We start from the raw sequence: 109,874 nt of genomic DNA, 5'->3' as shown, positions 1-109,874 counted from the left end.
ACACACCCACAGCCTCTGAGCCTGCCTGACCCCCCCAACACCCACCGCCTCTGAGCCTGCCCGACCCCCCCAACGCCCACCGCCTCTGAGCCTGCCCGACCCTCCCAACACACCCACCGCCTCTGAGCCTGCCCGACCCCCCCAACACCCAGCCGGGTCTCCTGACCCCCAACACCCACAGCCTCTGAGCCTGCCCGACCCCCCCAACACCCAGCCGGGTCTCCTGACCCCCAACACCCACAGCCTCTGAGCCTGCCTGACCCCCCCCCAACACCCAGCCGGGTCTCCTGACCCCCAGCACCCACAGCCTCTGAGCCTGCCCGACCCCCCTCAACACCCACAGCCTCTGAGCCTGCCCGACCCCCCCCAACACCCAGCCGGGTCTCCTGACCCCCAACACCCACAGCCTCTGAGCCTGCCCGACCCCCACCAAAACCTAGCCGGGTCTCCTGACCCCCCAACACACCCATCCTCTGAGCCTGCCCGACCCCCCCCAACACCCACAGCCTCTGAGCCTGCCCGACCCCCCCCCAACACCCAGCCGGGTCTCCTGACCCCCAACACACCCATCCTCTGAGCCTGCCCGACCCCCCCAACACCCACCGCCTCTGAGCCTGCCCGACCCCCCCCCAACACACCCACCGCCTCTGAGCCTGCCCGACCCCCCCAACACCCAGCCGGGTCTCCTGACCCCCCAACACCCACCGCCTCTGAGCCTGCCCGACCCCCCCAACACCCAGCCGGGTCTCCTGACCCCCAACACACCCACAGCCTCTGAGCCTGCCTGACCCCCCCAACACCCACCGCCTCTGAGCCTGCCCGACCCCCCCAACGCCCACCGCCTCTGAGCCTGCCCGACCCTCCCAACACACCCACAGCCTCTGAGCCTGCCCGACCCCCACAACACACCCATCCTCTGAGCCTGCCCGACCCCCCCAACACCCACCGCCTCTGAGCCTGCCCGACCCCCCCCCAACGCCCACAGCCTCTGAGCCTGCCCGACCCCCCCAACACACCCATCCTCTGAGCCTGCCCGACCCTCCCAACACACCCACAGCCTCTGAGCCTGCCCGACCCCCCCAACACATCCATCCTCTGAGCCTGCCCGACCCCCCCAACACCCACCGCCTCTGAGCCTGCCCGACCCCCCCCAACACCCAGCCGGGTCTCCTTACCCCCAACACACCCATCCTCTGAGCCTGCCCGACCCCCCCAACGCCCACAGCTTCTGAGCCTGCCCGACCCCCCCCCCAACGCCCACAGCCTCTGAGCCTGCCCGACCCCCCCCAACACCCAGCCGGGTCTCCTGACCCCCAACACCCACAGCCTCTGAGCCTGCCCGACCCCCCCCAAAACCCAGCCGGGTCTCCTGACCCCCCAACACACCCATCCTCTGAGCCTGCCCGACCCCCCCAACACCCACAGCCTCTGAGCCTGCCTGACCCCCCCCAACACCCACAGCCTCTGAGCCTGCCTGACCCCCAGAACACCCCCACCCTCTGAGCCTGCCCGACCCCCCCAACACCCAGCCGGGTCTCCTGACCCCCAACACCCACAGCCTCTGAGCCTGCCCGACCCCCCCAACACCCAGCCGGGTCTCCTGACCCCCAACACCCACAGCCTCTGAGCCTGCCTGACCCCCCCCCAACACCCAGCCGGGTCTCCTGACCCCCAACACCCACAGCCTCTGAGCCTGCCCGACCCCCCTCAACACCCACAGCCTCTGAGCCTGCCCGACCCCCCCCAACACCCAGCCGGGTCTCCTGACCCCCAACACACCCATCCTCTGAGCCTGCCCGAACCCCCCAACACCCACCGCCTCTGAGCCTGCCCGACCCCCCCCAACACCCAGCCGGGTCTCCTGACCCCCCAACACACCCATCCTCTGAGCCTGCCCGACCCCCCCAACACACACATCCTCTGAGCCTGCCCGACCCCCCCCAACACGCACCGCCTCTGAGCCTGCCCGACGCCCCCGCAACACCCAACCGGGTCTCCTGACCCCCAACACACCCATCCTCTGAGCCTGCCCGACCCCCCCAACACCCACCGCCTCTGAGCCTGCCTGACCCCCCCACAACACCCACAGTCTCTGAGCCTGCCCGACCCCCCCCAACACACCCATCCTCTGAGCCTGCCCGACCCCCCCAACACCCACAGCCTCTGAGCCTGCCTGACCCCCCCCAACACCCACAGCCTCTGAGCCTGCCTGACCCCCAGAACACCCCCACCCTCTGAGCCTGCCCGACCCCCCCAACACCCAGCCGGGTCTCCTGACCCCCAACACCCACAGCCTCTGAGCCTGCCCGACCCCCCCAACACCCAGCCGGGTCTCCTGACCCCCAACACCCACAGCCTCTGAGCCTGCCTGACCCCCCCCCAACACCCAGCCGGGTCTCCTGACCCCCAGCACCCACAGCCTCTGAGCCTGCCCGACCCCCCTCAACACCCACAGCCTCTGAGCCTGCCCGACCCCCCCCAACACCCAGCCGGGTCTCCTGACCCCCAACACCCACAGCCTCTGAGCCTGCCCGACCCCCACCAAAACCTAGCCGGGTCTCCTGACCCCCCAACACACCCATCCTCTGAGCCTGCCCGACCCCCCCAACACCCACAGCCTCTGAGCCTGCCCGACCCCCCCCAACACCCAGCCGGGTCTCCTGACCCCCAACACACCCATCCTCTGAGCCTGCCCGAACCCCCCAACACCCACCGCCTCTGAGCCTGCCCGACCCCCCCCAACACCCAGCCGGGTCTCCTGACCCCCCAACACACCCATCCTCTGAGCCTGCCCGACCCCCCCAACGCCCACAGCCTCTGAGCCTGCCCGACCCCCCCAACACACACATCCTCTGAGCCTGCCCGACCCCCCCCAACACGCACCGCCTCTGAGCCTGCCCGACGCCCCCGCAACACCCAACCGGGTCTCCTGACCCCCAACACACCCATCCTCTGAGCCTGCCCGACCCCCCCAACACCCACAGTCTCTGAGCCTGCCCGACCCCCGCCAACACACCCATCCTCTGAGCCTGCCCGACCCCCCCAACACCCACAGCCTCTGAGCCTGCCCGACCCCCCCAACACCCACAGCCTCTGAGCCTGCCTGACCCCCCCCAACACCCAGCCGGGTCTCCTGACCCCCAACACCCACAGCCTCTGAGCCTGCCTGACCCCCCCAGCACCCCCACCCTCTGAGCCTGCCCGACCCCCCCCAACACCCACCACCTCTGAGCCTGCCTGACCCCCCCCCAACACCCACCACCTCTGAGCCTGCCCGACCCCCCCCAACACACCCATCCTCTGAGCCTGCCCGACCCCCCCAACACCCACGGCCTCTGAGCCTGCCTGACCCCCCCCAACACCCAGCCGGGTCTCCTGACCCCCAACACCCACATCCTCTGAGCCTGCCCGACCCCCCCAACACCCACAGCCTCTGAGCCTGCCCGACCCCCCCCAACACCCAGCCGGGTCTCCTGACCCCCAACACCCACAGCCTCTGAGCCTGCCCGACCCCCCCCAACACCCAGCCGGGTCTCCTGACCCCCAACACCCACAGCCTCTGAGCCTGCCCGACCCCCCCAACACCCACCCGGGTCTCCTGACCCCCCCAACACACCCATCCTCTGAGCCTGCCCGACCCCCCCAACACCCACAGCCTCTGAGCCTGCCCGACCCCCCACAAAACCCAGCCGGGTCTCCTGACCCCCCAACACACCCATCCTCTGAGCCTGCCCGACCCCCCCAACACCCAGCCGGGTCTCCTGACCCCCAACACCCACAGCCTCTGAGCCTGCCCGACCCCCACAACACCCACCCGGGTCTCCTGACCCCCCCAACACACCCATCCTCTGAGCCTGCCCGACCCCCCCAACACCCACAGCCTCTGAGCCTGCCCGACCCCCCACAAAACCCAGCCGGGTCTCCTGACCCCCCAACACACCCATCCTCTGAGCCTGCCCGACCCCCCCAACACCCACAGCCTCTGAGCCTGCCTGACCCCCCCCAACACCCCCACCCTCTGAGCCCGCCTGATTCCCACCCCAACACACCCACCCTATGAGCCTCTCTGACCCCCCCAACACCCAGCCGGGTCTCCTGACCCCCCAACACACCCACCCTCTGAGCCTGCCTGATTCCCCCCCCAACACCCACACCCTCTGAGCCTGCCTGACCCCCCCAACACCCACCTGGGTCTCCTGAACCCCCAACACACCCACCCTGTGAGCCTGCCTGACCTCCTCAATACACCCAGCCTCTGAGCCTGCCTGACATCTCCCCAACCAATACACACACACACCAGGGTGTCCTGCCCCCACCCCAACACACCTCTGAGCTCACTTGACTTCCTCAGCAACACACACCCAGCCTGAGGCTCCTCTCACCCACACACAGTCCCTGAGCTCACCTGACACACTCTACCAACATACAGTCTTTGAGCCCATCTAATACACAGGTTCTCCAGACACCCCTGCAACACATACCCAAAGCCTGAGGCTCCCTCCCAGTTCAACACCTGTCCTGAGCACACCTGACATGCCTTTCTCACTGACACCAATCTTAAACCCTTCCTCACCAGGGCCTGGCCCCGACTCTACCCACCATAGTGGCTGAGAGACCTTCCGCACAGCACTTAACCCCTTCTCTCGAATGCCACTGTGCCTGATGTCCGACCCCACCCGGCATACACTGCCCCAGGTTGCCCCCAACCAACCCACAGCACCTATGGTCCCCCACAGACTTGCTTCCAACACCTGAAATCCCCATCCTAATCAACACATATCCCTCCCGGTGCCTTACAACACCTCAGCCCACCTCGAGTCTTCCATGCCCCCCCATACAATGTCTGAACCCCATCCATGACACCTGAGCTTTTCCTACAACTAGCACCTTTCTACACACCCAGCACTGAGCCTCTCCAGGCCTGTGAAATACCCACCTGCACAACACCTAAGCATCCCTCAAACCTGACCAACACCTATATGCAATACTTGAGTTTCCCCAGCATTGTTCTGGACCCTCCACAATTCTTCAGCCTGATCAATGTGATGCACACACACAGAACATCTGAGCCTCCCCATTCACTTGCTCCACATACGCAGAGCATCAGGGCATTTCTACAAACTTAAGTCAACCTGTCCTAGGTCAATTTCCAGCTACCAAAGTAACTGCTGCAGTTCTGTCAGTGGTGGACATCTTCACCAGGAGCACTTCTGCCAACCGAAGAGGGGCAGCATGGGGAAAGAAAGCCACAGGGAATGCCTGAACTGTGAGCCAGGGTGTTCACAGCAAGAAGTATGCCACCCTTTATTGTTAATTTTAATTTCTGCTGTAGACAGCTCTGAAATTCACAAGAAAATTCTGTCCACCAATTTTTTTATTTATGAGCTGTCTGGTCTCTTAAGCTGTGTCTACACGTGCATGCTACTTCGAAGTAGTGGCACTAACTTCGAAATAGCGCCCGTCACGGCTACACGCGTCAGGCGCTATTTCGAAGTTAACTTCGACGTTAGGCGGCGAGACGTTGAAGTTGCTAACCTCATGAGGGGATCGGAATAGCGCCCTACTTCGACGTTCAATGTCAAAGTAGGGACCGTGTAGACGATCCGCATCCCGCAACGTCGAAATTGTGGGGTCCTCCATGGCAGCCATCAGCTGGGGGGTTGAGAGACGCTGTCTCTCCAGCCCGTGCGGGGCTCTATGGTCACCGTGTGCAGCAGCCCTTAGCCCAGGGCTTCTGGCTGCTGCTGCTGCTGCAGCGGGGGATTCATGCTGCATGCACAGGGTCTGCAACTCGTTGTCGGCTCTGTGTATCTTGTGCTGTTTAGTGCAAGTGTGTCTGGGAGGGGTCCTTTAAGGGAGCGGCTGGCTGTTGAGTCCGCCCTGTGATCCTGTCTGCAGCTGTGCCTGGCACCCTTATTTCGATGTGTGCTACTTTGGCGTGTAGACGTTCCCTCGCTGCGCCTATTTCGATGTGGTGCTGCGCAACGTCGATGTTGAACATCGACGTTGCCAGCCCTGGAGGACGTGTAGACGTTATTCATCGAAATAGCTTATTTCGATGTCACCACATCGAAATAGGCTACTTCGATGCAGGCTTCACGTGTAGACGTAGCCTTACTGTGAAGAAGGGGGAACCTTATGCTGGCCAGCACATGAAGCAACAGTCCCAATTTCGGTACGAAACAATTGAGGTAGTCAAGAAGCTCAACAATTTAGATAGTAAGGCACTGTCTACAAAGAAACTGTGTGGTCCTTACTCCACCAACATTAAATCCTGTGCCTCTTGAGGATTTGGAGTTGTAAGTGCCCTTTTCTACCAACATAACAGCAACTCCTCAAGAGTCCTAGGGGTTTAATTTTGGTGTAGTTAGGGCACATACATCAGGTGGAGCAAGGCTGTAGCACAGACACTGGTATAATTAGTCTGACCTAACTTCGTAGCGTAGATCAGGCCCGAGTCCAACACAATGACCAAAAACCCAACCCTCACCTGAGAGGTTATATCCCATATATACACACACCAGCGCTCCCTCAAACACGCTGACCCCTCATTTGACACAGTGACCCACACACATTCTCGGTGGCCCCCTATGTATCCATCTTGGGCACAGTGTTCCCTGTAAGCTGAGTGCTTCTGCAACTGCCTAGAGAAGTGTCAGGTGCTGCTCAGCTGATTAGCAAAGTGCCCACAGCCAGCAGCATGTTTCTGTTGGCGGTGCACATAACAAAATTTGTTTGGTCTGTGGAAAAAATTAGAGGGAACACTGCTTGAGCAGTATCAAGCATGGACTACTGACTTAGGGTTTTGATTTTTTTTTTATATATTTCCTTACCATTAAGAAGCTTGTTGACTACAGTATTAGGAAAAGCAAGGTGATACATTCATTCAAAGAAGCAAAATATTTCTTTAGAGTTGTTTATTAATTTTTATTGTCACCTCTTCCACTCCCTTCATCACTGTGTTCTAGTTTCCAAACTGAAAATGGCGCATTTCCAGAGTCCTCTGGTTTTGCCGCAGCCGAGCTTGGTTTTGTTGAGGGAGTACAGAAATTATACTAGCTGTTATCTTGAAATTTCATTTTCATTCTTTTTCTTAGCTGTCAGTTTAGAGGCAGACTGTTTACTAAGCTGAAATCTCTTGTCCTTTGGCATTGCTCATAGCTAGGAGATAATTTATTCCTCATTGAAACCTATGATTATTACATAGAGCAGTACTAGTGCTTACATCTAATTCCTGTAAAAACAAGAAGAAGTCAAGTAGCACTTTAAAGACTAGCAAAATAGTTTATTCGGTGAGCTTTCGTGGGACAGACCCACTTCTTCAGACCATAGCCAGGCCAGAACAGACTCAATATTTAAGACACAGAGAACCAAAAACAGTAAGCAAGGAGGACAAATCAGAAAAAGATAATCAAGGTGAGCAAATCAGAGAGTGGAGGGGTGGGGGGGGAGGTCAATTCTAATTCCTGTAGAAATCTTTATTCACCATCCCCCAAAGACTCAGAGGACTTCCTGTCCATCTTGAATTCTTCCATTGTGTAGTGCCACTCTTTCCCAAGAGAACAGCATATCTTTTCCCTCAAACAAGGACCAGATCAGGTAAATAAAGAGATTCACATCTATATTTACATTTACTTGGATGACAGAGGAAGAAAAAAAACACCCTGTTTTCTGGAAAGTTGTAGCCAGAGCTAGGATCCAGCAACTTTGAAAAGTATCTGTGAAAGGAAGAAAAGAATCACACTTAAGAAGATATCCTAAATCTTTCTAGTCCACTAATATGTCAACTCTAGCTTTAAAAACCCCAAACATGAAAAAGGTTATTTAAAATGTAAATCCCTTCTTAAGGTCTGGGAAGTTAGTAGTTAAAAGTCGATTTGTATGTATGGTATTCTTATTAGTTGTGATTCAATTTAAACTTTTGCAGGAGTGATGTAATTAAATTTCCCCACCTAACAACTTTCTAAGTACCTGTTCTTCTGCGTATGCAGATAAGATCAGAAGTGTCTGATTCATTCCGTTGTGTTCTTATTTTTATTGTATTTTATTAAATTTAATTAAAAAGAATAAAACCTAAATGGCTAGATTAGAATACTGCATTAATGCCACTTCAGAAGAAAGGTGCAAACTAAGGATTACAGGCTCCCAAAATTCATTTAAAAAATCTTTAAAGTTTGGAGACAGATTTTCCCCATTATTGTGTTTTGACAGCCAAACACTGCAGCAGCAATACATCTAAATAAAATCCATAACTTGATTTCTTAACAGCTGTATGATACTTCGTTACCTATTTTCATTGTGCTAGAAATAGTATGTACAATTTTCAGAGGAACAGTCAAATATCTTTTTAAAAATAATTTCTATGTATCAGCTGTCTCACTCTGAACACTCACTTCCATATGAGCGTCTGCAATAGGAAAGAAAAAGCTTGTGCCTTTGAGATTGATGTATTGTCCCCTTTAAGTGTCATACAGACCCTGATGATGGTGATGGTAGAGAGAGATTTGCCTGTGTGGCCCCAGCCAGCAGTACTATCTACTGGTGAGTGTCCAGAGCTGCTTGGCCACCCAGCAAAGTTTCTATGCTGAGGGTTGCTACAAGCTGAGAAGGATCACCCTCCTTTTGGGTGAGAGCTTTTAGCTGTTATATTGCTCAAAATAGGTCAGAATGAATCTGCATGTTTGCAGAGCATAATGCCACACATCTCATTTCCCAGTTTTTCTTTCTGATAACCAGTACATTCTCTAATGCAGTAGTTCTTAACCTTTGGTTCTCAAAATATGTTCTTGCATCCCTTATAAAAAGCCAATAATATAGTACAATAGGCATACAAAAAATACACATGTGCTACCTACAGATGTTGCGGAGTTTTGCTGTGGAAGTAAACTGTAACCAATGTACTAACAGTTAGCGGCTAACTGAATACAAACAAAAATGTGTACAGTAATCATTAAAATGTATAATGTTAATAAATACATAGGTATGATGAAATAAGTAGTTTTACTTACATGCCTGTGCTTGCTTAATTTGTGTTTTCGATTATTTACCTTCCAGAAAAATCTGGCATGTCTCGCACACCCAGCAAGGGCATCATGCACCTCTAATGGAAAGATTGTTGAAGGGGTTGTGGAGGGAAGGATCGTATTTTTTTCCCTAAATACCAGCAGCTGGATGGAGAACTGGAGGGAAAAAGGGGTCCTTTCTGGATAAATTTGTAGTTGGTTCCTAGATACACCAGTGATGGATACATTAGAAAAACCTACTGTGAATTGGTAATTAGTTTCAGAGGGAGAGGTGTATGTCTGTAGCTCCGCAAAGAACAAGCAGTCCTATAGCACCCTAAAAACTAACAAATTTATAAGGTCATGAACTTTTGTGTGTCTTATTACAAAAGTTCATGACCTAATAAATCTGTTAGTTTTTAAGATGGTACAGGACTATCTGCCAAGTGTGAACAAATAGCTAGCTGCTTCTTGTTCAATTGCTTCCTATCCCCAGGGGATATAGTGTTGCCCGGTTCCTTTTTATGTCTTGTGCTTTGTGTTATTACATAAACATATCCTAACACGCTATTTATATTACACAGCATTGCTTTTTTCCCTTTGCCTCCTTTCCTCAAAAGGAATTTCCCAAATACACTATAGGCTTCAAATTTAATCTAGATTGCATTTTTTAAAAAATTAGGCAAATAATTGCCACTCTTGAAACACACGTAGTATCCTTCTGTGGATTGCAACTGCACCTACATCCAGCGAGTGGCCCTTGACCACAAGGCTGTCAGTTCCTCCCCAATCTCAGCGCTACAGGGCTCCTTCTCCCATCCCGTGCAGTTACTGTAGTGCCACTGCCTATTCCTTTGCTAGTTCCCAGGTCCCCCCGTCTAGTGCCACTGCCCAGAAGGCTGGAACGACCCCTGCAGCAAGTTACTGTCAGTGCTTAGGGCTGCCAAGCCCCTTCCCTTGTCGCTCCTGCTAAACTGGGTTGGAATGATCCCTGCAGCAAGTGGCACTGCCTTAGGGGGTGAACCCCCCGCCCCGTATGGTCCCTGTTGATTGGGCTGGAAGCATCCTCCCAGCTCGTGCTACTGCCCGGGGCTCCCTTCGAAGGGCATAGCCCCGCCCCGGCCTAATAGCACACGAGCGGGCAGGGGGCGCGCGCCCGGCGCTCTGCGTCACGCGGGCGGAAGCGGCTCGCCCCAGTTCAACCCCGCGAGCGGTTCGGCGGGAAGGGAGCGTCCCGCCGGCGTCACAACTAGGGCGCCCGTTGATTGGCGGAGGCCGGTGACGGGGGCTCCAGCCCTAGAACGCAGGGCGCCGGGGTGAGACAATAAGGGAGACGTGAAGCAAAGCGCCCGCCGCCCGCGCCGCCGCCCCTCTCCTCAGGCTGCGCTGCGACCCTGCCCGGCCCCCCCCCGCCGCAGCCGGCACCTCGCGGGAGAGGCCGAGCTCCGCCCCGACACGACCAGGCCCGGGAGCGCCCTGCTCCGACCCGACCCCGAGCGCTGCCCTAGGTGAGTGCGGGGCGGGAGGTGCGGCTCTCGGGCGGGCCCGACCTGCGCTCGGCCCCGTAGTGCCGCAGCCGTGAGGCGCGGGAGGGGCCGGGCTCCGCCCCGGTGCTTCCGCCCCATCCCCGGCTGAGCCACGGCGCAGCGCTGCCGTCGCCCGGCTCTCCTTCCCCTGGCCCGGGGCCTACGTCGGGGACTGGCTCGGCAGGCGCCTGGCGGTCGCCCCCCTCTAGCCCAGGCAGCCGCCGCCGCTTTCTCCTCACGTGCAGCCATGTTCCTCCTGTCGTCCCCCTGGTGTTGGGATCGCTTCCAATCCTGCGGCCTCCTTCCTGCCCCGCCCCAGCTTCCCCCACTGCGCTGGGCAGAGCGGCGCCCCCCGCACCCCGACACCCGCCCCCCCCCCAGCATGGCTGCTGTTGGGGCAGGACCCTTTTCTGCAGGCCCTGGCATGGGGGGGGCGGGCTTTCAGCTAACACAGCACCCTGAATAGCTCTGCTCCACCCGCTCCTCCTCTTATAACGCTGCACCCTTAAACGGAAAGGTGCAGCAGGAAAGCCAAGGTAGACATTAGCTGTTTTTGCCTGGGGATCCCAGGACAGCTGGTCCTAGCTTTTTGTGTTTCGTTTTGGATCACCCGCTTTAATATTCAGTTTTGAATGCTGTTCTTTGAAAGTGTGACAGGTTCCAGGCTTGTGGGAGAAGACTTACGGTAGAAAGGTATTCATCATTATCATCAGCAACCATCAGCAGTAGCAGCAACCTCAGCGCCTGTTGGTGTCTGGTACCTCTGTCGCTATTGCCTTCCATCTTTCCTTGTCCAGTGCGGAGTGGCTTAGTTTCTGGTGTGGAGCTAGTCTACAATCTACTGTGTCAGAAAGCTCCCCACAACCATAATCTCCTATCAAGCTGCTCCCTGCATCACCTCTGAAAGGTTGAGGAAGCAGATGTGCTTTACCAAGTGCTGTGAAGATCAACCAATCAAGGCTGTGTTTGTACAAATTTCCATGAGTGATGTATCTGCATGTGTGATTGCTAACATACAGTGTTAAACTTGCATACCTAAATCTGTTGTTGCTGATTTTTTGCTACAAGTCTGGTATGACCCTGAAGCAAAACTTACATTTGTAGATATGAACATGAGACCCAGATGTACAGAACTCTCTCAGCTTGTGTACTATGTACATTTTGAATGGTGGCTTCAATACGTTTTAAAATCAAGGACTCTTTGTGTAGCCAGCCTTCTCTCTAAATAGGGGTACATCCAGTTTGTATGTTTCTATTGATCTCCTCTATGGGAGAGTACCACCGTCCCATGCTGTTTTCCAAATATGCATGTTCAGCGCTTTTAGGGCCTTAAAACTTACTTTTATTTCATCTGGAAATAACAAGTACTCAGCCATCGTGGATCCTGGAGTACTGGTGTCCTGCGTCCATGGTAGTACATGCTGCTGGTCAAGTAGGCCACCATCTGTAGTAGCTCAGGTTTTCACATTGATTCAAGGTGGGGCCTTGATCAGAGTGAATTACAATAATCCAGTTTTAAAGTGACAGAGGAGTAGACCACAGAAGGATTTGAGAGGTCTTAACCATATGCAAATTATGGGGTAGGGAGAAGCATTCATGGACTGGTTATATAGGGAGATACAGCTGAAAGAGAATCTACTGGAAAAGGTTATACAATGGAAGTTAGAGCTATTTAGGCATATCTGCAGAATGGATGACAAGCAAAAAGTCAAGTCCCTGGTATTCAGTGTAATGAATGGCTCAAATAGGAGAGGCAGACCCCACAGAGAATGGGTAGATGATGCAGTATATTGGTGCGGTCCTAGTCTACAAGTCTAAGCCACTCCACACCAGAGAGGGAGAGATGGAAGAAAATAGTGAAGGAGCATCAGACACCACCTGGCATTGAGCCCATGGTTGTTGATTATGATGATAACACAAGCACAATAGCCCTGATGTTGATCTCTGAGGTATCTTACTCTTGGCTTATCTGAAACATGACATCTTGTTCATACACATTTAGCAAAAAGAAGGATCAAGTATTGAAATATTTTAAAAGTAACTGATTTATATGAAATTTAGTTACCAAGTAATATCCTTATCCACTAACATTTTGGCTATACAACTCTTAATAGTTATCACAAGTTGGAATTCTTTATTAAACACAGCACTGCTACCCTTGTAATTTCGTATGAACTCATTTGATTATAAGAATTAGATTTGATTAGTTACAAAACTTTGTTATGGGTAGTAAAGGTTGTGTTGCATAGTTTCATTCAGCATGCCAGTTGTGTATCCGTTTACAGTGGAGTCATAATCATAGAGTTGTGGACAGAGGGGTGACTAGATTAGCCTGATGTCACCTGCCACCAGCACCAGACAGCTGTTCCACTTTAGACCCTACAACTGAAATGAGGTAAAGTATTACAGTCCACTAGAGGAGTCTCCTACACTAGGCAGAGAATAGGGACTGAAGCATGCCAGTTGTTGAGGGTCCTGCAATGGCAGGGAAATAAATGGATTGGACTCAGATACTCCTGGAAGGGACCTCACACGGCATATGCTGATCAGTCAGCCTTAGGTGTGTGAGCAGGAACCAGTTAGCACCAAGCACCCGAGCATCTCATCTCAGAGATTTGGTCCAGCCTGCTCTATGTCCAGTACCTAGCTGTGCCTGTTCCTGATCCTTCAGAGGAAGGAGATTAATAAAACCTTCCCTCAATACATTGTGGGGAAATCTCTTCCTGACCCCTGCCAGTGAGATGTAGACAGAATCCTGAAATACTCCAGGAGGTAAATCACCAACAGTTTCCTACAAATCTAATGTAGATGGGCTGTCACAACAGTCTAATTCAGTGGTGTCCACTTCATTTGTAGAGAAGACTGAACCTTCATTTGTATTTACAATAGCGGGCAAAGATATTTCTATGTACATTCAAGATGTCCTGAGAATGCCCATTGCTGGTGATTGGGAGCTGTTGGTGCAAAGATCAAGACAGAATATGGATGTTTTGTATCAGAATTTCAGTTACTTTTATTCCTGTTGTTTGAGCAGTAGATAAGCGTTGGATTCAGCATCGCTCTGGAGAAAATATTTGCCTCTAGCACTGCTGATGAGTCTTATGTAAAATTTCTTTCTCCTATTTTTTTTCTGTCTGTTGTTCTCTTTATGTCATCTATTCCCTACAGTAACTTTATGTAGGAACTAAGCTGTTCATTTTAAAATCTGTATGTCATGTGAGCCACAAGAATACATTAGTTTGCTCGGATCCTACCCACAGGCTATTAGATCTTTGAGATTTATGTATCCCCTGTACACTGCGTTTCAGAATCAATATAATGTAAATATACAACAAACTTAATTAACCTTAATTGTAAAGGTGCAAGGTGTGCTGCCATTCTCTTACTAAATGCAAAACCCAGAAACTGCATGGTTAAAGTGATGTGAGAGATGCAAAACAGGCTCAGCTCTGAGGCCACCCCCCCACCCCCCTGTAAGTCTCATCCTGAGAAGCTGGGGAAGTAGGGTCCTATCATGTTCATGGTCCGTTTTGATCAGTTTCATGATCATGGGATTTTAGAAATCATAAATTCAATTATTTCCACATATTTAAATGTTAATTTCACAGTGTTTGTAATTGTGAAAGTCCTGACCCAGAAAGGGGGGTTGCAAGGTTATTGTAGGCATGGGCTTGTGGTACTGCTACCCCAACTTGTGTGGTGTTTTTGCTGGTGGTGGCGCTGGCTTCAGAGCTGGAGAATGCTGACTGCTGGCAGCCCAGCTCTGAAGGCAGAGCCCCCAGTGGCAGCAACATACAGCTGCACAAACCCCCGGTTTGCACAATGCACAGTTGAACACTACCCTCAATGTTGGCCTCCCCTGTGAAACCTTAACAGTATATGGCAAAAGCACACAGGACTTGCTTAGTGTGAAAACAGATTTCATGGCCCAGGGTGCATTTTTTTTTCATGGTTGTGAATTTAGTATGGCCCTAGTTATGGCACCTTGCCGCCTCCTAAGCTTTCTAGTCCGTTGTGAAATACAAGGACTGCAAGAATTCCCTGGATCAATAGTGCTGCAGAAAGCCTAATGGCCTCCATGTAAGTATAAGAATTGCTGTTCTGGGATTGTGGCCACAGGAAGAATGGCAAATTGCTCGAGGTTGTAATACATTTTGAGGTCTCTTAGCCTATATGGATGAAAATGGGGTTAGAGCTAAGGTGCTGTGACTGTTTAATGGGAAGTATTGCCACCACTTTGCATTTTGTTTTTTGTTTTTTGTTTTTGTAATTATAGCTGTCTTCTAAAGAGACCATAATGCTCCATTTCCTAGTTTAGTGGTGTTTGTTTAATTGAATTCTCCCTTTTGGGAGGGCATAAGGGCTACGGGCTATTCTGAGAAGTACCTTAAATGTTAAATTCACATTTAAAAAACCTCCCCTTGTGACCATGTCAGGATATTCTGACTTCTCCTTCTTGAGTCATGTGAAGTAGCTTGCATACCACACTCAGAGTGGAGTTGGTGAGGTGGGGTGCAGGCTCCCACCTTTGTCTTTTTGGTCATCACTGCTTGACTTCTAACTTCTTAGCTATCAATTTTATATTTAATCTACTGGATGACCGTTCTAGCCTGTTGGGGGTGGGAGAGGAGAGTCACCTTCTGTCTTAAATCTGTTGAACCCTGTTTCCAAGGGTACAGCAGAAATTGTGTGTTCAGACTGGTAATAGTGGTGCTAACCAACATAGACAATCTCTTATGAGTTAGGATCGCTTGCTTTAAAGGGATATAAAGCAAGAAAAAGTGATATATGGTGAAGGGGGAACAGTCAGTTCTATTCACCCTTTGTGGAAATATAAGAACGGGGAAATGGAAAGGGGTAAAACTGCAAATTATGCAGGGGAAACACTTCACACAGTGTGTTATGTGTCTGAGGTACATGGTGTTCAAGTGTATAACTGAGGCTGAGCACAAGCAGGATTCAAGAAAGACTGGACATCCTTGCAGTTGAGTATCCAGAGTTACAGTAAAGATGTTGAAAACAAATCTTCATATTCCAGAGCCTGACCAGTCTTTGACTAATAGGGCTTCTGGCAAAACTTGTTTGGTGGGTTGCTTATTTCTCTTGTAGGGTTCTGTGAACCTTCCCCTCAGAGCTGGTACTTGCCACTGTAAGCAGTGGGATTTTAGGCTACGTGAATGACTAATTTGATTCAGTATTACGTTGTGTTCCTGTGGGCAAACAGAATACTCTACTGTTCGTTTTGTACTTAAAGGTATTTTTGTTGTTTGCCTATGGCATATGAATGCTTTTGGTTTACCATGTTTAAACCTGAGAACTTAGTATTGGTTCCTCTGAATCCTATGCAAACTTCAGATCGTTTGATTTCCATTGACTGTTTGTCCTACAGTAACTTTTAAAAAACACACTGATTATGAAAATATGGCTTGTGTTGACTCTTAGCATGAAGAGCTTTTTAGCTTGGTGAAATCGAGCTGCTGCCTTTCCAGAGTTAATGTCTATGGAGGATTTTTACTTTTGTCTTGTTACCATTGTGAGTTGTGCTAGAGAGCTCCCTAATTCAGTGTTTCCCAAACTTAAAACATTTGTGTACTCTTCTTGGGACTTTGGCCTCATTGGTGTACCCCCTCTCCCACTGTCATCCCATTGCTTATCTCCTAATTTTTATTATTTTCTGCCATGTACCTCTTGAAATCCTTTCGTGTACTATCGGTGGTATGCATACAACACTTTGGGAAATGCTGCCCTAATTCGTTATTTTCCCTTCCCCTTGAGGGCCTTGTCTTACTGAGCATACTCTACCCCAGAGTTTATCAAACTGGGGGCAAGGCCAATGTTCCCTCCATTTATTTCCATCCATAAATTTTATTTTCACCCAGGCATGTGCGAGCATGCAGCAGCAACAGAAACACATGCTGTTGTCTGTTGTGCTCTGCGGCATTTGACTCTATATGGATTGGTTGCCCAAGCCTTCAGTTTACAGGGAAGACGGGTCAGGACTCCTCAGGGACTCATGAGGTTATTGCATGGAGGGCGTCAAGCTGTCAGCCTCTAGCCCAAACCCTGTCTTATCATGGAATTAAATGTATAAAAAAGTGTTTTTATTACGGGTTGGCACTTGGAGGCTTGCTATGTGAAAGGAGTCACCAGGAGAGACGTTTTCTCTAGGCTTACTGCTTTGAAACCCCAGAATGTTCCAGGAGTTTATTTTTATAGGTGATTATCAAGTGCTCCCACAGTTCTAACTGATGCAGCTTATTGCTGCATTGTGTCTTTGGAAGCTTCATGTTTTCTGTGAGGATTCAGCATACATTCCTCTCTCTGGCTTATCTCAAAGTTTTAACTGATTTAGGTATTTCAGGTTCAGCTCTGTACCAGCTGCTTATCTTAGAGCTTTGTTTTTTTTTTAAGCTACTGCTTCAAATGTGATTTTGTTAGTCAGTTTTATCAGTCCTTGGCATTGACACTTGGCTTGAAGCTGTATGTTTGATCCTTGTTTGATGCTTCACTGAGCTAAACTGCCTGATACTTCAATGACTTACAAATATTTTGTTTCACTCCTGTAGTTCGCTGTTGTTGCTGAACCTGGAACGTTTATGACATCTGTTCAGTGACACCTCTGACTTAGCTTTTCGTTTGTCTGGGCAAAACCAGTTGATCAGGTTGTGTCTCTTCTGGCTAGACTTCTCAGTGCTTCTGCAGACAGCACCTCATTTGAGGACTGGCCATTAGCTCAGGACTTGAAAATTAGTACCGTGGCACATGAAGTATGGTGCCTTCCAAAAAAGGAAGGTCATGTGCTCGTACTCTTTTTCAGTCAGGGCATTAGTGTCAGACAAGCACACTGATGGGAAGGAGGTAACTAGTACCTAGCAAGACAGGTGGTGTTATATCACCTGTATTAGGGATGTAAAATCCTGTTTAATTGGTTAAATGCTAGGTTTAACTAGTAAACTGATTAAACAGGTTGTGGAGGGTGTCTGGGGAGGCCACTCTAGCCTCGCTGGGCTGGAGCAGCCTCCTGGGGCTGATATATCAAGGTGACAGTGAAGCTGAGGACTTGTGCTAGGAATGGTTTCAATTGCTATACTGATGTGCCGAGAAATCTTTACCTATCTTCTCCTATTGATATGTCTGCAATTGGGCATTAGAGACTCTTTGAGGCAGGGCATGCTTCCCGGGTTACTGAAGTGTCCAGCAGGTCCCTGTTTTAGTTTTTGTTGCAAGTCTGCTGGTCTCCAGACCTGTTGCCATGCTGCTGAGTCATGCCCTCTGTTTCACCTTGTAAGATTCAGATAGAATCATAGAATCACAGAGCTGGAAGGGACCTCAAGAAGTCATCAAGTCCAGCTTCCTGTTTCAAGCAGGATAAACCTCGACTAAGTCAACCCAGCCAGGACTATGTCAAGCGGGGACTTAAAAACCACTAGGGATGGAGATTCCAGCACCTCCCTAGGCAATACATTCCAGTGCATCACCACCCTTCTGGTGAAGTAGTTTTTCCTCATATCCAACCAACTTCTTCTTTAACTTCAGACTATTGCTCCTTGTTCTGCTGTCTGTTACCACTGAACAGTTTCTCTCTATCCTCTTTAGAGCACCCTTTCAGGAAGTTGAAGGCTGCTATTAAATCACCTCTCAGTCTTTTCTTCTGTAAACTAAATAAGCCCAAATCCCTCAGTCTCTCCTCATAGGTCATGTTTCATCCTCTTAATAATTTTCATTGCCCTCCGCTGAACCTGCTCCAGCACATCCACATTCTTTCGGTGGTGGGGTGCCTAAAACTGGATGCAGTAGTCCAGATGTGGCCTCACCAGTGCCAAATAGAGGGGAGCAACCACTTCTCTAGATCTGCTTGAAATGTTCCTCCTAATGCACCTCAATATGCCATTGGCCTTCTTGGCTACAAGGGCACAGAGTTTACTCATATCTAGCCTTTCATCCACTGTAATCCCTAGGTTCCTTTCCACTGTCCTACTGCTTATCCAATTGGTCCCTAGTCTATAACAGTGCTTGGGATTCTTCCATCCCAAGTGCAGGACTCTATACTTCATTGTTGAACTGCATCAGATTTCATTTGGCCCAATCCTCCAACTTATCCAGGTCACTCTGGATCCTATCTCTACCCTCCAACGTATCTAACTCTCCCCCTGCCTTGATATCATCTGCAAACTTGCTGAAGGTGCAATCCAATCCCTTTTCCAGGTCATTAATAAAGATGTTGAACAACACCAGCCCCAGAACCGAGCATTGGGGCACTCCACTTGAAACCGACTGCCATCCAGATATTGAGCCACTGACTACTACCTGTTGGGCCCGACCGTCAAGCCAGCTTTCTGTCTGTCTGATCGTCCATAGATCCAATCCGTACTTCCTTAACTTATGGGCAAGCATGTTGTGGTAGACTGTATCAAAAGCTTTGCTGAATTCAAGGTATATTACATTCACTGACTTTCCCCAAGTCCACAGAGCCTGTTAACTCATCATAGAAAATAATCAGATTGGTCAGGCAGGACTTGCCCCTAGTGAATCTGTGTTGACTACTTTTGTAGTACCCTCCGTGTACCCTCTTCCAAATGCTCCAAAATGGATTCCTTGAGACTCTCTTCCATTATTTTCCCAGGTACTGAGGTAAGGCTGACCGGTCTATAGTTCCCTGGTTTGCCCTTCTTCCCTTTTTTTTAAAAGATGGACACTTTATTTGCCTTTTTCCAATTATCTGGGATCTCCCAGTCTCCAAGAGTCTTGAAAGATAATGGCCAAAGGCTCGGCAATGACATCTGCCAATTCCCTCAGTACCCTTGGGTGCATTAAATCCAGACCCATGGATTTGTGTACATCCAGTTTTTCTAAGTAGCTCTTAACTCATTCTTTCCCCACTGAGGGCTGCCCACCACCTTCCCATATTGTATTGTCTAGTGCCATAGTGTGGGAGCTGTCCTTGTATGTGAAGACTGAAGCAAAAAAAAAAAAGCACGGAGTACTTCAGCTCTTCTTACATCATCTGTCACTAGGTTACCTCTCTCATCCAGTAGCAGCCCCACACCTTCCCTGATAACCCTCTTATTGTTAACATGCCTGTAGAAACCTTCTTGTTATCCTTTACATCCCTTGCCAGCTGTAGTTCTAATTGTGCCTTTGCTGTCTTGATTACTGCCTGGCATTTTCCAGCCATATATTTATACTCCTCCTTAGTCCTCTGTCCAAGTTTCCACTTCTTATACACATCCTTTTTGAGTTTAAGCTGACCAAGGATGTCCCTGTTAAGCCAAGCTGGTTGCTTACCATATTTGTGTTTCTTACTATGCAGCGGGATGGTTTGCTCCTGTGCCTTCAGCAAGACTTCTTCAAAATACTGTCAGTTTTCCTGAACTCCTTCCCCTTCATCTTCATTTTCTAGGGGATCCTGCCCATCAGTTATCTCAGGGAGTCCAAGCCTGCTCTTTTGAAATCAAGGGTCTATCTATTACTGCTCACCTTTCTTCCTTTTGTAAGAATCCTGAAATCTACCATCTCATGATCGCTGCAGCCCAGATTGCCACCCACTTCTATTTCTCTTACTAGTTCTTCCCTGTTTGTGAGCAGCAAGTCAAATTCTGTATGGGCCCTGGTCTGTTCCGTCAGCACTTGTACCAGGAAGTTATCCACAACATTCTCCAAAAACTTCCTGGATTGTCTGTGTGCTGGTGTATTGGTCTCCCAATAAATGTCTGGATGATTAAAGTCTCCCATGAGAACCAGGGCCTGTGATTTGGAAGCTTCACTTAGCTGACTGATGAAATCCTCATTTCCCTGATCTGGCGGTCTATAGCAGACACCAACTATAACATCGCTTCTATTGCTTCTGCCTCTAAACTTAACCCAAAGACATTCAAGTGGCTTTTCTCCCTCCTTATACTGGAGCTCTGAGCAATCATAATGCTCCCTCACATCGAGTGCAGCTCCTCCTTTTCTCCCCGCCTGTTCTTTCTGAACAGTTTATACCTTTCCATGACTGTGCTCTAGTTATGCGAGTCATCCAAATCAAGTCTCCATTATTCCAACCACTTTATACTATTTAGACTGTGCCAGGGCCTCTAGTTCCTCCTGTTTGTTTCCCAGGCTTCTTGCATCTGTGTGCAAGCATGTTAGAGAAGTGGCTGATTGGTGCACTTTCTCTTCTTCACCCAGGAATCCTACTTTGTTGTTCCCTACTCTTTCCCCAAGGTTTGCGTCATTGTCCTCTGACGAACCTAGTTGAAAGCACTCCTCACTAGGTTTACAAGCCTGCCCACAAAGATGCTCTTTTCTCTCTTCATTACATGGATCCCATCTCTTCCTAGCAATCTTTGTTCCTGAAACAGAATCCTGTGGTGAAAGAAACCAGATCCTTCTCTGCTACATTACTTATTGTAACCACACATTTACCTCGGCAATTTGATGATCACTACCCAACCCTTTCCTTCCACAGGGAGGATGGACGAGAATACCACTTGCGTGCCATATTCCTTGAGCTTTTTTCCTAGGGTTATGTAATCCACATTGATCTTGTCAGGGTTGCTTTTGGTTGTCATTAATGGATACTGTAATGGATAATGTTATTAATGGTTGTTATACATGGATAAGGAGGAACTAGTAATAGTCTGTGGTTTTTTGTTTTTTTGTTTTTTGTTTTTTTGTTTTTTTTTTTTGGAAGAGATTCTGTAACATCCTGGATTCTAAGTAGCAAACTTGCCAGGATTCTGGATCCAGACGGCAGATGGATGACTCCTTCCATCACCCGTTTTCTCTTATGCATCGTGGTCATAGAACCCCTATGCCTTACAGTCTGTGGGGTCATCTTCTGATCCATTCCATGCGAGGTATGTGACAGCTATCTTCACCCTATCACCTGTGCAGAGAGGCTGAAAGTGGTTGCTTATCTCCGCTGCAGTTGGAGAGACCCGAATTTGCTTCTCGTGGAGGTAACATGCTTACAGTTCTCTTCATGGCCTGCTGTTCCTGCAGTACTAAATGGTGATTTCTATCCAGAAAGTCTTCACCTTCTCTGATGGACCTGAGGGTTGATATTTGCACCAAACACGCTTTCAGACTGCCCCTCTTGCAAAACAAGTGCTCAGACACACAGGCAGATGTTCAATCCGCCAGCTCACGACGCAACCCCCTCAAAAGCCACCCTCACCTGAGCATCTCTTGGATGCTTTCCCAGGTAAACTCCTTGTTAGATGCTCCTCTTCGCTGCTCACATTGTTTGCTCTGGCTGCCATTGCGTTTCTCAGTGTTAACTCTTCCTGCAGCCCTTGATTTCTCTCGCCTCTTAATTTCCTTGGATACCAAGTTGAAGTGCCTTTTAGAGATTGTTGTCATTCGCATATCAACTGCTTTCTCATGAAGGTGCTACTTCAGTGTGTTTAATGCTCTGTGATAAGAAGATTAAATTGTATCCATTTTTTTTCTCTTACCAGTTATGACTTTTACCACTTTTAAAATGAAAGACAAGAATGATATTGATGTTTTAGTCAGCTGGCTTCTATGCCTTATAGCCACCATAATGGTGGTTGCGTCCCAAAGACGTTGGAAGTTACATTGCTGTTGGTTGGTTTACTGCTTGCTGCAGTGTGCTTATCCATTAATTAGGGACACGTGTAGACGGGATTTGAAGACGGAAGTGTCAATGCTGATATAGTTGTAGTTTGCATTTAATGACTTCCCCATCAGAATTTCATTAGTCCCTTCTGGTTTTGCTGGAGACAAGTAGCCATCGCAGATGACCCTAAGGCTTCATTGGTCCAGTGACAATTCAGGGACAATAGTTAAAAACAAACTCAGTTTTGGTTTTAGTAGCATCACTACATAGCCTGGTAAGGGAGTTCATGTAGGAAAAAACACACAGGGAGTGTTTTGTCCAGAAGCAGAAACTATGGATATGTAGTTTTTGGCAGTTGGGACAGTTGTGTGCATTTCAAGGACTGCAGTCTGCATTTAAATGGACAATCAGGTCACGTCCTGTCAAGGAATAGGATTGTAAGATCTGCTGGTAGAATTCAGCTGTGTCTCAGACAACGTTGCCAGTTGTCATTCATGGTTAAGTGAAAGGACAGTGAGGCAGGTAGAACTCCTTATCAGTGTTCCCTGCATCATGATTTAAGGATTCAATCTCTGACTGCCTTTTTTTTGAAAGTCAGCCAAGGCAGTCTTCTCAGTTTTCTGCTCTCTGTACTGAGGAGATCGGAATGCTCTTTCTACGGGGAAAGAAGATTCCCATCAACTATACAGCCTACATGTTGTGCTTCTCACCAAGTTTGGGTGTGAAGGGCTCTGCACTTTAATACTAGCCTGAGTGGTGTGCGCACAGTTCAGGAACCTGCTGAAATTCATGACAGAGTCTTAACAGGCTGAGTGCTGACCATAGCTTGTCACATAGACTGGGAAAACTGCACAATTTCAAATTAAGTCTTGGGCTTTACATAGTACTTATCAGGATTACTTCCTGTGTGTGGTGGGGACAGATCATCCTGTTCTACTTCACACTGTTTGTCTCAGTGTAGACAAACGTAAGACACTCAACAAAATTATCTGAAATAATGCAATATGTGAATTTAAAATGGATTAATTAGACCTTGTGTGGATGTTACTGTTCAAAATTAGTGACCTTAATTTGATTAACTTAGTTCAGTAGCTAAAACTAAGACCACTTTAATTCTGAATGAGAGTGCCCACAGAGTGGCTGAATATGTTTTATCAACTTCAGATTAACTTTTCTGCATGTTTCCACATAGACAAGCCCTAAACTGCACTTGGGCTCACACTATCCTGTTTTAATTTGTGAGCCATTTTACCCTCATGTAGAAAGTGTAGTGTAGATGGTCTATGTAGCTGCTTGTGTTTGTTGCATTTCCTTGTGTAGGTTTAGTCAGTTAAAAAGGATTACACTAACATTCCATGACACAAGTTGACAATGTTGTGAAATGTGTTACCCAGTCAGTACTTGTGACCTACAGGTCTTATTCTTGCATGGAAAGTCATCATCTTGAGAGAGTGACTTAACTTTGTGGAGAAGTGCGTTTCAATATTTGCCTCACATTTGTACAGAAAGTCTGTCAATGCTCTTCATGATCCTTTTGAAATCCATTTTCTCCAAAGTCGTGGTGGACTTTCTAGCTTTACCTGATCTGAAGAACTCTGTATAAGCCAAGAAGCTTGTTTGTGTAAACAGAATGTGGTCCAGTAACTGATATAATTTTGTCCACCTTATTGTGCTGTTAAGGCTTTGGTGTAAACAAGCGATTAAATTTCCCTCAGTTATTCACCTTTTGGCTTGAATGCTCTGGGCAAGGCTGTCAAAAGGAGTGAGCATTGAGAGACTGTCTGATAGTAATGCTCAGTGCTACAGCATGAGGGGCTTGCAACTGTATTGTGTTCAGACTGTGTCGCAGCATTACCAATACTTCCAGTGCTTGTTGGGTTCTTAGAAGACATTTACGGGGTAAATTAGATCTAAATAATAGCCAGGACTGGTGGCTGTAAAACTTCGGGGGACCTTGGGGAAACTTGATCATGTCCATTATACGTGGACATCCAGCTAAGTAAAATAGTGCCAGACCATGGATGTTGCTGGACCAAAGAGTGTCAGACTAGAGAGGGTCAACCTGCATAGCCTGCCACTTGTCTGTCTCCACTGAAGCTATTGGCCACATCTACATGAGAAGCATCTGTCAACCGAAGTTGCTGTCAGAAGGGATTTCCTGGTGAAACTTCTGTCGAGAGATCGCATTTATACATAAAGCGGATGGAAAGAGCAGTCCGCTGTGCCGACGGAGCAACCAGGCTTCCCATCCCTCTCTCAACAGAACGGCTTAACAGAAGCTCTGCAAACAGGGCTGCCTGGTGAATTGGAAGCTGTCTTTTGGCAAAAGGGCGCCACAATGTCTACACAGCTGTTTAATCAACAGAACATTGTTGAGAAAGGTGTTTGTACCTGAATGGGGAGAGGTATAATGCTGCCGGCGGATGTGCCAGGTTTTGTCGACAAGCTGTAGACAAAGTTGCATTTGTTGTGTAGCTGCTCTGCATTTTTTCTGGCAAAAGTTGGGTTTTGTGTGGAAAAGTTGCTCATGCATAGACATGGCCATTGTGTTTACCAATTAGTTTGCAAGATTTCAAATTAGAAAAATTTGTCAAGATAATGAGTTATTAAATTTGAGTTACTCGGGTATTTTTGAGTCTCTGACTACATATTGGTGCAGTCTACATAGTGATTCCTGTTTCGGGCACGATTTCTTGTCCATCCGTTCATCTGTCCACACAGATTGTTATGTTAAATGGTAGGGTTGCATTTAAAATATATTTTTTTTAATTACAGCATTTGATACTGTGTACCAAAGAAATGGTGATGGAGAAGCCAAGTCCCCTGCTTGTAGGGCGGGAATTTGTGAGGCAGTACTACACTTTGCTAAATAAAGCTCCTGACTTCTTGCACAGGTAATGATGTATGTATTTTTAATATAAGAAGTAGATTGTATTTTGGATGACTATACTATGAATTTATTGTATCTAAATTTGAGAATTGGCTCAAATCCCTAAACTCATGGGATGTGGTGGGATATTGAAAATTATGCACCATCTCGTTTGAAAGGTAGGTCGTTGCAGCTCTACTGAAAGCTGTCTTTATCTTTTATGAAATGTGTGTGCTTTGAGTAGGTAATTTTATATATAGCTATTTAGGCAGCTTTATCTGCTGTATGTTGATCTGGATATATTTTTTATTTATACACAAGTGAGAGGATGGAGCAAATTGTTCTTGTAAAATGGAGTTCTTGGTGATTTCAGTTTTGTTTTTGGGGCTTACAGTCTGCTGTTCAACACTTATCTGGATTTGTCTGTCTTTTGCTTTAGTGTTTGCTCTCTTCCTGTCCTCAGATTGACACCAGATTTGTTTTAATTCTGTTCCTGTTCTCTTTTAGCAGAAGAAAACCACTGAGCAGATTGCTGAGACACTGCATAATGGACACAAATCTGATTCTTTAGATTGGTGCTGGGTACTTACCAGCTCTAGTCACAGAAACTCAGGGTATGCAGCTTTTGTGACAAGCAGTTCCCCAGCAGCTCCTGTACATGTTGATAGGCAGCAGGAGCTGTTGACATAGAAAGCTCAGGGTCAAGGAAAGGTACTTAACAAATCAGTGTGTCAAGGACAATTAGTCATAAGCCTCCTGGCATATTTTTTAAGAATACTCTGGGATTTTCAGCAGCTGGTGTCCCTTACTACAGAGCATATTCAGAGTACAGATAACACCTTTGAGCAATTTGGGAAAATGCTGGATTGTCTTCTCTCTGAAATGGCACAGTTCTGCAGGCAACAGAACATCTTGGAGACCTCTATCCACAAGCCAGCCCAGTTTTCTTAGGTTGGGACATTGGGATGTGGCTTCTTGTGAAAGACAGTAGAATCTTTGAGTTCCTTGGTGTGTTTGTCTGATCTGCAGCTGAGCTATTACATCTACAGAGGCTGTGATTTTAAGGGCTTGATATTATTTGAGATTTGTCTGCAGGAATTGTAACAGATTCACAGTAACTAGAGAGGAGTTGGATTAGTGTTCAGTCTTTTTTTCAGTAAAAAAAAAATTAGGACCACTCCAGAGATTCTTGCCAGTAGACACCCCCTGAAACTCAAGCCAATAGTTTGGCTTTTTCAGGATGTAGGAGTGCAACTCAGCATAGCTTTGTTTCTTGTTTATTTGCATATGAGTTCTATCCCAGGTGACCTCTGCAGCTTTCATTGGTGCTATAGCTTCTGTGATGTGTCATGGATGAGAATTGTAGATTACTGTATGCAAGAACTAAACTTTTGGCACTGTAACTTATAGACGAAAACCATGTCTTGGATAGGATCAGTAGCCTTAAATGATTAGCAGTTTGGTATGTTTCCATTAGTGGCTTTGCAGGTCAGTTCAGTTGTCCAAAGCCAGGATCTGGTGGGATTGCACAGTTCCACGTGAACAAGAAATGTACGTCTTTCATGAATCTACCTGAGGAGGAGGTTGAGCCTCTTGCTAAGGGAGGGTTTTAACTTAGGTCCATATAGGAAGATGTGCATGTTTTGCTGATCTCTGTAGCTGTGCTTGAAATTAGGTTTTTGAGGTGCTCTAATCTGCTGTGTCCATTACATGTCCTTCATTCATCTTGTAAGCACTTAGGAACCTTATTCTGTTAATTTCAGGTTTAGAATAGATATTTTCTCCTGAAAATGACTTTAAAGTGTGTTTTGGGGCTAGTAAAGTTATGTGGCTCTAGAGCAGGGATGAGCAAATTTTTTACATCAGGCCTCACTTTCCCTGCAGTTAGCAGTCCTCCCCCTCCCAACCCCCCCACCTGCTTAATGTCGTCCCAACTGGTGAATTTCGGTTACGTTCATATTTAAAAAAAAAAAAATCTTTCAGCATGTGTAAGAAAATAAGTACATAGAACCATGATGTCCAATATGTTTGTCACTTGTTACATGTGGCGAGTAGGACACTGCATTGTGGCGCACATAGGGGTGGCCAACCCGTGGCTCTTGGAGCCTTTAAATGATCATTTGAAATTTTGTGCTTTGTATTATGTAGTATGAAATACCTCCCAATATTCTGATACTATTTAATAAAGTTTTGTGTAATATAACATGGCGAATATTGAAAGATGACAACCACTAGTGTGGTGATCTGTTGGACACTGCTGATGTAGAATATAAAAATTTTAATTGGTATATACATGTAAATACACATACCTGAAAACAGTAACATATATTTCAACATTTTTAATGATACATGACCTGGAGACCCAGTTGACAATCATGGTGTGCCCCCTTATGAAATTTTATGTCCCCCTTTTGCCCCAGAGGGGCCTCCCCCACTTTGTACACCCCTGCTGTAGAACGTACCCATTATGGTATAGCCATTGTCCTGGCTTGCAAGAGTTGAAGGATTTTTTGGTAGGATGTATACTGGAGGCACTGTTTTTAGGAGAGAGAATCCACATGGTTATTTTCAGAAGAGCAGGTAGGTGTGTTTTTAATCTTAGATGAGATTGGTGCGTATTTGATCAGTGTGTGCGCCAATGTCCCTGAAAATACTCTGTGTAAAACATCCTTGATAAATCACATGTGAAGAAAGGGCTAGCCTAGTGGAGCAGCTGTAGCAACTTTTTGGGTAAGGTGTTTCAGTCTGTTTTATATCGTCGCTAACTATCTATACCTCATCCAAATCCATATAAAATGACAGATTTACGAGAAAGTGCGCAAGAAAATGTGTTTGGTTAGTTTACAATGTTAAAATTCTCCTTTAAAGCAGACACTTTTGATTTTCAATCTTTGGCCCCTCTAAGTTAAAATCGAAGGTCTGCAGGAAGGCAGAAATATGTGTACATTGAGGATTAAATGTTTCTGGGGAACGTATTTCTTACAGATGACAAAAATAACAATACAGTAAACCCTTGTTATAGTGGACCACATTTTGCTGGACATCGGTGATTAACAGACGGCTGTTTTCCCCCCCCCCCCATAGAGTACTGTACAGTACTGTAAAGGGATCCCTCGCGCTGCTGGCTGGCTCCCCCCCGCGGCTGGGACCGCCTTAGCCATGGGGTCCTTGGCTGGCCTGCTGCCGCTAAATTGTCGCCCCCCCGCCCCCAGTGGCTGGGATCTGAGGAGTCGCCATGCTCAGGGTAGAGTGTGGGCAGCTGTCAGTCTGAGCAGCCCCTGAGTTCTGCCTTGTAAACCCTTGGGTATAACTGCAACAAAGGGTCCTGTGGCACCTTATAGACTAACAGAAAAGTTTTGAGCATGAGCTTTCGTGAGCACAGACTCACTTCATCAGATGCTTCATCTGATGAAGTGAGTCTGTGCTCACAAAAGCTCATGCTCAAAACTTTTCAGTTAGTCTATAAGGTGCCACAGGACCCTTTGTTGCTGTTACAGATCCAGGCTAACACAGCTACCCCTCCGATACTTGGGTATAATTGACTTTCTGTTTTAATGGACTCCCCTCTCCCCCATTAGTCTGTTATATTGAGGCTATGTTGTAACTTGTTAACTGTTGCCCATTAGTTTGCACTTCGAACTGCTGGGTAGATAAAAACTTTCTTATGTTTGGAAGACTAATTTAAAATTAATGTCAATTCTGTCAAATCCAACAAGAAGCAGTAGAAAGATAGTGGTTTGAAAAATGGCTGTAGATAATGTACCATTAAGTTCCATAACTTTTTCCTTCTTTTTTGTATTGAATGTGCCATTACATAGATTATCACTATTTTTTTGTTTAAAAATAAGAGCAATGAAATTCAATTATTTTATCCTTTCTTGACTGCATCAGGAACAGAATTAAAATAGTTTTTACAGTCTTAATTTGGGATTTGACTTTTGAACGGTTTTTGTTGATTTCAGAAAAGTTTAGTAGTTCTGTACAGTAAGAGTGAGTTAAACCTCATTTGAATGGAAACTTTACCTTAAATCCTGTTACTTTTTCATTAACTGAAACATTAAATAACCTCGCCTCCAGTTTTCTGTGTGTTTTAGTGACTGAAGTTAACATAAAATTAAAGTTCTTTCTTGGAGTGTAAATAAATTTTTGTATTTCAGTTATAACGAGGAACGAACAAGGTGATTAATATTGGTCTCGTAGCTGGTTTTTAGTCAGTTGACTTCTGTTACCTTCTTGTCTGTGTTTTTTTTTTTTTTTTTTTTTCCTTCCAATTGAATTGGATCACAGCCTACATATTTTTTTTTTGTTGCTTGGAATAATGGCTCCTTTTAAATCTACACTGTCAAAGGTTTCTGAATTTTTGCAGTGCATTTGTGGTTATTACTGCTGAAAAAACTGAAGGGCAAAATTGAGAACAAATTATCCCCTGTAGATTTAACTTCACCAACCTGTTTGTCGAGTAAACTGCCATAAAAGATTGATTCTTCTTGCCCAATAGCTTTGAGCAATTCATAGAATGTTGATAAGGATCTAGTAAGTCTATGAGAGATGTAACCAGCATAGCCTGAAATTTTAATAGTGCCCTTTCTGACCTGGTGAGATGCACACACTCGAAATATGCTCAAGCTAAATGACAATAAAACTTAACCACAGTTTAAAAAAAAAAACACAAAACCTATGGATGGGCTTATTAGAAACAAGATACTGGTAAATACGGTTCTGGAGGATTTAGAAGGTAAGTTCTGTTCCTCCAGTGCTCAGGAGTTGTAGAAGCAGCTGAAAGTGGAAATACAGGTTGAAACTCTTGTCCAGTAAACTCTAAAATCTGTCATGATTTTAGTTAGCTAGATGACCACTTACCATGAGTGTGGCCAAGTTTCCTGTAGTCCCCCGTAAGGTTTGTTTACACGTATCAGTCCTGGTTCTGTTCTATGCCTTTACTGTAATTAACCCCAAATGTTTTCTAAGAGCCCAGTAAGCACTGGAAGTGTTGGTAATGTGCTAGAAAATATTGACCTCCTGTCATCCGGCACCAGTCAGATCCTGGATGTCAGCCTGTGCTGCCCTCTTGCAGAAGTTAATTTCACCAACACCCCCACCGCCCCTCCCCAACATGCTAATACTAACACCGCTTCACAGGACTTAATGATTCTTGACATTCATTTATTTTATGGTCAGAAGCCTAAACTTGAAGCTTAATTGTTTTTGCAGGTTTTATGGCAGGAATTCCTCTTATGTCCATGGTGGACTGGATGCCAGTGGGAAGCCCCAGGAAGCAGTGTATGGCCAAGCTGTATGTATCTAAATGATTTACACAGTCTTCCTTTTGAGCCATGATGATAATGTTTTAGCCAATCAATTTTGTTTTTTCAGTTTACTTGTGTTATGCTTTTCTTGTACAATAAGTAAGCTATTACAGATAGTAGTGTGCCAAATCTCTGCAATATGAACATTTAGTACTTAATGTCTGTGTATCTCCTGGCCAATGAGAATGCAAGATTGAGTGAAGTGTTTCTGTACACTCCTGGAATATCTTGTCAGGTTCTGCATTTTCCCATTGGCTTTGTACCTATGCTGTTTTGATTATTAAACATTTAAATAAAACCTAGGAAAATAAGATTCTCCCCCACTCCCCCCCGTTTTTTTTTGTAGCTGTGATTTTTTTTTCCCCCAAAAAGCAGGCATCTGCAGTGTGGGAATGTGTGTAACTTGACAGTCCCCACTCTGAGCGCTGTGTGGTCACTTTTCTTTATTGTCCAGTACAACCTCCCTTTGTGGTAGGAGACCTATGTAATTATGAAATAGATGACCTAGTACAGTGGTTAGAATTCATAGTATTCATATACTGCTGTGACAGGGTTTGTACTAATACCTTGGAAGAATGCTAGGGTGTCTTTTTTTTTTTTTTTTTTTTTTTTTTTCCTCTCCTTCTTCAAACAAATGAATCATTTGATTTCATTGGTTGACCTTGGAAACTGAAAACTTATTACTTGCCTTCAGCAGCTTAGCTGGAAAATTAGATAAAAATTTGCTTGTCAGAGCTTTTTTTAAAACTCTTTTGGAGAACCTGAGTAGTGGCTTTTTTTAAGTGATTAGCCTCTTTTTCAACCAGTTAGTGTTTAGTAAGTTCCCTTATCTCCTTCGAGTTGGAAGTAAGTGGGAGTAATCTTATCTCAGGATCAAATTATTAATATAACTAGCCATGTTAGCTCTGTTTAAATTCTCTTTTTGCTTAGTTTTAAAATTAGTCCTTTATTTGTTTCTAGGAGATTCATAAGAAGGTGATGTCCCTACAGTTCAGTGAATGTCACACTAAGATTCGTCATGTTGATGCACATGCGACCTTGAGTGATGGTGTAGTTGTGCAAGTCATGGGGGAACTGTCTAATAATGGGCAACCAATGAGGAAGTTTATGCAAACCTTTGTTCTGGCTCCAGAAGTGAGTATGTATTGGAATGTGATTGCCTTGAAATTTTAAAGACCTGAGAACCTGGGAATTTTCCACCTTCCAGCAGGGGGGTGAATTCAGCTTTTAGATTTTACTAGCATAAATGGTGGATTATCTGTAATCTGAAGTTTTCCAAGCAAGATATGAAGACTTCAAAAACTTTGTCAGAGGTTAGGGGTCTATTACAAGAGTGGGTGGGTGAGATTCTGTGGCCTGCCATGTGGAGGAGGTCTATAGATGATCATGATGGTTTCTTCTGACCTTAAGTTGTGCGACATAAACCTGACCTTGTAGGTAGGATCTGGCCCACTTGATTATAAGTAGTACTTCATGTGGCCTCAATTTTTATAGACTTCTACTGCAGACTTTAATTGAGTGTAATTTGTGCCTTTTGCAAAATGAGTTTGATATTCATCACTTAATGTTATTCAACTCATTGCACTTGTGTAGTTTTTAGATAATGGAAAGCCACTGGAGACAAACACAAATATTTGATTTAAGCATCTCAGGCCACGACTCATGTGATTCTTATAGAAAGGGGTGTGGTACAAAAAATGATTCTTCTTCGAGTGTCCCCGTGGGTGCTCCACCATAGGTGACGGCTTGGCCGGCGCCGCAGATCGGATCTTCCAAGCAGTTTCTGCCGGACCGCGCATGCGCCGGCACGCGCCGCTCCCTGGCGCGCTCCTGGCCATGTGCGCGATCCGGTCCCCGCCAGTTCCTCTCAACCGCCGTCGGCTGCAGACGGAATCCGACTAGGCTAAAGCCACATAGCGTATTCAACGACTTTATTTGTTTTCTCTTTGAAGTTTTTCAGTTCTTTAGGATACCATAAGTAACCGGTTGTTATTTTGTAAAAAAAAAAACAAAAAAACAAAAAAAAAAAAACAAACAACAAACAAGCTATGGAGGGACAGCTCAAGCCAGTCCCAGTAACAAGCGCCGGAGGCCGGGAGCTAGGGCCATCAGCCCTCCTGCGGAGGCAGGCCATCGGACGGGGAAACAGCACAAAGAAGTGCTAAGTACCCACAAACAAACTCAAAGACTCACCAACAATGTCCTCCTCAGGCTTTAAAAAATGTGAGTCCTGCCGAGAGGCGATGCCAGTGTCCGATGGGCACAGTCTATGCATAAGGTGCCTGGGGGAGTCCCATGTGGCACAAAAATGCGCCTTCTGTGCAAAGTTAACGACCAGAGCACGGAGAGACAGGGAGATGAGAATTAAACTGCTGCTTCTTGACAAGACCCTCCAGCCAGACGTGCCGGAGCGGCCGCAGCAGGAGGGACCCTCCGGGGCCCTTAGAAGGAAAGCTGCCTCCCTCACTCCATCAGCGCAAAAACGGAGGAAAGTTTCTCCAACCCGATCCCTGCCGGCAGCAACAGTGAGCGGGACGGGAGGAGCGAGCAGCCCCCAGCCGCAGCAACAGCTGATCGGCGGCGGCACGGAGAGCCACGTGGAAGCGGCTCAGCCTCCGATGATCAGCCAGCCGCCCCGCACCGCAGGCAGGGCGGCGGCTAAGCAAGCGCCGGTACCAGCGGCACCGCAGGCAGCGGCACCGACCCCCGGGGAACCGGCGGTGCAGAGCGCGCAGGCACGTAGCCTGCAGGCGCAGAAGGACTCCGCACGTGCGGCACCGCCCTCGAGCGTGCCTAGCATGGTGCCGACGGGGCCGGGATCCCCCGCCCATCAGGGGGCGGAGTTACCTCCTCAAGGGAGGGGGAAGGCTGCACACAAGAGGAGGCACTGCAGCCCCTCTCCAGACAGGGCTGTGGAGCTCTTTTCTCACAGCCCTCCGCTCATGTTGGAGACTCCAACCAGAAGGCAGGGGCCCCCCCTAGCCTACCCGGAGCCCCCTTCTCCTTTCCTGCAATCAGCCTCCCCATGGCTGGCACCACCCTCGCCCTTCCTGGGATTTGAATCGCTGGACTATTATGCAAAATCGCTCTCTCCAGTGTCTCGACGATCCCCCTCTCCCAGACACACAGGGTACGTGCAAAGGGAATGGTCAAGGTCACCTTCCCAGGAACAGTGCCTATACTGCCATGGTCGTCCCTACCACGCGGGGCATGGACACCATCGGCAATCTACCAGGGAGAGATCCCCACATATTACCTCGTACCCCCGAGGGCAATCACGATCGGGGACGGAGACTCAAGCATCCCAGGGGGGACTGGCCGTGGACCCACGAGATTTTCCCTCGCAAACCTCCAGCGAGAGGGCGCACCATCACCATCAAGAACCGGAAGGGTCCAAAGAAATGTACCCCAGCGGTTCCTCGTTTTCCTCCCCGGATGAGGCCACGGCCTTAGGGGACGTCCATCCCAAGGACGATCTCAAACAGTTTCAGGAGCTGTTTAAGAGGGTAGCTTTCACGCAAGGCATCCAGACAGCACAAGTGCAAGAGAAACATCATAAGCTCCTTAAAAATTTGAGCTCCCCGGCCTCCTCCAGAGTAGCAATCCCGCTTGATGAAGCGATCTTGGAGTCCGCCACTACCATATGGCAGACCCCGGCAACTATTCCGCCTGTCCAAAAGAGAGCGGATAAGAAATACTTCGTGCCGGCGAAGGGCATGGAGTTCTTGTTTAGCCACCCCCAGCCAAACTCCTTGGTGGTGGAGTCCTCGCAGCAAAGATTAAAAACATCTCAATTTAAAACAGGGGGAACGGACAAAGATGCCAAGAAGCTAGAGCTGTTCGGCAGAAAGGTCTACTCCTCCTCCACTTTAACCTTGCGAATGGCAAATTATGCAGCGCACTTGGCGAACCATAATTTCGACAACTATGCCAGATTAACTTCCCTCATGGACTCGCTTCCAGAGGACAAAAAGCCGGTCCTCAAGGCCATAGTGCAAGAGGGCTACGCGGCTGCGAGGATGGAAGTTCAGATTGCTTTGGACGTTGCGGACACGGCAGCACGTTCCACAGCAACTGCAGTGGTGATGCGACGGGAGTCCTGGCTCCAGACCTCGGGCATACCGAGAGATCTGCAGGCGAAGATAATCGACCTTCCCTTGGACTTGCAGAAGCTGTTTGCTGAATCAACTGACTCGGTCCTTCATTCCAGTAAAGATTCAAGAGCCACACTCAGGACCCTGGGGATTTACACCCCTCCATACTCAAAGAAAAGGTACTACCCACAGCAAAGGCGGTACCAATACCAGCAACAGCGCCCCCAGTATCACAGGGGTTACGAGCAAGGGCGGCATCAGCAGCACCAGCAGTACAGAACCCCCAGGCGACGCTCACAACAGGGCCGTCCGTCCTCGGGGCGGGGCCAAAGGCCACAAGTTTGACATACAAATCCAGGGCTGCGCCATCACCACTATTGCACAAGATCATCCGAAACGACTTTTTCACCATCGCCTCCGACCATTCTACGACCAGTGGCAAAGGATCACCACAGACAAATGGGTGCTGGAGATCATAGCCACGGGGTACGCCATCCCCTTCCAGTCGCTCCCGCCGCCGCGACCCCCGCCCAAGCCCCACCCCCAGGAGGCCTCCCATGTAGCCAGGCTCAGGCAGGAGGTGGCCCACCTAGAGTTCATAGGGGCAGTGGAAAAGGTGCCGGAGCAACTGCAAGGGAAAGGGTTCTACTCTCGGTATTTCCTGACGGAGAAAAAGACAGGAGGCTGGAGGCCCATCTTAGACCTTCGTGGCCTCAACAGGTATCTGCGCAAGCAACGTTTTCGGATGATCACTATTGCCTCCATCCTTACAGCACTGGACGATGGAGACTGGTTCGCAGCCCTCGATCTACAAGACGCGTACTTCCACATAACCATTCATCCGGCTCACCGACGTTTTCTCCGGTTCATGGTGGGCAACGAACACTTCCAATACAAGGTCCTACCGTTTGGCCTTTCCTCGGCCCCCAGAGTCTTCACCAAGACCTTGGCAGTGGTGTCAGCCTACCTGCACAGACAGGGGGTGTTTATTTTCCCGTATCTGGACGACTGCCTGCTCAAAGGGACCTCGAAAAGGGAGGTTCTCCGCATGATACGCGTCACAGCAAACACGTTCTCCTCACTTGGCCTGGTTATCAATCTGGCAAAATCAAAGAGAGACCCCTCACAGGACATAGAGTTCATAGGGGCTCGCATAAACTCGGTCTCGGCGAGAGTATACCTACCAGAGGCTCGCTTTCGAGCCATCAGTTCCCTCGTGCAGGTCATCACCTTCAGCCCTACGGTGCCGGTCTTGACGTGCTTGCAGCTGCTGGGCCACATGGCAGCAGCTACGTTTGTGGTACAGAACGCCAGGTTGCACATGCGCAGCATGCAACATTGGCTGGCAAGTGTATACAAGCCGGCAGTACACACCGTTCACAGGGTGGTGTCGCCCCCACCTGGGGTGCGCGAATCCCTGCAATGGTGGGTAAACCCCAGGAACTTGCTAACAGGGGTACCCTTCCATCAGCCGCAAATATCGGTTTTCCTCACTACGGATGCCTCCCTCATAGGGTGGGGAGCGCACATGGGCGAAGAGGTGGCTCAAGGACTGTGGTCACCCACGGAACAGTCTCTACATATCAATGTTTTAGAGCTCAGAGCAGTGTTCAACGCCTGCAAACACTTTCGAGACCGTATACAAGGCAAAGTCGTCGGGATCAGTACAGACAATACCTCCACCATGTTTTACATAAACAGGCAAGGAGGAGCTCGATCCCGTACCTTATGCGCGGAAGCAATCCGCCTATGGAACTGGTGCATCGCCCACGATATAATCCTGAGAGCCTCCTACTTGCCGGGCACGCACAACGTGAAGGCAGACCAGTTGAGCAGACGTTTTGCGCTCACCCACGAGTGGCAGATCCGTCCCGATCTACTACGGCCGATTTTCCACGCATGGGGGTTTCCCCAAATAGATCTGTTTGCCACTCAGCACAACAAACAGTGCCCACGATTCTCCTCCAGAGCAGGGGTGGGCCGGGGGTCCCTGGGGGACGCGTTCGCGATCCCGTGGGGAGGCCCCCTGCTTTACGCGTTTCCCCCCGCAGTGCTGATCCACAAGGTTCTGCAAAAAGCCAGGAGAGACAAGGCTCGGATGATCCTGATAGTCCCAACATGGGATCGCCAACCATGGTTCCCCCTACTCCTGCGCCTGTCGGACCGCCCACCGATGCCTCTTCCGGTGGCGCCGGATCTGCTCACGCAAGCCCAGGGGTCCATAGTGCATCCGCACCCCCAAAGCCTGCGACTGCAAGCGTGGCTAATCCATGGCTCAGCTCCCTAGAGAGCACATGCACAGTGGAAGTACAGCAAGTCCTAGAAAGTAGCAGGAGGACTTCCACTAGGAAAACCTACAAACAAAAATGGACTCGCTTCATGGCTTGGTGTTCTACCAAGCAGCTGGCCCCCCTTTCGGTGCCTATACCTACAATTCTAGAGTATTTACTGGACCTCAAGAGAGCAGGACTCTCGCTATCCTCGTTAAAGGTCCACCTTGCCGCCATCTCGGCGTTCAGACATGAGGAGGGAGGGCACACGGTGTTCGCCCACCCTATGGTTACCAGGTTCCTCAAAGGGTTGGTAAACCTATACCCCCCTCGGAAACCGATTCCACCTTCGTGGAGCTTGGACCTGGTGCTTACCACACTCGTGGGACCACCGTTCGAGCCCTTGGCCACGGTTCCCCTTCGCCTCCTTTCAGTAAAGTCGACCTTTCTTCTTGCAATTACGTCAGCCCGTCGGGTGAGCGAGCTTGCGGCAGTCATGGCAACGCCACCCTGCACTGTCTTTTCCAAGGAGGCGGTAACCATACGGCTGCATCCAGCCTTTGTTCCCAAAGTTTCTTCCGAGTTTCACATCAATGAACCTATTGTTCTACCCTCGTTCTATCCAAAGCCTCATAACTCCAGCGAAGAGGCGCGCCTACACCTCCTGGATGTGAGGAGGGCGCTAGCCTTCTACGTAGACAGGACCAAGTCCTTCCGAAAAACGGATAGACTCCTAGTCTCCCTCGCTCCCAAATCTAAAGGAGAAGGTCTCTCATCGCAGAGAATCTCAAAGCACATTGTATCCTGCATAAAAATGTGCTACGAGCTCAGCAAGACTCCTTTGTCGGCCACTCCCAGGGCTCATTCCACCAGGGCGGTGGCAGCATCAACAGCCTTTTTCAAGGGCGTTGCATTGAAAGACATTTGCAGAGCGGCGACCTGGTCATCCTACGACACGTTCGCCAAACATTACGCCCTTCACAGGGTATTCCAAGAGGATACCCGTCTCTCTGCAGCGGTCCTCTCGGGGACCAGCTGCACATAATCCGATTACCCACCACCTATCTGGGTTACTGCTGGGTAGTCACCTATGGTGGAGCACCCACGGGGACACTCGAAGAAGAAAGAGAAGTTACTCACCGTAGTAACGGTGGTTCTTCGAGATGTGTCCCCGTGGGTGCTCCACTTCCCGCCCATCCTCCCCGCTTCGGATCTCTGTTAGTGTTTTGCAGGGGCAACCGAGGCGGTTGGTCGAGGAACTGGCGGGGACCGGATCGCGCACATGGCCAGGAGCGCGCCAGGGAGCGGCGCGCGCCGGCGCATGCGCGGTCCGGCAGAAACTGCTTGGAAGATCCGATCTGCGGCGCCGGCCAAGCCGTCACCTATGGTGGAGCACCCACGGGGACACATCTCGAAGAACCACCGTTACTACGGTGAGTAACTTCTCTTTTCCTATTCCTGATTCTTGAATTTCTTTTTATAAGAAACCTTTATTAGGTTCTTTGAACTCTGGTGTTTGTGTAAAACTTTGCTGAGTAGCTCTTTTAACTAATGCATATTTTTTCTAAGTAAAAGCAAAAATAAATGCCTCCATGTTAAAATGGCAAAAGGTCACAAAGTTTTTTTGGAAAGAAGTCTCACAAATAAGGATCCAATAATTATTTTTTTTTTCAAGTAATTAAAAAGCATAAAGGTGACAATTTAAACACTCAGGATTTATCTTAATTCTTGAAGTTTCTTTTGAAATCTTGGGCACAGCTATATGATTTTAGTTATTTGTATACATAAGGAAAATAACTATATCCAAACCAGCACTAATGAGATGGGTAGACATCAAAGGTTATTTTTAAAGAACTGAACTTGATGTAATTTTCCTGGTGCTCTTATTGCAGTGGTGACTGCACTAGAAATGTGTATCTGAAGATAGGAGTGAGGCCACAAAGCTTACAGGTCTACTTAGCAGTAAAGACCCCCTCATCCATCTGTTCAAGTAACTTACAAAGGGGTATGTTCTTTTCCCTTTTACAGGGATCTGTTCCAAATAAGTTCTATGTCCATAATGATATATTCCGATATGAAGATGAGGTATTTGGAGACTCTGAGGCTGAACTTGATGAAGGTGAGAACTTAATTTTTGTGTAACTTGGGGTCGTTTGTACTTTCCTTCCCCATTTTCCTTGGCAAATACCCTCTTGAGTTTCACTTGTCTCCAAAACACAGACAAATAAGCACTTTTTCCTGTTGTCTTCTGTATGTACGTATTATGTTTTAGAGTTGGAGTCTTAGGGTTATAATTCTGTTTTTGTGTTACTCACAATTTCTTTTGTAGGACCTCTTATAGGTACAGTTTGTGTGTTGATGGTTATGCCCTCAAGGACTGAAACTTAGAAAATAACAAGTATCAGTGAACTTGGAAATTGAAATATGATAGCAACCTTAGCAGTTTAGCTATGCTGATTGTCAAAAAATGTTAACACAGAGAGAGCTGTGTTAGTCTGTATTCTATCAAAACAAAAAAGCAGTCATGTAGCACTTCAAAGACCTAACAAAATTATTTATTATGTGATTAGCTTTTGTGGGACAGACCCACTCCTTCAGATCTATAGCCTTTCCAGAACAGATCAGAGGTCCAAAAATTATCATCAAGGTTGACAAATAAGAAAAAATTATAATTGTTGGCAAAACAGATAGTAGAAGAGCAGAGAGAGGGAGGTGAGGGATGGGGAAGTAAGTGTTTGGTCAAACATCAAAATGTGTGAAAGAGTCTTTATAATGGGTCAGGTAATTGCTGTCCTTGTGCAAACCACGTGTTAATGTGTCGAATTTGAATATAACTGTTAGTTCCAAACATTCTCTCTGTAGACGGTTGTTCAAGTTTCTTTTCTGCAGAACACAAACTCTCAAGTCTTTTAACAGAATGGTCTGCTCCATTGGAGTACTGGCTGCCAGCTGGAGCTGGAGCTCTTTGATGTCTGCTCTATGCCCTTTGTTCTTTGGTGAAGAGTGTTTTGCAGTCTGCCCTATATACAAAGTGTGTGGGGAATTGTTGGCGCATGAAGGCATATGTGACATTAGTTGAGGAACTAGAGAATGTGCCTGTGATTCTGTAATTAATGAGGTTGGGTCCCGTGATGGTATCTTCAGAATAGATAAGTGGACAAAGTTGGCAGTGGGGCTTGTTGCAAGGAAAAGTTCCAGGATTTGTAATATTGTGGTATAGCCTGTGATTGTTAGTAAGAATCCTCATAAGGTTAGGAGGCTGTCTGTAGGAGAGAATAGGCCTGTCACCTAGGGCCTTTTAGAGTGTAGCATCCTGATTTAGAGTAGGTTGTAGGTCTTTAATGATGTGTTGCAATGGTTTGAGTTGGGGGCTGTATGTAATAAGTGGTGTTCGGTTGTTAGGTGTTTTTTGTTTTGTTTTGTTTTTTTTTTGCGTGGGGGGCCTATCTTATAGTAGTTGGTTTCTGGGTATTCGTCTAGCCCTGTCAATTTGTTTTTTTTCCATTGCTCCCGGTGGGTAATTAAGGTTTATGAATGTTTGGTAGAGATCTTACAGTTTTCTCTCTCTGTCAGTAGGATCAGAACAGATGCAATTTTATCTCAGGGCTTGACTGTAATGATGGATTGTGTGGTGTGTGCAGGATGGAAGCTAGAAGCAGGTGCTTAAGTGTAGTGGTCAGTAGGTTTCCGGTAGAGAGTGGTATTGATCTGGCCATCAGTGACTTGTACTTTGGTGTCCAGGAAATATCTCTCTTCCGCAGAATGGTCAAGGCTGAAGTTGATGGTGGGGTGCAGATGGTTAAAGTCTGTACAATTCTTCTAGAGTCTCTTTAGCATGGGTCCAAATGGTAAAGATGTCATCTATGTTTCGTAAGTAAAGGAGGGGTAATAGGGGATCAAATGAGGAATCGTTGTTCCAAGTCAGCCATAAATATATTAGCATATTGTAGGGCCATGCGGTGCCCATAGCAGTGCACTAATTTTGAGGTATAATTTATCCCCGAATCAGAAATAATTGTGGGTGAGAACAAACTTCATAGGTCAGATACGAGATTGTCTGTGGTAACGTTAGGGATGACATTCCTGATTGCTTGTAGTCCATCTTCATGTGGAATGTTAGTGCGACCTAACACTTACTCCCCCTTCTCCCTTACCTCCCCCACCTCTGCTCTTCTGATTTGCCCACAGTGATAAAAAAAAAACAAACTTCTGATTTGTCAACCTTGGTAACAATTTTTGGACCTCTGTGCATTATATATTGAGTCTATTCTGGTAAGGCTATAGATCTGAAGGATTGGGTCTGTCCCACGAAAGCTTGTCACCTAATAAATTACTTTTAGTCTTCAAAGTGCTACAGGATTGCTTGTTTTGATAGAAAGTATGTCAGTTAAGCAAGTCAGAGGTTTTAATGGGTGTTGAATCAGGGGTGTGTTGGAGTGGAGGACCTGCTGAGGGCAGAGGATGCTCCAATCCAGCAAGAGCAGCCCTGGTCTGCAGCTGTCATCTTATCCCTCTTTAACTGGTTAGCCAGTTAAACTTAATGTTTACCTGGTTAATTAATTTAAATGGGATTTTTACATCTCTAATGGAGAGGTGAAAACCATCCCTGGTGACTTAAGTGTCTGCTGTTCTTTTTGTGTGTGAAATGTCTTGCCTATGGGGTGAAGTATGACTTTTAGTTCTCTTACTACATATCCTGGTTTTGTGTTCATGTCCATTGTTACATGCCATGAAACTGATTTTCACCAAGGAAATTGACTTACTGAATCTCTGCTCTTTTTCCAGCTAGCAGAATTGTGTACTGGAAACTGTGCTTGACATTTCCTTGAACATTGATCACAAGTCTTGTTTTTTCTGTCAGAATCAGAAGATGAGGTGGAAGAGGAGCAGGAAGAAAGGCAACCATCCCCTGAGCAAGTGCAAGAGAATACAAGCAACACATACTATGAAAGTCATCCTGTAACGTAAGAAGTCCATGCTAAGCAGTAGAAAACATTTGCTCTGGCTGTTTTGTCCTGAATAAAGCTAATTCCCTAAAATATATGTTTAACCAGTGCACGTATGGCCAGAAAGGTGTGTGCTGAACTGTGTTTAGATGAGAACTGTTTGCTGGATATTGTAACTCCATTATTTTTAATCTCACCTCTGGTTTGTAAGTGAGAAGTGACACATGAAGATAGAGTTAAACTCCAAATCAGTACGTGTTGACACTTTGATTCCCCTATTTATATCACAAAAGGCTAGATTAGTTATCTGCTACGAATACAGAAGCACCTTGAGACCCTCTTATTGTACAGATACACAGTAAATGTGTGCGTTCCCATACCATTTAAAAATCCGAGTAAAACAGAGGGTGGAACAAGAGATGCATTATCCCTGCTTTACAAATTTGGCACTTAAGCACAAGAAAATTAGATTTTTCAGTTGAGTTCTGCATCTGTTGATGCATCTAGATTTCTGTCTGGCTTCTCAGAAGAGCTCAGGCTGGATGCTGTTCTTGAAACTCTCCCTTAGTGTGTCATTGGGGGTGAAATTTTATGAAAATTCCTATATCTAGTTGCCTAAATGGCAGGAATCTCTTCTAGAAATCTGGCTGTAGGTGACTCGCCCAGGGTTATGTAGGAAAACATGGCACAGCTGAAAAGTGAACTCTGATCTTAGTCCTAGTCCAATGCCTGACTCACAAGACTGTTTTAAATGATTCTTTCGAGTTAATTAGGCCCTTAATTAGCACTACATTTTCAAATGTTGTGTCTTCAAGGGGGTGTGGTAGAGGTTGCGCAGGTGTAACTGGCTGGAATTTATCAAACAATTAATTTTATTCATCTCCATGAATGAAACTGTTCCCTTCCTCTGGGAGTGAAAAAACAGTCAACTTATTTGAGGGCTTTTCTTTTACATTGAGGTCACCAAAGCAGAAAAATAAGGTGCTATTTTTATTCTAGAACAGAATTACGGATAAGATTTTTATTTGTAACTAGTGTTTCTGAGCACATGCTCATGAGATGCGAACAACAAATTTCTGTGTATACAGTCAGTGCAGGTAATAGTCACAGCCCTAGTTTGCTAGTTATCCTTGTGAAAGCAATCTGTTGCCACTTCTAAGTGGCAGTTCTCCAGCTTTTCAGGTTCATTCCTTGAAAATGCATAATGTGGGTTTGATATCATTCACATTGTAGCTAATGATAACATTCACCTTGACTTCAATAAAACCACAAGATGGGGCAAAAACAGTCTTGGCTTATACTGTAAATATAGAGGATGTCATGGCAGGAAAGTTGAAAGTTTACCTTTTTATTTTTTTTTTTAAAAATTGCATGTTAGCAAAACTTCATAGTAAGCACTTGGTACTTTGTTGAACAAAATGCCTCTAATTATTGTAGTAATGGAATGGAGGAGCCTTTAGAAGAATCATCTCATGAGCCTGAGCCAGAGTTAGAATCTGAAACAAAAGCAGAAGAGTTGAAATCTGAAGTAGAAGAAAAGACACTTGAAGAGCTAGAAGAAAAATCTCCATCCCCACCACCCGTAGAACTTGTTTCTCTGCCACAAGAACCACCAAAGGTTAGTTAAAGTTTAACTGTGGATGAAGATGGTAATCCAGAACACTGACTCTTCAGCATTAGCTGAATGGGAGCTGCTTTCTCAAGTGTCACATTGATAGATTTTTTTTCCCAGTGTCCTACTCTATGCGTCACAACAATAAAGTGAGTTCACTTGTCAAAAGGATTTTTGAAAGATTAATGTGAACTGCTGTACAAATGATATGTTTAAATACAGTGCTCGTCTATAAAGTGTGAGCATGGGTGGTTGTGCACTTAAGCCTTTTTAAATGTAGAGTTAGATGTAAAACACCTAAATGAGTTTAAATGGGAGTCCCTGCCCTGCCCTTTACCCTTTTTACCTGCAGGATGACTAGCAGAGTAGCTGTAAAAATCAATTTGGGGGTTTTCGCTGTTTCCCTGTAGGCAGAATGCTGTATTTTCAGCAAAATCATTTGCTGTCTGTTATAATTAGACCCACTTAGTTTAAAAAGATGGGGAAAGCAAACAAATCAGGTAGAGGTTACTTACTTCAACATGGGTTTTCAGTATTGCTAGTCCTTGTCTCTTTTCCAATTTAGCTCTAACTTCTGTCTTCCACCTCTTTGTTTTTCTGCAGGAGACAAACTTAGGACCAAAAATTTGCCCTGTAGTCCTTATGGTTTTGTCTATCCCTGTTGTCTTTCGGAAAGTGGTGGTTTGGGGATATTCGGAGAACTGGGTGGTCAGTTAGGTGGTGTACCTGAGTACACCGCTTGCTCTACACTGGAAGATTGGATAGTTACAATTGCAAACCCTTCAATATCTGTCTTATTGGCTTTGTTTACATTTGTAATCCTGGTACAATGATTGCTGACAGCTTACTTCTGAATCAAAAATATGTTGTCAGCAGGACTAGTTTCCCTCTGGGAATGTCAGTAGTTTGCCATGATTAGTAGCCTAGGTTTGTTGCATTTCTGCAGGCTTTCTCTTGGGCTTCAGTGACCAGTAAAAACCTGCCTCCTAGTGGTACTGTTTCTTCCTCTGGAATTCCACCCCATGTTAAAGCACCAGTCTCACAGGTAACCCATCTGTGAACTCCTTGGATTGTCTCATTACCTCTGCAACTACTTTTAAACTAACAGATCAAATTGTAATGACTTAAATTGCACAAGTTCACTGTCTTAAATGTTAATGCACTTTAATGTTGCAATTAAAAGGCACATACACTTAACGGGTGAGAGTTCTGGGCATTGGTGAGAGATTTGTCTATTCACATGTAATGAAGGAATGACCCCTCTAAATTTTCGTACCTTTTTAAATTTAAATACAACAGTAATTTTATTGTAGCATGTACCATAGTGGTCATTCATTGCCAGAACTACCAAACCAGTTTCCTTGCCAGTGGGAAATGAAATTGTTCTTTTTTCAGAAAGGAACAGAGCCTCTTCTAGTGAGGTGAGGTTTCGCTGCAAAAAGAAATATTTCAACTCTCAATTTATATTTATATGGATGAATTGTACTGCTATGGAACCCTGTACCAACTTATGACTGTGAGAGAGGTGGGAGGGTTCACCTTTGCTTGCCAGCATAGTGGTCTCTTCCAAGTCCCTGAATTTTTTTTTTTTTTTTTTTGGTCGGGGTGGTAGTATGCCATTCAGAGACAAAACGAAATGCCTAGTCGGTGAGAAATTCCTAGACAACTTAATTTGTCCTCTACACATCCAAAAATGTGTTTAAAATAGAGGAGGCAGTTCGAAAATGTTCATGTTCTGCAGTAACCTAATGAGTTACCTAAGCATGTTTTGTGGTATCTCATTTCTAAACTTTAACTGGCTACGATTTTCAGTAGGGCTGTCAGATACCATTGTTGTCATAGCTGTTCCTAGCGCCAGTTTTCTCTCCATTTTACTGTCTCAAGGAGGGAACCCGCTAGGGTCACCCTTCCTCTAGCTTTCCATCTCTTAGATGTGATTTGAGCACTGAGGTTGTATCTTAGCTATGAGGGCAACCATTCTGATTTGCACGGAAGAGTGAGGTGGTTCCTATACAGAAACAAAGGTTGCTTCCTTATGCCCTTTCAGTTTCCATTCAGAAAGCAATCTATGCACGCTTACTTTATTTAGGCACTTTGAAATGTTTATACTCTTCAACAAGCACCAGATGAAGTGTGGCACGTCTCTGTCCCCTTCCATCTTTCAGTCTATTTCCATTTATAATTTACACACAGCAGAAGGCATGTCATATTTTCTTTCTTTTCAGGGGATTCTGTATTTCAGTAAATCTCTGCTCAGAAGTTTTCAGAGAACCAAAGCAGGCTTTTAAGGCAGGTCTTCACTCCATTATCTCTTTTGTCTATATGGGTAAATCTCTCTATAGCCTCCTTTATGCACTTCTTAAACGTCAAAGCTTGGAGGATTGATGAGAAAGACAGTTGCCTTATTCAAGGGGGCATTTTCAAGCAGTAGCATTTCCTCTTACCTATCTTGTTTCAGGCTATGAACATCATGCTTACTCTTGTGTGTATTCAAGCATAGCTGCCCATTTGGGTTGCTTAGACTTGTTTGGTCAAGCCCCGCAAAGTAGTGAATGTGACAAGAACTCACCCGCCAAAGAAGCACCTATGATGACTCTGCCTTTCTTTTAAAAAGGCTGCAATTAATAATGACCAGTTTAGGTTCTGACTGATTTACTTTTGTGACTTAACTAGTATTGGGCAAGTCCAGAGGTGTGCAACCTTTTTTCATCATGGGCCGCATGACAATTGTTTACATGTTCCAGCGTCCAAACACAAAATAGCCCCAAATGCTTCCCATAGCCCCAGTCTGCCCCAAGGCTTACCCCTCCATCCCCAGAGAGGCCCATGGAGCCCCAAGAGCCACATGAGCTGCCCCCGTCCCCAAGAGCTGCATGGCCACCTTTTAAAAATGGCACCACTGCTGGCTCCACAGGCTGCATTCTGGGCCATGGGTTGGACACCCCTGGGCTAGTCCTATTCAGTGTGTAATACCCAGTTTCTGTTTCCTCTTCCTTCATATTCAGAAATAAGAAGTGAATATCTGTCTGCGGAGTATCCTAGGCCTTATCTTCGCAGGTGAAAGAGAGTGGTTTTTCACGCAGGGTAACTATTCCACTTGAGCAATCCCCAGGTAAAAAGCCCATGGAAGGCATGGTGCTATGGCCTTTGTGTGGTTGACCTTGACTAGTGTTTATAGTGACACTGAATTGCCAAACCTCCCTTGCATTTTTTTACCTCGAGCTAGCTCTTACTCACTAGTTACACATTGGCTAAGGCGACACTGAGGTTTCTGTTTTAGCATATATTTGTATAGCAGGGCTATTTCGAGTGCGATATTTCGTTCCTGTTACCCCTTGTTGTGAGAGGGATAGTAGGAATCGTAGAATACTAGGACTGGAAGGGACCTTGGGAGGTCATCAAGTCCAGCCCTCACGGCAGGACCAAGTACTGTCGAGACCATCCCTGATAGACATGTATCTAACCTGTTCTTAAATATCTCTGGAGGTGGAGATTCCACAATCTCCTTAGGCAATTTATTCCAGTGTTTGACCACCCTGACAGTTAAACTTGGAAATAGGCATGAATTTCTAACTTTGGTGCCATGTAGCTGGCACAAAGTTCAAAACAAGTTACCTTGAAATAACTTACGCAGTTTGCATTGTGCAAATCGCGTAAGTTATTTTGAGGTAGGGTTACAGTGTAGCCCGAGCCACCTTTTCTTCGAGACTTCCTGACCTTCCCTTGGAGTGAGTACCTATCAAGGAAAAGGGATTAAGTAGTCCATTTGTATTTAATTTGGAAATTGTTAGTTCAAACCCTTGCTGCTTTTGGTGGCTGATAGAGTGCCTTCATGTTTCCACAACCAAACCTTACAAGTTTTTCAAACTGGAATAGGGTTTCTTCTTCTTGGACATAAATATCAGCATATCTGGGTGAGATTTTCTCTGAATATTGCAAGGATGCAGAGTTAATATCTTTCTGCGCAGAAGAGTGAATATTTTAGACTAGAAGGCTTCTGAAAAAAACTGGTTAGTTCTTCTGGGTTTAAGAATTGTCGGGTATTTGGCTCAGTGAATACCTTAAATCCACAAGATAACAGGGGAAAAACCCTGGATTTATAGAACACAGTTAGGCCTCTACCTTAATTTTTCCTGTTGCATACTAGTAAGAATCCAAGTGAATAATTTGAACAAGTCAATATAAAGATGACATTGTAGCCAGCTGAGGTGCTTATCTGTAACCTATCTTATTTTTTCCCTTTTTTGCTTTAATGTGGTAGTCCTTTCGTCCTCTGGGCAAGACCTTAAACCTTGAGAGGCAAAAGTCAGATCCAAAGCAGATCCATTGTTTAGTGTATCTGTGGCCCATTGTAGGGAATGTTTCTCTTTGATACATGACATTAAAATGTTGAGGGCAAATAAGTCTTGTGGGCTAGCTTCTTATTCTCTTTTTTTGCCTCTGGACCATCACAGTAGCAGAAGACGGCCCTGTTTAGTTGCCATTTCCATTCTTAAGGGGTTTTGGGACAAGGGAAGCATTTAATCTTCCATGGATCCTACACCCATAATCTGAAACAGCTGCAGTCTTACAATTATGTTTAATGGACATGACCAGAAACCAATGATTTACTAATCATTTTACAGTACCAAGGAGAAGGGAATGTATCCCTTTTCTCGGGCACATTGCAAAAATAGTCTGCTGTGGCTTCCAATGTAGTTCATGCACTTTGCAGAAAACCGGTCAGAAAGATTGATGGTTGGAACAAGCAGTTCTCAGTTGCAAGTGCACTATTAATCCTTCTCACAATCTGGTAGGATGCAAGCTTCCAGTAGTGCATCCCCTCTCCTGTGTTAAAACTGTAGACTATGGCTTTGTCCACACTACAAAAGTAACTTGGAAGTTGCTTACTTTGAACTACAACTTGAAGTTGAGCATCTAGGCACATCCTACTTCAAAGTTAAACTTTGAAGTAGGGCACTACTCTGTTTCCAGGAATGGAGTAAGGACTTGAAGTTGGGCTCCCTACTTTTGAAATTAACTTTGAAGTTAGGGAAGATGTGTGTAGACTCTCTGCTGGCTACTTCAAATTAGTGCCTAACTTCAAAGTTAGTTCCTAGTGTAGACACACCCTGTCTGTATGTCTTCTGATCTACTTAGCATAAACCACACACTGCTGTCTGGTAAGGCTTGCCCTCTATTCCTTTGGACAGAGACATCTGAGATTACATGATTTACTATAATAGGAGATATACATCTCCCAGAACTGGAAGGGACCTTGGGAGGTCTAGTCCAGTCCCCTGCCCTCTTGGCAGGACCAAGTACCATCCTGACATCTATCTACCCCAATCCCTAAATGGCCACCTCAAGGATTGAACCCACAACCCTGGGTTTAGCAGGCCAATGCACAAACCACTGAGCCATCCATCCCTTGCCCCCTCCTCCCTTTTATTTTACGTCAGGTCCAGTCCCCTAGCAGGACCAATACTGACTGACTGTCTTGTAAGCTTTCCTGAGGGCAGGGCAGCTTGCTGAATTCAGGAAAGAAAAATTGGTGATAGCAATAAATAGCCTATAATGGAGAGCTAGAAAGGCAGTGAGCTGCTCTTGTGTGTGTAACTTTTTACAGATTAAATCTTCAGGGAAATAAAATATCACAAAGGTGCTATTGTGGGCCAGGAGCAGCTGCTTAAAAAAAGTAGATTCCAGCACTACACTCAGACTTTTTTTATTTTTGTGTAATTCTCATTCCAAAAATTTTGAAGTGTGTGTAGCTGGTAGAGTATCGTTTGAGTGGTAAGAAGGATGAGAAGTTAGTCTACAGTGTAATATTTGGGTAGTTAGCCTGTAATCTTTCCCTGAAAAATCTTCTCTTGGCACACATGTTGAGGTTAAATCATCTAGAGTCAACAGTTTGTTACCAAAGGAAAAGTGTTGGGAAGAGGGTGGTCTCTCCTGGGGGTCACTTGCTTTTGAACTGTTGAATCCCTTCAAATACGCAGTAGTGCCTCTGACTATTCCTTTGGCGTAACATCCCTTTTGGAATTTTGGTCTGCAGGCTCATCTTTGAGTCCCTCATTATATTTGCTCGGCAAGTCCAAAGTGAATTGAGTACAGGTCGCTCCTCTCAAAACTGGAATTCTCTAATCTGGCAACATCAGTCGCCTGGCAGGCCCACGGATGTTACTGGATCAGAGAGCCCCAGCTAAGAGGCTGCTACAAGAAGGGCAGGCGAGAGCCCAGTGACAAGGGGACTGGCAACCCTGTACACGGGAGGCCAGGGACTTGTTTCCCTGGTGCCGGTTCCCTGCTCTGGAGCTGGGAGCCACAGCTATGCAGGTTTGGGGTCTGCGGCATCAGCTCAACAGGGGCCAGAAACCAGCTGCAGGTAAGGGAGTCGCTAGGGCTGGAGTTGCAGGACTGAGGCGGGGGCCTTCCTTTCATTTGGCAAATTCTCTCTTTTGGTATGGACCAGGTCCCAAGGGTGCCAGACAAGGGAGGTACAATCTATACTTGTAGATAATTACAGCAGCAATTTTTAACACACCCAGTAAGATTTCAAAGTCGCCAAGTTTTCTAGCTCTGTGGCTTCCTGCCATTTTTTGAAGACAGTTGTTACATGCAGAAACTAGAAGAAAAGTGCATCGTTTTTAAGGACATGAGGTGTGGAGTTTTTATGGATAGTGGGACGGTTTCTTTGTGCTCCCATGTTGGTAGCAGGCTTGACGTAGAGAAAACAGGAAGATGTCTAACTGCACTTTGAGAATATTTACCTCAGGTAGTTTCTCTTAGATCTCATTGTGTGAGAAGACTCTATTTAGAGGTCTGTCACTTGCTTTTAATGTGACTAGGTGGCTTATCAGTAGCTGATTTGTATTCTGGAAGAAGAATCCACCAGGCAGGCAGTAACTATAACCTTCTCCCATATCAGTCTGGATCCGGTCTGTGCAATCTAAGGTTGGCACAGGAAATGCTGCAGAAATTTCTGGTTTTAGTCTAATTTCTGCAGATTTCTTTGTACCATTTTTGGGCACCTCTTCATGCCTGAAATTATGGAGCTACTTGGGTCTCAGTTCTGTGCCTGGTCAGTTGCAGATAGCTCCCTCTAGCCAACCCCATGGGCAAAATAAGTTTAGCAGGAGAAATCATAGTCCTGATTCTCTGAGGTTTGTGCTCTCTACCTGCTGGCAGAGAAAGGCAAACCCTGCAGTCCTGGATTGGTACAGAGGAACTTGTAGAAAATATTCATGTATTCCCAAACACTAATCACATGGATCTGTATCTTCCAGAATCATTTCTATGCATGTTAGTGGGATGTGTACAACTTTTATTTCAGCTTTTTTGTATCCGATGCTGAACAGTGTGTGTTCTCTTTCAGCCAAGAGTTGAAACTAAACCGGAAGCTCAGTCTCAGCCAACCCGAGTGCGTGAACAGCGTCCAAGGGAGCGACCAGGTTTTCCGCCAAGGGGACCGAGACCAGGTGAATATACCATTATCATAGTTCATCTTTGCACACTGAGAACTTAATTATTTGTTGTCTTTGTACTAGAAAGGATATTTGCTATGGCTGGCTGGTAAAGGAAATCCTACACTAAACAGACCTTTGGTCCATCTTACTTGATGTCCTGCTTCTAGTATTGGTTTGTACCTGATCTTGAGGAAAGCGAGACCTCTGGAATAAAGGATTTTCGAACTCCCAACCCAGGGGCCCTCTTCCGTCCAAGCACTTCCCAGTCCAGTCTGTGAAATATTTTGAAAGTTATTTATCAGACCCACACAGCTGCTTGGATAGGGGATTGGGGGAGAAGGGATGGCACACGGACTCAGCCATGCACACAGCTTCCAGCAGCACCCAGGTCCCCATCACCCCCATGGTCCCAGTCGCGGAGTGTGCTGCTTGGTCCAGGAAGCCCTGCTAGCTGCCTCCACTGTGGTGTGAGCTGTGCTGGCCAGAGCGCCGCTTGGGCTGATGTGCTTCTGCAGCCAGTGGAGCAGGGCTGATGCGTTTCACTTTTGGGTACACTGGGAAGGGGTGGGAGATCTCAGGGCGAGAATATGGAAGTGGAGGTTTTGGGGGTGGGAGGCAGGATCCCAGCATGAGGGTACAGTTGTTGGTGGCAGGAGGACATCACAATGTGGGGCATAGGAAGTGTCAAGGGGAGGACTCAGTTTCATGTTTTTTATAGGATCCTGTTCTATGTCTGGCACAGGGGAGACACTATCAGCTTGCATGTTCTGTATTGCCAACATCAAGAGTTCAGAACTCCATAAATCAGGTTCCCCCACCCCCAGAAAGAGAGTGGCTTCTTGAAATCACAGATAAAAATACACTTGTGGATCTTTTTGTTTGGTATCAGGTATCTGAGGTCTTTAGCTGAACTGGGGGTACGTTTTCTAGCTTTTCTCCATAAACCATGAGACATGAAATCGTCTTTAAAAAATCTGGGATTCTCTTCTAATGCTATGTACCGACAAATCAATATGACTTAAGTCAGAATGATCACAATTGATGATGGTGCATGAGGCATCAAGTACTAAAGTTTTCTGATGTGGCTTAATTCTAATCATGTGGCTGGGCCTTTCCATGGGGTTGGTGGGGGAGAGCCCAAGTTATCAGGAGGCTTGTGATCAAATCAGAAGATTTGGCATCACTGATCATTGATTAGTTTTGCATCTTACACATGTGAATAGGATGGCTCTGTACACACTTCGCCTGGGCCACAGGGACATGCTGGCAGCTGCTCTAGACTCACTGCACTGCCAGTGATGATGGTGGGTCCTCCAGTGGGTATTAAATCACTGGGAGCGGCTGGCAGGGTAGGGGTAGGAGTGTGGGACTGAATGCTCCTGATCCAGCAGAGGGGCCAGTCAACGTGCTGGAGGGAGAATGCACAGAGACTTTTGTCCTCTGTCTGGAGCCCTACCCAGGTGGGTATGTGCTGACTAGCTAGGGGGAGCTGAGGATTATCACTGGCTCTAAGGTATATTGAGTTTGAGACCCCTGCTTTATTCTCTGCAACTACAGGGGGAGGAATGAATGGATACTTTCCTGAACCCGCTTCAGCAATCAGTTGCTCTGAAGCAGGAGGACTTTCCCTAAAAATGCACATTTTTTAAATATATAATTCTTTGTTAACATTCCTGAGCTATTTGCTTCCTCAGATTGTTTAATGCTGTTTAAAAGCTCTGCTCTCTTGTGGCTAAAGAGTTGATTGCTTCTTTTGGAGTGTCTTCTAACTCCTGTTGAACAGAGCGAACAGGAGCATTGAAATGCTTTCCACTATCTCTGTGTTTCACCTTTTGAAACAAAATCTCTTTGATAAGGCATCGTGCCAAATCCTGTTCATTCTATTGTAGCTTTTCTCTGAACATGGTTCAAGTTCGTTTTGCTACTTCATTTACGTGTCATCTTATAATATAGGCAGTCCTACTAATCCATCCCAGCCAACTCTAATCGCACTGTTCTTCTTTGAACTGTGCACAGTATCAGTCTATTCATGGTGATACACCTCTAAAGTTTGTGTAGCTAGGTCTAATGTGTGTGAACTTGCAGTTGTGAACACTACAGTATTGTACTGCGGGTGAGTGACTGTATAGGATTACACCTCTGGATACTAAAATTCAAGTTCTGTCAGACGATAAGTGAACTTATTTTACTTGTTTGCCCAGAAAACCTCTTTGCAACTTGGAACAATGGATTCTCTGCTTAGAGGCATGGTATTAATAGTGCAGATGAATTTGGCTTTTATACAAGAGAAATGTGCATTTGTTCGATGCAGTGCTAGCATAGACCAGACAATTGTTCTCAAAAGTGGCTTAAAGGGGTTCAGTGCTCATTAGTGGAAGTGAGCCTTCTGAAACAGGTCTGTGCTAGTATTTATAGTGTAGTTAAGGTTGGTGGAGCTACACCAGATGAATGTATATATTACTTATTCATGGCTGTTGTAGGTGTGATCATGCCATTGCTTCTGACAGCATAAAACTAAATGTATTCAAATGCCTGTTAGAAATCAGATTTCCTTGATCTGTACCCTGAAAAAATACATCTTCACAAAAGTTTTAAGTCTAGACAGAACAGTTGTTGCGTTGTGCATTTCTGCTATTTCATGACTTAGACGGAACTAAATTTCAAGACTAATCTTTGTCTGGTCTAAAGTTCTGACTTCTCATCTTGTAATCTGAGTAACTGTACAAGTTGGAATTTTTGGAACAGCCTCAGGTTACTGGGCTAGATGAAAGTTACCATCTGTCACCCTTCTGCTTTCAGCCAAAACTTGACAATAACTGTAGTTGCTATAGTATAACTGGTTGCTATGGCATGTTGATTATTTTGGATGTATGCAACTGGTTCATCGCAAATTCTAGTAGACATACATCTATGTTACAGTCACTTTGATTAGTTGGTAAATATTTTGGCCGTGTTATTTGAGAGACCAGGGATTTAAAAAACACAGTAGATAACTGCGGGTAGATACAGGGGTTAAAATGCAGTAGTACACAATCATGTTTTGTTAGTTGCTTGAGGAAAAATAAAATGTCAAAATTCAGGGGAACTAATCCAGCATATTTAAAACTGTTAAGATACCTAAAACATAACCACTGTTTAGGCTCTATAGCAACTATCTTGTGCTGTGGAACTTTTGCTTCCAGAGTTAGCAAGCACAAATTTCACACATCAATTGTGGCTGCTGTAACACTATGTAAAAGCAACACTAACTGCTTAACAGCATCAGCTAATGCAAATTGGAGAATGACAAAGCTAGCAGAGAGACTTCCTTTTAAAGATTCCTAAAGGGTGTTATATGTGGTAGGAAAATAAACCTGAACAACCTTAGAACTCCTAGATATGTGACTCAAATTCTAGTGTGGTAACAGGAAACATGCTCTGCCCTTGTATACAAAATGCTGTGAGAATTATCTGTCTGTATTGAAAAATCCAACACCAAATAAGATCAGGAAGGGCACATTTTCCGAGACTGCACTGCCATGAATTGTTGAAAAATGGGATTGGATAGCAAGCTTGGTATTGTCACATCATAATATATGCCTAGGGCATTGTTTGGCTCTATAGGATACAGGGTAAGATCTTACATCTTCCATTAGATAAACATTAGATTTGGGACTGGATATTAATCACAGTTAATGCATGTGATTAACTCAAAAAAATTACTAGTAAAGTTAATGGTGATTACAGTTTAATTGCACTGCTAAACAATAGAAGATCAGTTGAAATTTAATAAATATTTGTGGATGTTCTACATTTTCAAATATGTTGACTTTCAATTACAACACAATACAAAGTGCTCACTTTATTTTTTTTTTATAATACACATTTGCATTCTTAAAAATAAACAGAAGAAATAGTATTTTTCCATTTGCCTCATATAAGTACTGTAAGGCAGTCTCTTTGTGCTAAAAGTGCAACTTACTGGTGGAGTTTTTTTGAGTGCAATTGCAAGTGTAACAATGGAAAACGTTACAGCCTACAACAGCAATAGGCATCCAAGAATAAGGAGTGGGCCTCATGAGTTGACCCTGCTTTGTCTCAGTGGGCCACAATGCCACTCTGCCTGCAGATCCCCTGTCTACTTTCCTCCCCCATGTGCCTCTTGCACATTGGAGTCCCACACTTCCTACTTTTCCCTGCCTTCCTCTCTCCCAGCACTTTTGGAGCACCACAAATCCTCTGATTGATGCTCTGTTCCCACTTCTCCCTGCCCTCCAGAGCTTGAACAGCTGATTCACAATGCTCCAGTCCTTGGAGGGAAGGGAAAGAGCAGGGATGAAGTGCGAATCAGCAGATTCGTGGTGCCCTGAAAGTGCTGGGATGGAGGAGGAGGAGAGTAGGAAGTGTGGGGTTCCAGTGCCCCTGTGTGCAGGAGGTGGTGTGTGAGGGAGGGGTATAGATGGAGGTCTGTGGGCTGCATGTTACCCACCACTGGCCTAAAGCTCCACTCAAGCCTTCTTGTTGAGCCAATTGTGAAGAGAAACAAGGCTTTTTCTATGTACACCGCTCACTTATTTAAAATGTCACTTGAAAGTGAGAACAAGCATTCCTATGGCACTTGTGTAACTGGCATTGCAAGATCTTTAGGTACCAGATATTTTTGTTCAGAAGAGCACCATGGAGCATCCAGGCAGGGAGAGGTGTTCACCCTCAGGGCAGCAGAACCTCATGCCTCTGCTCACTGATATGGATTCCACATCCTGCCAAGGGGTTACTGACCTGAGCCCATGCCCTTCAACAGCGCCATGTTGAGAGAGAAGGTTTTGTTTTTAGCCAATGTGCCTTCATGCTTTGGCCACCACTCCAGAGGACATGGTTCCATGTTAAACTTCTTTAGGGAGAATTGAATGTCTTCTGCTCTGTGGTTTTTACCTTCCTTCTGCCATATATTTTGTGTTACGGAAGTCTGACCCAACATGTGGTGGTCTTTTTAAGACCACATTTGCTGCTGATTTGACAAACCACAAAAAAGGTACCTATGTCAGATTTCTAAAGATAGTTACAGCATTCAACCCATGGCTTAAGACCCTGAAGTGCTGTCCAAAATCTGAAAGGGACAAGGTGTGGAGTGTGCTTCCAGAAGTCTTGAGAGCAACACCAGTATGAAAACTACAGAACCTGAACCACCAAAAACAAAATCAGCCATTTGCTGGCAGCATCTGACACAGAAGATGAAAATGAGCACACGTTGGTCTGCTCTGCTTTGGATTGCTATTGAGCAGAACCAGTCATTAGCATGGAAGCACGTCCTCTGGAGTGGTGGTCAAAGCATAAGGGAACATATGAATCTTTAGTGCTTTTGGCATGTGAATATCCTGGGGGGGCAGGCTCTAGAAAAATGTGATGTGAACGCTTGTTCTCAGGTGACAGTGTAAACAACAAGCAGGGCAGCATTATACCCTGTAAATGTAAACAGACTTGTGCAGCTGAACCATAGAAGTAGGACTGATTAAAAAATTAGTCATGCGATTATCTTGATAATCACATGACAGTCATAAGTTCATTGCATTCAGGGAGTTAGTAAGTAGTATATTTTAAATCATTGTCGCACAATGGGAATACCTTCCCTCTTGGTCCTGTCTTTTTCTATAGTTCAATAAACAAATTGCATCAGTGAGCATTTATATGGTGGGTAATGTCTGTGGAATGATGTCTCACAGCCATAAATTTATATCTGTTATAGCTGGGATGAAGTAGAGTAACTGGTTGTCCTGCTACCACTAGTTGATGACTAAAATATTTAGCTTTCAAAGCTGTTCTTGTCTTTTGAAATAGGAGGACTAGAAGAAATGGCTGTAAACATACAGTAGTTGTTGTTTGCTTTTCTTCCATTCATTTGGAAGCTTACTAGAAATGTCTTCAATGCTAACTTTTAACACTAGGTTAAGGTGATGGTTTTGTTTTGAGACTCAGGAAAATACAGACGGTAGCCTCTCATGAACTTTAAGCTTTCTTCCTTTCTAAGGAGCATTCAGAGTAGGCCGCTGCTTAATAGCTCTTTCCATGTGCGGCTTCCAGTTTTGAAGGCACAAGCGAACAGTTCTTACATTTCGTGTGGTACAACAAGATGCACATTCATCTGAAAAAAGTGATGGTCAACAGCATTAACAGCTACTCTATTTTTGAAATGCTCCCGTTGAGAGCAGCGGTCAACACCATTCACCATCCTCTTTTATTCATGTATGAAAGCAGTTGGATCTCAGCTTCCAGGTGGTAGTAGAAAGGCTTTTTTTTTAAAAACAAAAAACAAAAAAACCCCAAAAAACTGAATTGTTCCCTCGAGGTCAAGATTGAGAGTGACTGATGGGGTAGCTTGCGTGACTGCAGCTAGTACTGTAGGATCTCCCAGAAAGTCTCTGCAGCTGTCAGTTCAGCACTCTCCGTGAAGGTTTAAAGTGCATCTGAAAATCTTATGTATATTCAGTGGTTATGCTTCTCTTGGAAAATACATAGGTGAGTGATCTAGCTTGTAAGTGAAGAAAACAAGAAGCTTTCCATATTCCAGTTGGGGAAGATTAAATTCTAAAGGCACTAAATATGCCTGCCTTCCCCATCAGAGAATAGTTTAAGACCACATATGAGGAAATACATGTACTGAAAGCAGATCAGTGTGCTGCTAGATGTGCTCTTCAGATTGTTCAGTATGAATCCTAAAACTTACTTGCTTATGTTTTGAATTGACACAGGTCGAGGGGATATGGAGCAGAATGAATCGGATAATCGCAGAATAATTCGTTACCCAGACAGCCATCAACTCTTTGTTGGCAACTTGCCACATGATATTGATGAGAATGAACTGAAAGAATTCTTTATGAGTGAGTGATGGGTTTTTAAATAGTTTGAAATTCATCTACTGGGTCTAAAGAATGGAAGTGAAGCTTCAACCACTGTACATGGTATATGTTAAGGTTTTATAAACAGAGTAATAAACTTTAACACTATAGGAAGTTTTTGGAAATAACTAAAACAAACAGGCTTATTGCTGGGCCTACTCTTTATTTAAATTTGCATAACTTGTTTTTGTATTATGCTTTCACAGGCTTTGGAAATGTGGTGGAACTTCGCATTAATACCAAAGGAGTTGGAGGAAAACTACCAAATTTTGGCTTTGTGGTATTTGATGATTCTGAGCCAGTTCAGAGAATCTTAGTTGCGAAAGTAAGTTTGACCATGTAGTATTTACATATTTGTCATAGTGAGGGAAGGGATGCCACTAAAGCATCAGTGATGCAATGTCCCTAGCTCTTTACTAGAGTTCAGTTGAAGGACTGGTACTTACTTACAAAAAACTTTAATTTCAGACTGTTTTGTGAGTAGCCTGTTTCTGTTCCTCACTTTACTTCTGTTGTTTAGAAGTTGCTGTGTCATGATGAATGCTTATAAATTTAAAAACGAAGTTCCAAGTTTTTGACCAGCATTACTTTCATCATTACATCATAGTACTGCAGCTGCTTGGGGAGCAAGTGGAACTTGATTTACAGTACTGGGATTGGGGGAAAAGGAGTTACGTAACTTCCGGGTTCATTAGATCTCAAGTTCCTTGAGAGATGGCAAGTTTTCAGTCTTTAACATTTGAGAACTGCAGTAAAATTGTTATACTTGCAGGTTAGTAATAATTTTGTGGCAATGACCATAGCAAGTTTCAGACCTTTCAGAATCCTTCTAATCAAAGTGGTTTACTAGTATAATCAGTGTGCTAGGATCTCAAAAAATAAGTAGGGTTTGAAGTCGTATGAACGTGGCTTTAAGCTGTGTGCACCTGTACTGCTAATGAGTGCCATGTAGGGGTTACTGTTTCCATGTGCTCTGTGTAGCTGGGACTTTATGAATATGAGACTAACTTTGCCTTGTAAACCTTTCCCCTTCTAAGCCCATTATGTTTCGAGGAGAAGTGCGCTTGAATGTAGAAGAGAAAAAAACAAGAGCTGCCCGTGAAAGAGAAACCCGAGGCAGTGGCGATGACCGTAGGGATATTCGGCGCAATGATAGAGGGCCTGGGGGTCCCCGTGGACTAGTGGGTGGTGGAATGATGCGGGACCGTGATGGAAGAGGACCTCCTCCCCGGGGTGGCATGTCACAGAAACTCGGCTCTGGAAGAGGCACTGGGCAGATGGAAGGTCGTTTCACAGGACAACGCCGTTGAAGTCTTCCACTGTTGGCAGACGGTCTTGGCAGTGGTACATTATTCATCGTGTTTGCATTCTTGTTAATTTTTTGGCTTTGGAATGTGACACAGCCTTTTTGAGCATTTCTTTGATGTGAAAAGCATCCTTTGGTTACCAGTTTAAATTGAGGTGGACGTGCTTTCCCAGATTTCACAACAGGAGTCACACTGTTAATTTATAATTTAGACTTGGAGAATTAAGGACAGAGAAATGACCATAAAACTAACTGCAACAAAAGTGGACTAAAGGACATGCCCAATCGAATTCAGGTCCTTTCAGTCAAAAACCCTCTGCTGCACATTTTGTGTAAGTGTTACTGTTTCTGCTTATTACTGTTGGAAACGCAATTAGTGCAATCTGTGCAATTGGAGAAGTTTGCCTTTTTTCCTTTTAGAACACTTGGCTCAAAACAAACAAACTTGTGTTTACGCACTCATCAAAATGCACTAATGGGTACTCTAAACTCATTTACATTGACATCTACAAGAGGCATCAGGAAAAAAATCCATCATCCTCTTTTTCAAACAGAATAGCTTGTGAAATGATGCTTGCTGTGACCAACATGTACACACACAAACCTTAACAAGACTACAAGTATATTCCAGAAGGAAACCATGTAGTGGCAAACTAAACACAATCCAGAACTTCAAAGTTATGGTCCTGAGTAAAAAACAAGTTTGATAGTTCATATCTAAGATTTTTCTACCTGCCCCTCTTCAATACAGGGATGGCTGGCTGCTCAACAAACTCCTCCTGCCCTTTCCCCTTCTTTAAGCGTTGTACAGTGAATTGTCTTTACTGTATTTGAGTTCTCTAGTCATGTAATAAGCATGATGGTGCCTTCTATTAATACATCATTCCAGTCTTGCTGGTGATTTTGTACAGTATAGTGTATGAATTGCTGTGCTGCGAAGCCAAACAGCTGCAAAATGTTTAAAAGAAATCATTGAAAAGTTATATTAAAAAAAAATTGCAGTATCTTTAAATCAGTAAAAGTTGCTAGAATATCACTCACCTTGCTCTTCAGTTAACTTTGTATGGCTTTATGTAGAGGAGGGGAAGGCGGGGAGAAGGCAACTGAGGAGTCTCTAGATGCTTTTCTCTATCAAGTGTTGCATTTTTGGGGCTATGAAGGTAATATTTCAGTTACACTTCAAAGGTCAGTGAAGAACTCAGTACACTTTGCCAACTTCTGAAGTAGGCTCAGATCTAGAGGTCAAGGCCAAGCTTGTTAAATAACGATACTGCAATTTTCAGAGAACCGACTAGCAGCTCTAAGTATTTGCATTTTCCAGTTTCTTGAACTTCCTTATTTTGCACAAATATTTGAACTGATGTCGACACCCATCAAGCTCTGAACTTAATGGTAGGGGGAGACATCCTTTTATGTATTTTTACCTGTAGATTCTTTAACTCTGTGAGAAGTTTGCTATTTCCGGATTACTGTCTGCCTAGATGCACGTTCCAGTAAACGGCAAATGTAGCAAACAATACTATAACTCAGTGCTGGAGAATTCAGCAAGCGCCAAGCTCTGATGCTTCAGGAGGGAGAGGGCGAAAGTGTGACCACTTAAAAGCTGCTTCTAAGCATGGAAGACCTCATCACATTGTAACTAGCAGCAAATGTGGCATAAAAGCCATTTGTTTCTGGATTGTGCAACCCTTTGTGGTTTTCTTGTGAGCTGGAAGATGTTGCACATGTTTGTATCTGATGTATTAGGCAAAGAAAGATTGCATCTGACTGTTTTTTCCATAAAACTTGAGGTCTTCCATGTTTGATGGTAAGTCTTGCACTATTTCCATATGTTTCTCTGGGACATGTTTCTCAGTTTCCATTTTTATATTTTAGTTTTACTCTTGCATTTTCAGATGTTACTTGGAAGCATAGTACTTGAACTCCTCACTACAAAACATAACTTGACTTAAGTTTGAAGCTTTTACTCAAACTGCTGTCTTCAGTAAATGGTTTGCCACCAGTGTTCATGTAGCTTTTTTCAGTTTTTGTGCTATGCTATTGCCCTGCCATCTTCAAAATTGTTATGGCAGATGGCACTGGGAAGAGTCACAAAAAAGTGTAACTGACCATTAGAGCTACTGAGCCATTTAGCTTTCTGGCTTGCTTCTTGTTTCAATGCCATGAAATAAAAATAATGGAACATCATACCCAAAGTTTACATGGTGACTGTTCACCTACTGTACTGTGGACTCTTTAATGTTCTTGTCCCTCTTTCAGTAAATGTACCTCTTAAAGCAAAGTAACAGATTCATTGGCCATTACTGTTAGTTGCTGATCTGTGGATGGTGGTAGTATTCTATCATTACAATCCTGTTTCAACAAAGTTGGCATTCCGTCTTGGCTTTAGTAGGTATAAAAGACAGTGGATTACCATCTTTATTGCTGTAATGTGTTAAGCATTATATGCTAGTAGAATCTAGTTAATTGTTGCAGGTGGAAAGTATTTTTACTTTTTAAGTTTCCATTCTTGAATGTGTTTTGACTAAACATACCAATAAACTACTGATGTCTGCAGCATTTATCAATGTCCCTAATTCTCTCTTGAATGTAGGTCTATTCTGGTATACGTTATTTCAGACCTTACTATGTAAAAGCCAGTTTTCAAAAAAGGGGTTCCTTAAAGTGATACAGGATCAAAAGCTACTCCCCTTATCTGCTTGTTGTGTGCTTCAGTAGAAGCTGCTCAAGTAAAGCAGTCAAAATTTGATTCATTGCAAGATTATATATAATCACAATCCTACACATTTGGAGGGTTTCAACAACACCAAGCAACTGTTGATGTGTTTGACAGGTCAGTAAGCACCTGCTGGTTCCTCTTTTCTTTTTTTAATAAACAAAGTCCTCAGCTTGCAGTGAATAATTATAGCATTTACCCATTTTTTGTCACATAACTAAATGTCAAAATCAAATTTACTGGGCTTCCTTTGTTGCTCGGGTTGCCTTATGTATAAGTTTGTCTATATAATGTTATTTCTACTTTAATTTTGCTATATTTAGTCTGTATAACCATATCTTTTAAAAGTACTGTTTTTTTCGATTGTGTTCATCTCTTTCCTGCTGCCAAAAGGTGGATAATGGAGCATTATTAGGCTTTTAACCCCTGACATCTGAACTTAAAATCCCTCTGGGGGCATCTGGTATTGGCAACTGCAGGCAGGCTACTGGGCTGGATGAACCTTTGGTCTGATCCAGTATGGCTGCTGTTACGTTCTTACAGGTTTTACACAAATTAGTCTCTGTGTTCCTGTGTGATAAATCAGCACTTTCATAGTGAGTAATTTTAGAGTTCTTCTAACTGTTAAACGTAGTTCAAATCAGGGTGAGAACTGTGGTCAGTAAGCAGTACTAAGTAACAAAGGTGGAAGGATAATTTAATGCCCTTGTCCAGGGTATGGGGAAGGCAGATATTTTATTAAAATTTTTTAAAAAAAATTTCAAGGGGACTAGATTTCCTTGGCACTGGCTGTGCTATTACTTTATAGTGATGCCGGAGGCTTCATTTCCACATTGCATGATCCTTTCTCTTCTGGCATCAGGTAAACTTCCAAATGTTGGCTTTGCCTGTGCTACCGTTAGCTTTTCTTTTGGGGAGTTAACTGTCAATATAAAAATTGGACAAAAACAAAACCAGCTCTTAATGTTGGTATTGAAGCAGTGCGTTTGTCATGATAGTTGTGTATATAAGATTCCTACTTTGATTATGCTACTGGCATCAACTGTCATTTATGCTGGGGTTGAATATTCAGAGTGTAATGCTTTGACTGTTTGTTCATAACGGAGACTAATCAGAGAAGCCTTTTTAAGTGTAGTTGCTTAACTTCAGTTATTGGCTACAGTAAATTATCCTCATGAGCTCAAAACTTGACCAATCTTAAACACCATTTTGACAGGTAAATCTTAAACTTTCTATGTCCTTTTTTAAAGGGCAGTCTTGCTGCCTGAACTCTTAAGACAAAAAAGTGTTTAAAACAGATATTTCTTGCTAGATATTAAAATTCTGGAGGCTTGTGTATGCAGACTTTTCATTTGTTAGCCATACTGAGAGTTAGAAGCAGCGGATATTTACTAAACTTTAAGGACTTGGAATAGCTACTATGATTTGCAGAGCCCGGATTCCATTGCTGGACATGACAGTGCGGTTTGAAAGGGGGGGAAAAATCCCAGTGTGTCTTGCCAGATACTTATCTTGGTAAAGCAATGTAATATTAAAACTCTGTTTGGCTATTATTTATTGTGACTTTGCCCATCAATTTACACAGAATAGTTCACTTTGCACAGATTAAATGAAAGCACTTTTTACCTGAGAACACTGCTATTCTTCAGTTAGTAATAGCTGCTGCACTGTCTGAGCACAAAAATGAAGCCTAGTAATTTTGAGTTGAGAGAAACATAAGGAAGCAACTGAAATATATGCAAGCTCCATGCACTCCGTGATGCTACTGTGTACGTAAGTATTTTTGGTAACCTGCCAACTACAAAATATTCAGACAGCACCACAGTTGCATTCTGAAATTCACATGTACTTTTCTCACGAAGGTCTCTTGCAGTTACACAGATTTAATTTAAACTTTGTGAGAACAACAGTATTGCAATGGAGTCACAGACAGTCCCCTTAAACACTCCATTCTGTCTTGCCACCCAGAGAAGCTGGACTATGTGATAGTCACTTGCACCAAAAATCACAAAATATTCAGACTATACTCGGTCTCAAATGACCGGTCATTCTTCCAGGGCAAATTGCATCCTAGAGCTCACACCAAAGATGATGCTGGTAACCAACTCTGTAGTAAGCTAATGAAATGCACATTAATGTAAAAGAAGAAATGAAGCTTGAGAGATTAAAGCAGGTAAAAATATAGGTATGGGTGAGTCACGATCTATACTACAGCTCTTAAGTGCTTTTGAAGTTAATCTATCAAATTCCCAAAAGTCTCTGGGAGCTATCCAGAGTAACTGGGATTTTCACTTGGTTATTCTGCTCTGTTGAACTCCAGACCCCCCTGAGATTAGTTTTTCCTTGTCCCTCGTTATAGCTTCTGACAGGACACCCCGCACGTAGGTCCACTTCTTCATGATGGGAAAGAGAATTGCATTTAAACTTTTGCTCTTCAATCCCACACAGTGGCAGTTGGCTTTCCATGCACAGGGATTAACACTTCCCTATTAAAGTGTATTTGCATTTTACAAGGCTTCTTGTTTGATAGTAACTTACAGGGGGTATATACAATCCTGTTATATTGTAAAAGGATCCAGCTTACTGAGAACTGTGTGTGCAACATTCCACCAGTTTTAATGGCTACTAAATGCACTTTATACACTTTTTAACATCTACTTTGATACCAACACAGGTGAGCTGATCTGGCTTTCATCCATGAGTGAGTTTGTTCCTAGCTAGCACTTGGCTTACCAGCATCACAGCTCTTGTTTAATCTGTGACTGCAGGTATTTTATTCTTGAAAGCCATGAAAGTGCAGGAAAATTCAACTTTCAGCATGCATGTCTGCCATATTTGGAGCTTTGCTGCCAGCAGAGAGAAATACAGGCTTTAGTTAAACAGTGGTTCTGATATTAGTTTTGTAGCACTTCAAATTTTGCCAGTTTAGTTGAGTCTCTATGAAACCATTCTATTAAAACACGTTTCAGAACAATGTTCATGAATAGGATAAACCAGTGTCTGGTTGTTTTTTTTGGCTGTCCCTGTTCATTTCTTTTAATGCTCTAACATCACAGTAGACAGGGTTCCAATGGCATCTTGCCCTTTACTGAGTTAAGAATTAAAATGTTTAGATGTCTAAACCTGTTTATGTTGGTATGTCTGCAACCTGAGCACTTCCAATTCCTGAACATCTTTGTAGTATCTTCCCCAAGTGTAAGTAGCTGTTGTTAGAAATTTCACTCCAGTTTGTTCCAATACCTTGCCTGAATACAACCAGGCAATCTCAGACTGGCAAATTAGCTGTTCATATTAAAACAATACAACTCATGCTCCTTTAAAAAAAGGGGGTGTTCATAATGGGCTGAAAGATCTCATGAGGTGGCCCTTTTGTAGCATTACAAGTTTTTTTAAAAATGAGTTCTTACAAAATTGTGTAGGATGCAATTTTTAACTGCAAATGGAAGAAGTTTGTAAACTTAAATCTTATTCACTTGTTCATGTGGGGGTGCTATAGTGTATCTGTTTTTGATACTAAATTGAAGTGATTGTTAAAGAGGCTATTGAACAGATGCGTCAGCTCTTTTGTAAGTATCTCCATAATATCATGTGCCAGAACATATAATTATCATACTAGTAGTGTGGTAAATCCTAGCTTTGGGAGGCAGTGCCTGGGGGGCGGGGGGGGGGGGAACAGTACGGAAAACAGTTACTTAAGCTATGTTTTTATTCACTAACATTCCAATCTTCAATATTAAGTTCCTACTTCAAAACCAGTGTAAATTTTAATAGACCTTTGCATCCAGAGGACTTAAAGTGCTGAGCTGTCATACTGCATTCAAATACATAGTTCAAATTGCTGTGCATTTTGAAAAAGTTGTTGACAATGGCAGCATCTCCAAATGTAATCCTGTGCACCATGAATACAGGGTTTTGCTCTGTTTTTCAAAGTGGAAGATATCTCTCTTATCTTAAGCCATGCAATATCTTTTGGATATATAGGGCTAACGTTTAGTACCCTTGGCAATATTGAACATGTTTTCTATGTGTGGACCTTTCTTAAACTCTTGACACACCTTATGCAGGTGGTGGGAGGGTTCCACATGTTAAAATCATAATAAATACATATTCTCAGTCAACAGATAATAGGTTAGTAACATAGAATTGTTAAGTATCGGAGGGGTAGCCGTGTTAGTCTGGATCTATAACAGCAACAAAGGGACCTGTGGCACCTTATAGACTAACAGAAAAGTTTTGAGCGTGAGCTTTCGTGAGCACAGACTCACTTCATCAGATGCTGGTCTTGGAAATCTGCAGGGCCCTGCAGATTTCCAAGACCAGCATCTGATGAAGTGAGTCTGTGCTCACGAAAGCTCACGCTCAAAACTTTTGTTAGTCTATAAGGTGCCACAGGACCCTTCATTGCTGTTATGGAATTGTTAAGAATGAATCATGCCAAATCAAACAGGGTGGATGGATATAAATAGTGTTTTTTCGCCCCCATTTGTCAGTTACTTCAGATGCATTCCTGTGGGCTGATCATTAAAGTGTGTCAACTTACAGTTAAGTAGAGTTTTTACACTTCACACATTTGCTATATCTTCTTGAGACCCAGCACTGTATTGCGTCATATGTGCTTATTTAAACATTTAATGTTTTTGGATTCTAACTGTACGCATTTAGTGTGTTAAGTGGTGAATGATATATTTTAATATCTCAGAGATTTGTGATCTAAACTGTAAGAAGGAAACAGCAACTAGAATAGCAAAAGCAAGACAGTTTGAAGGTGATGAATAAGATCTGGACAAGCAAACTGATTAGCTTAGGAACGAAGCTGAGCATCTTGAAAGTGTGTGTGTTCAGTAGCACGTTGTACGGATGTGAGAGATGGGTGGTGATAAAAGATTAGAAGAGAAGAATATTGGCGTTTGAAGAGGAGCTCTAGAAAGATCCTGAGAATAGGATGGATGCGGAAGGTCACCAATGAGGAATTATATAGGAAGATACAGCTGAAAGAGAACTACTGCAGAAGGTTATATTACAGCTATTTGGGCATATTTGCAAAATGAACAAAAAATCAAGACCCTGGTATTGAGCATAATGGGCAGTTCCAATAGTAGAGGCAGACCCTACAGAAAATGGGTAGATTATATATATAGATTGATGCAGAGCTAGTCTACAGAAACTAAACCACACTGGACAGGGAAAGATGGATGGAAATAGAGAGGCATCAGAAGCCAACAGATGCTGAGCCTATGGTGGTTGATGATATTCGATATGTAGACTGGCCTTCATACTTGTAAAACTAGTAGATCTCATCCTCTGCTTTGTTTTTATTCATTTAAAACTGCTTTCCTTTTTTTAAAAAAATCATTGTTCAAATCTGATTTATAGCACATTCATTTTTTTTTTTTTTTAAATTCCATTTTGTTAACCCACCCTGAAGTCAACTTAATTCCTTCTTTTGACTCGGTTAGTGGCCTGAGACAGGTTGACATAGTTCCACATGATGGTTTCATAAACAAACTAGGGAATGTGGTCTCTATTATGTTACTAGAAATTAGGTGCGCATCTGGTATTCCTCAAATGGAGTTAAGATAGTTTGCAGTTAAGTGGGAGGATAGATCTAGCAGAATTCCATGTGGGTCAGCCTGTGGCCCAGTACCAGTTGATGTTTTAATGACTTATGTCATGTAGTGGAGCATGTGCTCATAAGGTGGATGACATCAAGTGGGGAAGGGCTGCAAATACTTTAGAGGACAAGATTGCAATTCAAAATGCCCTTGATAAATTGTTCTGAAGTGGAGACACCAACTGCACATCTTTAAAACTGGCATAACTTAAGGCAGCAGTACAGCAGAAGAGGATCTGGAGGATCACAAGTGGAATATGAGCTAACCGTGTGGTGCTGTTGTGCCAAAAAGGGCAAGGAGAGTGCTAACATGAGTTAGCAAGAGTCAGATAAGATGCAGGAAGTAACTATTCTGCTCTGCATGCTGAGGCCTAAGCAGGAGTACTGTGGCCACTTTTGGGTGCTGCATTTAAACTGGAGAGAGTCCAGAGGAAAGAAGTTACAAAAGGGTTAGAAAACCTGACCTGAGGCAAGGCTTAAAAGGACAGGGCATGTTTTTAGCTTTGAGGAAAGACTGAGATATGGGAACTGGAGATGCAACTTGATAAGTCCTCTAGACTGGTATAAAGAGCATGGTGATAAATTATGCTTTGTCACTCGAGAAGAAATACAATTAACTTACTTCAGTGGAGATTTGTTAGATACTAGGAAAAAAATCAACAGCTCTGACTAGACAGACAATGGAATAGGCATCCAAGGAAGGTTGTGGATGTTTTCTAAGAAAAGATTAGACAGCAGTCAGAGAGGGACTTGTTCCTCTTAGTCCTGCCTCTCTATAGGGGTATGGGACTAGATTATGATCTCTTGTGGTCTGTGGTGTAGCTCTGTTTATGGACAACCACAGGGGTTACAGTAAGTTCCTCCAAAGGGTGGGAGTGTTTAAAAATTTACAATTGTGCTGAGGTTTTGAGCAAACCAGTCCAGCTACTTCACTGCATAAATCTACTGTAATAACCCGTTGAATTCTTTGCTAGCAGAAAATGTTTTTCAAGTGTTAACTTTCCAGAAACAATGGTGCTATAAACCAGTTCATAAGAGACTTTCACAACTGCAATGTAGACGTAGCTGTGAGCTGTCAGTCGCCTGTATCTACTAGTTCAGTATTCCTTAAACGTTTTGAGACCATGGAACACCCAACAGTAATTGTTACGCAGAACACCTATGAAAATTTTCTTCAAAGAAGTTGTCAGACCAAAACAAACAACCCCAAGACCTATACAGCGAAAACAAAATGAAGTAATTTAATCAAGTATCATAGCACTGAAGTAGTACATTGTATCTGGTTTTAATAACAGAAACTATATACGTGCACCAGTGTTCTGCAGAACGTAGTTTAGGAAACACTACTTGTTCATTGTATGAACAGCTATAACCAGTCTGCAATACTGGGAAAGGGTGACCCGCTTTGTTTCAGCTAAGGCACCTTGATTTTCTGATCTCCTCCAGAACTGCCCTGTGCCCAAGTCCATGTGTCTCTGCTGTGGTTTTTAAAACTGATGCATTTTTGAAGTCGTAGCCCTGAAGTGAGTCCTGATTGCTTTTGCCTGAGACAGCTGCCAGTTTTCTGTCTGTGCTGTTTCTGTAACGTTGGCTGCTTGTGAATCAACAGCTTGGCCTTGGAGGCACTTGGAGTGCCTGTATGCTAACTACAAACCCATGAGACTGTATTTAAACTGACAATGAGTAAGAGTTTTGCTAGCATTGTTCCACTCATCCACACTGCCAGGTAGTTCTCCCACAGGCTCTCTCTGTATCAACCCTTCTTCACAGCCACATTTTGTTTATGTGCTACTCCCTTGCTGCGTGAATGTCCCTTTCATACTATCCTGTCTGCTGCAGCCTTGGGGGAAATCCAGCATTGCTGCCCCAGACTAGGTAAGTGTCTGCTTAGCAATGTCAGAACAATCCTCTCGGTGCCCCAGCCACTGTCCAGCACAGATGCCTGGATGGGGAAGCTGTTTCTTCTCTTTGCTATTCTAATACAGAAGGGTTCATGTTATTCAAGGACAGTGGTGGTGAAGGAGCAGGCCTGGATTAGTCATTGTGAGACCGCCCTGCTCATGGAAACACAACTTCGGGGAATAAAACGTCTTGAATGGTATCGTGGTACGGATGGCCCAGAGCTAAGGGAAATACCTAGGTGAGAGCAGGTGACCTGCTGCAGCGGCGGAGGAGCGTGCATCATCGTTCTTTTGCTTTTGTTGAGCTGCTTCTGAGCTGGGTAATCCCTGATTGCCCACTTAGGCTGCTTGTTCGGATACACATTAGAAAGTGCAACAGTCTGTACTTGCTGACTGATACTGGGCTGTGATCAGTCAATGTTCCTTCTAATCTTTCTTTTTCCATACAAGAAAGAAATAAATTTATGTGCACTGAGGCCTCTGTTAATGTGTTCCTAGAGGTAGTCTGCAACCTAGCTGTAAGCCTTCTATTTTATCAGTGGGGCAGCATTTGAGTTTCTTCTGAATGGTTGCATAAGCTTACCCAGACCACCCATCACAGTTCAGTCTCTTCCTAGCTTTGCTTCTCCTGGCTCTTTGACATGATAGTGGCTGATGATCTGCTGTTCACTTTTTCCCCCGATGGAAAATGACCTACAACTTCTGGATTTCCAAGAGCTCTGGCTCTCTTCCTGCTAGAATGGAACTTAGTGTAATGTTTCTGTTCCCATGCTCACCTGTGATGGGCTTTGAGGCTAGCTGCTTTTTTCCTTTAAATCAAGTTGCAGCTGCAGCCAAAAAAATGTATTAAAGTATTTCCCTGTGTTCCATTTTGCCAGGGGAAAGAGAGGACACTGATATATGTATGCTGGGGGGGAAGGACAGACTTTTTTTTTTAAGCACACTTACACCCTTTGCTCTCCTGGAAAGTTCATACTGCTCTGGTAGTACTTAAAGCTTGGCATAAATAGATTCTCATAGTTTCCAGTCAGGGTGAGGGCCTTCCTCAGGAACCATTTGTATGCAACAAAATGAGGAAGGGAGAAATTTAGCATAATATAGATGGCAGGAGAGCAATCCCAAGGCAACAATGAGGGAAGGATGGAATGACTAAATATACCTAATAACAGGTGTGGCTGATATCACAGCCCTGTGACTGGCAAGCACCCCTGCTGCTGTAGGCAAGCACTACAACAACAGGGGAACTGAACCTAAATTCTGCAGGCAACTACCCTTCACTCTCCTGGAGACTAGCATACAGTCATGGAGAAGCTGCACCTGAATGTAAAGTTTATGCTAATCTCTAATTTGCTGAAACACAATCTGTTCAACAAGGGCTTGTCTCCTCTACTACCTCCTAGGTGGTTGAATTCACTGCTAATGCTGTTTTCTGAGAAAAGGTACAGAATGGGGTTCCCTTGGAAAAGCTGAGCTAGGCTGCAATAAAAGGGGGAATAGATGTAAGGCATCCCCATTAGGGGCTGTGCCCATAATGTTGCAAAAGAAAAGGCATGTGATAGAAAATAACAGTGGTGAGCTTTTAGGTTTCTCTTACTGCCACTTTCTCTATTGTACAGGTGTGTGAGATTTTTAAACCTAATTAGCAAACTGTGAGGGCTTGTTTGAACTCAACTTTTTAAATAGCACTGTCCAACAGCAGCCAGCTTGGCAATTTACTTGTCAAATCATACTAATACCCAAAGGCTCCTAGAGCCCCTTGAAGAATGATGCATTGCAGCGTGATTTAGTTCAGTTACTAGTTCATCCACTTGGCCATAACCGTATCTTCATCCACATCATTTCCTTACTTTAAACAGCTTTCCTTATGCTGCTTTTCTTTGAAGCAGGCCCTGCCTGCCTTTGACCGTTTCCTTTTTTTTTTTTTAAACCCCGGGAATAAATTTCTTCATCATATTCCTGGCTGGGGGTTTCTTTTACACCCAGAACCCAGGACAGGTGTTGGGGGGAGAAAGCGGGCGGAAGTACAGGGCAGTGCGGTGTGGGCTCCGTAGTCTCTTTCCTCTTCCATACTAGTTCATGCCCCTGTTCCTTTCCCGGCTGCTGGTCTTTGCTCTGCGCTGCCTCTCTCTGTGTGACAACGTCTTAGCTCGCTCCTCTGCCGTGCTCGACCCACGCCCCTACGGGGCAGACAAAACAACCCTACCCCGCCCCTGCCTGGCCTTGGCCCCTTACCGTGTACTTTGCTGCGGCCCCCCGGCCCGGGCTTGCAGGAAGCCAGAGCGGGGCCCGCGGCTGGCCCCAGGGGAGCCCTTCGCTCGTTTCCGTGCGCCGGGAAGTGCGGGGGCAGCAGGGGCGCGAGGCGCTGCAACTGCCCCGCACGTGAGCAACGGGGGGTTTGACGGCTCCGGGACGGACGGGCGGGCGGGGGAAGACGGGGGACCCGGCGGCAGAGCCCCAGGGACGAGCCCCAGCTCCTCGCCGCCCCGGCGTGGGGCGAGTGGGGGCGCCCGCAGGCCCGCGGGGTGCACGTGCGAGCGCCGCTGCCCCGCCCCGCGCGGCGCTGTGTACAGCTCGGCCGTTGCCCCGGGTTACCGCCGCCGGCCGGCGCTCCGCGTTCCACCGCGGCGGCGCGCACGTGCTGCTGTCGCTGCTGCGCGCGCGCGCCCCGGCGCGGCCCGGGGGAGCCCCGCGCGCGGCGGCTCGGCTCCCCTTCCCTCCACCCCAGCGCAGCGCGTGCTGATCAGGTGGGTGACAGGGAGGGCGGCCCCGCCCCCGTGCACCTGGGCTCGGCCGCCGGCCTGTGGGGCAGCGCGCGGCGCGGGCTCGCTCTGCACGGGGGGCAGGTGTGTGGCGCGGCTGCATAGAGTGAGGGGTCTCCCCTTGCACAAGGGCAGGTGTGTGGCATGGGGTGGGGGTTGCAGGGCATGATGGGGCTCCCCTTGCATTGGGGTAGGGGACAGGTAGGTGGCGCAGGCGGTGGGGGTTGTAGGATGTGAGAGGGGCACGTCCTGTACTGGGGTAGGGGACAGGTGGGTGGTGAAGGCGGTGGGGGTTGTAGGATGTGAGAGGGGCACGTCCTGTACTGGGGTAGGGGACAGGTGGGTGACGCAGGCGGTGGGGGTTGTAGGATGTGAGAGGGGCACGTCCTGTACTGGGGTAGGGGACGGGTGGGTGGCGCAGGCGGTGGGGGCTGTAGGATGTGAGAGGGGCACGTCCTGTACTGGGGTAGGGGACGGGTGTGTGGCGCAGGCGGTGGGGGCTGTAGAATGTGAGAGGGGCACGTCCTGTATTGGGGTAGGGGACAGGTGTGTGGCGCAGGCGGTGGGGGCTGTAGAATGTGAGAGGGGCACGTCCTGTATTGGGGTAGGGGACAGGTGGGTGGCGCAGGCGGTGGGGGTTGTAGGATGTGAGAGGGGCACGTCCTGTACTGGGGTAGGGGACAGGTGGGTGGTGAAGGCGGTGGGGGTTGTAGGATGTGAGAGGGGCACGTCCTGTACTGGGGTAGGGGACGGGTGTGTGGCGCAGGCGGTGGGGGCTGTAGGATGTGAGAGGGGCACGTCCTGTACTGGGGTAGGGGACGGGTGGGTGGCGCAGGCGGTGGGGGTTGTAGGATGTGAGAGGGGCACGTCCTGTACTGGGGTAGGGGACGGGTGGGTGGCGCAGGCGGTGGGGGCTGTAGAATGTGAGAGGGGCACGTCCTGTACTGGGGTAGGGGACAGGTGTGTGGCGCAGGCGGTGGGGGCTGTAGGATGTGAGAGGGGCACGTCCTGTACTGGGGTAGGGGACAGGTGTGTGGCGCAGGCGGTGGGGGCTGTAGGATGTGAGAGGGGCACGTCCTGTACTGGGGTAGGGGACGGGTGGGTGGCGCAGGCGGTGGGGGTTGTAGGATGTGAGAGGGGCACGTCCTGTACTGGGGTAGGGGACGGGTGGGTGGCGCAGGCGGTGGGGGTTGTAGGGTGTGAGAGGGGCACGTCCTGTACTGGGGTAGGGGACGGGTGGGTGGTGCAGGCGGTGGGGGTTGTAGAATGTGAGAGGGGCACGTCCTGTACTGGGGTAGGGGACGGGTGTGTGGCGCAGGCGGTGGGGTTGTAGGATGTGAGAGGGGCACGTCCTGTCCTGGGGTAGGGGACAGGTGGGTGGCGCAGGGGGTGGGGGTTGTAGGATGTGAGAGGGGCACGTCCTGTACTGGGGTAGGGGACGGGTGTGTGGCGCAGGGGGTGGGGGTTGTAGGATGTGAGAGGGGCACGTCCTATACTGGGGTAGGGGACAGGTGGGTGGTGCAGGCGGTGGGGGTTGTAGGATGTGAGAGGGGCACGTCCTGTACTGGGGTAGGGGACGGGTGGGTGGTGCAGGCGGTGGGGGTTGTAGGATGTGAGAGGGGCACGTCCTGTACTGGGGTAGGGGACGGGTGTGTGGCGCAGGCGGTGGGGGTTGTAGGATGTGAGAGGGGCACGTCCTGTACTGGGGTAGGGGACGGGTGTGTGGCGCAGGCTGTGGGGGTTGTAGAATGTGAGAGGGGCACGTCCTGTACTGGGGTAGGGGATGGGTGTGTGGCGCAGGCTGTGGGGGTTGTAGAATGTGAGAGGGGCACGTCCTGTACTGGGGTAGGGGACAGGTGGGTGACGCAGGCGGTGGGGGTTGTAGAATGTGAGAAGGGCACGTCCTGTACTGGGGTAGGGGACAGGTGTGTGGCGCAGGGGGTGGGGGTTGTAGGATGTGAGAGGGGCACGTCCTGTACTGGGGTAGGGGACGGGTGGGTGGTGCAGGCGGTGGGGGTTGTAGGATGTGAGAGGGGCACGTCCTGTACTGGGGTAGGGGATGGGTGTGTGGCGCAGGCGGTGGGGGTTGTAGGATGTGAGAGGGGCACGTCCTGTACTGGGGTAGGGGACAGGTGTGTGGCTTTGGGGGAATAGTTGCATGTGTCAAGGGTTTCCCCTGCAGAGAGGTATGGGGCAGGTGTGTGATGTGCAGTGTGGCTGTTAGATTTGATGTGGTGGCTCCCTTTATGGAGGAGCAGTGGGTGGGGAGAGAGAGAGGGCCCTTACTGGCTGTGATGTGCGACCTCCCCTCCCCGCATCCGCAGAAGGCTGGACGCCAGTGTATGGGCCTAGGAGTTGCAGTGGGGTGAGTGGATGGTCTCAAATTAAGTCTTTGGGAGATTTGTGCCTGGAAAAGGACTGAATACATGGTACAGCCTCTATTGGGTGGGGTGCGGGGAGTGAATTCAGTCTCTGGGATATTAACCCCTCAGTATGGCTGCCAACTATTTCCCAGCTAGAGGTGAAAGCAATTCGAGCCCAGTGCTACTTGTGAAGGGCTTGGATGTGACGCTGATGGACAGCTGCCCCAGCTGCGGATGGAACGCTTTTGGCTGTATCACAGCCCAGCCTCATCCATGTTAGTTTTCATCAGTCTTTCAGCAGGTTGGTGGGTGTATGTATTTCCTGATCGGGGGCTGTAGCGTGAGCGGGGAGGGAAGCAGCCAGCCACACCTGCTGAGATTGGCTCACCTTCGATAAATGGGGATTCAGTGAGTGTCTGTCATTTCCAAAGCACAGTGCACAGCATTCACATGTTCCCATAGCATTTGGACCTATGGCACATCCTCAGACTCATCAACATCAAAGGCAAAATTCTCATTGATTTCTGGCAGAGTAGGCCCAATCCTAGCAATAAGAAATGATCTAAGCTTTTGGCATCTGGGTTTGGTCCGTTTTTAATGTGTAATAAATTCTTGGCTGTATGGTGTTTTTGAAATATCCATGTTTCTATCTGGCTCCATTAACGAATGTATGAAGTATAAATTAAGTGTGAGGAGCTAAACCTGTGTAACTGCATATTATTGAGGGCTTCATTTAAACAGAAATGCGTGCAAACAGCCAAGTGGTTCTAAATGAACTTATTCCCACTGATGTGCAACAGACAGCTCAAGAGTGGGTGAAGTAGTCTTCTGTTAGGAATGATCAGAATGAAATTGTCAGGTGAAAAAGCTGTTTCCTCCTCTCAGTGATTGAGACAACATGAATTTATCTTCCTAGAACAATGCCAGTTTCAATCCTCTTTTGTTCTGGCTTCAGTCCATCATTCAAAATAGACAAAGCATCCTGTAATCTCTACAGATTGCCATTTGCTTTTTCTGATCAGTGATATGCACATTTTTATTAAAACAAAGGGTGTGTAAAATTCAGAGTTATTTTGCTATAAAGATACACAAATACTTGTGCTTTGCATAAATGTAATGGTTTTTCCAGAAGTTACGCCAGTACTTTAATTTCAGTCAAGGCGTTTGAACTTGTCTTGCACAGACTCTTTTGTTTCCATTCAAAAGCGCACTGAGACGTCAACACGATGCAAATGCTCATCCTGCAATGTTGCCTTTTCTCCTCTGTTTTTCATAAGGACTGTTGGGAGATCACAGCTCACAGCTTGGAAAGATTATAATTAGGTGTGTGTGCTGGTGGGGGTGTGGAGGAGATTCCCAGTAGTAAAAGCAGGGGAGACTTTGTTAGAAAAGTGGACTGATGGAGAAAGGAAACTGTGTTGTTGTGTGTGCGTATCCTGACGTATGGCTTTCAGCACACAGACAGAGCTGCTTCTGAGTTAAAATGGAAAAGTATGAGAACCTTGGACTTGTCGGAGAAGGAAGCTATGGAATCGTAATGAAGTGCAGAAATAAAGACAATGGAAGAATAGTCGCCATCAAGAAGTTTTTGGAAAGTGAGGATGATAAAATTGTTAAAAAAATTGCCATGCGAGAAATCAAGCTGCTTAAGGTGAGTTTGCGTGCAGAGTAACCGGTAGACACAGGCAGAAGTAAGCTCTATTTTACCCAGTGTTTGCAGCAATAACTTTCATAAAGAAGTATATAGATTGTACATCCCAATATTAGCTTAGGCCAGTGGTTCCCAACCTGTAGACCGCTGGGGGTCCGTGAGAATATTGCAGGGGAGCCATGAAAGAAAAAGATAATTAAAAACGATCATAGAAAATAGGTTTTAAATAAACTTCAGAGTTACAATCAATTCATATTTTTACATTAAATATCTTCCAATAATGTTGTTAATTGGTGTCAGAAAATCTATGTGGTGGTTGGTTTCTTCATTGAATGAAGTGTACGTAGTAGCTGGAATTGGCTTTGGGGGTCCACACATGGTTTGTGGGGGGTAGTTGGGGGTCCACACCAGTGAAAAGGTTGGAAACCACTGGCTTAGGAAATTGGTTTACAGTTGCTGAAACAGTTTGGCATAAATGCATGTTTTGATGTATCCTTTAATTGATTGTCCCCTAAGAAAGAAAGCTTTATATAAGAGGCATACCCTCTACTTAGATACATTGTGTTACTGAAACCTAATACAGGAGGTTACTTTGAAAGTGGTGCCTTTTTGGGAATATAGTAGCCTCAGTCCCCAGGTATAACAAAGAAAGTCTTAGAACTTGATTCAGGAAAGCAGTTAACTGCATGTTTAAATATCCTGTCAAGAATCTCCTTGAGTAGGAATGCTTTCAGAAATAAGAGTGTTAGGCTGTCATGTTTCTCAGCCCCAGTCAATTCAAAAATGCACAAGCCACAGTGAAGCTAGTAATTATCCATTATCGTTTATGGTTATGTGTAGAAAATTCATAACTACACATCACTGTACTCTTGGATAGCTTCATAAATGTGTATTAGAGAAAAAAAATTTTAAACCTTGCTAAACCATGCATTGAGAGGTCTGTGAGGAGTATCTCTGCATTGAAATTACAGGATGTTTGCCATCTGAGAATGTGAATTACTATTGAAAAAGATTCAGTTTCTAGTGGTAAGTCATAGCATGTTTACACTTAGAATATAGCAACTGTTGAGATGAAACAATCTAGGTAGGGTCAGTTACTGTTGTTTTTAAAAATACCAGTGGTAGGTGGACTTGGCAGTTAGCCCAGATCATTTGGGAGCTACTTTTCCGTTTGGTTAGGTGCTGCTCTTAGCTGGCACTGAGTTTGTTAGGAATGTGTTTGTGTGTTCTCTATTCAGGAGGGAAAGGAAATGAGACACAAATGAAGATGCAGACTTGATTCCCCTTGGACTGCAGTTAAAGGTGTGCTCCTGGCAGATTCTCTCCTCATCTGCCAGTTGGAAGCGTATCAGTGTTGTTGAACGACTGCAAATGGAGCACACTGCATGCGACAAAGGAAAAAAGGGGAAGCGGTGTGGAGGAGCTCCCTAGAAATGCATAAATTTGGGTTTTAAGTCAAGTGTGAGAAAATGTACATGGGACCAGAGGAGTTGGCGGAGCAGTGAGATCCCATCTCCAACAATGGCCAGCGTAACAAAAAGCAGTCATGTAGCCCTTTAAAGACTACCTGAATAATTTATTAGGTGATTATTATTCTGTTAGTGTTTAAAGTGCTACATGACTGCTTTTTTGTTTTGATAGACTACAGACTAACAGGGCTACCTCTCTGTCACTATTCAATGGCCAGCATGTGATGCTTCATTGGAAAGTGCAAGAAAACCTGGACAACTAGGGAATAATCTACCCAGAGGGGTAAATTTCTTTCCAAGCCTATCAGTTAGCGGTTGAGCTTTGCTAATACACTAGCAGCTTTATAACCCTTGAATTTGTTTGTTCTCTCTCATCTCACTGGATGGTTTGTTTGTCCACATACATTTCTAGTCCTTTTTCAGTCCTGCTGAGCTCTTAGCCACGGTGATCGCTTCTGGCTGTGCTTTGCACAGCCGAACTGTGCATCGTGGGTTATTTAAAATCATTTTCATCCATTTCAAGTTTTGTCACTTTGCAGTTTAATTTACCATATTTCGTATTATGAGAATGTAAATAAACAGTGTTTCCTTGCCTCCAGCAATGTTGGTTAGCCCCAGTGGTGTGAGTCATAAGGGACCGTGTAATTGGCTAATGCCTTGGGCTTGGTTGCCAGTGCAGAATAGAGAGCACAGGCATAAAATGCTGTTGATGCTCTGCCCAGTTACAGTGTGGGCCTTTGAGCTGTGTAGTAGCCAAAGAGAGACTTAAGTACAGGGCATTGCAGAGGCTAGAACATTTCCCGGGTCGGATGGGAACAACCAGGTCCGCTGATGGAAGAGGAAGGGGAGGAAAGGGACAAATGCCTTGGGTACCAGAGACACAAAAGGGCCTGGGGCTCCTGGCTACTGCAGCAGTGGTGACTGGGCCCTTTAAATTGCTGCTGGAGCACCGTGAGACCTGCTCTGGGCAGCTTGTGGGGATGGGGTCACACTGCAGTTCCTGTGACTCTTCAGGCTCACTGCTGGAGCCCCAGCTCTTCCACTCGAGGCTCTGCCCCTTCTGGGACCACCAAGAAGGCCCACCCGTGCTTTGCCCAGGGGCTGTCAGCTCCACTGGCATAAACGGAATACCAGTGTGCCCTTAAATCTTAGGACTGGTCCCCAACAGGGGCAAATTCGTCCATTATTGCGTTTGCTTGTGGTGATAGGGTAAGACTCTGCTGCCTGTTATGGAGGTTTTGCAGGGGTTACTTATTGACTTAAGTGTAATGCAGAAAACATAGCAAGGGGCAAGGCAGGCTGCGGTGTATACTCCTTCTCTGCTGTAAGTGCTTGTTACTGCTGTGCGCTCTGAGCTCTTTTATCCTGTGCAATTTGGCTGTATTTGCTCGTAAACATTCACTCCATAAAAATCCCCTTACGTATGGCCTCTGCTCCCCTCTGACACCTGACTGAAATGCCCTGCTCGCTGCGTTGCGCAGATTTTCATAATGAGCCCTTCCCTGTCTTGTGCAACTGTTGATCAGTAGCCTCTTAGGATCATTAAGCGTCAGAGTCAATGCCCCCATTAAACAAACGGGTACAAACCGCAGAGTTTTTGTTGAGGGCTGTCTGCAGACTCAGGCTGATGTGGCCTCATAACGTACCCCTTGAAAATGTGAAGTGAGTGTAGTCTTCACAGCCGTAAGACACAACTATCCTTAGAAAGATTTGTGACATAAAAGCTTAGCTGCTGGAGCACAAGATACAGCCCCTAGGGAAATGTGCTTGTCCCTACTCTGCTGTGGGGCGAGTTAGTCTGACTCTGGGTTTTGTTGGGTCTCTGAGCAGCCATGCTGTGTGGCATGAGGCCCAGGACATTAACTCTTCTTGCTGCGTGAAAGAGACCTTGTCAAACATCGTTTTATTAGTAATGTGCCGAGGTCCAGGAAATGTAGACTGTCAGGGAAAATAAATACCAGGACAGTTCGTCTGTTTATGTTCTATAGGCTGCAGAGCCCAGTGACTTCTCGAGGTCTGTTCCTTTATCGGGTGATAGTGGGTCCCCTGAGGATGGGAGCGTTGTCTTAACAGCCCGCTATGGCCTTTTCTATGCCACGTGAGGCTGTGACTCTGCTTTTCAGCTCATGGTTGCTACGTCCTTCCAGCAGCTGCTGCTCATTACTGCAGAAAAGCCTCAGACCTTCCAGTAGGTAGGTGCGTGGTGCCTCCATTTCAAGTGCTGTTGATTCTGTGACTTAATGACAACCTAAATATGAACAGGAACTATTTTACTCCTGCTCGTTTTTGTGGTAACGCTCAGCTAATGTGTAGGGCCCTGTGCGGTGCAAATGTCTACTGGCGGATAGCAATTGGTACGTGCTGAGCCACAGGGCTCTGCTCCTGGGAACCTCAGTAGTCGTGGGAGAAGAACATGGTACTGCCACTCCCAGAAGCCAGTGCCCTGCTCCCGCAGCTCCTCCTGGCCATGAGGTTGTACAGCTGCATCTCCTGTCGGGTCATACAGCCCCGCTGGGGGCCAGACAGCTGCACGGCTGGGAGGAGCTGCTGATGTGGGGTGCCGCTCCCAGGAGTGGTGGTACCACGTTCTTCTCCTTTGGCTGATGCAGTACCTGGGAGTACAGGCCTGCGGTTCTGCCAATATCCATTTCTGTCCTCATCTGTGGGTGGAAATTTGTATCCCTTAGGGCTCTACTAATGTGTTTATCTTTCTGTCCTGGGTGTGTGTGTGTGGCCCCGCAGGGTCCCTGACTGCTGTTGGGGATGGCAAGGCAGCTCATGCTCCCTTTTCTACAGACACCAGGTTACTGTCCCCCTTGCCTGCAAGGAGGTGAGACCCCCAAGCTGCCTCTCCTCCTCCACCGGCTACTTTCTGCACCCTCTGGGGACCAGCACCCCAACACCTCCCACAGCTTTCTAGCTGTCATCCTCTGCAACTCCAGCTGTCTCCTGACAGATCCCACGCTGCATTTAGCTGTTGTCAAGACACCATTCTCTGGCGGTGCGAAAACCTGTTGGGACAACTCCACATAACATCTTATTGGGTAACTGGGGGAATGCTGTGCTGATTGAACAGGCACTTTCAGGGTGGATTTTATAGGAGGACCCATAGTTGAAAATGCTTTACTCTGCCAGGAATATTGGCAGAGCTGCGGAGGGCGGAAGCCAGTGGAGCAGTGATGTGGAATTTTAGGACCAGTAGAATCCATAGAGCTTTTCCATCTGTCAGCCACGGGGCTTCGGGAACACATGTTCAGTTGTTGTTAAAGGTAACTAGCATTCGGCGAGGCATAAAGATTTGATTCCACCCCAGCTTTTGGGAAATGCTGCTGAACTGGATTGATTTGATTTTTTTGCTGTGTGGGGCAGACCTAATAAAGATAGTTGCCTCTCCGTCAGTTACAACAAATCCGTCTTGTTAACAGCCTGGTGACTCCATTAAGCAGCTTGCCCAATCACGAGACTGATATATATATATAATGGAGATATACATCTCCTAGAACTGGAAGGGACCTTGGGAAGTTAATCTAGGCCCGTCCCCTGCCCTCTTGGCAGGACCAAGCACCATCCCTGACATCTATTTGCCCCAGTCCCTAAATGGGCCCCTCAAAGATCGAGCTCACAACCCCAGGTTTAGCAGGCCAATGCTCAAACCACTGCACTGTCCCTCTCCCCGTAGGTTTGAAGTGAAGTGCAGGAACGGAGTAAAGGGTGAATGTGCTGTTCTTGGGGTTTTTGTCTTTATTTGGTCGGGTTCTTTTACTTTGCTTTCCCAGTTCCTTATTTAGAAATCCATGCCAGCTGCGTCTGGCTAATCCAGAATTTGTCACCATGGCATTTAAATACCAAGTGCACCATGCCAAAGCTGGAGAGAGGGCCAACGTCCTAAATCTCATTCCATCTCTTAAGCACAACCTCAGTTCTCCCCAGTGAATTTCCCGGTCCAGGCCCATCTGGCACAGCCCTCTGTGACCCATAAAGAGCCAGGAGGAGTTGGTTCTCAGCGGTGTTTTTCCCTGTAAGTGTCACACTTGGACGTTCACCCAGGAGAGATTCAGGGGTCACCCAGTTGATTAGCAGAGCGCCCACGACCAGCAGTGTGTGTTTCTGTTGGTGGTGCACATTCACACATGCGTTAGTGCACATAACAATATTTATTCTGCCAATAGACGTTAAAAATCAGAGGGGACCCTGCCCAGCAGAACAGCTGTCATTGGGCTGGAGCATTACAGGGATATTTTGCACATGTTCCTGCACTCATATATTTGCATATACAACCTCCCTTGTTTCGCTAGGTGTCTGCATCAAGCGTTACACTTGAGACTTTGCTTTCTGCGGGTCTGTAAGGTGGTGCTGTTCAGATGGAGTGTCGGCTTGGCTCACACCCAGTTTTTGTACTAGTATCACTCTGGTAGTTTTTTACCATCACCATTATGGTGGTGTGAAGGTGCTTTATACTAGTCTAATTTATTCCCCTTCCCCAATGGGAATAAGCTGCGCCAGCCTCAGGACTTGTCTGCACTACAGAGTCTTGTTGGTGTAGTTAAGATGGCTGGAAGTGTGGAAAAACATCAGACCCTCTCCAGTTAGGCTGGCAAACCCCCCTGGGTATACAGGATTGTGCCAGTAGAAGTGTGTCTCTGGCAGCCTAGTTAATGTCTTTAGGGCACGTGCTGTAGCGGTGCCTACAGAAGAATTCCTGTCAGCTTACGCTGAGTCTATGCTAGGGGGCTAGACCTGGCAAAAGTGTCTGTAAAAAGCCCGTAGCCCATTCCTGCTGGTGTACTGGCACCAATGGAGGAGGGATCGTACCGCTTTAAGAATGCTAGTGATTGAAGTGCTATGACTTGTATGTAGACAAGGCCCTAGATATTGGGGCTGTGTCTACATTAGCAAGTTCTTTCAAAAGAACCAGCAGAGCGTCTACACACACACTGTGCTCTTTCAGTCTGAAATCGGAAGAATGCAGCACTTTTCCTGGAGTCCCTCGTCCCCTGCCAGATGAGGAAAACGCCTTTTTCTGAGAGATCCTTCCAGGAAAAAGAAAGCATATAGGCGCCCTGGGGGCCCTTTGTTCAAAACAGCAGTCCTCATGGTGCTGGATTTCTGTGCCCCGGCCTGTTCTTTCGAAAGAGCAGGGGCTGTGTGGACACTCTCTATTGAAAGAGCAGATCGATATATTTTTTTTTTTTTGGATCTGCTTTTTTGTGAGTGGACGCCATATTTTGACAGAAGTTTTTTCGGAAGAGATCTTCGAGAAGGGTTGCTTTCGACAGATCACTGTAGTGTAGATGTAGCCTGGATGTTTTGGGCTTGGTGTTGTAGTATGGTAACTTCCAAATAAAACATCTTTAAAATTACTTGTACGAATTGCCTGAGAACTTTTCAGAAATATTAGCAACTGCAATGTGGATTACACCTCTCTTTTAAGGTTGTGGTTTTTTGTTGTTGTTGTTGTTGTTTGTTCTACAGCTAAGCTAACAATACAAAAGTAAAACACTTTACCCTTGGACTCTGGTGGCGAAATGAGGTAGAACAGACATCTCCATGGCTTCATCTGCAGTTTGACGGATTTCTTTTGTATGCCATCATTTTTTTTTTTTTTTTTAAATCTCAGTGCTGCCTCTCTCTTTTTCACGTGTTACTTTTTAACCCAGCTGTGCCATATAAGAGGTAGGTTAGTGAAACCTGTTTAATTGTTAACCACATTTTAGGCAAGATGCTGAAATTTGAACTCTCCCTTCCTATGTTCATTTAAAGGCACTGCAGCATTGTTAGTATTTGGTGTAAATATTTACATTATGGGAATGGCCAGTGACCCCAGTCAGGATTGGAGCCTTGTGGTTCTGGGCCCCAGACAGTCACAGGGAAGAGAGCATCCTTGCTGAAAACAAAAACACATGCAGCTGGAGGGTGAGCCATGGAGTTAACGTTTTCCGGTACGTGAGAACGGTGATGAACTGGCCCAGCTCTGTGAGGTGCTTTATCATAGATGATATTTGCAACTGAGGGTAGTGAAGGGCATAGGAAGAGGAGTGGAGGAGGAGAATTGTCTGGGGTTTTTTGCAACATGTCTTCTCCTCTTCACCCTTTGCAAGATGTGGGGAAGAGGAAAGGGTAAATCATTTTCACCATGTAGGCCCCTCCCTCAGACGCATGGACCTGCCTGTAATGGCCCCTCCAACAGAGCTGCTAGGCTATCTGGGGACTCTGTTCCTATGGGACTTGTGAGGGTGGGTGACTGCACAGCCGGGGCTTGGATTTGCAAGGTCCGTAGAACGCTGCCTCGAGCAGCTGGCTAGCCACACCAGTGTGGGATGTCGGAACAAGCTGTGTTTAACGCTGTGTTAGCTGAACAAACCAGCCGTCCTGTAGCGTGTTAAAGACTAACGAAATAATTTATTAAGTGATGAGCTTTCATGGGACAGGCCTGCTTTTTTGTTTGCTGAAGATACAGACTAACCCGGCCACCTCTCTGTGACTGCTGTTAGCTGTTTGCAGGAATAGTCAGGTTTGTTCTTGGCCAGCTGAGATGGGGTTAAGTAGGACTGCTCCCATCTGCCCTCAGTGTAAAGTCATGATTGCAACATGCTATAAAATGCCATGCCTTGAGGGAGAAATCTACTGTGACTGAATTTTCAAGTAAAAACTCGCCTGCTTGGGGATCCCTTGGGTTTCTGGTCTGCCTCTGGACGGGTCCGGAGCAGGATTGCAGAGTCCTATCCTGGACCAGATCCTCGAGCCCATTCTTAACTGTTCACACTGAAAATAATCTCTGTAAGTGTACGCTTACGTTCATGCACTCTCTGAAGTCTTCGCAGGACTGGAGCCCAGTGCGACACTGGTCCCCATCACAGGGGCAGGTCTCAGGAGCTGTGGAGATCTGAATCCAGTTGCTGTGACCCATGTATGGAAGTGGGGTGGTGAGCTTTGAAAATCCCCTTTTATGAATACAACGAGATTGCCAGTGCCAGCCTTTCTGCTGTAAACTGAAGGTGGATGTGTACTTACCCCTCTGCTTTTTCTGACTACAGTAAACCCTTGACATACATGGCTTCAGGTTGTGCGTAACTTGGTTTAACGGAGTTAAGCACAACTTGTTGCTGTTCTGTGGTTCCTTCCCTGAGCGACGCAGCTGTCAGTTTGACAGCTGTGCCACAGGGAGAAGCAGCTGGGAAACTGACCAGCCCTGGTTGTCTGTTCGGTTTCCCAGGTCCTGCAAGCAGCAGGGAGCTGGGAACCAAGCGGCAGCCTGGTTCCCTCTCCCCCGCCGACTTGTGCAAAAATTCAAGTGTAACTCGAGGGTTTACTGTAAAGCAAAATGAGGGCATATGCCTCTTTGACTTACAAAATTCAAGTTGTTTTCTTTGGAGAAGCATCTGGTGTTGGCAGAGACTGGATATTGGACTAAATTGACTGTTAGACTGACCCAGTATGCCCGTTCTTATGACACTCTCTGGACTCAGTTTTATCCATAAATCTGAATAAGCGTCATTGTCAAAGATAAGAGGTTGTTCGAAAGACCAGATACATTGCAGTTAAGTTTTGGGGCTCTCGCTCTCTTTGTGATGCTGGTAAAAGCTGATATGTTCTCATGAAGAATGTATTGCTTTATAACAGCAACTTCGACATGAAAATCTGGTGAATCTGCTGGAAGTGTGTAAGAAGAAGAAACGATGGTATCTGGTGTTTGAATTTGTGGATCACACCCTCCTGGATGACCTGGAGCTGTTTCCACATGGACTAGATTACAGCAGAGTTCGGAGATATTTATTTCAGATTATAAAAGGAATAGGATTTTGTCACAGTCACAATGTAAGTAGGTTGATTAAGTTAATTTTGCATTTAAAAAAAAAAAGAAATGTGAATGGTTGAGTATCTGCTAAGTTACTCGTTTTAAGTAAAGCTTGAAGTTGAAAGAAATAAGTAAAGTAGGCGAATGTAAATAGTGACAGTATTTCATAGGAATTCCCAGAGTGGCCCAGACCTGAGTTCCATCTATCCTGTGCCCCGATGGTGACCAGCATTCACTGTATCAGAGGAGATTTGAGAACTTAGTAGTAGGCAGATGCGGGGTAATCTGCACTTCACAAAAATCTCATCCAGGTCTCCAGTGGTTAGAGAGTGATGGCTGTAGGCCCTGAAGCATGAGCTTTAATAACGCTTCACGCTTTTTTGTCATTACTTATCATTCTTGATATTGACAGTGTCCCTGTAAATATCCACTTTCTTTTTTAATCTTGTCAAATGGTTAGATTCAACTTCCTGTGATGACAGGTTTCTCAGTTTAATCTCATGTTATGGAAAGAAACATATTCTGGAATATCTAGGAACTAGATAGTGTATAAATAAATTGTTAACTTGCAGCTGGGTGACACACGGGAAGCACTGAGTGGTTTCAGCACAGCTCTTGTAACATTTCTGTTTGAAAGAAACGGTCCAGGCCAGACTTCCAAGCACAGGCGTGTAAATTACACCTGCCAAACATCTGTGCTAAGAACTTCCTGTGCAAAGGAGACACCCCCAGGAACAAAAGGATAATTTGTGTGCAAAGCGGGTGTTTGTGCACACGCTTGTTTTGGCATGTGCGTTGTGCACTGATTGCGTATGTGGGAAGGTCTTTCGAAGACTAAACTTACACATCGCGTGTGCAAGTGAACGCTTGGTTCTCTCATACGCTAGATTTTTGGGTGGGTGCGTCGGTCTATGCAAAGTAAACCATCTTGTGCGGGGGAAACAGGAAGTTCTTTGGTATAGTTTTTGCTTCTCTTGTTAGATAATACACAGAGACATTAAACCGGAGAATATATTGATCTCCCAGTCGGGAGTGGTAAAAGTCTGCGATTTTGGATTCGCTCGGACTCTGGCAGCCCCTGGCGAAGCTTATACTGACTACGTGGCAACGCGATGGTACAGAGCCCCAGAATTGCTGGTTGGCGATACCAAGTATGGCAAGTAAGAAACTAAGCCAAAGAGTTTGCAGAGGGTCACCCCTGCTTTGGAGACAAATTACAGGGAGGCTTTGCCACTGGAAACGTAACACAGCACCAGCAGCCCTTCCTCCCCTCCCCTCCCCTTGCAGCAAACCTCTGCCCTAGGACAGCTTGTGTAACGCACAGCGAGAAAAAAGCCAGAGACTCGGTGAAGTCCCTTAGGAGTCTCCCTATTGCCAATCGATTTTCCATGGAAGTTGCTTGGGTGCTGTAGTGATGGGTGAAGGCAGTGGAGAACCCTGAGCTGGGTAGATAGACCCTTCCTGTCACCTTTGGGAAGGTGCTCGCAGCACTGTGGGGTCTGAAGGTTGCAGGCTGTGAAAGTGGGGGAAACTGCTCATTAGAGGGGTGGGCGGCTCACGAGTTTGACAGATGCGGGGATCCCTGTTGGGGTGTATGTGGAATTAATGGGGGTTTCTTTGCATTGAGGTTGAATTCAGAAGATCTGGTCAGTTTTTCCGTGGACTTCAATGGGGAAGTCCTGTTGTGGGCCCTTCATGTTTCTAATGCTGTTTTGACATGTCTCTTTAAAAATGTGTGCATGTTATCCCCTGTTGTAACCTTCAGTCCACCTTCAGCAAATGCATCTTCTTGAGAACAAATCTCATTGTTCCTACTCTGAAAAAACTGCTCAGCTTCTGCCTGGTCAGTAAGGGGGAAATACTACAGTATGTATATTACCTCTGGGAGGTCAGCATTGTTGGGCAACTAAAGTTTTGATCCAACAGGTTTTCTCTTTTTTTTAATTTGGCACCTGTTTGAAAATGAAAACCAGCCTCTGCAAAAAATCATGTGTGGTCCTGGGCATTGCTGCGTTGGGCCATGCAACCTTCAGGGACTGTCTGTGTAAGGAACACCATGAACTTTGGTATCTTGGGATGGTTTTGCCAGAGCTGACTTCAGTCTCGGTGCTTTTCTTCCAGGGCTGTGGATGTGTGGGCCATCGGCTGTCTGGTAACAGAAATGCTCACGGGAGAGCCCTTGTTTCCAGGGGACTCGGACATTGACCAGCTGTACCATATCATGAAATGTCTGGGTAAGATTATGTCAGCTTTTTTCTGCATTTAACTGGCAAAGGCTTCTGGTAGATTTGGTAGGGGACCAGGGTTCCCTCTTATTATTTCCATCCGTGTATTCCATTATTTCCAAGGCATGTGGGGATATGCACCGCCAATAGAAAGATCTGCTACCGGTTTTGGGTGGGCGTGGGCACTCTGCCAAGCAGTGGGGTGGCACCTGAACTTGTCCTGCGTAGCTGCCCAAGCGCACCCCTGCCAGGGCACACCGGGCAGCAAAGGGAGTAGGTAAGCAAGCACCCCACAAATTGCCTCGTGCCGCTGCGCCCAGGCGGCTGCAGTCACAGGGAGGAGAGATTTGTGAAGATAACTGATTAGAGCCACCAGGCTGTTTTTTGTCACATGGACAAATGTCCTCTCGGGCATTGGTCGAGACCCCCCCGGTGGAGTTCGTTTAATCTCTCGTTTCCCACGCTGGAACACGGCTATTTGTTGTTACTGATTACAGCGATGTCAGATTTGAGCATCCCCCAGTCTGCATCTGGCTGTGACTGGTCAGAGGTGTGCTCACCTCACGTTGTTAGTAGTCAAAGGTTGTGCCACAGAGGTGAGGCCGTGCCTGCACCTGAGGGAAAAGGAGGCAGTTTGTTGCCAAGGGAATATTTAAAATAATTCTCCAGCCCACCCCAGCTGTCTGGCTGTCCAGAAGCAGCCACATTCCAATGGCACTCCTGGACGGCAGATTTCAGTCGCCAAGTGCCCTTGTTAAAGGGATGGGCAGTGCATCTACTATTTCACTTCCATGCCCACACTCCCCTCACCTCTGCCTCCTGTGGATGAGCCTGCACTAGAGGGTGCTCATCCTGGCCAGGCACTGGGGAAGCCAAAAGACCACAAGTCGGAGCTGGTGAAGTGAAGAACTTGTCTAGAATGCTGCAGGTGTTCCAAACTGTCCCCCTGGTGACCTTACGTTCTCTGCCCCCTGAACTGGAGGGTGAGAGATGGACCCTGCCGGGCCCCTGACAGCAGCGCTAGCAGCAGAGGAGGGTGCTGCTGGCTGGATTCTTTCAGGGATCCCTCATATACTCACCCCTTGACTCCTGCGCGCCATTCTGGTCATTCCTCCGAAGCCAGCTGCAGAAATGACAAGGGACATGGAACAGCTTCCCTCTGAGGAGTGATGATTAAACGGGGGATGGAGGGATGGCAGAAGTCTATAAACTCAAGTGTTGTCAAAAGAGCGAATAAGGAAGTGCTCTTTCCCCCTTCAGATAAGATGTGAACTGCAGGTGACGCAGTGAAATTAACAGGCAGCAGGTTTAATGAAGGAAGTTCTGCTCATTCTGAAGCACCTGATGCTGGCCACTCGCAGAAGCTAGAGCCCTGGGCTAGGTGGGAATTGCTCAGATCCGCTGGGGTTGGTCTTCGCTTCTTAGAAGCAGTAAAGGTCAGTCATGCTCAGCTGCCCGTCCGTGCTGAGGTCCGGGGCTGAAGTCCTGGCGTCAAAGGTGCTGACAGAGCAAAATGAACCCTGAGATGTGACGATGGGGGGCTGGGACAGGCAGGTTTTAAGAACGCTAAAATGCTGTAAAAAGGAAAGGGGCTCTCTGCTTAGCTTTAAAATGGAGCCACGATGATATTTTTTGTACAGGTTGAACCTCTCTAATCCAGCACCCTCGGGATCTGACTGGTGTCTGACGAGAATTTGCCAGATCACGGGAGGTCAGTGTTGCCTAGCAGCATTACTAACACTCCCACTGCGGACTGGGCTCTCGGAGGACATTTAGGGGTGAATTACAGCTAAATAACAGCCCAGAACACTGAGAGCCAGGCCTGGTAGCTGGAAACAAACATCATGGGACTATGGGAAACTTGGCCACGCCCGGGATAAGTGGTCGTCCAGCTAACTAAAGTCATGCTGGATTACGGATGTTGCCAGATGAGAGGGGTCCAGATTAGAGAGGTTCAACCTGCAGAAGGGGAGGAGAGACCCTACAAAAGCATCACTGATGGGTCTCTCCGTGCTGTTCGTTAGTCTGGGCCAGGTTCAGGGTAGATTTTCTCAGCCAAGAAAAGCCTCTTCGGATTGGCTGCTCTTTAGGACTAGATCCAAATGTCTGATAGGGTGCAGAAGGGCTGAGACGCCACTGAGAGCTTTAACAAGCGCAAGGAAAAGGCCATGCTTACTGGCGCCGACATCATGACCTGTTCAGCTGAGCGCAGGGCTGTCGTCTCTTCTAAGCTTCCTGTACACGCCTGTGGCTAGCCTAACGAAAAGCCTCTCTATTCCAGGCAGCTTAACCCCTAGGCATCAAGAGCTGTTCTATACAAACCCCCTCTTTGCCGGCGTGAAGCTGCCTGAGGTTAAAGAGGTCGAGCCTCTCGAAAGACGGTATCCCAGGCTCTCCGCTGCGGTGTTAGACCTAGCAAAGGTAATGCGTTCGTTTGTCTGCCCCGGGTCTTCTGTGTTCCCCTTCCCTTTGCTAGTAAGGGTCTGTCATTTACAGCGTGGGCCAGAGGCATCCCATGGGCTGGGAGAGGCTGTGCTTATGGCTGGCTCTCCGTCTGCCGTCTAATTAACAGTCAGCTGGGCTGGCAGTTTATAAAAACACGCCGTGCAGCTCTCCTCTGCCTGTCAGCAAAGCACTTGGCAGCTGGTGGTTCTAGAGTTTATGGTCGCTTCATTCCCTGGTGTATGGTTTCTACTCCCGCTTTGGCTGGCCTCCTTCCCTGGTGCCACCTGTGCCCTGGCCCGCGTTCCTGGCTGTCCACCTCTGTGTCCTCCACCTCTTGTTGGGGTATCATTTGCCCCGGCACTGTTGCCCCCTGGAGACTTGTCCTAGGTCTGCTTGCTCACTCCCTCTTCTCCTTGTCTCCCCTTCCCATCATCAGGGGGAGGGTAGGAGGTCTCCTGGCCCCGTCTGGCCTTGTTGGCTGAATGGGGATGGAACGGAGGCCCTCATGCCCTGGGGCTGGAGTGGCCCCTCCTTCCTGCCTGGAGCCACGGCTCCATGTGCTTAGCTCCCCTCCCACATGGAGCTGCTGCTAGGGTGTGGGGGATGTGGGTCTCACCTGGCTAGGGATTTGGAGGCTCTGCTCAGCACTGGTTCCAGCCCCAAGCACAGTGATAGCTGCCCCCCCACCCCACCTGCCTGGGCTACAACTGTCAGAGGAGGCTTTAAAGCCAGGTGCTCTCCTGGAATAAGTGGCAGCTGCCACCTTAGCTCATAGCCAGGTTGAACTGGGGACCTCCAGAGCTGAAAGCATGAGGTCTGCTAGGCTCTCAAGCAGCAGAGTGGGACAGGGAACATGTGCCAGTCAGTGGTTACGGATACAATCCTAGCAAGGCGCATTTAACACAGCCGTCCCCTCTGGTGTACGATCTTTGTGTTGAGACCAGCCGTCTCTCCCTGTCGCTGGCTGCATTCAGTGAGCACGCTCACGAGCTGCAGAGCCGCTTCTCTGGGACTCCTGGGCCCAGCTGGTCGGTCTGCAGGTGGGATTGAACCTGGGACCTTCGGGGCTAAAGCCATGTGCCTCTACCTCTTGGACTAAAAGCCAGCTGGTTCTCAGCCAAGCCTGGAGGGCGGAGACTTTCTCTTGTCAGTGGCCTCACTGCCTCTGGCTTACGTCTGTAAAGCAGGTCTTTCATTTGGTGGGGAGGAGTAGAAAGGAGTCTGCCCTTCATCTCCCTCCCCAGTGTTTTCTGCTACCAGGGCAATTAGCTGTGGGAAAACCTGCGATTTTCCCTGAGCCGCTTAGGATGGCTGGTTTTGGGAAGCTGGCAGGGAGTGCAGCTGCTGCTGTTGTGTTGTGCACGAACGCCTGGAATACAGGCTTTTTGTTGGCCAAGTAAAATAACCTTCTGGACACGGCTTAGTTGGTTTGTAATGCTTCGTATTGTCCACAATGTAAAATCCTGGCCAAAGAAATGAAAATAATCAAATAGAAGAGAGAGCTAAAATTTAGGAGAAAACAGGTTGATTGTCTGTCTGTCTGTCTGTCTGCAAGGCAGCACCTGTGTGTGGAAGGTTCTCAGGTGTCATTGACTGCTGTAGATGCAGCAAGCCAACGTTGTTAAATTCCTCCCTGGTTACGCTGCTTAATCACACTGCAGCAGAGTTTTCTTCTGTCATTTTGGCCCTTGTTCTTTTGTTTTCTCCCTTGCTCTGCAGTGACTTTCATTTAGAAATAGGAAGGACTGTTCCCATCTGATTGTACCAAAATGTACCTTGGTCTTTTAGAAATGCTTGCAGACTGATGCAGACAAAAGGCCATCCTGCGTCGACCTGTTGCAGTGCGATTTCTTTAACAAAGATGGATTTGTGGAAAGGTACGTGGTCTGTTTGCTTCTTGCTCCAAATGGCTGTGCGAAAGAAGGAGATAGCCTGGGGAGGTGCCATGCTGAGTTGGGAGGGTGGGCAGATGTATGTGTTTGTGTGCGGGGGTGAGGGGGGAAGCTTGATGAGGAACACATTTGATATGGAAGACAGTAAACATGGAGTCCTGTACGGTGCCATTTTTTGTGTAGTCATTTTGCAGAGAAGAACTGGTCTTTCTGACCGACTTTCAGTGTGTGTAGCATTACGAGAGCATAGGACTTTCTTCTTGTTTATCAGACAAAAGGAAAATGATTATACCCAGGGAAAGTTAGATTGTCTGTTATAGAAACATTTATTGAGTAATTGCCGGAAAATGTGTTCAAAGTCGGTGACTGAATTATTTGGCTAATCTTGCTCAGGTTTCTCAACAAAATTTGAGAAATTCCAAAATTTGAGAAATTCTAGAAGGATTAAATAAAAAACCACAATTACACTTCACTGAATTCAGGTTGAACCTCTCTGTTCTGGCAACGTGCGTAACCTGACATGATGTTCGTTAGCCAGATGACCAATTCTCATGGAGGCAGCCAAGTTTAATGCGGTCCCAAAAAGTTTGTTTCCAGCCAGCAGTCCTGGCTCTCAGTGTTCTGTGCTGCTAGTTAGCTGTGATTAACCCCTACATGTCTTCTAGTAGTAAGCAGTGGAGGTCCTGGTGATGCTGCTAGACAATATTGACCTTCCGTGGTTTGACTAATTCATTCAACACTGGTCAGGCCCCAAGGGATGAGATCTCATCTCTCCCAGATGAGAGAGTTTCAACCTGGATCTAAGTGCGACAAAACAATGGGACCTTAGTGAGAAGGATCTTGAGTGGCAGAGTTAAGGAATATCAATACCACATGGGTACATACCCAGCACATTCCATGATCTGCTAACGTCAACGGAGCGCTCCCATTGCCTTCAGCGGGTTTCATTTCAGGCCCCAGTAGCTTTCACTCTTGAGTCTTTTGTGTTACTTGCTAAGTAGCAAACTAGTGTGAATAAGAAGAGCTGAGATGGATCGCCACCAGTTCATCCTTCTGAATTCTTTTGCAGGCAGGTGCTAAAATAGGGGACACAAAGGAGATGACCTAATTGCTGAAGTAGAAATTCCATGCATTTTTTTCCCTCAAGTAACTGCTTCTCCAAAATGCCGGGAGCAGAGTCCTGCCAGTTTAACCTTATTAGAGTCAATGGCAACAGCAGGCCTGTGGGTGGTACAGTGGACGCCCCTTAACAGCAATCTTCATGTTAACGGCTTTCAGTTAGTAGCAGTGTTTTGCTGGGAACTAGTTCTGTTAACTTGCAGTCAGTGAATGGATTCAGAGACTGGCAAGAGGCGTGGTGGTTATTAAGAGCAAGTTTTAGAAGAAGGGCCCTGGCTGTAGGCAGGTGTGTGGCACTGCAGCCAGGAAATGAGCACCAGTCCCAGGCAGGTGGGTTCTGTGGGGCTGTGACCAGAGAAGGCATAGCTCAGTGGCTGCAGCCAGACAAACCTGCCTTTGGTTACTGGCCGGCTTCAGATATTTCAGCAGCTTTTTGCTGGGAATTGAGAGACTGTGAATAAGTGGGCTCCACAGCAGTTCCATCTGTTGTCCCAGAGCACAGGAGCAGAGTGTCCTCTTTAATACTGCAGTAATCTCCATGAACGGCACAGCACTTTGCGTTACGTCATGGGGCATTGCGTGCAGCAGAGAGGCACGGGCCAGGAACACAAGGCTGGCGTTTCCTGCCCCAAGAATGAAGGCTCTACCTTTGTCTCTGAGCTTGTTCAGCAAGAAGTGTCCAGCACTGGGTTCCATTGGGTGATGTCTCCTAACTAACGCCAAACCGCATCACACTATATCCGCCAGCAATATCTAAACTCCAGCCAAATGAGGGCACAAACCTCAGTGGTAGCATGAATATACATGCCACTTGTGAGGCTTTTTAATGGGTGATCCGGTTTGGCCAATGTCTCATTTTAAAAGAGGGCATAGTTGCTCTTGTTCAGAAAAGACGTAATCTGACCGGGACTGGGGTGAACACCAAGTTGTGTAGATTTGGTTCTAATGGAAGATGCTTTATTTGTTTGACTATGGAATGTAGATTTGCTCAGGAGCTTAGATTAAAGCTTCAGAGAGATGCCAGGGATCATCCTTTGCCGAAAAAATCAAAAATTAGCAAAAAGGACAAAGATGATTCTTTGGGAGACGAAAGAAAGATGCTCGATATCCAGGTCAGTAAATCTTGGTTTTGTTTTGCATAATGGCATCCATTTAATCCTTTACAAATCACTCTCTGGGCATTTGCTCCACTTTGGTAACTACGCAGGGAACAGCGTAGCTATGTTTTATACTCCATGATTAAAAACGCTCCCTCTTTCATCACTCTCTGATAAGGCAAGCAGAACTCTTGACAATATGCTTTTGTGACCTGACACTGCTGACGTTTTTTCCCCAAAAAATGTGGTTGGTTGCCTGAAACAGAATTTTTTGTGACACTGCTGCTCCTTGGGAAAATGTTTGGCAAGTTTTTGACCAACTATTTTTACTTATCAGTTTTTAGCGTTTGCATACCCTGTTGAGTTTTATTTTTCTCCATCGCTACGTTTGATTGCTCAACTAAAAGGCATTGGCAACTTTTGATTATAGAATAGAATAAAATCATGTTTTTAAAAATAGGTAAACATTTTAGTTTTGATTGGGTGAAAAACTGGCCAGTTTTATAAACCTGGGAGATGAAAGTCTTGGAAATGTTCAGTTTTTCTCTTAACCTAGTTGCATTTCTTATACCTATGTTAAATCACTGTCAAAGGCAAGACATGGCTACCCTTGCAGGTCACTCTGAACCTGTAACTGATGCAGAAAATCCTTGTGCACCAGCTGGGCGGTGTTAGTCATAGGCAGTATATTAAATCTGCTCCCTATCAACTCTGTTGCTGGGTCACAAGCACCGTATAGGCTGTGATGTGAAAAACACTTAGCTTCGTTCTGGGCTACCTTGTGTGGCTGTTGAGATCTGCTGTGGTGATATTTCACAGGGGTAATTCTCTGGAGGCTGGTGACAAGACATGGTCAGCAGAAGATCTTGGCCAAGATTTTCAAGTGACTGAGGATTTTGTGTGCCTCTGTTCTTGCGTGTCCTACACCTCCCAGGGACCTGGTTTTCAGAGCACGGGATCTCAGTAACTCCTGCACCAATTCTGTTTTTTTATTACATTGTTTTCTTCAGACTGTGGACGGTCTGAGCACCTGCCACCTATTTTGGAAAAAGATCCTTGTGTATAAGTTCAAAAGTATTCCAAGTGAAAGGGCTATACAAATTATGCCATTTGATAATTGTGCCTGTTCCATCTCTGTCACGTGTCTGCAGTTTGGTGTCTGTCGGTACTATTGCTTATAAGTTTTAAATTCTGAGGCAGTTCCAAGGCTTATACATTAACATTTTATTTTCAAGTTAAAAATGTGGCTGGGATAAATCTGATTTGGGTTATTTTTTTAATTGAGAGGCAAACACATCTGTGGATTGCTGATAACATTTTCAAGTGCTGTTCTAATTCAGTACCTCTTTCTTCCAAAATGTTTCAAGAGAATGTGCTACGAAAGCAAAGTGCGTTTTATTTCAGTTAACTGTTGCGTTTACGTTTTGCCTTTTTTGGTGACTTTAAAGGTCTCATAACTAAAAGCTGTGCTCGTGTTATTCCTGGTCTTTTTGAGACCAGTGCATTACAGCGTTGGTTTTAAAAAAGGAATTTTTCTGCCCTCAAGGGAGAAGGAGACTAAAAAACCCATCCACGGCTTCTTCCCTCAAATTCTGAGAACTGGGGGCACCAGATTTCCGCTCATGCTCCGACCCTGCAGTGCAGTGTGAGGGTGTGGGCGCACACTGTGCTTTAGGGCTTCCCCCCCAGTGCTGGGGTGCAAAGTTTGGGCAGGAGGTAGGGGCAGGAGCAGGCAGAAGGTAGGGGTGCAGGCTCTGGGAGGGAGGTGGGGGTGGGAGGAGGTGGGACTGCAGGCCCCACCCCTACTTCCCGCTTGCTCCCGCTCCCACCTAGAGCCTGCACTCCCACCTCCCACCTGCTCCCGCCCCCACCTCCTGCAGACCCCACCCCTACTTCCTGCCTGTTCCTGCCCCCTACCTCCTGCCCAGACCCCACACTCCTGCCTGCTCCTGCACCTACCTCCTGCCCAGAGCCTGCACTCCCACCTCCCGCCTGCTCCCACCCCCACCTCCCACCCAGAGCCTGCACCCCTATCTTCTGCCTGCTCCTGCCCCTACCTCCTATCCCTACCCTCCAACATATCTACCTCTCCCCCTAGCTTGGTGTCATCTGCCCAGACCAACATGGGGGTTTTACCTACAGTAATTTAGTGGATCAGCTTTGTATGCCACTTTCATAATGCACATCATGGCACTCATGTCGCAGGTTAATTTCAAAAACACTATGCTCCATAATTAAATGTACTCTCCTTGCTATTTGTATTGCATGTCCCTTGATCTGATGGGAAGGTATGCTCAGTGGCGTGAAATATAGACACCGGCCTGATCTAAACTTTAAAAATGTGATCAACGTGGCTTTGTTACTGCAGGCTGTGAAAAATGCCACCCCTAACGCGCCATAGCTGGGTTGACCTAGCCATCAGCGCAGGCACAACTGTGTTGATGGAAGAATTAACCTCTTGGGCAAGTTACCATCTCTTGGAGAGGCAGATTAACTACACTGACAGAAAACCCCTTTCCATCAGTATCTGTAGCAGCTACTGCCGTATGACCACTGCCGTGCTGTTCTAGCGTAGTGTCGATGTGTCCTGCCTTGTGCCTGGGCCCTGTTAGGGCTGCTTGACCGCGGAAGGGAAAGAGCACACCCTCAACTTTTCCTGACCACTTACAAACCAAACCAAACCAAAGCGCTTTTGTTCTGTTACTCCCACGTTGACGGGATGTGGTAAGATATCAAGGCTGATTGTCCTGTGCAAATAATTGAAGTCTTCTGTGAATTTTGAACTGTCTTTTGCTGATGGAGAACTGGAGTTTTTCTCTCTAACATGGCGAGGTTGTAGCAGAATCTCACAGCTTTGTCTGAGTGTCCCTCAGGTGTTCTTTCCCCGTGGGTGCTGCCATGAGTTATTGCTAACGTCCATTCTAACCCCCACTCGCAGTGACACTTCTCTTTCTAAACAGGACTTCACCGTTGAGCCAAAGAGCAAAGATTCTAAACCGCTCAAGGTGAAATTATCCAAAGTTGAGGTGGAGCGAGCAGACCGAACGTCCAATAGGAGCTGCCTACATGACAGTGGAACCAGTCAGTTCAAAACCATCCCTCCGGCCAGCCTGAAAGACTCCAGCAGCAGCCTGATTTACACGAAGAACCCCAGCATGCTTATTCCTCCCATTATCCCGAACCTTTCCACCATCACCCCCAACATAAGCCTTAACTCTGGGATGGGGGCGATCCCCGGAGCCCATAATTACAGGTACAGAAGCTAAAGGGAACAGTTAGCAAATGCGGCGGCAGGAGTCACGCTGTCCTGAATGTGATGGAGTGACAGTACTACAAGGAAAGGGCTTGGGGCTTTGGGCAGGGCAGGGTGACGAGCAAAAGGTTTTTCCATGTGGGGAGAGGGCCATGATTGTATCTCGAGACGATGGCATTTGAGGTGGAATCTCTGCCTGCCTGTATTTCTGCCAGGAAGCGAGATGATTTCTCCATGGCCATGACGTAGCTTCGTGGCTGCTGTAATATATGCCAGCAGGTAGCTGTCCCCGTGGGACCCCACCCCGGCTGGAGACACTCAGAGCAGAGCCTGCTGTGACCACACGGGCTCGTCTGACGCACTCCTTCCATCAGGGGCCTGTGAGTGGGATGGCAACGGGACTGGCTCTGACAGCCCCGGGGACCCTGCTGTGTCATTTTCTGCTCTAATTGCATCATGTGAGCAGCATAAAGCAGGCCGAAAATCTGCCTCTCGGCAGGTAACCACACAGGAAGGCATCAGAAGGCAATTATCCGAAACAAATTGATTGGGCTATTTTTGTATATGCAGAGCCTGGAAGCTGCACCTGGTGGACATGAGTTCTTGTTCGCTGTTCCTACTGCTGGGGGAGTTCCGCACCCCTATGCATGTGCAGAGACCCTGTCCCCCTGCAGGTTTTTTTGTCTCTGCAGAAAACACGTTCTGTTTCTGCCTTTCGCCCACCAAAGGGCCAGGTGAGGAGGCAGAGCTGGAGGGGACAGACAGAGCAGGTCACACAGGGTTGCTGGGGCACCACAGACTGGGGTTCGGAAGGGCTAGATGGGGGCAGAGGCTGGATGAGAGTGGGGGGTGCAGGGCCACATGGGATGAAGCGGGGCTGAGTGTGCGTGCAGGGCCACATGGGAGTGGGAAGCGGGAGGTGCGTGGGGCGGTGGGGGCTGCAGAGATGCATGGTGAGAGGAGGAAGGGTGTGTGTGAGTCGGGGGGTGTTCAGGTAGACATGGGAACAGCAGATATGGGGGGTGTAGGGCCACGGGGGCAGATGCGTCTGAATGAGAGAGGCTAGGGGTCTGTATTGGGGAGGCTCCCCCCAACCCATTCCAAAAAACCCTGTTCCAGCCTTCTCCCACCCATGCCTGACATCCCTCCAGGGTTGCCCAAAGGCTCCTACCCAGGAATTACAGTTAGCTTCTCCAGTACTCCTGCCTCCCCCAGGCCTTTGCCCTAGTTCTGAGTGGGGCAGGGAACGCAGATCTCTGCTGTTGTTTAAATGAATTGTCCCTTGGCGTCGTGCATTAAGAGTCCGAGAAAGGAACCTAGTTGTCAAAAAAAAGTCCAACTTTTTCTCTGTCTTAACAAGAAGTAGTTCTGTGGCACCTTATAGACACACACAGATTTTGGAGCATAAGCTTTTGAGGGCAAAGCTTATGCTCCAAAATCTCTGTGAGTCTATAAGGTGCCACAGGACTTTTTCTTGTTTTTGAAGATACCGACTAACTCGGCTCCCTCTCCGATACTTGTCTGTGTTGTTACTGGCATACTTCTGGCAGATACCTTGAAATAAACGATCAAAACCATGGCAAGTGACACAGTTATGTTGTGCTACTTTGACTGTGCAGAATTTTGCAGACTTAGGACAGCGTATGCAACATTTTCATTCTTTTGGTGCAGAATTTTTAATGTTGGGGCTTAGAGGTCCCTCGGGAGTACATACTTCTGTGTTAGCAAGTAATGGCTTAGCAGCGGGCCTGGACACAGGCAGACGTGGATCCGTGTTGTGCTCTTGCGTACTCCTTATTGTAACCGATGTTTAGTAATTCTGGATCAGACAGAGCCAAGGGTGTGGGCATGAGAGAGGGAGGGGTGTAAAAACCATCCTTCTTGCCCCTTCTGCACACAGATCTGGGCCTGCGTGTTCCCTTGAGCTCTGCTTTGCGCAGAGCTGTTCCATCCATAGGATGGTTTGGGGCAGCCACCCCAGACCTCCACACGTAGGGGGGCCCCCAAGGCAGCTGCCTCAACCGGCCTATGGACAGGGCCCAGGGCAGTCTGGGGAGGATTTATGGGGGGATCTGGTGTGGAGCAGCAGCAGGGGTTGCCCCCACCCTCTCTCACCGTGACAATGGGTGCTAGAGCAACCCAGAACCCTGCTGTCCTCCCCACAGTGACGCAGAGCACAGCGGGGGCAGCAGGAAGCCCCAGTGCCCCACCACCCACCCCGGGTGCTGTGCGGAGGGTAGCAGGCTGGGAGCGGGCGGCAGGGCCGGGTGCTGCAGAACCGGCTGCTGGCTCGCTCAGGGCAGGAAGAGTCCTGCTGGCGCCCTGAACTTGGCGGGTCCTGTTGCTGCTGAGGGGAAGGGGTTTGGGGGCAGCAGGAGGACGGGATGCAGTGGGGCTGGGTTTGGAGCAGACGCTGGCTGGCGTTGGTCAGAGTCTCACTCCGCCCCCTAGGGATGGCCCTGGCTTTGTGCAGCTGAGGGTGGGAACTATCCCAACGGGTGTGGGCATGGCCGTGCTCCTCCTGCCAGCTGTAGAAGTGCTCACGCTGCACCTCCGCAGGGCCGCAGCAGCAGCTCTGCTCCCTCTGGAAACAGCAGGCGGGGCTGGGCTCTGAAGAGGAATGTTTCTTGGTGCTCCCGGTGGCACAGTGAAAGGGCCCCAGTACAGGTCAGTGCGGAGAAGGCACAATGATGAGCTCGAAGTACAGCTGTAGGCGAGAGAGACTGCGAAGCATTTTGCATCAGAGCGTGAGGAGGGGAGAGCTTTCTAGAATTAACAACGCAGAGCCAGGCAGGCTTCTCGCCTACGGCCAGCAGGATTCCAGGGCTTTGCTTAGGCATGGGACAACGTGTGATAGATTGTAGTGGCTGGCTTCAAAATCTGTAGGGCTGCTCACCAGCCCTCCCCTGCCACTGAAGTGGGTCAGCTTTGATGTCATGCGACATTCTATGGGGAACTCTCCTCTCTGAGCTAAGTAATTCCTACAAACGCAGGAGGCGACCAGACTACACACTAGCCTGAGGAACGGATTGCTGCCCTTTGTCTGTACTACGATGCCACGCTGTTAGGTCAGAGACTGACCCTGGTTTTCATTGCTTGGCAGGCCCAGGGCTAATTACCAGGGCAAACTTCTGATCAGGCTGTAATGTGTTGGTAGTGCAGTGCGTATGTCTGAGACCAACAGCTGGTTGTGTCAGGCCTGGAGGTCTTAGGTTGCAGCACTATTTTTATATGATGATGTTAGCGAGAGATTATTGCTAATTCTGACTGGAGTCCTGGATTTCTTGATTTGTGTTTTATAGAGCTGATGAGAAGACTAAAAAATACTTGAGCCCTTTGTTAAAGCAAGGGAAACTTTCACCATCAGGACATTATAATGTCAGCTTGAGCACATCGGTAAGCGTCCTCTTTCTCTTTTAGTGAAAACAACGTATATACTTTAATACCATTAATACCTTTCATTTCGCCCTCCTCTAGATAGCTGACTTTCAAAATAAATTTCCCTTCCTTTGTTGGGGGACATCAGATAGAATAGTTCACTCAGTTACGTGAATGCATGTACTGGAATATTACTTAAGTTAGAGGGGCTCTCTGAGAGATACAAGTGATGGACATGCGTTGTTCTAGACAAGGGCAAATACAGCTTCTGGCCTGGTTGGAAGGAGAAAGACATCGGCTACGGTGACCAGGAAGTTCAGGATTGATGTTCAGAATGTTCTGTGGACAGACTGTAAAAACGAATGAATCACTCACATAAGTGAGAACAGAACAAACCAGCAGTCATGTAGCTCCTTAAGGACTAACAAAATAATTTATCGTGTGATGAGCTTTTGTGGGGCAGACCCTCTTTTTCAGATCTGGAGATAGTGCTTTACTGATCTCAAGAAGTGGGTCTGCCCCACAAAAGCTCATCACCTGATGCTTTATTTTGTTAGTCTTTAAAGTGCTACAGGACTGCTGGTTTGTTTTGTTATGATACAGACTAACCCAGCGACTCATCGCTGAACAGCGTTGCATCAACACGGGAGGCAACAGATACCGGTTATAAGCTCTTGCTCGATTGGCGTAGAGAACGAGCGCCAGGGGTTGCCTTCGACGGTGGGAGAGATCCTCACATCTCACTGGACAGTCACCGTCCGCCTCAAGCTGGGCAGCCCCCAGCCAATAGGGTACTGTCCCGCCACAGTTCACCTGCCTTGCTGGGTGCGTGAGGCTTAAGGTTCCTGAACCTGACAAGTGACTGAAATTTGGGCACCAGGCAAACCAATAAGAAAATCAACAAGAAATGAGAAACATCAACAATTTAAGCTTGCTTGCTGGAATGTGCGGACCATGCTGATCGGCTTGACTGAAGATCTTCAGGCCATCAGTGACACCCGCAAGACCGCCGCCGTCAGCGAGGAACTGAAGAGGCTCCGAGTTGATATCGCTGCACTGCAAGAGACGCAACTTGCAGATTCAGGATCTCTAAAGGAAAAGGACTACACCTTTTCCTGGCAGGGTAAAGCCCAAGAAGAACCCAGAGAGCAAGGTGTTGGCTTTGCTGTCAGAAACACCCTTCTACAAATGGTTGATTTAGTCATGGGCGGATCAGAAAGACTTCTTCGGATCATGCTTCAAACTTGCGCCGGTCCCGTCCACCTGATCAGCGCTGATGCTCCAACCCTGTACGCCACACCAGAAGTAAAACACAAGTTCTATGACGTGCTTAGTGCTGCTGTAGCGCAAATACCTGCTTGTGAACAACTGTACATCTTGGGTGACTTCAATGCAAAAGTTGGAGCTGATTGGGCCTCATGGCCTTCCTGCTTAGGACACTTCGGTGTGGGAAAAATGAATGACAATGGACAGCGTCTCCTTGAACTGTGCACGTACCACAATCTGTGCATCACAAACACATTCTTCCGAACGAAGCCACAGCACAGAGTGTCGTGGAGACACCCATGCTCGAAGCACTGGCATCAACTAGATGTGGTCATCACTAGGCGTAATAACCTCAAAAACGTCCTTCTGACATGCAGCTATCATAGTGCTGACTGATACAGATCACTCGCTAGTTTGCTCCAAGCTCAAGCTGAGACCCAAGAAGCTGTACCGCTCTAAACCTGCTGGAAGGCCCCGCATTGACGCCAGAAAGACGGCAAACTCAGAGAAAGCTGAAAAGTTCAGAGAGACCCTCCAGGAAAATCTGCGCAGCGGCCCTGGGGGTGCTGATGCGACATCCAAATGGCAACATCTGAGGGATACAGTTTACAACACGGCCTTGTCGGTGTTTGGAAGAGCTAGAAACATGAACGACTGGTTCAAAGCTAATTCCGATGAGATGATTCCAGTCATTGAAAAGAAGCACGCTGCGCTCCTGGAGTACAAATGCTCACCGAGCCAGAGTACCCAGCAAGCACTTAGAGAGGCCAGAAGAACAGTACAGCAGACAGCCAGGTGCTGTGCCAACAACCACTGGCTCCAGCTATGCAGCAGCATCCAGACCTGTGCCGACTTCGGTAATCTCAGAGGAATGTGCGAGGGTATGAGGAAGGCATTAGGACCCACCCAGAACAAGATGGCACCTCTGAAATCCAAATCTGGTGAAGTCATTGCTGACAAAGCCAAACAGATGGAGCGCTGGGTTGAGCACTACTCCGAGCTGTACTCACACGAGAACGTTGTGGTTGATGCAGCCCTCAATGCCGTCGAGCTCCTACCAGTAATGGACAAACTGGATCAAGAACCGACTGTGGATGAACTGAAGAGAGCCATCGACAGCATTGCAGCAGGAAAGGCCCTGGTCAGGATGTTATACCACCAGAGGTAATCAAATGTGCCGCGGACACACTCCTGGAACCCCTACATGAGCTACTGTGCCTGTGCTGGAAAGAGGGTGAGGTTCCACAGGATATGCGCGACACTAACATTGTAATGTTGTATAAGAACAAAGGAGACAGAAGCGACTGCAACAACTACCGTGGAATCTCCCTCCTAAGCGTCACTGGTAAACTGTTCGCTTGCGTCATCCTTGGCAGACTCCAGAAGATTGCTGAGAGGGCGTACCCTGAATCGCAGTGCGGATTCCGCGCAGAGAGGTCTACCGTTGACATGGTCTTCTCTCTAAGGCAGCTGCAGGAGAAGTGCAGGGAGCAGAGAAAGCCACTCTACATAGCCTTCATCGACCTGACCAAGGCCTTTGACTTGGTCAGCAGGGATGGTCTGTTCAAACTGCGCCACAAGGTAGGCTGTCCTCCTCGGTTACTCAAGATGATCCAGTCGTTCCACGAAGACATGAGAGGAACCATCCAATATGAGGGCGCATTATCGGATGCTTTCAGAATCAGGAGCGGCGTTAAACAAGGATGCGTGCTTGCTCTGACATTGTTTGGGATCTTCTTCGCACTCCTCCTGAAGCATGCCTTTGGATCTTCAACAGAGGGCATCTTGCTGCACACAAGATCTGATGGGAAACTGTTTAACCTTGCAAGGCTGAAAGCTAAGTCTAAGGTGCGAGAAGTCCTCATCAGAGACATGCTGTTCGCAGACGATGCTGCTGTAGTGTCTCACACAGAAGACCAGCTTCAAAAACTGCTGGATCGGTTCTCCAAAGCGTGCAAGGACTTTGGGCTTACCATCAGCCTAAAGAAGACAAACATACTCTGTCAGGATGTTGCTGAATCCCCATCAATCAGCATTGACAACTATATGTTAGAGGTCATCCACGAGTTCGTTTACCTCGGGTCCACCATCACTGACACCCTGTCATTGGACACTGAGCTAAATAGGAGGATCGGAAAAGCAGCCACAACTCTGTCCAGACTCAGCAAGAGAGTGTGGAATAACAACAAGCTGTACACTCACACCAAAATGCAAGTCTACAGAGCCTGCATCCTCAGCACCCTCCTTTATGGCAGCGAGACTTGGACCCTGTATGCCCGCCAGGAAAAGAGGCTAAGCCTCTTCCACTTGCGCTGCCTCAGGCGCATCCTTGGAATATCATGGAAGGACAGAGTGACCAACACCGCCGTCCTCGAGCAAGCTGGAATCCCAACCATGCACACCCTCCTCAGGCAGCGTCAACTCCGCTGGCTTGGCCACGTCCACAGGATGAATGATGGAAGGATTCCAAAAGACGTCCTGTATGGTGAGCTAGCCTCTGGCAAAAGACCTCTCGGACGCCCCCAGTTGCGCTACAAAGATGTCTGCAAGAGAGACCTCAGAGAGGTAGACATCGAGCTGGACAACTGGGAAGAACTAGCAGACGACTGCAGCAGATAGAGACGGGGTTACACAAGGGCCTTCAGAAGGGCGAGATGAAGATCAGACAGCTAGCAGAGGAGAAGCGAGCGCACAGAAAGCACAATAAAGACTTGCCAGACACCCACTACATCTGCAAGAGATGCAGCAAGGACTGTCTCTCTCATGTGGGTCTTCATAGTCACAATAGACGCTGTAAATGAAGTCCTCAATTGAAACTTTAAAGGGTGCGATCCATAGTCTATGCAGACTGAAGGATGCCTACTACTACTACTAACCCAGCGACTTCTCTGTTACTATTCACAGTGAGAGCTCTGTAGCTCCCATGGAATTCTTTGGAAGATCCTGTAGGTTTCAAATCTGATGTTACCATTTTCAGGCAAGATACCGTCGAGGTCAATAGGAGTTTTGGCTGAGTAAGGACCACACAGTTGAGACTACTCTTTGGTTTTGGTGGTCTATGTAATTGTAGCTGGTTTCCTTAAATTACTCATTTCCTAAAATTTATGTAGAGGGTTATTGATCAGAATATTTCTAGAAAAAAATACAGGCTGTTTTGGTTCTCTGACACTTAAGTACTCTCCTAGCACAGACTCTCACTTCTTCTAAACCTGAATGGTTTGACTTTCAGTATCCTTTGCTTTGCTATACATTTCTTCTGGAAATCAGTGCCTTGTCCCTTGATCTCAGGTCTCAAACGAAAAGAACATTCTTCAGGCCAACAAGAAAAGATGGGAATTCTCCAAGACAGATGTGCGTTTGCCTGAGCTAAACTACAGCCATCTCCCTGAACTCAAAGGAGTGGACGGTATGCGTTTTAATTTGCTATTAATTAAACTGGATGAGAAATATGTTATAAGGAGCAGTATGAGACATTTATTTTTAATTGGATTAGCATGTAGCGGTTTTTCAGAGGGGAAGTAGTGACACTGCTAAAAACAACAAATCCACAGCCCTTCATGTTTGTCTTCTGCAGCTCGAAATTCTAAATTTGTCAAAAAGGAGAACAAAATGGTCTTGGAGTCTCGCATTCCGTCCCTTGCTGCCATCGATCTTCACAACCCGAGCCTGGCTTTGCAACAGGTGAGGATTCAGTGAAATGCTTTGCACTGCTCTAGTAGTACCTTGCTTCCAAGGTTTTCAGTGTATGTTGCCCGCAGCAATATCCAAAGGGTTCCAGGCAGGCTCTCTGTGAAGCATGTTGCAACCCAGGTTTCTGACAAGCAGCAGCACACTCCCTGGAGAAATCCATTTTAGAATAGTGCAGGAGTTTTGGAGACTACGGGGTAAAAGAACCATTTTGGACAAACTTTTGGCTCAAGATTATGATTCTGGGATTATTTTAGGAGCAAACTGAGACCATGTTTGTGGTTCAGAATAAAACCCCAAATCATGTGAGTTTCCCGTTTTTAGGATTTGTAACACACAGCACAGGGCTTACCTGGTTGAACTGAGATGCAGAGGCTACGGATTAATACCCATAGTTAGGTAGTGGCAGAGTGGGAAATAGAACTCAAAAGTGTGAGCGGATATGGTTTGTCCATTCCAGATAGAGAAATAAAGTGAAGGATTGGAAATAATCATTTTTTAAAAACGTTGTTTTCTTTAACTGTAGCACTGCAACAGCTTGCATTAGAGACTTGTATTTGGGAGGGATGTACTTCCTAGGTGACTACTGGGCCTCTTCTTGGTCCAGTGAAAATTTTATTTAGATTTGGTGTAGTATTGTGGATTTTAAAATGTGCTTTACCCATGTATGCTGATTTGTGATAAGAACAAGACTAAGTACATGTTTTATTGATACTGTACTCAGCACAGGCAGCAAGTTTGATGTCAATATTTGTTCACTTACTGACAGACATCAGGAACATCACTGCCAGATGCCTCCGAAGCCAGCTTCCCTCACGTGGAACGCTAGCTCTGAGAAGAACTGAGGAATGGGGTACTTTTTGCCCCGGAAGCGTATGTATTACGCACTGCAGTTTAGCCTCTTGTTGCCTTTCAAAAAGAACACTTGACAAGGGCTGACACCTTCGGTGCGTTCACTGACGAAAGAGCATTGCGATGTTTGAGATCCCGGTTTGCAGCGTGTTCATGTTCAGAACGTTTCGTGCTGTTGCCAAGCAGGTGAGATCAGTGCATGATTTTGTGAATGGGTCCTCTCTCCTGCATCGTGCTGTGTAGTTCCATTCATGTGTATCTTGATCCTAAGTGGATTTTTTTTTTAATTGACCTGTTGTGTGAGGCATTAGGGAAAGGCAGTGGACAAGATGAAAGGTGGTTACCCAACAGCAAAAATGTCAGTGTGTTGGGATCATCACTAACTCCGGGCCTGTGGAGAAGAGCTGGGCCACCAGCATACAGTATAGTTATCTTGTAGTAAACTCTTTTTATTTAACACCCTCCTGCCCTCATATTTGTAGCCAGCTGTGAGCTCAAGGTGTCAGTAAGAGAACGTAGATTTACCAACACTGGTAAGCCAAGATGGCAGCTACTACACTTGAGTATGTTTAAGGAAAACAACAACACTGGCATACTGAACAGATCTAAGAGCGATAAACTAGAAACCTAGAAAAATATCACCCGAGACTGTATGTTGAAGAAACACTGTCAGCATGAAAACAGTCAATGGAAAAATGTATGAATTTGCTGTTGATAATGCCTACGTTTAAATGTTAAATCCAAGTGAATGTTTAAAATCTCATTTACCATTTTCCATTTGTTTACTGTTGCCATTGCGCTAATTTTGGGTCATGAAACTTAAACCTTACACTTTTGCTGACTGGTCCCCAGGCTCTGGCACAGAGCTGATGTTTTCTGACGTCCAATGCTACAAGTCACTGTTTAAATGTTAATAAATCATGTTTTTGTGAAATCTTTACAAATCAGTGTCGATATATGCATGTGTTTTTCGTAATACTGTTTAATATGAAATAGTAGTTTTGCATCTAAACCACTGACAGTTTCTCTGATATCAAAACTATCTGAAGATAAATATTTGAGTGTTGCCTGTTGTAAGTGGTTCCTCCTGATGGCAGGGTGGCCTCATGGTAAGGCCCCTTGCAGAGCCTAGAGGCCCGGGGTGTAGGTCTGCAGCCCACCCCTAAGTGCTGTGGTCTTAGTTTGGGGCATGGCCCCAAGAGTCTAGCTTCCCCTCTGTGGGGTGGGGGGACAGTTCTCTGGGTTCTTCCCCCCTCTGCCTGGGGAAGAGTTAGGAGGCGCCTTCCTCTGATGGCCGACCTGGTGGCAGCTCTGACTCAGGGCCTGCATGCGCCGGCTCCTGCTCCTTGGCTGGTCAGCCCTGCACTGGGCTAGCTTCTCCTTTTTATATGCCTCCAGGCTTGACACCACTGCAGGTGAACAGGGGTGGGGCTAATTGGGCAAACAGGCTTTATTTAACCCCTGCCTTCCTGTCGCTCCCTTTCACCTGCGTATCCTCATCTATGTATCTCATTCCCTCAACGTCATCCTGCACATCCTGACCCCGCTCCTGAACCAGATTCAGTTGGCTGGGAAGGGTTAAGGTATTACTGGAAATAAAATCCACTGGCGGCATTAATTAAACCAAGATAGTGTTTCCAGCATTTATACTGAGAGTTTTTAATTGGTCTATGATTCTGTAGCATAAGTGACTCTAAATTGTTGAACTGGATCTGCCAGCGGCTTAAGAAAACACTATCAAGTTGAAATCTAATCAATTTAAAGGACATGCATTGAAACTAGTTACTGGTGTTTCAATTTGTACTGTGCCGCACCACTGTAAGGAAAGGGTTAAGGCTGGCTGGAGGGAGCTGCATAGCACCACAAGCTAATGAGAGAAGGGCTCCTGGGGGGAGCCAGTCAGAGGGCAGCTTGCTGGAGCAGCCCTGCATATAAGGAGCCACTCCTGCAGAGCTGGGTCAGTTCTATCCTGACCAGGGAAGGTGCAGGACCAGCTCCCAGCTACACCCTGGTAGAAGAGGACCGGGCAGGCTAAGTGGAACAAGGGAGAGGCTGCTGGCCCTGAGAGAGAGGCCTAGGAGGTGCAAGGGGTTGCGGGAGGCAGCCCAGGGAGTAAGGCAGTAAAGGGGAGAGAAGAGGAGGGCAGGACAAGGCTGCCACTAGAGGGTCCCTAGGCTGGGCCTTGGTAGTGGGTCTTTCGCGCCCCACCCTTGCACCACACCCCATCCAGAGGGGCTGTGGCTTGCCTCCAAAGCAGGGGGCTAGATCAAAACTGCAGCTGGTGCCATGGACAAGGACTGAGACCCCCCCCCCGCCAAACAGAAGGGGCAGGGGATGGTAGTGGGCACTGGTGGAGGACAGCACCCCAAAGAGCAATGCAGTGAGCGATGCAGGTCCCAAACAGCACACACTAGATCGGGGAGTGGTGGTGTCTGACACGCTGGCCGGGGGGAGGGCCCAGCTGGGGAAAATGAGCTAACTTCCTCTTCTACCAGCCAGAGGCGCTGTGGCAGTGAGTTCGCCCTGTGGCACAACTCCACTGGTTATTTTACAGTCACATTGTCCTCTCTCTCTCTCTCTCTCTCTCTGTGCGTGCACACGTGCACGCAAATATCTTCCCTCTTGCTGAAAAAAGACTTGCAGAGATAAGGGACACTGGTTTTGCAGAGAATGGTAAAACTGATCATACACACGGTAAACTGCAAAAAGGAAGAAATCACGTTTGCTGACTTGTTTCAGTTACAACAACTTTTTTGTACCTTACTTATAATTGGGTTATGAGGAGGACTGCAGGGTCTTAGCATTCTCAAAAAGCCTGTTTCTTATTAAAGAAGGACTTTGCCTAACTTTTTAAGCTGATGTCTTTATAAAATTCTCACCATGGGGAACCACAAAATAATCATCCAGAAGCATGAATTTTAAACTGGTGTCCCTGCGTTTTTTCCAGGACAGAGGTGGGTGGTGGTTTTTTTGATGAGACAAGTTTCTGACAATCTTGGTTTGCTTTTTAACTCAGAAGTCCCAGGTGAATTTCTGAAACGCTCCCTCAATGTATACAGTGTAAAGTGTTTGGGCAGGTTGCTCTCCAAAAGGAACCTTTATTTCCTAGTTTGTTCTAAGTAAAATAAAGATTGTTCCATTCTGAACAGATCTGGAACTTGTCCCTATAGTTCCGAGCACCTTCTGGTTGTGCGTTGAGTGATATGACTTGCATTGCGCAGCTGTGCTGCTTTCTCTTTCAGCCTCTCCCCAGGTGGAGGATTGTTTGTGCAGTGTAGTGCCTTGGTTGATTATTTGTGTCAGAGAGGGCAGGTCACAGAATGGGCCTTCCACTTGGAGCAGAAGCTGATGAGGTTTGGAATGTCCATTAGTTCCTGGAGGTTTCTCAGCCTCAGACCGGCTCCAGGCAAAACTCGGTCTCCTGTACAAACAAGCTTTATGCTATGGTAGGAAGTTTTGTTGTGCCGGGGGGTGCCGTTAGAAGCCAGGGTCCTCATCCCAAGGTTTTAGGTGGTCTTTTGATATCCTGCGGCCAACCCCTGGAGTGCCTTGACGAGAAGGACCGAGACTTTGCATTT

General features: G+C 46.6%; 2 protein-coding genes across 6 annotated transcripts; both read left to right on the top strand.

Annotated features, from left to right (window-relative positions):
- The first annotated feature begins 10,318 nt into the window (after window positions 1-10,318).
- G3BP2 (G3BP stress granule assembly factor 2) lies at window positions 10,319-59,261 on the top strand. Of its 2 annotated transcripts, XM_074993815.1 has the most exons (12): window positions 10,319-10,510; window positions 24,870-24,988; window positions 30,175-30,256; window positions 31,230-31,403; window positions 38,662-38,752; window positions 41,495-41,597; window positions 43,017-43,197; window positions 44,138-44,236; window positions 50,549-50,651; window positions 57,365-57,493; window positions 57,718-57,836; window positions 58,549-59,261. In XM_074993815.1, exons 2-12 carry the CDS (start codon window positions 24,894-24,896, stop codon window positions 58,819-58,821), a joined length of 1,449 nt encoding a protein of 482 aa, XP_074849916.1. In that variant the 5' UTR covers window positions 10,319-10,510; window positions 24,870-24,893; the 3' UTR covers window positions 58,822-59,261. The 2 variants fall into 2 exon arrangements, with proteins under 2 accessions (XP_074849916.1, XP_074849917.1); XM_074993816.1 differs by lacking the exon at window positions 44,138-44,236.
- Window positions 59,262-71,715: 12,454 nt separating this feature from the next.
- CDKL2 (cyclin dependent kinase like 2) lies at window positions 71,716-107,217 on the top strand. 4 transcript variants are annotated; one of them, XM_074993808.1, is made up of 13 exons: window positions 71,716-71,789; window positions 75,622-75,818; window positions 84,908-85,102; window positions 86,064-86,242; window positions 87,204-87,316; window positions 89,589-89,728; window positions 91,541-91,629; window positions 93,746-93,875; window positions 96,821-97,113; window positions 100,416-100,509; window positions 105,046-105,163; window positions 105,332-105,438; window positions 106,214-107,217. In XM_074993808.1, the coding sequence occupies exons 2-13, from the start codon at window positions 75,651-75,653 to the stop codon at window positions 106,271-106,273; spliced, it is 1,686 nt and encodes a 561-aa protein (XP_074849909.1). In that variant the 5' UTR covers window positions 71,716-71,789; window positions 75,622-75,650; the 3' UTR covers window positions 106,274-107,217. The 4 variants fall into 4 exon arrangements, with proteins under 4 accessions (XP_074849909.1, XP_074849911.1, XP_074849912.1 ...); XM_074993810.1 differs by lacking the exon at window positions 71,716-71,789 and adding an exon at window positions 71,807-71,888; XM_074993811.1 differs by lacking the exon at window positions 71,716-71,789 and adding an exon at window positions 74,096-74,169.
- Window positions 107,218-109,874: the final 2,657 nt, after the last annotated feature.

Source organism: Carettochelys insculpta, chromosome 4 (assembly GCF_033958435.1).
Source record: "Carettochelys insculpta isolate YL-2023 chromosome 4, ASM3395843v1, whole genome shotgun sequence".
In the NCBI taxonomy this organism is placed as follows: Eukaryota; Metazoa; Chordata; order Testudines; family Carettochelyidae; genus Carettochelys; species Carettochelys insculpta.
The sequence above is the reverse complement of the archived record's forward strand: the minus strand, read 5'-3'. Positions and strand labels throughout refer to the sequence as shown.

Coding starts and splice junctions, on each gene's coding strand:
- G3BP2 (XM_074993815.1), top strand. CDS start 24,894: ATGGTGATGGAGAAGCCAAGTCCCCTGCTTGTAGGGCGGGAATTTGTG. Junction 30,257..31,229: donor AAGCAGTGTATGGCCAAGCT/GTATGTATCTAA, acceptor ATTTGTTTCTAG/GAGATTCATAAGAAGGTGAT. Junction 41,598..43,016: donor TATGAAAGTCATCCTGTAAC/GTAAGAAGTCCA, acceptor TAATTATTGTAG/TAATGGAATGGAGGAGCCTT.
- CDKL2 (XM_074993808.1), top strand. CDS start 75,651: ATGGAAAAGTATGAGAACCTTGGACTTGTCGGAGAAGGAAGCTATGGA. Junction 93,876..96,820: donor GAAAGATGCTCGATATCCAG/GTCAGTAAATCT, acceptor CTTTCTAAACAG/GACTTCACCGTTGAGCCAAA. Junction 105,439..106,213: donor CGAGCCTGGCTTTGCAACAG/GTGAGGATTCAG, acceptor ACTTACTGACAG/ACATCAGGAACATCACTGCC.